This window comes from Manis javanica, chromosome 1, assembly GCF_040802235.1.
Source record: "Manis javanica isolate MJ-LG chromosome 1, MJ_LKY, whole genome shotgun sequence".
Taxonomy (NCBI): Eukaryota; Metazoa; Chordata; class Mammalia; order Pholidota; family Manidae; genus Manis; species Manis javanica.
Window position 1 is genome coordinate 1,187,936 of NC_133156.1, and position 144,179 is coordinate 1,332,114.

The 144,179-nt window shown below is 37.8% G+C and overlaps 1 protein-coding gene and 2 long non-coding RNA genes across 3 annotated transcripts in view; 1 reads left to right on the forward strand and 2 right to left on the reverse strand.

Moving 5' to 3' along the window:
- Positions 1–17,436: 17,436 nt before the first annotated feature.
- Positions 17,437–109,602, reverse strand: LOC140848463 (THO complex subunit 2-like). Its single transcript, XM_073232154.1, is given in 31 exon segments — positions 17,437–18,235; positions 30,538–30,690; positions 30,773–30,842; positions 31,170–31,304; positions 36,054–36,170; positions 37,557–37,615; positions 37,819–38,255; positions 38,981–39,083; positions 39,328–39,506; positions 40,845–41,029; positions 41,115–41,246; positions 41,578–41,706; positions 42,596–42,753; positions 43,206–43,347; positions 44,344–44,619; positions 49,122–49,286; positions 50,181–50,360; positions 50,947–51,070; positions 53,081–53,151; positions 53,153–53,178; positions 54,723–54,803; positions 55,261–55,354; positions 55,964–56,048; positions 59,374–59,475; positions 59,574–59,704; positions 60,118–60,159; positions 80,182–80,337; positions 82,414–82,506; positions 94,541–94,707; positions 108,794–108,927; positions 109,475–109,602. Coding segments are annotated over 30 exon segments (4,017 nt in total). The 3' UTR covers positions 17,437–18,235; positions 30,538–30,574.
- Positions 109,603–110,334: 732 nt separating this feature from the next.
- On the reverse strand, positions 110,335–115,479 carry LOC140844429 (uncharacterized). The gene is made up of 3 exons (XR_012122695.1): positions 115,377–115,479; positions 111,947–111,998; positions 110,335–110,515 (listed from the first exon to the last, which is right to left on the reverse strand). It is a non-coding gene; the product is annotated as an uncharacterized lncRNA (long non-coding RNA).
- A 24,813-nt stretch (positions 115,480–140,292) lies between these two features.
- The window catches only part of LOC140844438 (uncharacterized), a 7,876-nt gene continuing 3,989 nt past the window's right edge, over positions 140,293–144,179 (forward strand). Inside the window, exons 1-2 of the long non-coding RNA XR_012122723.1 lie at positions 140,293–140,431; positions 140,512–140,732. This is a non-coding gene — a long non-coding RNA (uncharacterized lncRNA). The remainder of the gene's footprint in view (positions 140,432–140,511; positions 140,733–144,179) is intronic.

A 144,179-nucleotide genomic window follows, 5' to 3' on the forward strand; every position in this document is an offset into this window, starting at 1 on the left:
AGATGCTCCACATCGCTAATTATCAGAGAAATGCAAATTAAAACTACAATGAGGTATCACCTCACACCAGTAAGGATAGCTGCCATCCAAAAGACAAACAACAACAAATGTTGGCGAGGCTGTGGAGAAAGGGGAACCCTCCTACACTGCTGGTGGGAATGTAAATTAGTTCAACCATTGTGGAAAGCAGTATGGAGGTGCATCAAAATGCTCAAAACAGACCTACCATTTGACCCAGGAATTCCACTCCTAGGAATTTACCCTAAGAACGCAGCAATCAAGTTTGAGAAAGACAGATGCACTCCTATGTTTATCGCAGCACTATTTACAATAGCCAAGAATTGGAAGCAACCTAAATGTCCATCTGTAGATGAATGGATAAAGAAGATGTGGTACATATACACAATGGAATACTACTCAGCCATAAGAAGTGGAAAAATCCAACCATTTGCAGCAACATGGATGGAGTTGGAGAGTATTATGCTCAGTGAAATAAGCCAAGCGGAGAAAGAGAAATACCAAATGATTTCACTCATCTGAGGAGTATAGGAACAAAGGAAAAACTGAAGGAACAAAACAGCAGCAGAATTACAGAACCCAAAAATGGACTAACAGGTACCAAAGGGAAAGGAACTGGGGAGGATGGGTGGGCAGGGAGGGATAAGGGGGGGGAAGAAGAAGGGGGGTATTAAGATTAGCATGCATGGGGGGGAGGGAGAAAGGGGAGGGTGGGCTGCACAACACAGAGAGGACAAGTAGTGACTCTACCACATTTTGCTAAGCTGATGGACAGTAACCGTAATGTGGTTGTTAGGGGGGACCTGATATAGGGGAGAGCATAGTAAACATAGTATTCTTCAGGTAAGTGTAGATTAAAAATTTTAAAAAAAAAAGAAAGAAAGAAAGAAAAGGGGGATTACTCCTTAACAGGATAAAACTATTGGTAAATCAAAGATCAACGCATGCTTTAAATATCCTTAATGTTGATCACTTAAAGGGTGTCAGATGATCAGCTATGGAGGTACTCTTTTCTGATAATATTCCTTTCTCTTAATTAAAAAAAAAAAAAAAAAAAGCAGTTACTGTGTGCTGACCTCCAATGAGTTCTGCACAGTGGTATAGAGGGCATGTCAAAGTGTGGGCAAAGGGTCTGTTTGTTTCTACGCAGAAGATCAAGGCCTAGCTTGGATACCCAGAAAATGAACTAAGATACGATATGAGGAGGAGCTTCCGGCATCAGCACTCTCTGGAGGACTCGTGCCGGGGGATGATCATCAAAAAGCCTCCACAGGGATCCGGACGATGCTGCGGTTGTGGCTGCATCCAGCCCACCGTCTCCTGGACTTGCCATAAGAAGGAGGAGGGAGATGTCTAGGCTGGCATATGCATACAGTGAGACAACGAATTTGACTGGATCTGTACTGTTGGAACTCAACCAGGAGTTGGGAGGGGTGCAAGTTGTAGCACCCCAAAATCTCATGACTATAGACTATCTATGGTTAAAAGAACATATGGGATGTGAACAGATCCCAGAAATGGGCTGCTTTAATTTGTCTGATGGTTCAAGTACAGTTGGAAAATATCCATCATATCATAGATAAATTTTCACAAATGCCTAGGGTGCCTAAATGGTTTTCTTGGCTTCACTGGAGATGGCTGGTAATTATAGATTTGCTTTGTTTATGTCACCGTATTCCTATTATGTTAATATGTGTGTGCAAATTAGTCAGTAGTTTAAAACCTATACATACTTAAGGTACTCTACAAGAAGATATGTCAAAGAAATAATCAATCCTCCCAAGTTTCCTTCATATGCTACATCTATAGCTTTTCTTCTTCCTTCCTAATTACAAACCTTAAATAGAATTCGTGCCTCATATCGAATTTACCGAGTATCATAATTCCTCCAGGTGGTAAAGATACCTCGAGACAAGTGCTGGGCATAGAAGCCACAGGGCATAAATCTGCAAAGAAGTAAAAAGCTAACCTTTGCAAACAATATGGCTTCTCTCTCACTTACCAACTTTACATTTCCCTGTATGGCCCCGGAAGATGACTGGTTAGCCAGAGACGGGTAAGATTCCTCAAGGGAGGAACAACCTAAGACAGGCACAGTCGCAGGGGGGCCATCAGGTGAGAATTTGGGGATCAACAGAGGTGAGGCTCAGAACCTCACCCCCCCTGCTTTGAGAGAAATCTTCTGCATCCGTGGATGTCTTGCTGCCCTTGTCTAGCCTGGATTAATACTTAGTCCATAGGCACACACCTGATCATCTGATCATCTATATTTGCCTTCTTACAGCACTAAACTATGTTTTCTACCTTTATCTTGCATCTACCTACCACTTCAGCATTTTATTAAAAATAAAAATAATAATAATAATAGGAGAAATGTGGGATCAACATATAAATCAAGTACAAAAATCAAATGAATATTCATATTTGACCTGATGGTTTATAGGTCATATTGCATGATCAAAACCGAAAGTTTCTGTGATGAATGCCCTTGTACTGTTCACCATGTAAGAATTTATTCACTCTGTAAGAATTCGTTCACCATGTAAGAACTTGTTCGTTATGCTTCAGAAGATTGGAGACTGACGAGAATTAGGCTTGAGATGGATTAATGATTGTACATTGAGCATTGACCCCCCTATACTGAATTTTATTGTTGTTAACAACCATTTGATCAATAAATATGAGAGATGCCCTCTCAAAAAAAAAAAAAAAAAGATGCTCCACATCGCTAATTATCAGAGAAATGCAAATTAAAACTACAATGAGGTATCATCTCACACCAGTAAGGATAGCTGCCATCCAAAAGACACACAAAAAATGTTGGTGAGGCTGTGCAGAATGGGGAAGCCTCCTACACTGCTGGTGGGAATGTAAATTAGTTCAACTATTGTGGAAAGCAGTATGGAGGTTCACCAAAATGCTCAAAACAGACCTACCATTTGACCCAGGAATTCCACTCCTAGGAATTTACCCTAAGAATGCAGTAATGAAGTTTGAGAAAGACAGATGCACACCTTTGTTTATTGCAGCACTATTTGCAATAGCCAAGAATTGGAAGCAACCTAAATGTCCATCAGTAGACGAATGGATAAAGAAAATATGGTACATATACACAGTGGAATACTACTCAGCAATAATAAGAGGGAAAATCCTACCATTTGCAGCAACATGGATGGAGCTGGAGAGTATTATGCTCAGTGAAATAAGCCAAGCGGAGAAAGAGAAATACCAAATGATTTCACTCATCTGTGGAGTATAAGAACAAAGGAAAAACTGAAGGAACAAAACAACAGCAGCATTACAGAACCCCAAAATGGACTAACAGGTACCAAAGGGAAAGGAACTGGGGAGGATGGGTGGGCAAGGAGGGATAAGGGGCGGGAGGAAGAAAGGGGGTATTAAGATTAGCATGCATGGCGGGGGGAGGGAGAAAAGGGAGGGAGGGCTGTACAACACAGAGAGGACAAGTAGTGATTCTACAACATTTTGCTATGCTGATGGACAGTGACTGTAATGCGGTATTTAGGGGGAACTGATATGGGGAGAACATAGTAAACATAGTATTCTTCATATAAGTGTAGATTAAAGATTAAAAAAAAAGAAAGAAAGAAAAGGGTGATTACTCCTAGATAGGATAAAACTATTGGTAAATCAAAGATCAACGCATGCTTTAAATATCCTTAATGTTGATCACTTAAAGGGTGTCAGATTATCAGCTATGGAGGTACTCTTTTCTGTATTCCTTTCTCTTAATAAAAAAAAAAAAAAAGCAGTTACTGTGTGCTGACCTCCAATGAGTTCTGCACAGTGGTATAGAGGGCATGTCAAAGTGTGGACAAAGGGTCTGTTTGTTTCTATGCAGAAGATCAAGGCCTAGCTTGGATACCCAGAAAATGAACTAAGATATGATATGAGAAGGAGCCTCCGGCATCAGCACTCTCTGGAGGACATGAGCCAGGGGGATGATCATCAAAAAGCCTCCACAGGGATCCGGGCAATGCTGCGGTTGTGGCTGCGTCCACCCCACCGTTTCCTGGACTTGCCATAGGAATGAGGAGGGAGATGTCTAGGCTGGCATGTGCATACAGTGAGACAACGAATTTGACCTGATCTGTACTGTTGGAACTCAACCAGGAGTTGTGGGAGGTGCAAGTTGTAGCGCTCCAAAATCTTACGACTATAGACTATCTACGGTTAAAAGAACATATGGGATGTGAACAGATCCCAGAAATGGGTTGCTTTAATTTGTCTGATTTCTTTCAGACTGTTCAAGTACAGTTGGACAATATCCATCATATTATAGACAAATTTTCACAAATGACAAGGGTGCCTAAATGTTTTTCTTGGCTTCACTGCAGATGGCTGGTAATTATAGATTTGCTTTGTTTATGTCACTGTATTCCTATTATGTTAATATGTGTGCACAAGTTAGTTAGTTTAAAACCTATACATGCTTAACGTACTCTACAAGAAGATATTTCAAAGAAATAATCAATCCTCCCATGTTTTCTTCCATATGCTACCTCTATAGCTTTTCTTCTTCCTTCCTACTTACAACCCTTAAATAGAATTCGTGCCTCATATCGAATTTACAGAGCATCATAATTCCTCCAGGTAGTAAAGATACCTCTAGACAAGTGCTGGGCATAGAAGCCACAGGGCATAAATCTGCAAAGAAGTAAAAAAGCTAACCTTTTCAAGCAATATGGCTTCTCTCACTTACCCACATTACATTTCCCTGTATGGCCCCAGAAGATGACTGGTTAGCCAGAGACGGGTAAGATACCTCAATGGAGGAACAACCTAAGACAGGCACAGTCGCAGGGGGGCCATCAGATGAGAAATTGGGGAACAACAGTGGTGAAGCTTAGAACCTCACCCCCTGTTTTGAGAGAAAGCTTCTGCATCCGTGTATGTTTTTTTGCCTTTGTCTAGCTCGGATTAGCACATAGTCTACAGGCACACACATGATCATCTACAATTGCTGTCTTACAACACTAAACTATGTTTTCTACCTTTATCTTGCATCTACCTACCACTTCAGCATTTTATTAAAAATAAAAAAATAATAATAATAAAGGGAGAAATGTGGGGTCCACATATAAATCAAGTATAAAAATCAAACGAATATTCATATTTGACCTGATTGTTTATAGTTCATAATGCGTGATCAAAACCGAAAGTTTCTGTGATGAATGCCCTTGTACTGTTCACCATGTAAGAATTTATTCACTATGTAAGAATTCGTTCACCATGTAAGAACTTGTTCGTTATGCTTCAGAAGATTGGAGACTGACGAGAATTAGGCTTGAGATGGATTAATGATTGTGCATTGAGCATTGACCCCCCTATACAGAATTTTATTGTTGTTAACAACCATTTGATCAATAAATATGAGAGATGCCCTCTCAAAAAAAAAAAAACTCTAAGGGTTTGGATAATATTTCCTTGAAGTATAGTTGATATACAATATCATACTAGTTTTAAGTGTACAACATAGTGATTCAACAATTATACACATTATGAAATGCTTGCCACATTAAGTTAACTTCTGTTACCATAGAAAGTTATTACATTATTGTTGACTATATTACCTATGCTGTACTTTCATCCCTTTGGCTTATTTAATTTATAACTGAAAGTCTGAACCTCTTTATCCCCTTCACCTTTCTCTCCCATCCTCCCACCCCCTTCTCCTATAAAAACCGTGAATTTGTTACCCAGGTTTATGGGTCTGTTTCCATTTCTTAAATATAATTTATTTTGTTATTTTGGGTATCATTAATCTACAATTACATAAGGAACATTATTTTTACTAGACTCCTACCATCACCAAGTTCCCCTCACAAACCCCTTTACAATCACTTTCCATCAGCGTAGTAAGATGTTATAGAATCACTACTTGTCTTCTGTGTTGTACAGCCCTCCCTGTGACCCCACTCCCACATTATACATGCTAATTGTAATACACGCTTTCTTTCCCTCTCCCCTTATCCCTCCATTCCAAACTATCCACCCCAGTCCCTTTCCCTTTGGTAACTGTTAGTCCACTCTTGGGTTCTGTGAATCTGGTGCTGTTTTGCTCATTCACTTTCTCTTGGCTCTCCTTCTCCAGAGGTTAGTGAAATCATTTGATACTTGTCTTTCTCTGCCTGGCTTATTTCACTGAGCATAATTCACTCTAGCTCCATCCATGCTGTTGTAAATGGTAGAATTTGTTTTTTTCATATGGCTGAATAATATTGCACTGTTCATCTTCTGATGGACACTTAGCTTGGCTATTGTGAATAGTGCTGTGATAAACATAGGGGTGTGCACATGTCTTTTTTAAACTGGGCTGCTGCAATCTGTTATTTATCTATCTACCTATCTATCTATTTATTTATCATTAATCTACAATTACATTGGTAACATTATGTTTACTAGCCTCTCCCCATCACCAATTTACCAAAGGGTACGGGTCAAGGAAGGCTGGTTGGGAAGGGAGGGAGAAGGTTGGAAACGGGGCATTATGATTAGCTCGCATAAAGTGGGGGAAGTCCCATGGTGAAGTTAGTATAGTAAAGAGAAGTCAAGTAGTGATACTATAGCATCTTACTCTGCTAATGGACAGTGACTGTGGGGTATGTGGGGGGGGGGACTTGATGATCTGGGCAGTCTCATAAACATAATGTTGCTCATGTAATTGTAGATTGGTTATTGAGAATAGTGCTGTGATAAACATAGGGTTGCACATGTCTTTTTTGTACTGGGCTTCTGCATTCTTTATGTATGTATGTATGTATTCATTCATTCATTCATTTATTATCTGTCCATCTATCTACCTGTCTATCCATCTTTTTGTCATTAGTATTCAATTAGACGAGTAACATGTTTACTAGACTCCCCCCATCATGAAGATGCCCCCAGATAGTCCATTGCAGTCACTGTCCATGAGCATAGTAAGATACTGTAGAATCCTGAAATGCCTTCTCTGTGTTGTACAGCCCTCCCTGTGATCATCCTCCCACATTATATGTGCTAATCGGAATATGCACTTTCTTTCCCTCTCCCGTTATCCCTCCATTCCCAGCTATCCACCCCAGTCCCTTTCCCTTTGGTAACTGTTAGTCTATTCTTGGCTTCTGTGAATCTGGTGTTTTGCTCATTCAGTTTCTCATTGTTCTCCTTCTCCAGAGGTTAGTGAAATCATTTGATACTTGTCTTTCTCAACCTGGCTTATTTCACTGATCATAATAAACTCTAGCTCCATTCATGTTGTTGTAAATGGTAGGCTTTATTTTATTAGTATGGCTGAATAATACTGCACTGCTCATCTTCTGATGGATACTTAGCTTGGCTATTGTGAATAGCTCAGTGATAAACAAATGGGTGCACATGCCTTTTATAAAGATGGATGCTGCTTTCTATTATTTATTTATTTACTTAGTTACTTCTTTATTTGTTATTTATTTATCATTGATCTACATCTACATGAGTAACATTATGTTCACTAGACTCCTCCCACCATCAAGGTGCCCCAACATACCCCATTGCAGTCATGGTCCATGAGCATAGTAAGATACTGTACCATCCCTGCTTGTCTTCTCTGGGTTGTACAGTCCTCCCTGTAACCCCCCTCCCACATTGTACATGCTAATCATACTGTGTGCTTTCTTTTCCTCTCCCCTTATCCCTCCATTCCCAACTCTCCACCCCAGTCCCTTTCCCTTTGGTAACTGTTAGTCCATTCTTGGGTTCTGTGAATCTGGTGCTGTTTTGCTAACTCAGTTTCTCTTGGTTCTCCTTCTCCAGAGGTTAGTGAAATCATTTGATACTTGTCTTTCTCTGCCTGGCTTATTTCACTGAACATAATACCCTCTAGCTCCATCCATGTTATTGTAAATGGTAGTATTTTTTTTCTTCCTATGTCTGAAAAACATTCCACTGTTTATCTTCTGATGGACACTTAGCTTGGCTCTTGGCTATTGTGAATAGTGCTGTGATAAACATAGGGGTGTATATGTCTTTTATAAACTGGGCTACTGCATTCTATTATCTATCTATCTATCTATCTATCTATCTATCTATCTATCTATCTATCATCTATCTATCTATCTATCTATCCATTCATTCATTCATTTATTTATGTTGCCATTAATCTACAATTACATTAAGAAAATTATGTGTTCTGGACTCTCCTCATGACCATGTTCCCCTCCATACCCCATTTCATTCACTGTCTATCATTGTCATGAGATTAAAACCAAATTAAAACAGAGATCAAGCAATATATGGAGATAAATGACAACAATAACACAAAGCCCCAACTTCTGTGGGATACATTGATGGCAGTTCTGAGAGGAAAGTATATAGCAATCCAGTTCTATTTAAAGAAGGAAAAACAGTCCCAAATGAATAGTCTAAAATCACCATTATTGAAACTGGAAAAAGAAGAACAAATGAGGCCCAAAGTCAGCAGAAGGAATGACATAATAAAGATCAGAGGAGAAATAAATAAAATTGATAAGAATAAAACAATAGAAGAAATCAATGAAACCCAGAGCCTTTTCTTTGAAAAAATAAACAAAGTAGATAAACTCCTAGGAAGACTTATCAAGAGAAAAACATAATCTACACTCATAAACAGAATCACGAATGAGAAAGGAAAATTCGTGACAGACTCCACAGAAATCCAGAGAATTATGAGAGAATACTGTCAAAATCTATATACTAACAGACTGGATAACCAAGAAGAAATGGACAACTTCCTAGAAAATACAACCTTCCAAGAGTGACCAAGGAAGAAACAGAAAATCTAAACAGATCAATTACAAGCAATGAAATTGCAGTGGTAATAAAAAAAACTACCCAAGAACAAAACCCCCGGGACAGATGGACTCACTGCTGTATTTTATCAGACATACAGAGAAGACATAATACCCATTCTCCTTAAAGTTTTCCAAAAAATAGGAGAGGAGGGAATACTTCCAAACTCATTCTATGAAGCCAGCATCACTCTAATAACAAAACCAGGCAAAGACCCCACAAAAACAGAAAAGTTCATCCCAGGGATGTAAGGATGTTACAACATTCAAAAATCCATCAACATCATTGACCACATCAACACAAAGGACAAAAACCACATGATCATATCCATAGATGCTGAAAAATCATTTAACTGAATTCAACATCCATTCATGATAAAAACTATCAACAAAATGTGTATAGAGGGAAAGTACCTCAACATAATAAAGACCATATATGAGAACCCCACAGGCAAGATCATACTTAACAGTGAAGAGCTGAAAAGTTGCACCTATGATCGGGAACAAGACAAGGATGCCCATTCTCCCCACTGTTATTCAACATAGTACTGGAGGCCCTAGCCATGACAATCAGACAAAACAAAGAAATAAAAGGCAACCAGATTGATAAGGAAGAAGTCAAACTGTCACTATTTGCAGATGACATGATATTGTACATTAAAAACCCTAGACTCCATACCAAAAATACTAGAACTAATATCAGAATTCAGCAAAGTTGCAGGATACAAAATTAATACACAGAAATCTATTGCTTTCCCATAAACTAATGATGAACTAGCAGAAAGAGAAATCAAGAAAACAATTCCATTCACAATTGCATCAAAAAGAATAAAATACATAGGAGTAAACCTAACCAAGGAAACGAAAGACCTATATCCTGAAAACTACAAGATACTCTAAAGAGAAACTAAACAGGACATTAACAAATGGAAACTCATCCCATGTTCCTGGCTAGGAAGAATGAATATTGTCAAAATGGCCAACCTAACTAAAGCAACCTACAGATTCAATGCATTCCCTATCAAAATACGAACAGCATTCTTCAACAAACTGGAACAAATAGCTGTAAAATTCATATGGAACCACAAAAGATGCCAAATAGTCAATGCAATCCTGAGAAGAAAGAATAAAGCAGGAGTGATCTCGCTTCCCAACTTCAAGCTCTACTACAAAGCCACAGTAATCAAGACAATTTGGTACAGGCACAAGAAGAGACCCACAGACAAGAGGAACAGAAGAGTGTCCCACAGGCACAAGAAGAGACCCACAGACAAGAGGAACAGAAGAGTGTCCAGATATTAACCTAAACATATAAGGGCAAGTAATATACAATAAAGGAGCCATGGATATACAATGGGGGAAATGACAGCCCCTTCAACAGCTGGTGTTGGAAAAACTGGACAGCTACATGTAAGAGAATGAAACTGGACCATTGTCTAACCCCATACACAAAAGTAAATTTGAAATGGATCAAATACCTGAATGCAAGTTATGAATCCATAAAACTTATGAAAAAACATAGGCAAAAAACTCTTGGAAATAAACATGAGCCACTTCTTCATGAACATATCTCCCTGGGCAAGGGAAACCAAAGCTAAAATGAGCAATTGGGACTATATCAAGCATAAAATCTTCTGTACAGCAAAGGACACCATCAATAGAACAAAAAGGCATCCTACAGTATAGGAGAATATATTCATAAATGATAGATCCAATAAAGGGTTGACATCCAAAATATATAAAGAGTTCACACACCTCAACAATTTCTTTGTAAGCAAATAATCCAATTAAAAATGGGCAGAGGAGCTGAATAGATAGTTCTCCAAACAAGAAATTTAGATGGCCAACAGACACAGGAAAAGATGCTCCACATCGCTAATCATCATAGAAATGCAAATTAAAACCACAATGAGATATCTCCTCACAACAGTAAGGATGGCCACCATCCAAAGACAAGCAACAACAAATGTTGGTGAGGATGTGGAAAAAGGGTAACCCTCCTACACTGCTAGTGGGAATGTAAATTAGTTCAACCTCTGTGGAAAGCAGTGTGGAGGTTCCTCAAAAAACTCAAAATAGAAATACCATTTCACCCAGGAATTTCACTCCTAGGAATTTATCCTAAGAATGCAGGAGCACAGTTTCAAAAAGATATATGTACCCCTGTGTTTATCACAGCAGCATTTACAATAGCCATGAAATGGAAGCAACCTAAGTGTCCATCAGTAGATGAATGGATAAAGAAAATGCAGTGCAGGAGGTGAAGCCAGGATGGCGGTGTGAGTAGGACAGTGGGAATCTCCTCCCAAAAACCTACATATTTTTGAAAATACAACAAATACAACTAATCCTAAAAGAGAGACCAGAAGACACAGGACAACAGCCAGACCACATCCACACCTGAAAGAACCCAGCACCTGGTGAAAGGGGTAAGATACAAGCCCTGGACCGGCGGGACCTGAGCGCCCCTCACCCCAGCTCCCAGTGGGAGGAGAGGAGTCAGAGCGGGGATGGAGAGGGAGCCCAGGACTGCTAATCACCCAGCCCTAGCCATCCACACCAGAGCAGACACAGTGCAAGCATGGGGTGCTGGAAACTAGGGAAACAGGGCAGCAAGATCTTTGAGTGGGTCCTGAAGCTGGCGCCCCTGTGACAAAGAAAAGCGAGTGCTTTTTGAAAGTCTTAAAGGGACAGGGATTACCACAGCTGGATGGAAGCATCCCGGGTCACAGTCCAGCAGCTGGAAATACCAGGGAACACCGGGTACACTAACCCTAAGGGTAACAGCTCTGAGACCCCTCACGGAGGTAAACAGCCACACAGACCCCCGTCCATTACCCCTCCGGGGCCCACCATAGTAGAGCAGCAGCATGAGGCTAGCCACGCCCACAGCAAGGGAGTTTCCTCCATACCGGCCAGGCAAGATACAGAGACCCAGTCTACATGAAATTGCCCAAAACAAGCCACTAGGGGTCGCAGTTGTCCCAGTAAAGAAAGGCCAGGAGCAAGTGGAAAGCCTTGGCTCTCCCAGCTGACAGAAAGTCAATAGCTCACCACTGCACCTATCAACATGAAAAGGGAAAAAATTTGATCCACACAAGACTTAACCCAGACAACTTCAACATCTTCCCCTGAGAAGGAACCTGGGGAGATAGATTTAACCAGTCTTCCTGAAAAAGAATTCCAAACAAAAGTCATAACCATGGTGATGGACTTGCAGAGAAATATGCAAGAACTAAGGAGGGAGAATACAGAAATAAAACAATCTCTGGAAGGACTTCAAAACAGAAAGGATGAGATGCAAGAGATCATTAATGGACTAGAAAACAGAGAACAGAAACGCAGAGAAGCTGATGCAAAGATAGGTAAAAGGATCTCCAGGAATGAAAGAATTTTCAGAGAACTGAGTGACCAATTGAAATGGAACAATACCCGCATTATAGGGGTACCGGAAGATGAAGAGAAAAAGGGATAGAAAGTGTCTTTGAAGAAATAATTGCTGAAAACTTACCCAAACTAGGGGAGAAAATGGGCTCTCAGACCTCAGAGGTACACAGAACTCCCATGACAAGGGATCCAAGGAGGGCAACACAAAGACACATAATAATTAAAATGGCAAAGATCAAAGACAAGGACAAAGTATTAAAGGCAGCCAAAGAGAAAAAAAAAGTCACCTACAAAGGAAAACCCATCAGGCTATCATCAGACTTCTCAACAGAAACCCTACAGGCCAGAAGAGAATGGCATGATATACTTAATGCAATGAAACAGAAGGGCCTCGAACTGAGATTACTGTATCCAGCATGATTATCATTTAAATATGAAGGAGGTATTAAACAATTCCCAGACAAGCAAAAGTTGAGGGAATTTGCCTCCCACAAACCACCTCTACAAGGTGTCTAACAGGGAGTGCCCTAGATGACAGCACTCCTAAAAAGAACATAGAACAAAACACCAAACATATGAAGAAGGGAGGAGGAGGAATAAGAAGGGAGAGAATCATCAGACTGTGTTTATAATAGCTCAATAAGTGAGTTAAGTTAGACAGTAAGATAGTAAAGAAGATAACCTTGATCCTTTGGTAACCACAAAATTAAAGCGTGCAATGGCAATAAGTACATACCTTTCATTAATCACCCTAAATGTAAATGGACTGAATGCACCAATCAAAAGACACAGAGTAATAGAATGGATAAAAAAGCAAGACCCATCCATAAGCTGCTTACAAGAGACTTACCTCAAACCCAAAGACATGCACAGACTTAAAGTCAAGGGATGGAAAAACATATTTCATGCAAACAACAGAGAGAAAAAAACAGGTGTTGCAATAATAGTATCAGACAAAATAGACTTAAAAATAAAGAAAGTAACAAAAGATAAAGAAGGACATTACATAATGATAAAGGGCACAGTCCAACAAGAGGATATAACAATTCTAAATATATATGCACCCAATACAAGAGCACCAACATATGTGAAACCAATACTAACAGAATTAAAGGAAGAAATAGAATTCAATGCATTCATTCTGGGAGACTTCAACATACCAGTCACTCCAAAGGACAGATGCACCAGACAGAAAATAAGTAAGGACACAGAGGCACTGAACAACACACTAGAACAGATGGACCTAATAGACATCTACAGAACTCTACATCCAAAGTCAACAGGATACACATTCTTCTCAAGTGCACATGGAACATTCTCCAGAATAGACCACATACTAGGCCACAAAAAGAACCTCAGAAAATTCCAAAAGATTGAAATCCTACCAACCAACTTTTCAGACCACAAAGGCATAAAACTAGAAATGAACTGTACAAAGAAAACAAAAAGGCTCACAAACACATGGAGGCTTAACAACACGCTCCTAAGTAATCAATGGATCAATGACCAAATCAAAATGGAGATCCAGCAATACATGGAAACAAACAACAACAACAACACAAAGCCCCAACTACTATGGGATACAGCAAAAGCAGTCTTAAGAGTAAAGTATATAGCAATCCAGGCATATTTAAAGACGGAAGAAAAATCCCAAATGAATGGTCTAATGTCACAATTATCGAAATTGGAAAAAGAAGAACAAATGAGGCCTAAGGTCAGCAGAAGGAGAGACATAATAAAGAACAGAGAAGAAATAAATAAAATTGAGAAGAATAAAACAATAGCAAAAATCAATGAAACCAAGAGCTAGTTCTTTGACAAAATAAACAAAATAGATAAGCCTCTAGCTAGACTTATTAAGAGGAAAAGAGAGTGAACACATAGCAACAGAATCAGAAATGAGAAAGGAAAAATCATGACAGACCCCACAGAAATACAAAGAATTATTAGAGAGTACTATGAAAACCTATATGCTAACAAGCTGGAAAACCTAGGAGAAATGGACAACTTCCTAGAAAAATACAACCTTCCAAGACTGACCCAGAAAGAAACAGAAAATCTAAACAGACCAATTACCAGCAACGAAATTGAAGCAGTAATAAAAAAACTAGCAAAGATCAAAACCCCCGGGCCAGATGGATTTACCTCGGAATTTTATCAGACATACAGAGAAGACATAATACCCATTCTCCTTAAAGTTTTCCAAAAAATAGAAGAGGAGGGAATACTCCCAAATTCATTCTATGAAGCCAACATCACCCTAATACCAAAACCAGGAAAAGACCCCACGAAAAAAGAAAATTACAGAACAATATCCCTGCTGAACGTAGATGCAAAAATACTCAACAAAATATTAGCAAACCGAATTCAAAAATACATCACGAGGATCATACACCATGACCAAGTGGGATTCATCCCAGGGATGCAAGGATGGTACAACATTCGAAAATCTGTCAACGTCATCCACCACATCAACAAAAAGGAAGACAAAAACCACATGATCATCTCCATAGATGCTGAAAAAGCATTTGACAAAATTCAACATCCATTCATGTGGGTGAATGTAGTAACCACATTGTTTTTCATGTGAAACCTTCATAAGTGTATGTCAATGATACCTTAAAATATATAAGTAAGGCTATCATAAGCCACAGACTAGGAACTTTGTCCAAAATATGAAAAAATTTTCCTGACTGAACCAAATCATCAGATACCTAGGTGCCTGGACCGCTTTATTTTGGTGTCATTATTCCTTACGAGTAGTTGAAGTTCTGGCCATTGGCTGACATTCAGGACCATTACATCCATTTATCATTTACTGAATAGACAGGGCAGACAGCAATTACAATAGTTGGGATGAGGATTTAATAATGTATATATAACTGTCAAATCACTATGTTGTACACTTGGAACCAATATAATATTGCCTGTCAACTACACTTCAATAAAAAAATACAAATAAATATATACAAACATACATTTAAAAAAAGACAGGGTTGCTTCTTTATGAGAAAGCAAAGTTGTTTCAGGTCCCACTGCCAGAAAATGTTCACTATGACTGGCTTTTTATTTGACACTCTAATTCCTGTAACTACATTACCTTCTCTGTGTGGCCTGCCACATTTCTCAGAGCTGATTCATGGCCAATGTGTATGTGATATTTTGGGGGTATTAAACTCATCTGGGGTATTAATTCCACCCAGAAATCAGATTTTCTCATTTACTTCTTAAATACCATAGCTTATGTTTTTTAACAGATCCTTTTTGGAACATGGCAGGGTAGAAATAAAAGAATGACACAATTATTGGAAAAAAATAAGGCTACTACAATTTCCACCCATACTTGGCTAAGGTGCTTCCTTGAAATACAAAATGGCCCTACACCATGGCCCAGTGACTTTTCAACAATAAATTTCAAATCACTTGTAGATCATTTAATAAGGCAAGATGTGGTAATATTTGCCCTTACCATTTAAAACAAGGTAGATAGATGCACGGCTGTCTTCCTTCTTACGAGCCTCCAAGAAAGGTTCATAGTTTATATAAAGATTTGAGAGCTCTTTGGAACAAAATCCAGAAAAACTTGACATGTTAGATCTTCTTGAGAATTGGGTGCAAGTTATAGACCCAGGAAACTGCACACACCACAAACTTGCATTCAGTTTCTAGTGGTCCATAGATATCTTCCACATCCACTTCGGAGCTTGAAGAACTCCTTTCTAGAAAACGGCCATCTTAGACAAAAGCCACTAGAGCTCAGAGCCTGTCCTGAGAGAAAAATCCTGCGTATTACATGATTTTCATGTAAAAGGTTCAAAGATGGGTAAGGGATTAGGGATAGCTCCTACTCACATTACTTAGTAATAAAATTCTCATACTGTGATTAACTGCCTCAAAATACCCTGCTTTTGCACAGTGACTCCACATGATCACTCTGTATTGTACAGCAGTAAGCCCTGCCTCATCCAACTTCCTTACGCAGGCCTATTACTCCTCACAGGACCTCCCTCCCCCTAATATTAAATAGTTGGTGTTTGCCTCCAGTGACTAGAACATAAGTTCCATGAGGGCAGAACTTTGTTTTGCTCAAGGATGCACCTCTGGAGTGTTTAAGAGGCACTCAGATGTTTTTTTGAATAAATATTCTACAGGATTCTCTACAGCAGGTTTTTGTAAATAGTTTTACTGAACTCAGTCATGCTCATTCACTTACATATCACTTATGACAGCTTTCACACAATAATGGCAGAGCTGAAGACTTGCACAGGGACCACATAGCCTGCAAAGCCTCAAATATTTACTGTATCTGGCCCTTTACAGAAAAAGATGACTGACCCCCCAGTAGCATTCATTTGGTCCTTATTTCTCAAGCTAGATTGGAAGCACCCCAGGTACAGAAGTTAGGTCCTAATACTCCTTAGTGCCTAGAACAGAGTAGATGCTTAAAAATAGCTCAGTACACAAATACAGATTTCTGACATAAAATTATTCTTGTACAGTTAAATATAGAGTTAGTGTTTTCCATCCTCAATGCATTTCTAGCACGGGCACGAGCAAAGAATACCTATGTTCAATGTTTTGGGGGACAGAGAAGAGATACTGATACTAAGTAGTAGTGAGCTTTCTAGTTCAAACTCACAATCATGTTATCTTTATAATGTGAATCCAACACAGCTGGAAAGCTCCTCCTTGTTATATTTCGGGAAAATGATTTTGAGGTGAACCACAGTTATTTTCTCTATGTCAAAATCATTTTGATGATGTATCATTTCTTTTTATGCCGGCGCATCATGGGCGCTCAGCGGTCACCAAGTGGATCGCGCTCTCAGAAGCATTGTGCTCATTAAGTTTTGCAAATTACTATTACCTGAAAAAGGGCATCAAGATTTTTATCCCTTTGCCAGTTCTAATATATGCTCATCATTTCCCAATCCTTTGAATTATGGACTTTATTTTCATTCTCTTAAAAAGTTTAATTTACATAGATGTCATTGGTTTTAAGAAACTGAAGAGTAAGTGGCCAATTCTAGGCATGATTTCAGCGTGCGTGCAGAGGTGAACAAATAGAGACTTTTTCATATTAGGTATGTCATTTGAAAACATCGTAGCCCATGGACTAAGAAAGAAATGGGAAGAAAGGGCTAGGAACCTTACTGAATTATCTTTGCCAAGTTATTGTGAAAAAGAAACAATATACACAATGATATACAATCACTTGAGAAAACTGTTGTTTATTTAGAAAAAAGGTTACACTGGTAGAACTCAGTTGATAAAAAAAAATTTCTTTTAAATATGTCACTGTGAAACTTTCCCAGATCAAAGTTCAGCAATACAAAGCTTCTCTAGCTGTAGAATTAAACACAATTAACTTTTGATCCCCCCTCCCACCAATTTGTCTAACATAATTACAAGAAAAAATGGCCAAAGACAAGTGAGTGCTGGTACCTCCTTCTTTTTTTTCAACAGGTTTTAATGTTTTATACATTCTATATAAAATGATTCCTAAGCATTGCGTAAGACTGCTCTCACTTTGTTTTTAGTGACCAATATTAACAATAGGCCAAATAATAAATTTAAACTGAGTTTTAAAATGAGGTAAATTCAAAATGGTTCAATATTGTTCATTTTGTTTCAAACAATGGAAAGGAAGCATTTCAGACTGAAATAAACAAAGAAAAACCCCAACTAAACCCAGGCAATGCTTAGTTAACCTAAAGTGAAATTCTGTACACATGTAACCTTATTTGCTTTTTGGGAACTGTATGCAGCACATTGTGCTAAAAGTATGTAATAGTTAACACTTTCAGTCATTTACTGGAAATAAACATGTAGAAACTAAGCAAAAAGTTAAAAACTTTAATGCACAACTCAACGTCCATGTTTTCAGCACGGAGCAATAAAGCAGATAACTGAATAATTTAAGTAGATGCAAATGGACCGGACCTCTTCATTCACAATTCTTGGCAATCTACTCAGGAAAAATAATTTCTTGACGCAGCTGAACAATTCCATTCCAATCTCATCTGAAAGAAATAAGGTGATTACATTGACAGACAAAAAAGGAAAAGGGGAGAAAGGCAAGGAAGAAGGGAGGGAGAGAGGAGGGGAAGGGGGGAGATAGACGGGGAAGAGGGAAAGCAGGAGGGAAGGAGAGGAGGGGAGAGGAAGAAAGGAAGATAGATTTAAGAAAGAAATCGGTGAGTTCTGTCAGTAACAAAGGCTTGAATAAAGTCTCTCAATGATGATGAAAAATATCTGTGTATTTTTGATCATCTACTCTTAGAAACCATTAAAGACAGGGCACACTATGACGACTTCTAAAAAAAAACCAGTGAATATTTTGGCTATAAGAGGGAGGGATCAGAAGAGAAAAAGGAGGGAAAAATGAAATAGAAGTAAAACATTCCACAGGGGCAAGTAAAAGCTTGTCAAAAGTAAACAGAACACACAGCAATGAAAAGGAATTAATTTTACATGATCAACAACAAAAAAATGACATTTCATTTTTCACAAGGACACAATTTTAACAGTGACTTATATTAAGATGCAGTGTCTGCTAAATTATAAAAATTGCTTTAAAAATATCTTGCTTAATTACTAAATTATAGTCATTTACTTTTATGTACTGACATTTTTCAAATACTGCACATTGAAATAAATTCACAACATGATCATTACAACATGTGGCAAATAGCTTCATATCTGCCTAACATTGTTCTCAAATTTTAAACTAATGCTTAATGCTTTAAACTTTATTGACAAAATACTACATTCAAATATTTCATAAAACCAGAGCTAGAAGGGCCTTAGAAATCATATGCATGATATGCTGACAAATAATTTACATGCTGTTTCTATACAGCATTCTGTTTATACCAAGTATAATCTTGACATTACCAATTGCAGTTGTAGATACACTAAAGTTGAACTTACAATTTTAATACCTAAAATCCATTGTTCATGTCCATCATTTATGACAGATAAACAAAATGTGGTACACATTCATACAGTGGAGCATCATTCAGTTATAAAAAGAAATGAGGTTCTGATACATGCCGCAACATGGATGAACCCTGAAAACATGATGCTAAATAACAGAAGCCACACACAAAAGGCCGCATATTTCATTATTTCATTTTTATGAAATATCTGAAACAGGCAAAGTCATGAAGACAGAAAGTACATTATTTGTTCCAGGGGCTGGGGCAAGGGGAGAATTGGGGTCTCTTTTTGGGGTGATGGAAATGCTCTAGAATTACTGGTGACTGTTACAACATAGTGATTATACTAAAAACCACTTTTAAAGTAAATTTTATCTCAAATTTTTAAAATTACCCCCCAAGAAGTCAATGTTCTAATAAAGAGTATCATGTTATCAGTAGACATATAGGGCCATAAGTAGAATAATAAATCGATTTTCAATGATCAAGACGTCACAATAGAATTACATCAATGATAGTTTTGATGACATATTTGAGGGCATATCAAAGGATAAAACTGTTGTTCCTGTTAAAATACACGAAGATGATTTTTCCCAGGAACTGAAATTAAAATTTTAACATGATTCCAAAATCCTCAAGCAATATAATCATCCCAATATTGTCAAGCTTATAGGAGTTCACACACAAATACCGCCTATCTACAACATTAAAGAATTGGTTCCAGGAGGTGATTTCCTGTCCTTTCTGAGAAAGGATAACTAAAACAGTGAAATTTTCATTAGATGCTGCTTCTGGACGTTGAATCTTGAGTAAAAATTGTATACACAGGGACCTTGCTGCAAGAAACTGCCTGGAGGTGAAAACAATATTTTGAAAATCAGTGGCTTTGGAATGTCTTGTCAAGAGGATGGTGGTGTGCATTCATCTTCTGACTAAAAGCAGACTCCGATTAAATGGACAGCACCAGAAGCTCTTAGTTAGGGGAGAGAACGTTCTGAGAGTGACGCATGGAGCTTTGGCATCCTCCTCTGGGAGACCTTCAGCTTAGGGGTCTGTCCCTGCCCTGGAATGACAAATCAGCAAGCACAAGAGCAAGTGGGAAGAAGATATGGGAGGTCAGCCTCTCAGCAGTGTCCAGAGCATATTTATAAAATAATGCTGAAGTGTTGGGATAACAAACTTGAAAAGTGCACTCAAAGGCAGTGAACTTCAGAAAGAACTGCCATTAAGAAGAAAGTCACACAGTGATTGAACAGTGCCAAACTCAGCCTTCAGGACTCTGTCCTCCAGCAGAGTAGTATTTTCTTCCCATTAAGAATGAATTTATACCACATTGCCGGGAACATTCTTCCAAGGTTTTTCTTTTAATGAACTATTTTTTTAAAAATATGCACTACTTTAACCATTGTAAATAAGAAAAAGGCTCTAAATGCAAGAGATCACAGAGACCTCTCTTTTTCACACCTAGGCCTGTTGATGTTTCTCAAAGGGTTTCAGTTCAGAGCTCGGTGTCCTCCATCCTAGACACTTCTATTCTACCAGGGCTATAAACTGCCTTGGAAATACCATGTCTGCAGGACACATTCCAAAAAAGCAGGCTTTCCACTCTGCGAAGACAATATTATATCTGTAAACATCACTTTCTACTGGGAATTCTCTGGGCATCCTTGGGCTTCCCCCACCCCCTGCCCTATTTTTTGGCCAGACATAGGCCCTATTTATTATACTAGTAAAGTCATTTCCCTATATTCCACCATGCCCTCCTCCTTTGTCAGGGCATCAGGAAACTATTGCATGAAATGCCCTCAAATAGCACCTTCTCAGAGTTGAGACAGCTGATTTCAAATGATGTTATAGAGTGGTGACATCAAGAAGCAAGTTTGAAAAGTTACGGTGTTCTGGAGAAAAGAGCAGCTAGACTGGTGATCAACACCAAGAAGAAAAGCAAATATAAAACCAGCCTTCTTATCAGAGGTATACCTCATAAACACACACATATACTTTCTAATTTGATGATCACATTCACCAACAAGGTCCTAATAAATGTTTCAATAGTTCTCAGATTCCTCATAAAAGAGCCCTCGTGATGGCAACAGATTTTTTTTTAGAGAAGCCATAAACTACAAGCCCACCAAATTCATTATTTTTGGTTCAGTGTCTTCACCTCAAAGGAAGTATCCCCGAATTTAGTTCCCTTCATTTGCACGAGTGTCTGAAGCTGTCAGGGTTTCATGATCCTACTTCTCACACATACACACATACCACCCCGAGTAGAAAGACATATATGGGTGAAGGTGACAATTAAAAAAATGAAGAAAGAAGTTCTAGTAAAAAGACAGGGAAAACCCTCCTAATTCCTCATTATTCCTTCATTTACCTATATACCACTATCTAGAAATTCTTATCATGGCAAACACAGTCCCTGAGATATTCCATGTAGGTAACATATAACACAGTTAAAACGAACTGAATCTTAGCATACTCCGGATAAATGCATGTGTAGGGATAGTGCCACTTGGAGGTAAATGTGGCCGGGGAGCCTTTTAAATGCTCACGCCCATGTCTAGATAAAAAACAGCACAGCACACCGTAGCAAATATTTGGTCTACCTTAAGTGGAAGAACAGAAACAGAAAAATCCTCGTTCTCTCCAACTATTTGGTGTCCATGAATACCAGTGCACAGAACTCACACCAAGTACTTTAAAGAGTATAAAGGATGATAAAATGAAGAGAAAAATAGTTTCTGTCTATCATTTCAATCTCCTAATGAAACTTTCACACACATTTAATGATTACTACACACAGAACCAAATGCAAGCATAATAAACCTACTCTCAAAAAATATGTTGCAGCACAGAAAGCAATTTATCCTCATACAGTATACTATCAAATGCTGTAAATAAATTGAATCTTCTTTTGAGGGCAAAAACAAAACAAAAAAAGCATGCTATTTCTCATCAATCCCCAAGAGATGTACGTGTCTCTTTTAAAGTTAACAGAGTATCCGAAACACAGCAAGTAATAATGAAAAATACTTGACTGTTTGATTGGAAGGAAGTGATGATGTAACTGCCTTCAACAAGATCACAATCTAAGGAGAGGGTCATATGACACACTTGTATATACACAGGAATCAGTGGCTAGGACTCTGTAGGCAAGCTGACACACACACACACACACACACACACACACACACGTAAGCAATGGGGAACTACTGACAAAGAAACTTAACTGAACACTCCCTACTCCAATACATATTACCAGCATCTAGGGCTATGCCTTGAAATGGCAAAACGTTCCTAAAATAAGCCACCTTCGAGCATTTAGTAGGGCAGTTTCCAAGTACGGGCTGAAGAAAAAAGTCTCAGAACTGGAATTACAAATCAGTTGTTTACAGGAGCCAGTTCATAATGGAAACAAATGAAGTGAGCTGGATGGGGACAGACTGAGGTAAACTATAAAGAATAAAGACTCACTCTATATGAGGGGTACAAGTACCTAGGTGGGTCTAGCTGACCGTTGCTATGAAGAATTCAGGACACGATGTTGCCAGATTTTCCAGTTCTTCAAGAGAAACTGATACTTGGATTTTGTCAACTCTTCCTTTTTTAAAGGCAACCAATTTACAAAATGGTAAATATTGTGTGAGATCAAAAAGGTACACCTAACAAGCCACATTCTGCCCAAGGTCTGAGAATTTTCAACCTTGGTTTTAAAGGGTGAGAGAATTAGGACACATACGAAACCAGAGGTGAAAGATGGACCTGCAAAAAGTATTAGCCCTCACTGGAATGAAGGATTAGAATAGGAATGTAGCATATTATAAACACAGATGGAAAGGTTAGAGCTAGTTGCTTATGTTCTTTGAAAGTAAGAATCAAAGTCCAAGAAGACCGAGCTTCTCAAAGTCTGTGAGCAAGTCTCAGTTTAGCACAGCACCTACTTCACAAAAGGACCCATGAATTGAAAACCACACACATCAAAGTAAAACTAAGAAGCTAAGGGATGGTTCTATCAGGAAAACTTCAATAGGCAGAATTTTAAAAGATTAAACTATGACCACCCCTGAAAACTACAAGACACTCACTCTTAAGAGAAGTTAAAGAGGTCACTAACAAATGGAAACTCATCCCATGCTCCTCGCTAGGAAGAATTAATATCGTCAAAATGGCCATCCTGCCCAAAGCAATATACAGATTCGATGCAATCCCTATCAAATTACCAACAGCATTCTTCAATGAACCAGAACACATAGTTCAAAAATTCATATGGAACCGTCAAAGACCCCGAATAGCCAAAGCAATCCTGAGAAGGAAGAATGAAGTTGGGGGAATCTTGCTCCCCAACTTCAAGCTCTACTACAAAGCCACAGTAATCAAGACAATTTGGTATTGGCACAAGAACAGAGCCACAGACCAGTGGAACAGAATAGAGACTCCAGACATTAACCCCAACATATATGGCCAACTAATATACGATAAAGGAGCCATGGACATACAATGGGGAAATGACAGTCTCTTCAACAGATGATGCTGGCAAACCTGGACAGCTACATGTAAGAGAATGAAACTGGATCACTGTCTAACTCCATACACAAAAGTAAACTCCAAATGGATCAAAGACCTGAATGTAAGTCATGAAACCATAAAACTCTTAGAAAAAAACATAGGCAAAAATCTCATGGACATAAACATGAGTGACTTCTTCATGAACATATCTCCCCAGGCAAGGGAAACCAAAGGCAAAAATGAACAAGTGGGACTATATCAAGCTAAAAAGCTTCTTTGCAGCAAAGGACACTATCAATAGAACAAAAAGGTATCCTACTGTATGGGAGAACATATTCATAAATGACAGATCCGATAAAGGATTGACATCCAAAATATATAAAGGGCTCACACGCCTCAACAAACAAAAAGCAAATAATCCAATTAAAAAATAGGAAGAGGACCTGAATAGACATTTCTCTCAAGAAGAAATCCAGATGGCCAACAGGCACATGAAAAGATGCTACACATCGCTAATCATCAGAGAAATGCAAATTAAAACCACAATGAGATATCACCTCACACCAGTAAGGATCGCCATCATTGAAAAGACAAACAACAACAAATGCTGGCAAGGTGGTGGTGAAAGGGGAACCCTCCTACACTGCTGGTGGGAATGTAAACTAGTTCAACCATTGTGGAAAGCAGTATGGAGGTTCCTCAGAATGCTCAAAATAGAAGTACCATTTGACCCAGGAATTCCACTTCCAGGAATTTACCCTAAGAATGCAACACTCCAGTTTGAAAAAGACAGATGCACCCCTAGGTTTATCGCTGCACCGTTTACAATAGCCAAGGTATGGAAGCTACCTAAACGTCCATCAGTAGATGAATGGATAAAGATGTGGTACATATACACAATGGAATATTATGCACCCGTAAGGAAAAAACAGATCCTACCATTCGCAACAACATGGATGGAGCTAGAGGGTATTATGCTCAGTGAAATAAGCCAGGTGCAGAAGGACAAGTACCAAATGACTTCACTCATATGTGGAGTATAAGAACAAAGGAAAACTGAAGGAACAAAACAGCAGCAGAATCACAGAACCCAAGAATGGACTAATAGTTACCAAAGGGAAAGGTACTGGGGACGATGGGTGGGAAGGGAGGGATAAGGGTGGGGAAAAAGAGGGCATTACGATTAGCATGTATAGTGCGTGGGGGGCACGGGGAGGGCTGTGCAACACAGAGAAGACAAGTAGTGATTTTATGGCATCTTACTATGCAGATGGACAGTGACTGTGCAGGGGTATGTGGGGGGGGGACTTGGTGAAGGGGGGAACCTAGTAAACATAATGTTCTTTCTGTTATTGTAGATTAATGATACCAAAATAAAAAAAAGATGAAACTATGAGAAAAGGTTAAAGGCAAAGCAGCTAATAGTGTTCAAGGGACTATATCAAGGATATGTAAGATGAATTTGGACTTTAGCAATAATAAGTAATAGTAAAGATACAGAGGATAAGCAAGCATAAAGGACTTTGCAAGTAAAAATTATGAGATAGGAAAAGAATACAGAAGAGTTTGGAAGGAATTAATCTTAGTCTAGAGCCACTTATTCCTCTCAGTGTATTTCCATACCTCTAATATTAATGTTTCTGAAACCAGGGTAATACTTGCAAATCAGTGTTATTTTCCTACTCACCCTTCCCCAAAAACAGTTCTAGAAATCAACAATGAATCTTAGTATTAATGATATCTTTGAATCATGAGAATGTGTCGTATGCAGCAGCTCTTCTTTCTGTATAATGTAACATAAAATAAAAACAGAGCAGCTATTTCAAGTAGCCTGAGTTTAAGTAAAGGTGCCAATCAGGAATGCTGAGAACTCTAAGAAAATAAAAGGAAGAACAACAGACAGACCTGACCACCCCTAGAATGTATCCAATAGGAGGCAACCAGAACAGCCAGAAAAAGGAAAAAAATCAAGAAGAACCTCACAAATTAAAAGTATACTCAAGAAGAAAGTATAGGACATAGTTGTCAACAAGAAATTTAACAGGATTAACATCAAGCTCAATGTACCTTTAAAGGTTATCTGAACTTAGAAGCTTGACTACAAGACCACTAACCTAATATCCAACACCCAGGCCAGTCTTCTCATGCCTTTAGTCCTGAGACATTATATAGACAAGTAAAGCACAAATCCATGGACCACGCAAATAAGAAATCCCAAGAAATCTACAGCATAACCTTCATACACCAATTAGGCAGTGAGCGAAGAGCAATGTATAAAATCACAGTGAAAGTTCTCAGTGACAATGGTTGGGCCATTCTTAATGAAGATTTAAGAGGGAGGTTTTCCTGTTTCTTTAATACAGAGGCCATGTGAAAGTAAAAAGCAAAAAGGCAAACTAAAAGAAAGGTTAAGGTAAGTAATAAAAAAAGAAGATTGGCCATTTGATAGCTAAGTACTTCATAAACATTATCACTCTGAATCCCCCCAAAATCCTCATGGAAACTACTATCCCCTTATTTTGGAAATGAGGAAACAGGTAGAGAGAAAGGTGGAAACAGATAGGTAGCAAGTGTTGGAAACCAAATTCAAACTCAGATCTGTCTGAATTTAGCACTCCACCAAATGGCACCATTTTGGCAGAAATAGGTATGCAGACATTTTAGAATGGATGGCCTGACTTGGTACCAGACTACTAGTTTTGTGATCTGAGAGAGAATCGCTTATTAGCAATCTCAGTAAAACCAATTTGCATTTTACAAGTAACCACTTTTGTCCTTGCTTGTGAAATGCTATACTCTGTAAGCACCAGCTCTGGCATGGCTCTAGCAAAAGAGGACAGAACTTTGGAGCTGATGAAGAGGAGGAGATGAGGGAGGGGGAACAAGGGAGCAAGAGGAGAAAAAGAAATAAATAAGAAAATCATTTTTTAAGTGATACCTGGGCAGGAACACAGAATGGTGACTGTAGTATATGAAGCCCATACATGGACAACTACAGCATAATCTTATTAGAGAAGGTAACAAATACACATAATTGAAGTATGAAAAAAAAATCAAAGCAGTGGATCAAAATTAATAAAAACTAAAATTTAAATTAAAAAAGAAGAAAGATTAAGAGTTTATAGTTAACTAGAGAAGAAAGCAAAGTTGTTGGGGCAGGGGATGGGTAGAATTGAAGAATGGGCAATTAATATATCTTTTTCAATCTCTCTAATTTAAAAAAGAACCTACTGAAGTCCGAATGCTCTGTCTTAACTCTCGTTCACCCTCCTCCAGTATCCAGCTAACAAGCACAGAGTAACAGAGCAGGAAAAGCACACCGCCTGTCAGGAAGCTTCCTATCTGGCAGCTTCAGAACCCTGCTTTGGCAGCTAAAATAAATACGACAAAAAGCAACCCCTAATGCTCACGTGCTCTTACACAGAATGGGCTCTCAGACAGTTCTCACTCCTAATTTAAGCAACTGCAAACAGCCTTGGTTACCTACCTGGTTTTGTAAAAGATTAGAAGCACCAGATAATATTAGGGGGAGGGTACAGACAGCAAGCATACTTGATGTCATTCAGTGGTGACAGCTAATATGGAAGCAAGAAAATGGGGTACAAAAAAAGTCAACAACTTCAAATACAGCCATCTCCAACCATTAAAAGAAGAGGGGAAATCATCCTACATACCTCCATAATCCTAAGGCATCACCAAATAATAACCGTTCAGATGATGATCTGAGTGCTCAAAGAACACTAAATTAGGTTCTGAACTAAGATAGAGTGGACTATTGCTCACACACAATTTACTTAAGATGGCTAAAACGCTTTTTAAATTTCATAAGACATAACTACCTCGACAACAAAGCCGCCTATTCAAAATTCCAGAATGAAAAGCATGGACCACATTTTTAGACTTTACAAAACACATGGGCAGTGATAGAAAAAGAGGCACAAAAACTTAAAAATCTCTGCATAACATCTTCATGAAAAAGCAAAATGAAGAACACAGAACAGTTAAAGGGCAAGAAGACCTACGTTTGAGTTCTGGCTCTGTCAGCTAATATCTCTGTAACCCTCTTCAACTTAGTCTCTGTCTCAGTTTCTTTACCTATAAATGCAGATACTACCCCCACCTACAAGGCTATATAGGTAATTTAAAAAGGCAATAAATTATCTAGAGATGATGGGAATGAGTGGAGAAGTAAAGCAGGTGTTCTTAAATACATCTTGATGCAAAAAAAAAGTGTGGCTAATCTGCAAGCTTAAAATGAAAACAGCTTAAAAATAACTGAATCTTCTTTTGCATCTATACCCAAACACCTGGTCATCATATTTACATGAAAAATTCTAGTTATATCTGGCAAAATGGATCTACTTTCTTCAACATTATCAGACCTTTATTTTATATTTCTATCTTTAAATGAAAAGAAGGTGAGAGAACACTCACCTTGAGTCAAAGTCTTCATTTTCTGTGCTTGTTGGAGGACTTATGAGTAGATGACAAATTAAGAGAAAACAATTTGGGAAAGAAAAAAAAAAGAGAACAGCATCTCATCTTTTAGTTCAATCCCTCAGCCCGCAGGCCTAATTGGCTCTGACCAGCCTGGTGGCCTCCAACTCTACACTCTACCAGCTCTGCTCATCTGCCCCATCATCCTGCCCTTCTATTCCCCATGCCCTAAGCCTAAGGGACTTTGTTCCTTTTCTTCCTCTCAGTGCTAATGCAGCCAGAGGGAATCTAAATCCCTTAGTGGCATAAAACAACCTCAGTCACCACAGAAGTTAAAAAGTAATCAAGTGTCCCACTTCCGTATTTCATGTATTTGAGACGGTTAACTGGAGAGACCACATAAAAGCTAATAAGGCTTTCAGCAATTGGGTCATATACTCTAAGGGTACAATTCTAAACATGACCAGTATCAAAGCTTTCCATTCTACTGATTAAAAACATCAATAAGATGAAAAGGATATTGTTTCTCCTCTTCCCTTCCTCCTGAACTGTCCCGTTTCTCTTTCCTTTCTATCTTTTCTTTATCATGCCTAGACTCCTATAAGGAATGGCGGAATTAGTTCGGGAAGGGAAAACCAATTATAAAAAAAACAGCTCAAAATCCTTTTTTCATCACCCACCAGTCACAAATTTTTCTTCAAAAACTTACTTAATAAATATGACACCAAAAGCACAAGAAGCACAAGCAACAAAAGAAAACATTGGACTTCATCAAAAGTGCAAACTTTGATGCATCAAAGAACACTATCAAGAAAGTGAAAAGGCACCTACAGAATGGGAGAAAAACATTTGCAAATCATGTATCTCATAATGATCTAGTACCCAGACTACATAAGGAATTCTTATGACTGAGCAACAAAAAGACAACCCAATTAAAAAATGGCCAAGGCATCTGAATAGACTTCTCCAAAGAAGGCATACAAATGGCCAACAAGCACATGAAAAGATTCTCAACATCATTAGCCATTAAGGAAATGCAAATCAAAACCATTAGATACCACTTTAAGCCCAGGAAGATCGATATAATAAAAAGCAGAACAAAAACAGAAAATAACAAGTGTTGGCAAGGATGTAGAGAAATTGGCACCCTCACACATTGCTTGCAGAAATGTAAACTGTGTAGCCACTGTGGAAGTTTGGCAATTCCTCAAAAAGTTAAACATAACATTACCATGTTACTTAGAAATTCCACTTCTAGGTATACACACAAAAGAACTGAAAACAGGCATTCAAACAAATACTTCACAGCAGCACACAAATGTTCATAGCAGCACTATTCACAATGGCCAAAAGGTGGAAAACAACACAGAAGTCCATCAACTTAGGATAAACAAATGTTGTACTTCATACTAGGGAATATTATTCAGCCATGAAAAAGAAATGCAGTACTAATACATGCTACACAATGGAAGAATTCCCAATACATTATACCTAGTGAAAGAAGTCAGACTACATTATTATACAATTCCATTTATACGAAATATTCAAAATTGGTAAATTCATAGAGACAGAAAGCAGATTAGTAGTTGCCAGGGGCTAATGGGAGGGAGAAATGGAGAATTATTGCTTAATGGGTATGGGGTCTCCCTTTGGAGTGACGAAAATATTTTGGAACTAGAGATGATTGCATAACATTATAAATATACTAAATGTCACTGAATTCTACACTTTAAAATAATTAATTTTATGTTACGTGAATTTTACCTCAATTGAAAAAATACTTATTAAAAGGAGCAGACTCCCATTTAAGAACTATTAATATATGGAATACATTTTTAATATATACCATAATAATGCTTAATAAACACTTTAAACTTTCCTAATGACTTGCTTATTACTAAATTATTACTTTATGGCAAATGCATGAGATATGTTTTGAATATCATCCACTAGTATCTAAGAAAATGCACACTACCTAATTTGAAAATGAAAAAAAGTTTGCAAACAAGTTTATCAGGAGAAAATGTTATAGAAATATGTTTAAAAACCACGGTTGATAAAGACTTTATGACAATGTAAGGATCAGGGAGAATACATCTGACCATCTTTTAATCTCATGAATGAAGAGAAACTAAAAGCACTGTTGGCAGAGAAAAAAGAGAACACAGAAAGAAAGGCTGAACCATGAACAGAGAAGTAGGTGGGAGTGGAATGGAGAGGAAAGGAATTTTACAAGTAAACCAATTCTACCTTCCCAGTAATTTGGGACTGAACTGGCTCTAGTTCCCCAAAAACCTGCCCTCCCTCAAAGCCTCCTCTTCCCACCTCCAAATAATTAACAGACTATTTGTGACTATAAAAAACCCTCAGTATTTGCTAACTTTTCAGAGTTGGCTTTCTAAGAAAAACCATATTGTTCCTTTGTTTCCCTAATTTACCTTTTTGCCAAAGGAGATTTTATCCATCTTTTCAGATTTAAATGAATCGCCGCTTTTTTCTTTGCCTGAAGATTTTGACATTTTTTCCCTTGTCTTTCTCATTTGGATAAGGAGACTCACATGGACTTTCACTTTTGCGCTTTGGAACCCCCACTAAAATTATAAAAAAGAATCATGAAAGCTTCTTCTAATTGAGGGTGATGACTGCTTTGAAAGTATTAATAAGTCTACCTACTTATTCCATTTTCCTCTTTTTGTCTCTTGGTTAAGTCTGGTGGCACTTGACGGTCATTGTTTGAGTGATCCTAGAACCAAGAATCATGAACTACATTGATCAAGAGTTTATGCTTTTGTTTTATTAAAATATTACTCTTACACAAGAAGGGCATAGCTAACTAGCACTGGAGAGTATTTGCCATAGTTTCACATACTTGGTAAAATGACATGAAAGACAAGCAGAGCTGGCAGAAATTATTAGGCTGAAGATCCTTATTACTGTAGAAGATTCACACTTTAAGATGAAAATACCAGTTATCAGACTGCCATGCAACAAACTAGTACTTTTAAAAAGGCAACAAAACATGCTACTGTATATAATAGCTTTCCAAACTAGTTTTAAAAAAATTACAAACCCTTTTCCGCTCTTTCCTGTCCTTTTCATCTTTTTTCTCTCTTTCTCTGGATCTTTCCCTTGACTTGTCCAAATCTTTCTTGTCCATTTCTCTCTCCTTACTCTTGGACAGTGGTGGAGCATGATTAATGTAGAGCTGTTAAATTAAGGCAATATTACTAAAGATTATTAGTTTGCCAGTATTGGCATCATTTGCTTGATTGTTTATTTAATGAAAGACAATTGGTAGTTAGACCCAAAGTCAAAACTGGTCAGCAGTCTGGATTATGAGAGATTAAATAAAAACAGCAGGACACAAATTATGCAAAGACTTCAATTCCTGGCCGTATAAAAATGATAATTTAAACCCAATCAGTGAATTCTTGCCTCAACTGAGACTCATTAGTAAATTTGTAAATTAGTAAATAGCTCCAGTTCCTTATACAGCTCTCTTATGAAGACCTGTAACTACCGTTACAAGAGTCCGTATATGGTAAATAGTAACTAGACTTTCTCTACTGTGAAAAAAATACAAGCCTCTACACAATCATAGAAATTTTGAATAGTTTTACCATCCACTGATAGGCAATCGATGACAGTGGACAGAAGTATAAAAATAAAACCAAGCTGTAAGTTTACTGGTCTTTTCTGCCTCAGCATACACCATGCATAGATTATCCTAAATTATTTTTACAAATGTAAAGGCTGTACATTCTTTACTTCAGAAAGTGCTCCAATTTACATCAAATAATCACAACTGACTACGAAATTTGTCTAACTATTGGTTCTAAATAGCCCAGAAAACCACATAGTCATCTGCGAATGATGAAACAACTCAAAAAGACTGAAAAATGATGAAATAATGTTCTCTGCCTATTCTTTCTCTGCCAAAAGGCCCAGAGGCAATAAAAACAGACAAAGATCAAAGATACGCTAACTTTAAATAATTAAAAAGATGACCTTACTTATGCAAGCTGTTAATATGGAAATCCATTATAAAAGAAAATATGAAGGAAGTTATCAGATGTCTAACCTTATGGCATTTATAACTGTGCTACAAGCTTTTTAAGACATATGTATTAGTCAGCAGAATACGGACTAGAACTCATTACATAACTACACAGTTCTAGATACACCTTAGGAATGAAAAGAAAGGTGAGGCAAAAGTCAAGTATTTTTACATGAGGAAATCCTTTGATATTCAAAGGAATATGTGAAAAGAGACAACCATCAGTCTGAAAATTAAAAGAAACACATTTTTTAACACCATCAAATATTTCCAATTTCAGTTGGCTCAGAAATACTGCCATAGCAATGCAGAAGTAGATTCTTTAAAATTTCATTGTGGAAAAGTTGTTGATCAAATGAAATAGACAAAATGTTTATTAATAACAAAGAGCAAGAGAATGAGAAACAATCATCAAAGTGCTTGTCCGAAAGGTACTCCTGCTGCGTATAATGCCCTAAATGACACTCAAGATTTTATAACTGTAATGCTTATTCATGTCTTAATATTACTTATGAAACTGACAAAGGAAATAATATATTACTGCAATACTCAAAAGATTTCCCCAAGGGAAGTATTGCCCAATTCTCTTGATTAAAAAAAAATTTTTTTATTACAAATGAGCAGGCACATGCACACACAGCCTCCACAAGAATGAAGTTTTTAACTGTGTCTAACTTGAATTCTGTATTGCAAGGAATTGAGAAACCTAGAAATTCTTAGTTTAGAAATGTACCCAATTCTATTTCTTCTTTCTAACCTTTAAGAACAGTTTGGATCACAATACCCTTTTCTACAAAAACATATCATCTCTCACTGCATACAGAATAAATGCATACAACTTAGCATGGACATTCCAAGTTCTTCACAATCTTTGCACAATTATGTCCTACTGTGAAGCAATCCAATGTATTCGTGTTGTGACTACCACTGCTTCCTAACACCCTGTCCTTCCCAGCAGTTCTCAGGTGATCCCTTTTATCTTAATCTCCAAAGACTAAAGACAGCTCAAAAGCCATTAACACTTCAACCATCCTTCAATTCAATTTCCGGTGAACTCTTGTATTATTTCATATAACCTTTTTTGTGACAGATTATTTCCTATCAATTTCATGGCTTTTGTTTTTGTCCATACATAGTTTCCATATGATAGGGGAGCTAGTATGTCTTTTCTACCTTTACACACTTCCCAGTGCCTTGTACACACAGTGAGTACTCAATACAAGTTTGCAAAATAAAATCATTGATTTGTTAAAGTGATCTGCATGTAGCATTGTTGGGTTTTGTTTCTGATTTGCTTTTAGTTTCGGCATTGGGATCATTAGGTCCAAAAAACAATTTGATAATTCAAAATCTGTTTAAGAGAACATTGCTTTTACTTAGGCTACAATGTATAAAGATGGGCTCAGAATTCAAAGTTGAATTTGTTTTTAAGGTGGGTTATGGTTGCCCTCTTAGCAGCCTGTGGCATCTTACTACACTGATGGACAGTGACTTCGTGGGGCATGGAGGGGACTCAATAATATGGGTGAATGTAGTAATCACACTGTTTTTCATGTGAAACCTTCATAAGAATGTATATCAATAATGCCTTAATAAAAAAATTACAGAGCAGCCTGATTAAAGTTAACAAGCTTTTCTCACACTTTCTTCATCAGTATAGCTGCTGGAATAGCTAGGTGAAAACACAACTGACCAAAAGTGGAAATACGCCAGCTGGAATTTGGGGGGTAAAAGGTGAACTGAGAGAAGAGATTTAGATACTAAATTAGACTTAGGCTTTTCTCCCTTTAATCTTACTTGAAAGGACAAGTCCATGTTACTTTTACCACTGATTAGAAGGTGAAAATAGTAAATAATTTAATAAAAAAGAGGATCCCAGGGACAAAACATAACTAAAAGGTTAAACAAAGGAGGGAAACAATTTTATATGTCTGAGTGACAAGGTAACATGAAAAAATAGACACACGTCTTTCAAATCCTCTAAAAAGTTAGAGCTACCCCAGGAAACAGTGACTTTATATAGAGCATCGATTTTAGAGATCAAAGCCCCGCAAAATTTTTTAAAGACATTCATATGCTATTAAATTTTCCTAGACACATGAAAATGCAACATCAACTCCTATGCAGACCAGTAAACACTGGATGTTTGACCAAAGGCCAAAGGCATTAAGAGTTCATTTCAAATATTTACTGATCACCTAACCATATTGTCAGCGTACTATATACTAAGCACTAAGGACCTGAAAAGTGGTTGAGTCACAATTGTTAGAAGCATATTCATATGCCATTTTCTAATTTTTCTGACTTAATGTGGAATAAATCTACTGAATTTAAAATGCCCACAAAAATCACCATCTTTTTTAAAAGGGGGAGGACAGACTGACTTGAATCACTGTAATTTAAACAAGATGAACACACTAAAGCAGCTAGGAACCCTTTCAACTACTGTTGAAGCAGGTGCTAAGAATCAAGGAGCTACAATTTTTGTTGCAACATTTTTTCATTGTGGTGGGAACATTTGAGGAACCTTAATTTTAGTCCAAGATTTGGCACTAACAACTTATATGCCACTGAGAAAGGATCAAGAACTTTAGTCAGTTTATCGAGAAAGATGCTACCACCTGCTCTATCTATCTACCTCACAGCGCTGTTATAGCATGAGATGAGATAACGTATGTTCATCTCACATACGTTTTATTTTCAAAATATTTTCACAAATATAAGAAACTATAATATTCATCAATGATCAGAAATTCCAGTCACCTGTAACAGCAGGTTTCAAACTGCTTCAAAGTATGTTTCAGGAAATAAACACTCACAAGGTAACATTGTTAATCCATGAATTTTAAATAGCCCACACAAGCCACTGATGGTTAAGACTAACACAGACAATCTGGTTATGAAAACCTACTATATTGCAATACATATTTAATTTAGCCAATAAAAAGTTACTTTAAAAGAAAGCATTCGCAGTACAGCTGATAGTCTTGATTAATACAGGACAATCTAAAAACAGTGCTATGAGTTCAGAGCACAGGCACATTGGCTAAAGTGTTAAAAATTAGTCCTCATTTGCCACTGATATTTCATTATAAAGCTACAGAGCTAAAAGCAGTAATGTCAACTGATTTTGTTTCAAAATTTCATTTTGCATTGGTCCACCAGTAAGAAATCATACTTAGCAGATATAAAAGGAGGCAAAGTAGAAAAGCAGAGTGAAAAGAGGGTACAAGTTTTATCATAAAGACAAAATAACATGAACAATGGACAATTCAACTACAATAAAATGAACTCGTAATAAGATACACAAACTGCACATTATTCTTAGTAGCAGAATACTCAAGAAAGCAGAATAATAGGCAGGACTTAATACTGACATGTAAACACAACCATCAAGTTGAGTATTCCCCTCCTGGAGAAAGGTTGGTTTACATTAACCATATTTCTTGATATTATACAACTGCCAAAAAGGTAGCTTGGCAGAGGCAATAATATAAGACTTTTATGGATTGAGATGGGCTCACGTTTTAGAAAGTTATGTGAATGCATCAGATTTATTTTTTGGTCTCTTGTGTTGTCTAAAAACAAAATCAACTCCCCAAAACAAACCACCAACCCATTCCCCAAATGTTAAACTTATTTCCAGATTTTGAAGCATAATAGGATAATGCATAACACAGCAAGTAAGGAGAGATTATAGATATGTCCCCACATCACACACAGTTGATAACAATCTCAGTAAAAGAGGCCACTGTCATCCATTGTTTGTAATAGGTATTTTTAAAGGTTATTCTATTAGCTTACTGAACACTTACTAGGGCGAGGGTCATCTACTAAATAAATGAAGTAAATAATTTTTTGTTTTACTTAGGCGTGATGATTTTAAAAGGCTCAAACCTTTGCTGAAGACTTCTTGAGTTCGATGAGACTGTCCTGCAGAAAATGAATGGAGATGACAGGTGAGCTGGCATAGTTCTCAGAACCCAGAGGAACTTTGGGAAATATGGCTGTAACCTGGAAATAAACCAGCTACTTCTTGCAAGGATAACTCTTATGATGTCATTATTATACAAATATCAACAATAAAAATCAAAAGCAAGACCATGTAATGGAACTGTAATGTTGAAAAAAAAATTGTATCCACTCAATGTAACAGAAATCTTTCCTCTGCTCAGAATTCAAAAATAAATGTCAGTGCCACATTTTTCATAATACTGTACTTAAGTTATAAGTAATATTAAGAGATTTAAGAAAGCAAAACATTTTTCTGCACAAAAAGTTTAAAATAGTGGAGGTCACTGTGGAAGAACAACATTATCTTACATTTTCATAGTTTGTAATCGGGAGGCTTCAAATTTTACTTCAATTGTGACTCCACCATACACATTTTTTATCCTTGCCAGAAAAATGAGTGGCATTACATTAACAAGAAAAGAAAAAGGTATTCTATAAGAAAGTAATCACTTTTTTTGCAAAGTGACTCTGATGGTGAGTCTCATACCTCCCACAAAAAAAAGCACCTAAAAAAAGAAACTAATTGGAGTATTCCACCTCAGTGCTCTTGACAAAGAATTAGTTAACTTACAGTTTTAAAAGTTCAACATAATGGAAATTCAAATATTCCATGAAATTAGATGACTTTAGAATTAAAATTAAATATGGAGCAAGGAATGGCTACCCCGAGTCTTCAAGAAGTCTACACCTGCGATTTTGTGCTGCAGTTGAATGCCTGGGATTTCTCTGCTGGGTGGTAGGACTGGATGCCACATCTGCTTTTATCGTAATGCAAGGTTCAACTTGTTGGGAAACCAATGGGTATAAACAAACCTCCAAGGGAAGATACAACAGAAGCTGCATGCTCACTGAATATACACAACTACAGGAGAACTGATCACCAAGGAGACTTTAAAATGGAACTCCTTTCAAGACTCCTTCTAAGAAGGCACACATCGGTCTGATGCTCATCAAGAAGCTTGATGAATTCAGAGGTATCTTGTTTATCCTGTATCATCCAGGAAGTCTTCAGTGCTATAAAGTCTTCAATATTTATGCTGAAAAATATGCTTCATTCTGCTGAAAAGACTCATTTGCTTGTAGGTACCATTGCACCCCAAAAATGACTGCTTAAAGCAGTGAGGCACTTCTGGGTAAAATTTCTCTTGCACTTTGAAATGCTACAAAATTAGTGCTAGGTCCTTGAAGTTTTAATATTTTTATAATAAAAATACTCTATAGGAAAAAATATCAGTCCACCAATACATAAAAATTTCATTTTCTAATGCAACATAAAACCTCCAGTGGCTCCAGTGAATACTTGGCACAAGACTTGAAGGAAGTCAGGACACGTATTCCAAACAGGTGAGCCTAACATGGACGCTGCCTTCCTCAGGCTATACTAACCTTTACTGTCGAGGAATATGATGGAGAATGGTGTGTATCAATTTTGCGGCGTTTTTGTTCTGTTGGGCAAAAGAAATAGTGACAATAAGGTATATTTCCACTTTTTCCAAATACTTAGAAAAAAAACCCCACCAACTTTTAGGTAATTAAGTATTACTTCCCCCAGTAAAGTCCCTAGATAACTTGCCAAAACAAGGAAATTGAAAACAACCATGCATTACAACATGCAAAGTTAAACAAATATAAAGAAAGGTAAACTTGCCCCTTTCAGGCTCTGCAATGACTGATCGGGGAACAGGTGACTTTAAGGACCCAGAAACGGGTGCTTTTTCTCCTCCTTTAGCATTTTCCTTTGATTTCATTTCCTTTACTATATCTCTTTCTCTGGATGGCTCCTTCTCTCTTTCCTTTTCTTGAGCAGATTTTGATTCTACATTGGGGACGGTGGTCTTGAATTTCTCATCTTTAGCTTTTTCTTCTTTCTTGAATTTTTCTTTCTCTTTGCCAGACTTAGGTGTTCTTTCCTTCGTTTCTCTTGCTTTTTCATCTTTATTTGGCCGTGCTTCCTTCGGTTTTCCTTTACCATCTTTACCAAGTACCCTGGCCTCTGGACTCGTAGCTGGAGTCTTTTCTTTTTTCTCTTTTTCTTTTTCTTTCTCTTTCCCTTTCTCCTTGTCATTTTCTTTAACAGCTTTGCTGCTTAGGAATGCAAATATGAGATTTTAGGACAAATGGTCATAAAATACACTCCATGGAATGTTTTATATCATAAACAAAGGTTTCTTAGTGGCTTCAAAAATTGTGTAAGAGTAGCCCTTTGAAAACTAAAGAACAACTTTAAATGAAAATGTACTTCTTTATCCAGTAAGTAATAAATAACCAAATTCATGAAGAGCAGATTAAAAAGCATGATTTAAGTGATGTCAGGCCCTTTTCTTGCATATGTTCATAACCTTGGGAGATTACAAATGAACATAACCAAAAATTGTCCCACAAGTCAACTGAAGGTGCTACTATCAGGAACTGGATTACCTGACTGGATGAATCACTTGCTGGTCTAAATCAGCATAGGCTTCTCTTACGTAAATAATCCTTACCCAGACTGTCTACAGCAAACACTCAATCCTAAAATGTTTCTTGACTTCATCACCTACCTTCCCCTGCATACCCCAGCAGGGGAAACAGAGTCAGTCTCAGCTTATACAAAACATAATGAGGATGGTAAGCACATAACCAAAACAAGGGTACATACAAAATTTCAAAGCCCAACATAAATGACTTTCGTTTCACAGCATTCAACTAACTTTCATTCATGTCTAATGAGGTTCATCATGTAAGAATTCAGAATTTTGTATATCAATGACACTTCAATAAAATAAAATAAAAAGAATTCAGAATTTTGACATATACCACAGTGTTCCTACCTGTTAGAGCCACTATTTCCATTGCTTGAATTTCCTTTTGGTGTAGCGCTAAAAGCTTTATTAACAGCTTTCACACCACACTGAGATCTCTCCCTTGATTTATCTGAAATAAAGGTAAGGATTTATTTGACCACCCCCTAAATGTAAATAAACCATGATTTCACAGCAAAATGATTACAGATTAATTAGAAGGAAATAAAGGGCTGATTACTTTTTGATAGTTACATACTCCTACTTAGGGAATAAAAAGTAATACTAAGCTTTCATTTTACTTGTCACGTGACATAAAACATTTCAGTTTGTTGAAACAAAATGTGTTACTTATAAATTTCTATAAATAAGCATACCAGTCTCATCATTACTGCTTTCATCAGATTTAGATGCACTTCCTGTCGATGATGGGGAAGGCCCACCACCAGGCCCATTTTGTAGACTGGCAACTGCAGTCCTTGGAGAGGGGTCTTTGTGATGAAACTCATTTTCAGTTATCATGTATGACTTTCTACTTTTCAACTGCCCTGAGTAGCTGGAAGTCACACAAAGGGTTTAAATATACAAATACAAATAAAAAAATACAAACATGGGGTTTAAAAGAATAAAATTATCAAGTTATTCACTCTGCTACTTGGTTCCAGAAAATAAAAAATACTAATTTTCAGTGTTATTGAAGGTCTTTATAGGAGCCCTAGATGCTTCCTTAAAAATAAAAATTTCAGGGCTCTTCTCCCCTCCTGGCATGAGCCAGGAGCTCTGTCCTCTCACTGTATCTCTCAATAAAAAGCCTCTCCCTGGCTCTACCTTGGGTGCTTGCTAAGTTCGTTCTTCGACTCTGCGAACAAGAACCCCAGCACCATCTTTGGGGGCTTGTCCAGGATAGCTTTGGAGAAGCCATAAAACTGCAAATAGTAATAGAAATGGAACCCAGAATAGAAGTGCCCATATTCTGAGGCCCTCTCGACTGACCAGTGATGGGGACCTAACTGCACCCTTTACTGCACCCCTTCTCAGCATGAAGCAGCCAGAGTGGTCATTGCCCCCTTTTCCTAGCAGCAGCTAGGGTCTCTATCTGTAGAGGGGGAAATGAGACAGGGACCATGGGTGTAGTCAGAGTAGGGTGAGGGCCTCCGGAAAAAGGCAAGGCAGGATATTTACACTCAGAGCAATGTAACTACATACAAGGAAACCCCCTACCAAAGCTCTGTGTTAAACATTAAGCTCTAGAGTCATTCTTCTGTGAGATCAGTTCATATTCCCCAGATAAAGGAAAATAGCCTGTTTTTATTATGCTAATCATTTGCAATCATGTGTAAGATTCACTTTAGCATGCTAAAAGAGACTTAATGTCTCATCAAGGACAAACATCCTAAGACCACTTTTAACAAGTCCACACCCCTAAGCCCTTTATCAGTTTCCCAAAATCCTCAACTGCCTATAAATCCCCTAGACAAGCACCACCCCAGGCTCTCTGGTCCCCTCCTGGCAGAGCTCTGTCCTCTCACTGTATCTCTCAATAAAAGCCTCTCCTAAAAAAAATTTTCAATGTAAACTAATCCTTAAGTGAAGATGCTTTTTTTTTTTTTTTTTTTTTTGCTATCGATGAGCTGATTAACTGATGATGAAATGACATTTCCTTCAAACCAAGATATATTGGATGTGACTTTTGAAACTATCATCCAGTATAGACCGGAAGCTGATAATCGGAAGTGACAACTCTCATCAGCCTGTGGGAACACGAATGCATAATCTCCCATAATTTCCTGAGGTAAGGCAGAAGATAAACTTCAACACTGTAAAACATTTTAAAGTCTTCAGAATCCTTCTGTCATCTAGTCTCATAAATCACATTAAAGTATAACTGTGTTACCCCATAGCCAATGCATATAGATCTGGCCTCTTCTCTTTTTCTTCTTGGCAGATTTTATGTACTCTTCTTTCCAAAACCTGACCCAGATTCAATACTTCTGGGTACCAAGGAAGTATTTTTGTGAGCACAATCAAGATATTCCTGATGTGAGTATATTCGCCTGTTTCAAGGCAATGAACCAATGCCTACAACAAACATTTTAAGATCTGTCATTATAAAAGTCTAAGTATGGAGAAGTAAAAAACACCTTTGAGAAATTCTTTTTTTTACCTTGGTTAATTTGTAATGCCATTTATGTACAACATGACGAAAATTTTCATAGTCTAATTGATCAGCTTTATTTCCTCCATCAAATCCAGTTGCCCGTAATATAGTGAGGAATCCTGGATAATTTCCACATTCCTAAGGGGAAAAAAGGTTTACTTTTCAAAGAAACGTTCCCTCCCTCTAAATAGCAGAAGCTGAAACTTACGTAGACTAGATTAATGATTCCATGTGAAAACGTGATGAATATTTGAATGACAGGTAGTTTCCATAGGATGGTTCAGCTTAGTCAATGATATTAATTTTGGAATGTCAACATAAGGTAGGATTTTTTAAAATAGCACTTTTTAATAATGAACAAATTGTACTTAAATTTTAAACACTGTTTTACAGCTGAGTCTTAAACTCAGTTTCCTTTAAAAACTGAACAACCTAGCAATTACTAGAAGTGGCTATTTATTAGTCCTACCTTTTCATATGTGGCTCTATCACTGTGCCACCTGGTCACAGTTTCTAACATGCAGCAAAGAAATCTCCCATACCGACAAGCTTCATTTTCAGTATAGCTTGCGACTGTGTAAATTATGTCAGAGAAAACCTACAAGAAAAAATATTTGAAAAATAAAAATAAATCAAGGTCAAAATTAGTTCAAAATACTAAAAGATCATGCTATAGCAAATCATAATAAATTAACAGATAAGTTTTAGTCACAATGTATTGTCCCCTTTTATACTCACAATTTCTGAGACCTTTAAATATTTTGGCTTTTGTGAGGGAACAGCACATTAATAAAGCAATGACAACAAAATTTTTATTTAAAAAGCTGATTAACAATGACAGAAGAAAAAAACTACTATTATTATTACATCATTTACTGCTATAAAAGAGACTTAGACACAGATACTACCTGGGGTTAAAGGAACAGTAAGGAGAGAAAAGGCCAATAGAAAACAGAAATAGGCAACTAACATGCTGTAACATATAGTACATTTTTAAACCATGAAAATTCAATAATTTATTGTAAAGAAAAAGCCAGATGCAAAAATTTGTGAATGTGATCATACTGAAAAGTGTTCAGAACTACAAAGGAGTATTTTGAGGGTAAAGTTAAGAGTGGAGAAGAGAGTTCTACCTATTATGACAAACATATAAACCCAAATGCTAAAAGATTAACTAGAGGTGCTTATTACACATCAGGCACTATTCAAAGTACTTTTGTGTATAGTGATTCATTTGATTCTCACAAGAATCTTATGAAGCAGGTATTATTATCCCACTTCACAGATAAGAAAATTGAGGCACAAAGAGGTTAAAAACTTGCCAGAGATCATGTATCTAGAAAGTGGCAGAGTTAGGATTCAAGTTCAGGCACTTGGCTCTTGGGTTCATGCTTTTAACCAGACACACAGTAATACTTCTTTAGATTATAATGTTTAGCTATCTTTGTGTGAGACTTTTTTTAAAGGTTCCAATAAAAAGAACTTACACGATCATAGCAAAGAAGTGTGGAAAAATTTGGAATTTTCTGTTGATGTACCAGTTCAACAAAACGAGCACAGTAAACAGCATCAATTGCTGAAAAAATACATCGAGGAAATATACACAGCTGTAGAAATTTTGTGATGGTCTCATTTTTGGTAGATTCTAAAAATAAGGAAAGAATATATGAAGTGGTAAAGTTCATCCTCAAGTGCCTCAAAGCCACTAAACATAATAAGAACATATTAATTTTAGCATAGAGAATGCTATAGAACCACAAACTATTTATGGTTTGTAATCAAAGGTCATGCCTGGGATGAGACTTGTTTTCACTCTGCGGATATTTTTCTACCTGTAATTTCTCCAGAAGTGTGATTTTATACAGAAAAGTTGAATGATAAGCTGCCAATATTGTAGTCATAAGTTAATTTCACCAGCAAGCTAAATCGGTTCATTTAGTGAACATGTGAAGTTGACTCTGAATTAATGAGTAACCAAAAATTGGGATAGTGAACACTGAGTTGAAATAAAAACATAATACACTTCAACACCTCCAGAATTATAAAGGTTTGCTTTCGTAATTCAGCAGCAGCAGGAATGTAACCATTCTAACTTACTTGCTAAAAGCCAGTTGTCCTTTTCCAGTTTCAGTCTCTGTAGAACTCGCTGTACATGTTCCATCTGTTTTTTTTCTTCTTCAAGAAGCTTGTCCTGAAGGGCAGTACAGCGCTCCTTCTCTTTTTTCTTTTTATTTGGAGGCTACAAAGTATAAGTTAGATACTTCTCTAAGTGCAGGAACACTACCTCCCTTTCTTTTAATTAAAAAAAGAGATAAATGCTGATATATTATGTCACCAGGGATATTTACGGATGTTTACCTCCATTCAGCAAATCTAAGACAAAGTCATTCAGTCCTCAGACACCATCAGAACAGGCTATCTTCCCAACACCGGTACTTTTAGTCTAAGGCATGGAATCACCTTTGACTCTTCCTTCTTATTCATTCCAAAATCCCAATTGCTTACAAGTCTTGTGCATTCCCAATATACCTCCACCAGTCTACATTCTCACAATGAATTACCCAAAAAGCCACTTTGCTGGTTTCAGCCTAATGCTAGTCCTTTCCCCCACTAAATGCATCCTTTATGCTACTGTCACAAGTAATCTTTCTAAAGTACCATTTTTACCATTATTACTTCCCTGCTCAGGAATTTAAAATAGCTCTCAATTTTATCAAGCCTTCTTTTCTAACTTTCATTGCTCTACATAATCTGACTCTATTTAAATTATCCCTCAGCCAATTCACTACAGTAGAAGTGGTCTCCTTAAACCTTAGACTACTTTACTCCTTTGCTGGAGCTCTAGAGTGGCCAGTTTGCCTCCAAATTTCCAAACCTAATTTATCTTCAAGGCCCATGCAGCTCAAGACTTACCTCTTCAGTAAAGTCTTCTCCAAAATAGTTCTCCTTTTAGGAATTCCTATTGCTCTTGCAATTGTAAAATGATCACACAGATCATGTAAAGTTGTTAGCCCAGCCCTCAGTAGAAAAGCAAACTCAAAAACTTTTGACTGATGCTAACTTCCAAGTACTCATCCATACCCATGCTCCTACCCAGTGAGAGGTCACCACTAAACCCACTTAGGAACATACATAGCAACAAGATCACAGCTTGTTAGTATAAGTTTAAACTATGGGCAATGCTGAACTAATACCATGAAGTTATTACACTTGAGGTACTAGAACAAAAACCTACCATTTCCTGATTGTCATCAATGGCTTTCATCTGGACTTTAAGTTTATTGACTTCCCGTTCGTAGCTGGTATGTGGAACTGCAAGGTCGTACATCGTCAATGACCAGAATGTGGCATAAAATTGAGGGCTGATGTCATCCCAGGCCTCGGAAACATGTAAGGAGACCACTGCTTCATGGACAGGAGCCATCACCATTTCACATGATGTAATGTACTTAAGAACTTTATGCTGCTGTTTACTTCCCTTTTCTGATTTTTTAAGTTCATCATACTTTGACTAAAGATATAAACACACACACACACATTTTTATAGAGGTGACTTTCATAGTATAAAAAGCTATGTTCCCTTTTCAAGAGTCAAAAGATGACCAATCTAAACAGCTGTAGGAATTCTACTTCCTTACCAACACTGATTTTAAAATAAATCATCCCAGGAAACTGCTCTAATCTTTGGTCCTGGGTGCTCATTAGGAGCTTTTCAGGAAATTCTTACTGAATCTAACCTGTTCAGTCAGGGGATAGGTATGTGTGCCCCTTGCCGTTTTCCCCCAACCATACTCTCTCTTACTGCTGCACAAAGATTAAACATACAGGGTTTCCACTCCTGCTTCTGAGATAGTCAAGGGAACCAAGCAGCGGGTCTTAACACTAATGAAGAGGCAGAATGGAACTAACAACAGCCAATCTGGACAGAATGTGTTATCACTACACATACCCATATTGCCTGTTACAATTTCTTGATGAAGCTGGATCAATGCTAAGAAAAGTTATGAAAAAGTTATCATAAGACTGATAAGTAGGGTGACCAACTGCCCAGTTTTGCCAGTGACTAAGAGGTTTCCAGGGATGCAAGACTTTAGTGTTAGTACTAGGAAGTCCCTGGCAAACTGGAACCAACTGGTCACTAGACTGCAAAGCTAAACACGATTTCCTGTGAATGGCTGTGGTATATTAGAGTTTAAAGAGTGTGGGAAGTGACACTATGGTGGGTTTTTATTTTGTGGCCTGACTGGTTTACCCTAATTTGAGGGTGTGTGTGATGGGGGAGGGGGCATGCCAGAGGAAGGCCATGCTCTTAATTGTACGAGGGAAAGAACCTGTTAGTACCAGAGGGGGGTGGGAGGGGTAAAGGATGGGACACTACAGAGTGTATGCCAAATGCAAAAAAGAAAAATAATACAAAGTAGAGTTGTATTATTATACATATATATAATATAAAGTACTCACCAAGTACTCACCAATCCCATGATATATATTATATATATAAAATAATACAAAGAATTGTCTCATGTCCCTCAGTCTCTTGAGGATACAAGAGCTCTCACCCAAAAAATTTGTTTGGGTTAGGCATAATCCTGAATATGAACCTAGGAGGAGACCCAAAAAGAGTTTCTTCTTTATGTTAGAAAAACACTTAAATCATTCATTGTTTGGGCTAAACAGAACTAGCAGGTCAGAAGTCAAAGGATCCACTTCCAGTTTCCATCAAGGCAGAACAGTCTTGACTCCCCACAGTCCAGCTGCCTTCCCTCCTAAGTATGTCTATACCCCAGGCTCACTAGACTGAAGAAATACCAAGTGCTTTGGGTTCCAGACGGTATTGCAGGCAGGCTCTGAGAATCTTAAAATTATTCTGGAAGTGAGAAGATTTATCTCCTCCTACCCCATTTTAGAAAGCACACTGATGATAACTACTGAGACTTCACAGGTGACAAAGCTATGAAGAACATTACTTACAAGAGAGAGGTCCCAATTATAAGAGAGACCTAAGGGCAGAGCAGCTGGGATAAGAAAGGGTTTAAAAATTTGAGGGTGGGTACTATCAAGAGTAAATAATAATGAATCTATGTGAGCAGAATGATATCGTCTAAGGTTCTAATAAAACATAGTATAGGGTTGAAACAACCTGCACAAGATAACTTAGCTACCTGACTTAGACAAGATCTAGAATATGAACTGGGGGAGAGCCTTTTTTTCAGACCCACATTGCAAGGTGAGTCTCAATAATTATAGATGAAAATTAGGTTATAGGAATGAGAGGGTTATAGGATAGCCCATCTCCCCAATCCTCTTCTAAGTCTGTGACTTGTTACTAGGTACTCCCCTAGTCCCTATCTTGTTAAAAAAACAACAGTTTTTATCAGAAAAGATAGCTATGCTTCATATTTACCTATGATGAGTATTTGTCTAATGTCAGTTTAACTCCCTCTTCAGGCTCACATCTTCAGTCAAGTGGAGAGGCATAACAGCTCTACAGCTCAAGGCACTGGGACACTAGATCTATGGAACAGAACTGATACCCACAATTATTGCCATACTTCTAATTATTATTCAGAAAGCTCTTTCTGGCCCAATATTCTGAGCAGTGTTTGGTCAGCTGAATTGTTTTCAGGGGAGAAATCGGTAGTCAGTTTATGGAAGGGACTTTGCAGTCCTCCAATACGCATTCTCTCATCAAAGGCTTTACAAGACAGGCTTTCACTCAAGAAGCAAAAGCAAGGATCCCCAGGAGGTTGGATACTCCTCCAAAGTGCAGCCAAGGTTGCCAAGAACTCCCTTTCCAGAAGACAGAATATAGCCAATGGGGAACAGACTTATCTCTGACTTAGCTATATAGCCACCTCTGTATAGTTGTTTTCCTCCTCAACCCTGACAGGCAAATGCCATTTATTGTTTAGATTTGTGTCATTCTTAAATGACAAAGACACAGTATTTTACACAGGCTACAGAAAAGGTAGCTACTGGTATGAATGACTGGCTCCATTTTTTGACCTGGAAAAGTTCAGCCAACCTCAGGCAGCCAAAGTGTTCACTATCACAGATTAGTGTGTTCACTTCTCAGAATAGCACAGGGCAGGGCAGAATTCCTGCCATGAAGCAATCCTCCAACCTCACTCCTTCAAGCAATCAGGTCCCTTGTTGTATAGCTGAAACTGATCTACTTGGGGGAAGGGGGGAGCAACAACACAGGGTATAACTATGCAAAGAGAGCATACCATTTTTTGGATTGAGAAATTCTAAGAGGAGGAAGAGGCCTTATCCCCTTCCCCTAAAGAGCATAGCACAGAATTGCTGCACAATGCTAAAGTGATAATTAAATCAATTAGCATTTAGTTAATTCTTAAAGGGAAGTGTGAGACTGCAGCAGTTGATATGTAAATACTAATAGCTGACAGCTGATTGCCTAATCAATGAGAACCCAGAATTTCTCAGTGCCTTTTTTCCCCACACTTCTACCGCACAGCCCTGTATTCCTACTGGGAACAAACATGGAATCCTAGTTTAAGAGAAAAGACCGAGATCATTCCCCAAACCATACAGTTACAGACTTTAAAACAACAAATAAAACAGAAGGGGAAGAATCCAAGCCTGTACAAAAGTGAAGAGTTCGCTGGGGCTCCAGTCAGAGTGGGGAAGTATCACAGTTTCCACATGAGCACTGACCGTGGCCCAAGGCAAAAGGAAGAGTGACTCACCATTAGTGGTCACTGCTTTGCAGGAAAGCATGCAGGCGGCATAGAGGAGCAGAGGAGAGGGCAGGCTGTCTCCTTGCGCCCACATACTTACTGTAAGAATAGAAATAGGTTAGCATAAGCATAGCCATCTTAAAAGCCTAGAAGCCATTTTCTGAGTATGTGACTTAGAAAGAAAAACTGGAACTGGGTATGGCCTTGAAAAACAAGCTAATCATGAACACCAGATGGTGGGCAGCTGTGGCCTTTAGTCAGCTAACCTTGGTCAGCTAATCCTACATACCAAGCTTATCGTGCAGAACCTCCCTGACAATTGAGGAGTGGTCTTATCTTGCTCCTGCCTAACCCCAGGATGTATGTCTTGCAAGAATAATGTGCAGCTGTGGAAAATTACTATGAGTTAAGTGTTTTGAAAATGCTATATAAACCCTTGGCTTTGGGTGCTCGGGGTCCTTGTTGAGACCGCTAGGGCTGACATTGGACCCCAGCTAGCTGGCTGAATAAAGACTTTGCTTGAATTTACATCTCTATGCCTGTGTAGTTTGTTCTCTGGAGAAGCCTCGGAAGCCCGGACCCTAACATTACTTGAATTTCAATACAGTCATTACTGGGCTATCCTGCTAGGAAGGCTCTAGTTTACTTCTGTTGTTATTTCATTTAGATGAAGATAAATAAAACAAGAACCAGGAATATACCTTTCCCAGGGATTATGCCACTGAGGTTGCAAGAGATTTTAGAGTACTTGCGGTGGTTATGCCTTTCTGTCCATCTGTCTTTATGACTTTCAAAGCACTCTGCATATCAACAAGTCAGTTATCTGACAGGATATTATCAGTGAAGGAACAGGGCTCTGCATTCAACTGGAGTGTTTCTCAATAATGTACCACATTTGCCTGAGTTAGAATGATCTAGGGCTTGTTAAAAAACAAACAGCAAACAAACAAATTCTCCCAGGTACTATTCTAGTTACTAAATTACAATTTGGGAACATGGGATTGAGTTTTTAAGATGCTTCCCTGGTAATTTTCATCTACACTAATGTTTGAGAGCTATAGTTCTAGAGGGTCCATAAGACATCAACCTGATCAACTGGTGATGCAGCAACAGTAAAATCACACAAAAAGTAAGGCTTATTTTCTTAAAGGGGCATTCTCATTGTATACTGCTCAGAGCTGAGTTATTAACAAAGAGTAACTCCAAGAGACACGATCTACATCTATGTCAGGCTAAAATGCATTTACAAGTAAAACAGGTAAAAAATAATTTGGAGTCATTCCTGAATGGCAGCAGAGAGTATTTATCTTACCGAAATGTGCTGTGCATACATTGGCCTAGACAGGCAAAATGCTGCATCGTAGGGTGTATGAAATTCATTACAGAGCACATCAATTGAAGGCACTCACTTTATGTAATCTTCTGTGCTTAGATTAGATGCTAAAAACCCACCAAATTGCATCAGGGCATCATGACACTAAATTTAAAAAAAAGACAAAAGACAAATGCTACTGGTTTTTTACAAAACCAAAGTAAACATTTTCCAAAACGATTAAGATATGTCATTTTTAACAGTATTTTTGGTTAACAAGCACAAATTCAAAGTTTCCAACTTGAAAGAACTTCAGAGACAATCTACAAACATAATCAAATTACAAAGAAAATAAACACCAAGGCCCTGAAAAGTTGACTAAATCTAAGGCTTTTAACAGTCAACAAGATCTCAAGTTCCAAAACTATTCTTGACCACTTTTAGTAGCAGAATATATTTACCTAAATCACATACAACAATTTTATGCATATAGAAGTCAATTCTATTGTCCTTGATAGATGAAAACGTTATAAAATACATGTGGATCTTTTTTTCTCTTGGAATACTGTCAGTGATAAAAAAAACACCTTGTAGGCTAATCATAGGTTTTGGTGCTTAGTATGCAGAAATATATTTTATTAAGATCACATCTACTTTGTTGTGATTGAAATGTCAGATTTCCAGAAAGCAGGTAAGATATGAAAGCAAACAACTTGAAGTTATCTGCTTGACTGAAAACCTTATACATACATACATACATACATATATATATATGTGTGTGATATATATATATATGTGATATATATATGTGTGTGTGATATATATATGTGTGTGATATATATATATATATATATATATATAAACCTTATCCAAGGGCCATCTCTTAAACGTAATTTGCACAAATAGCCCCTATATTTCCAAAATATCTATTTTACATTAGATCTGCTTCACATTCATATGATGTGCAAAATGGCATTTTTCAAATTATATAACATTCCATATTTTCCCGTATTAGGATTTTTAAAAATCCACATAAATACAAAAGCCACTTTAACTTGCCTGATCATAGAGCTTTCCCACAGGTTTCAAATGTTTCTCTCCACCTTCCTGAAAGTTGACCCCATTTCTCTGCTGAGCCATAAGCAAATACAGAGGAAGAGCAAGGTCGTGGTCCAATAGTGCATCCTTCAGTCTCTGGGAGGATTTTTTAGTGTTTCTGATCTGGCCAAAATAGCCACCCTGCACAAAAGAAGACAAAATTTACCAGCATACAGTACATAACACAGGCCATCTGGTTTGAAGACAGAAAAAAGAAAACGTTCAGTTACAATTCAGTTCAGGAAGATTAAGAACTCATATACTTGCAACATTCCTTCCCTTTCTTCACAAATTTATTTCAGTGACAGTGTTACTGATTATAGTCAGTGGCTGAAAGATAACTGATAACTGAATTAAAACTTCTGCATATTCTCCATTTTATACCTTGCAGTCCCTTACAAAGGAGAAGGAATATTCTTTATTCCAAGTGGAGCAGATTCAACAACAGAATAACTATGTTCAGATTTATGCCAGTTAAGAAATCAAGGACCACAGAAGCTGGTATTTATTTCTCTTACATATCTATTACTGTCTTTTATACTTTGCTTCAGCTTTAAAAAAAATTAAAACAACCAGTTTACCTCAATTTTTAAGGGGAGGTGGGGGTGGCTATGAGAGAAGGGTACTATGGTTTTGTTTGGTTTTCTATACTTACGTATTTGGATTCTTCACTGTGAGAATATGCACACACTTTGAATTTAAAAAGTCAATAAACAAAAATAGAAACTCTCATCTCAGCTTTTAGCTGCTCTCCACCAGTCAAGGCCTCTAGTTGCTCCATTGTCATTTCCTCTGTAATTTCTATTCCTGCCATTTTCTGTACCGCTTCTTTCAATATAAGCAGGTCAAAACTATTTAGAAAAATAAGAAACAGTTTATAGTTGAAACTTCAAACATAAAAGTAAGAATATATTGTGATTAACATACTGAAAATCCCTAAATTTTTGCACACAAATATAGGGGTGAGGGTCTGAAGCAGTTTTTAAGGAAAAACTGCACTCCTAGAACTACACTGAAAAATACTTGGGGCATGTAATGTTTTTATGCTCAACTTTTTACTTGGAACTAATTTCAAACTTACAGATAAGATGTAAAGATAATAACAGTGCAAAGCATACTGATACACCCTTTACCCCAATTTCACCTATTAACACTTTTACTTTTATCATTTTTTGTTCTCTCTTCCTCCCTCTCTCTATACACACACACACACAATTTTTTGAACCACCTGAGAATACCTTACTTACTTAGCAACATCACTTAGGGGTACATTCTACCCCTAAAATTCCTAAGAATGTGTTTCCTAAGAACACAGCTATTCTCTTATATAACCACAACATAGTTACCAACTTAGTAAATCTAACACTGATACAATACTTTTATCTAACCTACAGTTCCTATTTCATTTTTATCAGTTGACCCAGAAATGTCTCATAGCATTTTTTAATCCTCCAATACAGGATGGCCAATATGTATTCTTTCGTTGGTTACAGCCATCTCTAAATAATCACACAATTGGAAAGAATGGAGGGAGGGAAGGAGAGGAGAAAGGAAAAAAGGAAGGAAACAAAAGTATCAAGTTGTGGTATTTGAGCCTAAGCTGGAAGTTTGGTGGTCAGCCTTAACCACATCCATTACTATATTGACAATTATGCATTTTAATTCCCAAAGCTTAGGACTTTCAACAGATATAACACCTTATAACTTCTAATATCTTTAATTAGTTAAGTAATGAAGATAAAATGAAAACATTCTTTCCTACAAAACCAATATAGATGTCTTTCCAAAGGGAAAGCTACACATACCCAAGATGCAAGTTTAAATAGACAAAGGAAGAATTTTCTAAGATTCTTATTGTTTTCTCTTGCAACTTGACTTGACTTCCCTTAACATGATTTTTGAAAACAAGAGGGCCCTCATGCAAATTAGAATGTAACAAGTACCAATGAAATATTTTAATTCTTCTTTAAACTATCTTTTAATTAGATGGTCACAAAAACTATACTCACAGTACCGAGTTACAGACTTACAAATAACATGTTCTCCTGGCCTACAAAGAGTAAATAGAGTATATAGGAATGATCACTAGATGAGCACAGTATGAATGACATGCTGATAAAATCCTGAATCTAAATAGTACTTTTTTTTAAAGGTTTTCCCTAAACCAAAATAATAATCTGTCAAGAATTACTTAGGTAATACTTCTTTGGAACACCAGATAGCTTTATAAATTTTTTCATTTTCTACCAGAAAGCTTTTGGAAACAATTTTCAGTTCCTTGATTCTAGTCAGTCTACTGCTGATGAGGTTTAATTCCCTTACATACTAATGCAAACTTTAAGCACTGGTATTGGTCCAGAATAAAATATTACACCTCAGCATTTACAAAGAAAATAGGACACTGTCCAGAAGGTATGTAAGCTTTACATATCTCTAAAGTTCAAGGTCAATAATTAATAGTGTCTTAAAGATACCATACCTGCAAAATAAACATGTCCTTAACCAAATGCTTAATGTAAAGGTCAATTACTGCCCAGTAGCAATAATCAATAGTACAATATGTTTTGTCTTAAGAGGATTTACAATACACTATACTATTTATTCAAAAGCCTAACAGGTAGTCAAAGTAAGTTAGTCTTTTTAATCACATATGTAGCCAAATATTACATTTCTTTCTGTAAAAAAAAAGTTTATGTATTAAATTAAAGTTTTAGTTACAGAATTCAATATAAGTGAGCAACTATTCTAATAAGACTGTACCAAATACATTTTCAGGATAATAGCAATCTCAATATCCCAGTAATACCACCAGAAGAACTCAAATTACTTAATTTCATTTACATATAATTTGCTAAGAATACCTTTGGCCCGCCTTTAGCTGATTAGCCACATATTGAAGAAGACCAACAAGATCAATTGGGTATTTATGAAAAAACCGCACCACAGAAACTAGCCAGACCTATATGAAATTAAAAAATAGGGCTTTTTAAAAACAGTTCATAAAACAAAAAAACACAATACTAAGTGTGTGATTTCTTCAACTAACTCAATTTCTAAAACAAAATGAGCCTGGAATAATTGTATTGCTAATGCCATTGAATGGAATTTTATAATAATAGCTAATATTTATTGAACATACATACATATGCCAAGCACTGTACTAAGCCCTTTGTTAATTATCTCATTTAATCTTTGCAATAATCATCTCAGGTTGGTATAAACCTATCAGTGAGGAAAATTTGGGTAACTTGTTCATGGTCGCACAGTTGGTATGGGATGGAAAAGTGATTCAAACCTATCTGGCCTGATTCCAGGGCTTATGATAGGCCACTACAAAATCTTGCAGATCGCTCCATAGAGCTGAATGATCAACAAAACACCCACCTCTCAAACGTTCGAGTCATACACACACAAAAATCTTTTTATCTGGGAACATGCTACTAGCTGTGGAGAGGCAAGGAAACAGGTGAAGCATTGCCAGAGCAAGAAGCAAAGACCAATTTTAGCCAACAGTCCATCATCACTGAATAGTGAGAAAACCCCAGTCAAGACAAGAGGAGGAGATCTGAGTCAAGTCAAGTAATCCACAGCCTTGCAACAAGTGTTTGCTGAGCACCTAAATAATGAACAAACCTAGGTCCTACCCTCAAGGATTCTACAGTCTAGTGAGGGACACAGAAAAGTAAACTGAAATCACTATGACAAATAAAAGATTCCATGGGAGTACAGAAGAGGGACACCTAATACTGACTTCTGGTGGGAGCATTAACAGGGAGAGTTCCAAGGAAACTGACCTCTAAACTGAAATCTAATGAGCAGGTAGAGATGTGGTGGAGGAGATAAGTGGGCACAGAAGAGTATCCCAAGTAGAGGGAATAACACGTGCAAAAGGGCACGCAAAGTGCAAGTAGTTCAGTATTAATGGAACCTAGAATATTAGGGAAGAGGCAAAAGATGAGGCTAGTACAGTGAGTAAGGATCCAACTCTGAAAGAACTACTTGTATGACTTCTACAGACTTCAGATTCTAAAGGGCAATGAGGATCTATTGCAAGATTCAGCTATCAGACACAGTAGGTTGACAGAAAAGTGAACTAGCTGCTAAGGTACAAGAAATAAAATATATATAAAACAAGACTAGGTTTTTTGTTAAGCAAGAGAAATTTTTTATTTCTTTTAAGATGACTGGAACCTCAGAATGGTAAAGATAATCATTCCTTTAAGATTAATTCCTCTAAAATAATAGACCAGAAGGGAATTTTCTTCTCCCCCTACCAATGCTTATCCAAATACTACCACAGCCAATACCGGTCTCTTGAGTTGGGAAGTACATAACATATAAACCTCCTTACACAGCCAAGGACTTGGACATTCAGTAGAAATCAAGCGGCTAGATGTTCTAAAGAGCTCTTGACAAGTAGGTCCTTAGTACAGGTAATAGAATACATTGAATGGTAGTCACGACAGATGAAAATTTCATCCTCGGAAAAATAAAAATACTTACTATGAAGCCAGCTTGAGATGGTTGCATCATCGTGTTTCATTTTCTCCTTTTCTGGATTAGCTAGAGCTTCAATGATACAATCTTTCATACATTAAGAAATAATTTTTAGTCACTATTTCTCTAACAAAGACTCTTAAAACAACAACAAATGCTGCATCTTGGGAAAAACTAAGCTTCAAGTTATTATGAATTATTTAAAAATACACACACTGTAGTACCAACTTTTCTTTTTGAGCTTCTTTTCCATCTCTCAGCAAGCAAGGCAGATGCCACCTATTTCAAGATGTTTATAGTAAACTTAACACTGTGTCTCTCTATATAATGCACTCACTCACCCACTCATTCACTCACTCACTCACTCACTCACTCACTCATTCACTCACCCACTCACTCACTCACTCACGACTGGCCAACCTTCAGATCAGCCAACAGAATCATATGCAAATGGTTTCTAAAGGAACTCAGAATGAAAATAAAATGTTCACCATTAACACCTATGAAACATGAAATGTATGCATCACTTCACTCAAAAGGATACAGGCCAAGACATCATAATTCAACGAAGTGAGATATTTCAATGAATCTACTACAGGTGTTATTAAGTTATCATACTTTTGTATTTGTGACAAGATCTGGAAGACAGCAACAAAGAATAGATGGCGTTAACTAATTAAAATAGAACTTGGTGCTATCTAAATAATGGCTACACTTTTTATTTTTCTAAAGAAATAATGCTTAAAATTTGTTTCCTTCCATTTTGTATTATATACAACCTACTATTCTACCATTTACTTAGAAAATACTTTGTTAGGCTGTATTTTCCAATTAGCAAATAATTCCAGGGCATCTAAACTTGAATTTTGGAATTACAGAGGCTACTTTCATGCTAAATGTTTTAGAGATCTCTAAATATGAAAGTGTTATATCTGAATCACGATGAAATATTATTCAGATGTTTCTAATAACTAAATCAACAACTAATCCATCTCTTTACTATGTTTCAATAAATCAAAATGACAGAGTGTTTAAAACAGTAGCATTGTTACATATTACTAGAAAAATATATCAATGTATTAAATATATTGCATATTAAGTTTCATTTCTGAAATAACCATTTGCTAAAGGTTCCACTCCAGGACTACCACACATTTTAAAAACTACATTATTTCATTTACACCTGTGCTGATTTAAAGATAAAAAACAGAAAGGTCCCTTAAAATAATGTTAACCTCAAAACGTACATAATCAAACAAAATGGTTGGATTGCTGTGGCTCAACTTTCCAATTTGTCTTCCAGAAGGCTTCACATTTTCCTTGGTTAGACGCCTTCAAGGGGAGAAAAAGGTGGCAGGGATCATCTTACATAATTTTCCCTATAATGCTGATAACTGTGTTACATCATGAAAAAAAAATTCTTTCCCAAGTATTCTTTCCCACATTCATCATATACTTCACTGCAGAACTTGGGCTATTTTAATTAGGCATTCTCCCAGGGGATATTAAGATTTTGTACTAACGCTTAATATTTATTATGTATACACTTCCTTATATAGTAATAATAATAAGCATTAAAACTCTTAATGTGCCCTACAAGTACATACAACTCTTCTTATAGAGAATCATTACTTTAGATTTAGAAAGGCTCATTTATCACCTTAGGGATTAAGATATCAAATTTGGTATAATGCAATGAACTACCTTGTGCCATCTGTCTCAGTGACCCCAAAAGAGTAATAGCTAAAGCTGCACTCCTTGATACAGGAAATTCTCTGGTATTTATATTCAAAGTAAACAACTTTTGAAAAATAAATTTTACTCCTTTTCTTCCTGTTTAATTTTTCCTCTGTTCAGTATTCTTTTACTAACATTCTAGAAATTCATACCTATGAAGTACTTAGAATTCAAAACAATTATTATACAGCACCTTCAACTCTTCTAATAATATTAGATATATTATTACATAATAAATCTAGAAACTTAAAAAGCATACACGTGACAAGAAGCTTTCTAGATGGAAAATATAATGAAGCGAATAATCAATTCAGTTGATAGTTCAAGGAATGTGACCATTCTGGAAGTGGCAAACTTGATATACCTTAAGAAGTTTCTTATGACAATACTGACCCATCATTCAAAATTATTTCATCAAGTGCTTCTCTTTCCCATTCTCCATGGCCCAGTTTCTTTTTTGCCATGGTAAAGAGAGACCCATCAAGTTTTAAACTTTGGCGATACTCTCTGTTCTACCTTCAAACTTAATACCACCTGTCCTTACTTTTAACCCTACTATTTCAGGTGGCCTCACTACCTGAAAAAGCTAACCTTCGCTCTCCATACTTTTTTTTATCACATTCCTTTCTACCTCCACCACCCTGGGGGTGGGGGGGAAACAAAAATAAAAGGAATACTTTCTTGATTATGTCCTCTCCTCAATTTATCATGGTGTCTGGTATATGGAACACAATCAATGAGAATTTATGGAATGAATTACTGGATTCCCTACAGCAAATTCATGTCTTAAAGAGTAATCAAAAACTTATAAAATTCTAGAAGTAATACATTAATACATTCTATTCTCAACATAAGGTTCAATCAATACTAAAATCACATTGTTCAAGCCTGGTGAAACAGCTACAGCTTAAAAATGCAACAAAAATTCAAGAGTATTAAAGAATTCTGCACATATTCTTCTGTGATAAATATTTTAATTAATTAGTCAGTCCCTTCATTCATTCATATTAATGTCTTCTATGAGAAGCAAAGTGCTAAGCATTAGGGATACAAGGAAGAATAATAGATCCTCTCTTAACTTCAGTCCAGCTGGGGAGACAGATTTAAAACCATTTAAAAATTATTATATTCTTAAATATAGCAAATTATAGAACAGTACTTACTGTGTGCTGTCAATACTATAAAAGGGGGAATAATATATTTGTATTCACTTTCACATAAATAAAAATTTCTGGAAGGATCAGTAAGAAAATAAACAGTGACTACTTTTTTTTCCTTGAGAGAACTAAGTGGACAGGCAATAGGCTGAGAGACATTTTACTGTCTACCTGTTTATACTTACTGAAAATCAAACCATGTGAATGGATAAACTATTCAAACAATTAGAAGATTTTAAAAAGAAAAGTAATCATAATATATCAAGGGGTATGATACCACTATATGCATTTGGGACAGTGGTGGCACAAATAAAGAATCAACTGTGCTTGGTGGTTTGTGCAAACAGAGGGCTTCACAGAGGAGGTGCCACTGGAGGCCCACCCTCTGAGGATGAGGTCACCAAAATGGAGAAAGGAAACAGAGGTAAGGGAAAATCTGTACACAAGAAACAAAAAATATATGCAAATGAAAAGGAGATCATAGCACATTTCAGGGAAACATAAGTGGCCTCACTATAACTGGAGGCAGAACTGGTGGGAAATGAGGTTGGAAATAGGAAGGGACAGGTCATGGAGGTTCCTTTACAACACCATGCCACAAAGTCTGACATATAACCTGCAGGGTTTGAACAAAGAGAGTAATACAAGGTGCTGTAATACTCCAAATAAAATAACTAAGTCAATGGCGAGGAATGGAAAAGACAAATTTAAGAGATTTAATAATATTAGATATATTATTAAGTAATCCATATAAAGCACTTAATCCAATGCCTGGCACATACAGTAGTGGCTCCATAAATATTAGCTGCTGTTGTTAAGATAGAACCTCTATTTGATAAATTCTTAAGACTGGAACTCTTTCAGAAGGATCAGTTCTAATATATCATCTCCTTTCATGCTCTCCCCATTTCCACAGGATCAGATGATTCACTCTCTTTTCTTTCCTCTAAATCTATACATACTGTACAACAGCACCTATTAAACCAGATTATGACTGTGCATACATGTTTCCCCCACAGACGGTGACCAAAGACAATGCAATTGGGCAAAGATAGTATCACTGCATACTCTTAAATCTAGTTAAACTACAGCAAGCGCTACTTTTAATGAGAATAGCCATACCACAAATGTGAAAGAAAAGACAATAAACAGCCTTGCTGAAAACACTGGGAATATAGCAGTGTGTTTAATATCTTAAACCAAAATAATCTGAAGTATATAATTTTTCAATTAAACTTCTCAGTTTACCAGGAAGTAGAATAAAATCACTAGTAAGTTTTAATGACATGAAAATAAAGCACACAAATGAAAAAAACAGAAAACTTTCAAAAGTTGACTCCCTGTGGAAACAGTGCTACATAATTCCATTAGACCTTCCAAAAAAAGGAAATCACTATAACTTTAGCAGAGGAAAATTTGTAGAACCTTGACTATCTTGTACCAACCACTAAATGTATTTTGTAAACTGAGCAATGGCCACAGTATGCTGTCCTTTAAAAAAACTCATCCTATGATGCATTAAAGAGGATTTTTATTAGATTTTATAACTATGCAAACATGACAACTACAAAAACTTGGTAATCAAAATACCACAAAAATTGATAGTCATTTTACCTGCAGTATCCATACAATCAGTTATACCATTAGCAAATACTCCTGGGCTCCCTCAGAATTGAGGCTGACAACACAAACTGACTGAAAGGAAGTAAAATAGATTCATATATACTTTAGATTAATATGAAGAAAAATAAATTAAGACTTACTTCATGATATATTTGGCTCTGTCTATTGTTTGAGCTTTAACTTTTACTAAAAGTGGGTGACTGTTACAAATTTCATTCTTCCATTGGCCATACAGATGATATCTTAAAAAATGATGAGATGAAGAATTAGGAAATGTTAAATACTTAGTGGTTAATGCACTAGAATAGTAGTTAAAAATACAAAAATATTATGTATTTACCTATGCTGATATGGAAATGTTTTAAACAATCCCCACAGTTCCTCAGAAATACAAGCATTGCAGTCCATCAACGAAAGAGATGGAAGTAGTACCTGGTCAGCAATGCTAAGCAAACAGCTAAGGATAACTTCCTAAGAAGAAGGGAGGAAAAATTATTTCAGTAAGAGGTCCATATTAATCCACCCTCCCCAAATAAATTTATGTCAGCCTTGGAAAAACTGCCATATCTACTTTCCCACACTATCACTGTCCTTTTCACAGTGGTTCGTTATGCCTCTCCATCTAACAGACCAAATGAGGTGAGGGAAGGAAAGGGGTAGGAAGAGAACAAGGGATTTTTATCCCTCTTCCTTTCTCACCATGGTAATCCTCAAGAACAGGAGGCCATCACTCTTAAAGATAACCGTATTATATGCCAAAAGCTATATTCAGTAAGAAATGTATAAAATTATTATTCACAAGGGACAAAAGCTGGGCTCACAGGAAAATCTGCAGTATGTTGCACCCATACAAACATTGACACATTGGATTTTTCTAGTCTTACCGTTTTCTCTTTATCTTCTTGTTTGCCTCCATCAGACTGAAACTAAAAATTAAAAAAACTATATAAACAAAATGCAAAAAGGTTAAGATTATGCTGTCACAATTTAGTTTCCATTTTGAAAAAAAATAATTTGCACATGGTTGTGAATTATTTTCTTACTTTTTATACACATATAGATTTTAAATAGCCAGCACTACCAATGAACATTTTTAGACTCCATCTATATTTCTAACCTCCAAATAATTTGGGACATACATGAATTTTAAATGTCAATTTTATAAGCCAATTATTTTCTCAACCTCATTATCACAAACGAAAGCATCCTAAAACCACAGCCAATATAATTTAGTTGGGATGCATCTGCATTTTCCCATCTAGATGTTCTAGTTTTGCCTCTACAGAATAAAACCTAACACTAAGGCAACAATTAAAAAAAATTAAACCCTAAGAAATTTAAAGCTATGTTTTAATTCACCAATACTTAGCCATCACTGAGAAATAAGCCAAAAATACTAATAACACAGCTGAAAAAAAGACAAAACCACTGCCTAACTTCAACAGACTGAACCAAAAAGACATGGTCATTATTATTACCAGTGATTTGCATGACAGCCAGAAGCGCCTTGTCTGACAATGCTGACTGGTCATTTTCAATGAAGTAGTAACACTTGTGTATATAGGCAGGTGGGAGGGCAGAGGATTGTGCAAAGGCCAACAAGACTACTGAAGCACTGATACTCAAGAACAATTGATTTCAGGGAAGGATTGAGCTAAATACCAAGTCAGGGAGGGGGAAAAGCTGATAATGCACCTAACAAGCTTATCTCCTTAGCAAATAAGGGAATTTTGTGCATGTATGTTTTCATGCGTGAATAATTTAACAGGTGTTACTACTGGGAAGTCAAACCTCTGCGCAAGATCTTCACATACACTCATTTAGAGACTGCTGTATTACCCTGATGGGAAAAGACACTTTATTTTTTTAACTGGCAGGTTAAAAAGATATAGGCCCTTTCACAGCAACAATTACTAAATCAACATATATCCTGCTCAGCAAATAAGGCATCAGGTTATGAAGGAGTGACCTGGCAGAAAACAAACTAGGTTGTTGCTTTCTTCTGTTTGGTTGGGGGTGGGGAGGGCAGATAATTCTGACGGCATAGGGAGTATATGTTGGGAGGCAGAAATAAGGGTAGGTCATAATTTGAAGAACTAGGTTTACAGTATATTATGTTGGATATAAAGGCAGTTAAGCTACTCCTTTCCTAGTATACAACAATGTGAAGAAACCTAATAAAGCTACACAGTGTTCTCCATAGAAATAAAACATTTTCTTAGTTCTAAGCCGTCCTAATTCCCTACTAGATATTTATATGAGCTTCTAAAGTCTGTATGTCAATTCTCTGTATTTCATATGTAGGAAAACTTAAAAGAAAAATAAAGAAAGCACAATAAAACCATCTAGAGGAGCAGCTAAGAAACATTTTTATCAAACATTAATTATAACAACGATGAAGAAAAAAATAAATCAAGAGGGGAGAACCAAGATGGTGGTGTGAGTAGAACAGCGGAAATCTCCCCCAAAACCATATATATTTTTGAAAATACAACAAATTCAATTATTCCTAAAAGAGAGACCCGAAGACACAGGACAACAGCCAGACTACATTCACACCTGCGAGAACCCAGTGCCTCGTGAAGGGGGTTAAGATACAAGCCAGGTCCCAGTGGGACCCAAGCGCCCCTCACCCCAGCTCCAGGTGGGAGGAGAGGAGTCGGAGCAGGGAGGGAGAGGGAGCCCAGGACTGCTAAACACACAGCCCTAGCCATCCGCACCAGAGCACAGACACACAGTGTGTGGTGTGCTGGACACTAGGGAAACAGGACAATAAGACGTGTGAGTGGGTCCCTGCAGCCTGCCCACCTGGGACAAAGAAAAGCGAGTGCATTTTGAAAGTTTTAAAGGGACAGGGCCCCCACAGCTGGACGGAAGCATCCCAGGAAACTTAGCCCAGAGCTGGGAATCCCAGGGAATTCTGGGCGCCCTAACCCCCTGGGCGGCAGCACAGCTCAGAGGCCCCTAACAACGATAAACAGCCTCCCGCCCATTCTCCCTTGGATGCAGCTCCGCCATATTGGAGAAGCAGCCTGAGTCTGGCCACGACCACAGCAACCGCAGAGCTCCACAGCAGCTTGGCAAGAATTAGATACCCCGGCTGCTCGCAGCTACCCAGCACACACCACTAGGGGTCGCTGTTCTCCCAGGAGAGGAAGGCCACAAACCAGCAAGAAGGGACTTTCTGTTAGCCAACACACGTGCCAGCTCCCCACAAATACCTCTATCGCCATGAAAAGGCAGAAGAATTTGATACAGACCAAGATCACAGAGGCAAATCCTGAGAAGCAGATAGACCTAACCAGTCTCCCTGAAAAATAATTAAAAATAAAGCTCATAACCATGCTGATGGAGCTGCAGAGAAATATGCAAGAGGTAAGGGATGATGTCCAGAAGGAGACTACATAAATGAAACAATCTCTGGAAGGATTTATTAGCAGAATGGATAAGATGCAAGAGGCCATTGATGGAACAGAAACCAGAGAACAGGAACGCATAGCTGATGCAGAGAGAGATAAAAGGATCTCAAGGAATGAAACAATATTAAGAGAACTGTGTGACCAATCCAAAAGGAACAATACCCGCATTATAGGGGTACCAGAACAAGAAGAGAGAGAAAAAGGGATAGAAGGTGTCTTTGAAGAAATAATAGCCCAAAAATGTGTTTTAAGAAGACCTCCAAGTATATTATGTTCAGCAAAATAAGCCAGGCAGAGAAAGACAAGTGCCAAGTGATTTCCCTCATTTGTGGAGTATAACAATGAAGCAAAACTGAAGGAACAAAATAGCAGCAGACTCAGAGGCTCCAATAAGGGACTAGTGGTTACCAAAGGGGAGGGGTGTGGGAAGGCGGGTGGGGAGGGAGGGAGAAGGGGATGGAGGGGCATTATGTTTAGTACCCATGGTGTGGGGGATCATGGGGAAAACAGTGTAGCACAGAGAAGGCAAATAGTGAATCTGTGGCATCTTACTACACTGACGGACAGTGACTACATTGGGGTATGGGTGGGGGGCTTGATAATATGGGTAAATGTAGTAACCACATTGTTTTTTCATGTGAAACCTTCATAAGAGTGTGCATCAATAATACATTCATAACAATTTTTTAAAAAAGAAGACCTCCAGCCGATTCTGATACATGCTAAGGTTTGAGGATCAGCATACTATTAGAAAGCCCTATACTATTGTCGGAGTCCAGGTGTTGCATTTGAGGTTTTGGAGCAACGCAAAGAGCAAAGGTGGCAGCGGGAGTTGTCATGGAGGGTGCTCAAAGAGACCACTTTATTCTGCATAAAGCTGTACCTCTTATATGCTACAGTGCTAAGTCATGGTTACAGAAGTACTGAAGACGTGTATGCATGTGGCCTTCATGGCCAGGTGCCTGGCCTTCAGGGCCCTTATCTAGCTCCTTCACGGGTACAACATGCTGTGTTTTCAGGTTTCTCAAGGTCAGACATATCTGGCTCCATACAAGGCCAGATGTATTTGGGGTGAAGCAGCAGACAGCTGTCCTCAGAACACTAGAGAAAGTGGGGGGGCCTTCCCTACAACTATGCACCTCCAATTTAAGGAATACACACACAGAGAGAGAAATGACTACAAATAACTTCAGGCTGGAAGACTATTCATTTAAATAATATCTGGTGTTAAATACATAAGCTACTTTTTAAAAACATACATAATTTGATATTGGATGGAAAACAGGGAGTAGGAAGGCAAAGTGGAAACTTCCCACAGGCCCACCAAGGAAGCACCTCCAGCAAACACAACTAACCCTGAAAATGACCTGAAGACTGCATGCAGATCAGGCCACCTACATCTGGTGAAGAGAAGACTACACAGAGAAGGGTAAAGTGGCAGGGCCAGGATTGGTCAGGACCGAAACCCTTCCCCCAGCCCACAAACAGGAGGAAGAGGGGATAAGCAAGCACTCAGGAGCTCTGCACACCTGGCCCCAGAGAACACGAGTCCACATTGCACTGGGTTTTGGTGATTAGTGGGGCTCAGCACCAGGGAGCATTGGAATACTCTGAGAGGCTGAGATTCCAGGCACTCGTGGAGGACAGGAATGCTCCCTCAGTCTTCCTGGGACCCAACACAGAGGCAGCAGTCTGAAAGATTAACCAGCAGTGGGAAGTGTACCAGACAGACAGAGGTCGGAGGGAGCTCTCTTTGGAGGAGAAAGGGCAGGTGGATGGATGATGCTTCCCCATTCCTCCTTCAGCCCAAATGATCTGGGAAACCAGCTCTAAAGGCTCCATCTCCTTCACTGGCAGCTCAGCCCCTATGTATTTCCCTGCACACCCACCTGCCTGCTTGGCCAGCTTGGCCTAGCAGCCATTAGACTTTGCTGCCTGGCAGGCAGAGGGAGGCCTCCCCAGCTTTCCTGGCCCTCTCTCAGCTCAATAGGTGAGGCACCTGTCAGAGCCAGCTCCAAACACTCCATCTCCCTTGCTGGCAGCTCAGCCCCATGTCACAATCTCCTGCACACCACCCCACTAACCCAACAGCAACCACCATTGCTGCCTGGCAAGCAGAGGGAAGCCTTCCCACAATGATCCAAGCAGAAGTGCTTCATAGCACTCAAAGGGCCCACAGAGGCACCTATCAGCCTCTGCTGACAGAGATCAGCTACTGCCAGCAGATAGGCAGAAAGGTGGTCCTGCCCACAGCCCACCAACAGCAACTGCAGGTCCACCACAAAGTTGAACAAGGCATGGGTGAGAGCAAAGAGTCTTGAGCTTCTGGCACCATAGGACACCTTCTCCATAAAGCCATTACTTTCTAGACCAGGAAGCATAGCAGATCCATCTAATACAAAGGAAGAAACACAGAAACCCTGACAAAATGAGGAGGCAGAGGAATATGGTCCAAACAAAAGTACAGGATAAGACACCACAAAGAGGGCTAAATGAAATGGAGATTATCAATCTTCTTGAAGATGTCAAAGTAATTGTCATAAAGATGCTTGATCTACAGAAAAGTACTGACACTCTCAGAGAAGACTTCAACAATTACAAGATTTGAAAAACAGCTACTCAGAGCTGAAGAATGCAATAACTGAAATGAAAAATATAATGGAAGGCATGAATAATAGACTGCTGGAAGTACAGGAGATGATCAATGAGATGGATATTAGAGAAGAGGAAAACAATGAAGCTGAGGACCAGAGAGAAAAAAACAATCTCTAAAAATGAGGAAATGCTAATATAGCTGTGTGACAACTCAAAACAAAACAATATTCACATAATAGGCGTCCCAGCAGGAGAGGTGAGAGACAAAGGAGTAGAAAGTCTCTTACAAGAAGTAACAGTGGAAAACATCCCCAATCCAGGAAAGGAAATAGACACCCAGGTTCCTGGAAGCACATAGAGCCCCTAACAAAAGGAAACCCAGGAAAGCATTAAGATATGACAAAGATTAAAGATAAAGAGAAAATCTTAAAAGCAGCAAGAGAGAGGCAGACAGCTACCTATAAGTGAAACTCCACAGGCTATCAGCAGATTTTTCTGCAGAAACTTTACAGGCCAGAAGGGAGTAGCATAAACTATTTAATGTATTGTAAGGGAAGAACCTACAACCAAGAATCCTCTACCCAGCAAGGTTATCATTCAGAACTGAAGGAGAGATTAAAAGTTTCCCAGATAAACAAAAGGTAAAAGAATTCACACCCCTAACATGGCCTCATAGTATATGCTAAAGGGTCTTCTGTAGACAAATGTCCTTAAGCCCAAATATATTCATCAGTGAAAATAAACATACAGTAAAGGCAGTAAACCAATTACTTACTAAGCAAGTATGAAGTTTTAAAAAAAGCAGTAAAATCAACTATATACAAAATCAGTCACAGGATACACAAAACATGTAGATTATGTCATCAAATACATAAAGTATGGAGGAAGAAGAATAAAAAAGTAGTACTTTTAGATGTGTTAGACCATCAACTTACTATAGACTATTATACACTTAGGAAACTATGAACATTATAGTAACCACAAACCTAAAGCCCATAATACAAACACACAAAAGAATGAAGAAACAAAAAGAGAAATCCAAGCATAACACTGAAGAAAACAATCAAAGAGAATGGTATAAGAGAGGAAGAAAGAAACAGAGAGGAACTACAAAAACAACCAGAAAACAATTAATAAAATGGCAATAAGTACATACCTATCAATAATTACCTTAAATGTAAATGGACTCAACATACCAATCAAAAGACAGACAGTGGCAGAATGGATAAAGAAACAAGACCCAACTATTCAATACTGACAAGAGACTCATTTTAGACCTAACAACATACACAGACTGAAAAGGAATGGATGGAAAAAGATACTAGGTACAAATAAAAGGGAGAAAAAAGCAGGATTAACAGTACTTATATTAGACAAGACAGACTTCAAAACAAAGAAATAACAACAGACAAAAAAGAATATAACATAAAGATAAAGGCATCAGTATACAAAGAGGATATAACAATTGTAAATATCTATGCACCTAATAAAGGAGCACCTAAATATTGAAAACAAATACTAACAGAACTAAAGGGGGAAACAGGCAGAAATACAATCTCATTAGGGGATTTAATACCCCTTAAATCAATGGACAGATCATCCAGACAGAATAGGTAAGCAGAGGCACTGAATGACACATCAGATGGACTTAACAGATATACACAGAACGTTCCATTTAAAAGCATCAGGATACACATTTTTCTCAAGTGCTCATGGAACATTCTCCAGAATGCACCACATATTAGGACACAAAAAGAGCCTCAATAAACTAAAAAAACTGAAACTGTATCAAGCACCTCTTCAGATCACAATGCTATGAAACTAGAAATTAATTAAAAGAACACCAATAAAACCCCACAAAGTCATGGAGGCTAAACAACACACTTCTACTCATCAATGGAGCAATGAACAAATCAAAGAGGAAATCAAACAATACATGGAGACAAATGAAAACAGAAACACAACAGTTCAAAATATGTGGGATGGAACAAAAGCGGTTCTAAGAGGGAAGTAATTAGCAATACCAGCCTACCTCAAAAAACAAGAAAATTCCAAATAAACAGTCTAAACTCATAACAAAAGTAACTAGAAAAAGAACAAATGAAACCCAAAGTTAGTAGTAGGAGGGACATTATAAAGGTCAAAGCAGAAATAAGTAGAGTAAAACAATAGAAAGAAAAATCAATGAAACCAAGAGTTGATTCATTGAGAAAATAAACAATGCAGAAAGACACCCTAGCCAGACTTATCAAGATAAAAAGAGAAAACAAAAAAAATATCAGAAATGAAAAAGAAATTATAACTGACAACACAGAAATACAAATAACTATTAGAGGACTCTATGAAAAATTATATGACAATAAATTGTAAAACCTGAAAGAAATGGAAAAGTCCTAGAAAAGTATAACCTTCCAAGACTGACCCAGGATGAAACAGAAAATCTAAACAGACCAATAACCATTAAAAAAATAAACTGGTAATCAAAACATCCCCACCAAACAAAAGTCCAGGCCCAGATGACTTCACAGTTGAATTCTACCAAACATTTAAAGAAGAGCTCATACCCATCCTTCTTAAAGCATTGCAAAAGGTATAAGACAGAATACTTCCCAAGTCATTCTATGAGGCCAGCTTGACTCTAATACCAAAACCAAAGACACTACAAACAAAGAAAATTTTAGACCAATATCCTTGATGAACATAGATGCAAATATCCTGAATATTAGCAAACCAAATTCAAAAATACATCAAACATCATGCATCATGACCAAGTTGAGATTTATTGCAGGGATGCCACAATATTTGTAAATATTGTGATACTCCACATAAACAAAAGGAAAGATAAAAACTGTATGATCATCTCAATAGACGCTAAGAAAGCATTTAACAAAACAACATCCATTCATGACAAAAACTCTCAAAAAAATGGGTACAGAGGGAACATACCTCAACATAAAAAAGTCCATATACAACAAACCCACAGATAACATCAAACTCAATGAAGAAAAGCTCCTTTAAGATCAAGAACAAGACAAGGATGACAAAAACTCTCACCACTTTTATTCAACATAGTACTGGAAGTATTCACAATATAAGTACTCACAATATAAGAGACATAGCAATCAGACAAGATAGATAAAAGGTATCCAAATTGTAAGGAAGAAGTAAAACTGTCACTGTTTGCAGATGACATGATAATACATATAAAACCCTAAAGACTCCACCAAAAAACTATTAGAATAATTGGATTCAGCAGTGTTACATGATACAAAATCAGTACACAGAAATCTGTCACATTCCTATATACTAACAACAAACTAGCAGAAAGAGAAGTCAGGAAAACAACTCCATTTACAATTGCATGAAAAAGAATAAAATATCTAAAAATAAAACTACTCAAGGAGGTGAAAGACATCTATACTCTGAAAATTACAAGATACTTATGAGAGAAATTAAAGAAGACATCAATAAATGGAAATCTATCCCATGTTCATGGGTAGAAAGAATTAATATTGTCAAAATGGCCATCCTGCCCAAAGCAATCTACACATACAATGCAATCCCTAAAAAACACCAGCAACAAACTAAAACCGTCTAAAGTTCATATGGAACCACAAAGAACTCCAAATAGCCAAAGCAATCCTGAGAAAAACAAAGCTGGGGGATTATGCTCTCTGACGCCAAGCTATACTACAAAGTTACAGTAATCAAAACAGTATCATACTGACACAAGAACAGACCCACAGATCAGTGGAACAGAATAAAAATCCCAGAAATAAACCCTTGCATATATGGCCAATTAATATATGATAAGGAACCATGAATATACACTAGGGAAATGACAGTCTCTTCAAGTAATTGGTGTTGTGAAAACTGGACAGCTACATGCAAGAGAATGAAACTGTGCAACTCCATTCACAAAAGTAAACTCAAAATGGATTGGAGACCTCAATGTAAGATATGAAATCATAAGGCTCTCAGAAGAAAACATAGGCAAAAGTCTCTTGAGCATTAGCATGAGCAATTCTTTTCTGGATACATTTCCTTGGGCAAGGAAAACAAAAGTAAAAATGAACAAGTGAGACTACATCAAACTAAAAAGCTTCTGTATGGCAAAGGACACCATCAGCAGAACAAAAAGGCATCCTACATCACGGGAAGATGGCGGCGTGAGTCCCTCCTCCCCAAAACATATATATTTATAAAAATACAATAAATACAACTATTCCTAAAAGAGACACCAGTGGATGCAGTACAACAGCCAGGATTCATCTACATCTGCGAGAACTCCACATCACACAAAGGGGGTAAGATACAAGCCGCCGCCAGGCGGGACCCAAACGCTCCCCCAACCCAAAACCCGACAGGAAGAAAGGAGTCAGAACAGGGAGGGAGTGAAAGCCCAGGACTGCTAAACAACCAGCTCTAGAAATCCGCACCCGGAACACAGACACAAGGTGCACGGTGTGCTGGATATTAGAGAAGCGGAAAAGAAAAACCTGGGGGCAGGTCCCCGCAACCGGCGTCTCTGAGACAAAAGAAAAGCGAGTGCTTTCTGCAAGTCTTAAAGAGACAGGGACCCCATAGCTGGACGAGTTTGTTCCGGCAGCTTGGAATAGTGGGGAAACATAGGAGCCCTAAACGGAGGCAGGGCAGCTCTGAAGCCCCTCACCGCAATAAGCAGCCTGCCAGTCATTCCTCCAACTGGCGTGGACCCCGAAACACAGGCCCAGTGGCAGGAGAGTGGCAGCATGCACCAGGGACAGCAGCGCTGGAAGGAACCGAGAGCAGATCCGTGTGCCACAGGAGAGGCTTTTGCTAGCCCGCAGCGGCACGACCGAACATCCCGGGCACGGCTCGCGCGCACCGGCGGCAGTGAAGCCAGAGCCCAGTAGAAGCCTGCATGGAAGAGCCCCACACGCACCTGCAGCAGAGCCAGAGGGAGCAGGTGTGCTCCCAGCAGCTGACCAGAATCCTAGCCCAGCACACAGCCACCATGGCCAGACCCAAAGCTGATGCTGTCACACAGCTGACTGGCAGGGCCGCCACTAGCACGGAGGAGCGCACCTGGAGTGCCTGCCACTCCCTGCAGGGCCCCACACTGCTCTGACGAACACCCCGCCCACAGCAGCTTAGGGGATTAACCCGGTGGCTGTTCCAGGAGTGCAGGTAACCGTCACAGGCAGCGGAGAAGGACAAGGCATCCAGCAAGCAGGAAAGGACTTTCTTCTCCCAGCTGACACACCCGCAACCTGCCTACAGTCATTGCTATCACACTGAAAAGGCAAAAACTTCTGGTCCAGTCCAAGATAGTTACACCTGAGAAAGGATCTGCAGAGGCAGACCTAACAAGACTCCCTGAAAAAGAATTCAAAATAAAAATCATAAACATGCTGACAGAGCTGCAGAGAAATATGCAAGAGCTAAGGGATGAAGTCCGAAGGGAGATTACAGATGTCCAGAGGGAGATTACCAAAGTGATGCAAACTCTGGAAGGATTTATAAGCAGAATGTATAAGTTGCAAGAGGCCATTGATGGAATAGAAACCAGAGAACAGGAACACATAGAAGCTGATGCAGAGAGAGAAAAAAGGATCTCCAGGAAGGAAACAATATTAAGAGAACTGTGTGACCAATCCAAAAGGAACAATATCTGCATTATAGGGGTACCAGAGGAAGAAGAGAGAGAAAAAGGGATAGAAAGGGTCTTTGAAGAAATAATTGCTGAGAACTTCCCCAAACTGGGGGAGGAAATAGTTGCTCAGACTACGGAGGCACACAGAACTTCCAAAAGACGGGATCCAAAGATGACAACACCAAGACACATAATAATTAAAATGGCAAAGATCAAGGACAGGGACAGAGTATTAAAGGCAGCCAGAGAGAGTAAAAAGGTCACCTACAAAGGAAAACCCATCAGGCTATCATCAGACTTCTCAACAGAAACCTTTCAGGCCAGAAGAGAATGGCATGATATATTTAATGCAATGAAACAGAAGGGCCTTGAACCAAGGATACTGTATCCAGCACGATTATCATTTAAATATGAAGGAGGGATTAAACAATTCACAGACAAGCAAAAGTTGAGGGAATTTGCCTCCCACAAACCAACTCTACAGGGTATCTTAGAGGGACTGCTCTAGATGGGAGTACTCCTAAAAATAACACAGAACAAAACACCCAACATATGAAGAATGGGAGAGGAGGAAAAGGAAGGGAAAGAAATAATCACCAGACTGTGTTTATAACAGCTCAATAAGCGAGTGAGGTCAGACAGTAAGGTAATAAACAAGCTAACCTTGAACCTTTGGTAACCACGAATCTAAAGCCTGCAATAGCAGTAAGTACATTTCTTTCAATAATCACCCTAATGTAAATGGACTGAATGCACCAATCAAAAGACACAGAGTAATAGAATGGATAAAAAGCAAGACCCATCTATATGCTGCTTACAAGAGACTCACCTCAAACCCAAAGACATGCACAGATTAAAAGTCAAGGGATGGAGGAAGATTTTTCATGCAAACAACAGAGAGAAAAAAGCAGGTGTTGCAATACTAGTATGAGACAAAATAGACTTCAAAATAAAGAAAGTAACAAGAGATAAAGAAGGACATTAAATAATGATAAATGGCTCAATCCAACAAGAGGATATAACCATTATAAACATATATGCACCCAATACAGGAGCACCAATATATGTGAAACAAATACTAACAGAATTAAAGGAGGAAATAGAATGCAATGCATTCATTATGGGAGACTTTAACACACCACTCACTCCAAAGGACAGATCCACCAGAAAGAAAATAAGTAAGGACACAGAGGCAGTGAACAACACGCTAGAACAGATGGACCTAATAGACATCTATAGAACTCTACATCCAAAAGCAACAGGATACACATTCTTCTCAAGTGCACATGGAATATTCTCCAGAATAGACCACATACTAGGCCACAAAAAGAACCTCAGTAAATTCCAAAGATTGAAATCCTACCAGCCAACTTCTCAGACCACAAAGGTATAAAACGAGAAATAAATTGTACAAAGAAAGCAAAAAGTTTCACAAACACATGGAGGCTTAACAACATGCTCCTAAATAATCAATGGATCAAGGACCAAATTAAAATGCAGATCCAGCAATATATGGAAACAAATGACAACAATAACACAAAGCCCTATCTTCTGTGGGATGCAGCAAAAGCAGTCAGACCTAAGAGGAAAGTATATAGCAATCCAGGCATATTTAAAGAAGGAAGAACAATCCCAAGTGAATAGTCTAATGTCACAATTATCAAATTTGGAAAAAGAAGAACAAATGAGGCCGAAGGTCAGCAGAAGGGAGGGACATAATGAAGATCAGAGAAGAAATAAATAAAATTGAGAAGGATAAAACAATAGCAAAAATCAATGAAACCAAGAGCTGGTTCTTCGAGAAAATAAACAAAATAGATAAGCCTCTAGCCAGACTTATTAAGAGAAAAAGAGAGTCAACAAACATCAACAGAATCAGAAATGAGAAAGGAAAAATCACGATGGACCCCACAGAAATACAAAGAATTATTAGAGAATACTGTGAAAACCAATATGCTAACAAGCTGGAAAACCTAGGAGAAATGGACAACTTCCTAGAAAAATACAACCTTCCAAGACTGACCCAGAAAGAAGCAAAAAAACTAAACAGACCAATTACCAGCAACGAAATTGAAGTGGTAATCAAAAACTACCCAAGAAAAAAAACCCCAGGCCAGATGGATTTACCTCAGAATTTTATCAGACATACAGAGAACACATAACACCCATTCTCCTTTAAGTTTTCCAAAAAATAGAAGAGGAGGGAATACTCTCCAACTCATTCTACGAAGCCAACATCACCCTAATACCAAAACCAGGCAAAGACCCCACCAAAAAAGAAAACTAAAGACTAATATCCATGCTGAACGTAGATGCAAAAATACTCAACAAAATATTAGCAAACCGAATTCAAAAATACATCAAGAGGATCATACACCATGACCAAGTGGGATTCATCCCAGGGATGCAAGGATGGTACAACATTCGAAAATCCATCAACATCATCCACCACATCAACAAAAAGAAGGACAAAAACCACATGATCATCTCCATAGATGCTGAAAACGCATTCGACAAAATTCAATATCCATTCATGACAAAACTCTCAACAAAATGGGCACAGAGGGCAAGTACCTCAAGATAATAAAGGCCATATATGATAAACACACAGCTAACATCATACTGAACAGCGAGAGGCTAAAACCTCCTCTGAGATCAGGAACAAGACAGGGATGCCCACTCTCCCCACTGTTATTCAACCTAGTACTGCAGGTCCTAGCCACGGCAATCAGACAAAACAAAGAAATACAAGGAAACCAGATTGGTAAAGAAGAAGTCAAACTGTCACTATTTGCAGATGACATGACATTGTACATAAAAAACCCAAAAGAATCCACGGCAAAACTACAAGAACTAATATAGAAATTCAGCAAAGTTGCACGATACAAAATTAACACACAGAAATCTGTAGCTTTCCTATACACTAACAGTGAACTAATAGAAAGAGAAATCAGGAAAACAATACCATTCACAATAGCATCAAAAAGAATAAAATACCTAGGAATAAACCTAACCAAGGAAGTGAAAGACCTATACCCTGAAAACTATAAGACACTCTTTAGAGAAATTAAAGAGGTCACTAAGAAATGGAATCTCATCCCATGCTCCTGGCTAGGAAGAATTAATATCGTCAAAATGGCCATCCTGCTCAAAGCAATATACATATTCGGTGCAATCCCTATCAAATTACCAACAACATTCTTCAATGAACTGGAACAAATAGTTCAAAAATTCATATGGAACCGTCAAGGACCCCGAATAGCCAATGCAATCCTGCAAAGGAAGAATAAAGTGGGGGGGATCTCACTCCCAACTTCAAGCTCTACTACAAAGCCACAGTAAACAAGACAAGTTGGTACTGGCACAAGAACAGAGCCACAGACCAATGGAAGAGAATAGAGACTCCAGACATTAACCCAAGCATATACAGCCAATTAATATTCAATAAAGGAGCCATGGACATGCAATGGGGAAATGACAGTCTCTTCAACAGATGGTGCTGGCAGAACTGGACAGCTACATGTAAGAGGATGAAACTGGATCACTGTCTAACCCCATACACAATAGTAAACTCCAAATGGATCAAAGACCTGAATATAAGTCATGAAACCATAAAACTCTTAGAAAAAAAATAGGCAAAAATCTCTGGGACATAAACATGAGTGACTTCTTCATGAACATATCTCCCCGCGCAAGGGAAACAAAGGCAAAAATGAACAAGTGGGACTATATCAAGCTAAAAAGCTTCTGTACAGCAAAGGACACCATCAATAGAACAAAAAGGCATCCTACAGTATGGGAGAACATATTCATAAATGACAGATCCAATAAGGGATTGACATCCAAAATATATAAAGAGCTCACATGCCTCAACAAACAAAAAGCAAATAATCCAATTAAAAAATGGGCAGAGGAGCTGAACAGACAGTTCTCTAAAGAAGAAATCCAGATGGCCAACAGGCACAGGAAAAGATGCTCCACATTGCTAATCATCAGAGAAATGCAAATTAAAACCACAATGAGATATCACTTCACACCAGTAAGGATCACCACCATCCGAAAGACAAACAAAAACAAATGTTGGCGAGGTTGTGGAGAAAGGGGAACCCTCTTACACTGCTGGTGGGAAAGTAAATTAGTTCAACTAGAGTGGAAAACAGAATGGAGGTTACTAAAAAAGCTCAAAATAGAAATACCATTTGACCCAGGAATTCCACTTCTAGTAATTTACCATATGAATGCAGCAGCCCAGTTTGAAAAAGATGGATGCACCCCTATGTTTATCACAGCACTGTTTACAATTGCCAAGAAATGAAAGCACCCCATGTGTCCATCAGTAGATGAATGGATAAAGATGTGGAACATATACACAATGGAATAGTATTCAGCCATAAGAAAACAAATCCTACTATTTGCAACAACATGGATGGAACTAGAGGGTATTATGCTCAGTGACATAATCCAGGTGGAAAAGACAAGTACCAAATGATTTCACTCATGTATGGAGTATAAGAACAAAGAAAAAACTGAAGGAACAAAACAGCAGCAGAATCACAGAACCCAATAATGGACTAACAGTTACCAAAGGGAAAGGGCCTTGGGAGGATGGGTGGCAAGGGAGGGATAAGAGGGGGGAAAGAAAGGGGCCATTCTGATTAGCATGCATAATGTGGGGAGAAGCATGGGAAGGGATGTGCAGCCCAGGGAAGACAATTAATGACTCTACAGCATCTTACTATGCTGATGACGGTGACTGTAATGGGGTTTAGGGGGGAACTTGGTGAAGTGGGGAGCCAGTAAACATAATGTTCTTCATGTAATTGTAGATTAATGATTCCAAAATAAAATAAAAAATAAATAAATTAAAAAATTTGACCAGCTAAATATTAAATGGTAGATCAAATATTTCAGTAGCCAAAGGATTGATATACAACAGCTGTTAAATTTTCTAGGCAGTTACTATTATCAAAAATCAAAATTAACATGGACGGAGCTAGAGGGTATTATGCTCAGTGAAATAAGCCAGGTGGAGAAAGACAAGTATTGAATGATTTCACTCATCTGTGGAGTATAAGAACAAAGCAAAAACTGAAGGAAGACAACAGCAGCAGACTCACAGAACCCAAGAATGGACTAACAGTTACCAAAGGGAAAGGGACTGGGGAGGATGGGTGGGAAGGGAAGGATAAGGGGCATTACGATTAGCACACATAATGTAGTGGTGGGGTATTGCAAAGGCAGTATAGCACAGAGAATTAGTGAGTCTATAGCACCTTACTTTGCTGATGGACAGTGACTGTAATGGGGTATGTGGTGGGGACTTGATAAAGGGGGGAGTCTAGTAACCACAATGTTGCTCATGTAAGTGTATATTAATGATACCAAAATTAACATATATATATATACACACACACATATAAATCAAAATGACATGCAATTACCAAACACTGGAGAAAACTGCTATTGTGCTGGTAACAATTTCCAGTCTTTTGGCTGCCTTGTTTTACAACAGAAAAGAAATTATGTATCCTTTTTAGCTTTTCAAAGACATTGGATTACACGAAGATTTCTTAGAATACAAAAAGCAAACCATAAAAGTACTGCTAACTTGGAATTAATCAAAATTAAAAGTTTTTGCTTTTCAAAAGTTCATAAAATAAAAAGGCAAATCAAAGTGAAAAGTAATAATAGAAGACAACCCAGCTAAAAATGGGTTGCAGATTTAAATGGACATTTCAATATGGATGATTGCAAATGGCAAAGAAGGACATGAAAAATGTTCAACATTATGGATCACCAGGGAAACATAAATTAAAAGCACAACAGATACCACTACACACCCATTAGAGTGACTAAAGTTTAAAAAGACTGAAAATACCAAGTGTTGATGAGTATGTGAAGCAACTGGAAGTCATATACATTGCTTCCAGGTATACAAAATGATACACACATCTTGAAATAGTTTGGCAAAAAGTTAAATATACACTTATCTGTATGGCCCAGCAATCCCATTCCTGGGGAAAAAATGTGCCTTCAACCCCCAAAGACTTGTATAAGAATATTCACAACAGCTTTACTTATAATAGCCCCCAACTAGAAACAACCCAAATGCCTCTCAACTGGTCAATGGATAAACTCTCATATGTTTATATAATGAAATATTACTCAGTAATCGAGGAACTACTGACCTATGCAACAACTCGGACGAATCTCAAAAGCATCAAAGTGGAAGAAACTAGACAGAAAAGAGTATGTTCTATAGAACTCCATTTACATGAAGTTCTAGAAAAAGCAAGACTATAGTGACAGAAAGCCTACCAGTGGTTGCCAGGAACCAGAAATGAAGGGGAAGGAATTGACCAAGAGGGAACTTCCTGGGGTGATGAAAATATTTAATGTCATCATTGTGGTGGTGAACACACAACGTGTGCACATCTGTTAAAATTCATCAAATTATACACTTAAGATGAGTGAAGTTTACTGTATGTCAATAATAATTCAAAGATGATTTAAAATAAAGCAGCACAAATGGTTACTCATAGAGTAGCGACCACAAGGAGTACAAGGAAAACTCTGGTGCACCGGTACTGTTGTATTTCTTAATCTGGGTGGGGGGCACATGGGTATTCTGTTTGGAAGAAGCCACTGAGTTGTACAATTATGATTTGTGTACTTTATTTCAATGAAAAGCTTACTATAAAAATTAAGGAATGGGTCTTCCTCAACAGTTTGGATTTCATACAAATCATGGCAATGATTAAAAATTGCAGCTAAGAAAATAACTGAGCAGAAGAAAAGCAAGAGGAAAGAACACTGAGTCAACCACTAATTATAAGGTGATTCAAAAGCAATCACTTGTTCCAAAGCATATTTTCCTATGTGGGCGACAACTAATAATCAAACTAAATTCAAGTTTTATGTATCTATATATGTCTATACATACATACATACATACATACATATATATATGTATATATATATATATATAGAGAGAGAGAGAGACAGAGAGAGAGAGACAGAGAGACAGAGAGACAGAGAGAGAGAGAGGATACAATGGACTTTCCCCAAAACTTTAACCATGAACCTTTTTTTCTTAAGTTCATGTTCTTTTAATTTCAAGAGAAATAAAAACAGAAATAAGCTCAGAACATGTTCACTCCACAACTTAGCTTTCTGCTTGGAAAAAAAGACTCTTACTAACCTCCTTCATAAATGATTTGCCAATGCGCACCACTTTTGTGAATAAAATGGGATCATGAGAAAGATGAGGACCAAGGTAACAGAACATACTGAAGACATCTCTCCTCAAGTCTTCAAAGCTCTCTGCTTGCTTTGGTGCTCTCTTAGTTTGCAAAGCATTAAAAGCGTGAGCCTTTAGCACCTTTAGGAATGCCAACTCTATAAAAGGAAGTAAAATTCTTATTAATACTATTGAATTGCCCATTTTAAATTAATACAGTCCTATTAATCAGTAAGTAAAACCTTTCTTGCTCATATTTGCTTTCTATATTTCAACTGTGCCTAACTTTATTCTACCAGATAATTTAACTAGTAGAAAATACAAAACCAATACTCATTTGAAAAAAAATCAAGAACTCAGAGGAGAATGCTTTAAATTTAGAGCCTAAGAAAAGGAAATAAGAAAAATGCAAATTTCAAGTAACACTTAACATACATCATATGAATTTGTTTTTAGTTAAATTTGGCCAGTATCAGGAATTTGAATATGGGCATGGGGAACAAGGGATGGATGTCAGAGACACTGGAAGATGAAACAGAAAAATATGGATAAAACAACACTGACTTAAGTCAATAAACATTTCTCAATCTGTGTTCCACTAGCTAGACGGAGTATGAGGTAGGTGGTGGGAGGGAAGGTGAGCAGCATAAGGAAAGAGTGTGTCACACTAAAAAGCACAGCATGCCCAGAGTTCTCACCTGCTGTGGAGTCACAGGGGTCACTCTCTGAGAAGAAGCCTTCATGGTCCACAGCCCAGGTGGCACTGAAGGCAGCAGCCAGCCGCTACCCACAAGTCACAAGGCTGGGGCTTTTGAGGCAGGCTCTGCTCTCTGGGGCGGAAGCCAGAGCTTCTGCCAATACTGCTCCTAAGTATCCTGCAAGTAGGCTGAGGACTAGAGGACTGGTCGACACAGTAACTAGGGATGATGAGGGAGGCTGCACTAGCAATTTCCCCAACAGCAACCTAAATGTCAGGAAAGATAAGGCAAGCAGAGAGGCAAAGGCCTCACTCAGAGCCACTCAACGCAGGATAGAGGAAAATACACTAAGTAAAAACCTTAGAATTCTCTGCCCCTCAGATAGGAGGAAAAGTAAAGAACAGAAGAATGGAGTTTTCACTCTCAATGGAACAAACTCAACCTAGAAGTCTAACCTATACTTTTTAGACTACACTGCAGCACACACTCTGTAACACCTGATATAGACGTTAGGAGACAAGTCACTAATTAACACATATCAAACTGATACACTGTGATTAATTTGTATCTTCTGATAAAACATACTAAAATATATGTTTGGTTTGAAGAGACACGATAAACATGCAGATTTTTTTATAGTCCTAAACTAATTCTACCTCAATGAGTACTAAAGCATATACTAACATACCTTCGGTAGAGCGGCTCAATAGTTATGTGAATAAGCCTGCAAATAGCAAGGGCTATTAGCTTATGTGAAGCTGCATAGTATGGAGGCATCTGATCCATAATGTTCTGGGCATGCGGCCAATCACCAATCTTTAACAAGGCTTCCAACAAACCAAGTTTTTGGTTGTCAGGTGGCTAAAAATAAACAATTACAGTAAGAATACAGACCAGACACCAATAAATCCTAATTTCTTTATTTTTAAAAAATTGAGCTAAATAATACAACAATGTATGTCAACTATGGCTGCCATTCATGGTAAATGCAATGGTATTTTCCAGAAACTACAATCAAGTTTTTTACCAACTGAAAAAAAAACAGAATCTGTTTTTTCATTTAGCAGACACAGTGTGACAGTTTTTAGACTAAGGATTATATACTACACTGTACTTAATGTTCTGTGCCACAGCAAACTAGAACTCATTCACCTTTGAGAACCCCTTGGGACTTCAGAGACAGAGCACAAATAAAAGTCACAAATACATTTGTGATTTTACTTAGAACTCATTTTGAAATGTATGTAAGAAATCAAACCACCTTTCTTCAGCATAATCAAAATTAATAAATTGTTGATTAACTAATTAAATAATTCTAAATCCAGAAGACAATGTTGATTTTACTAGAATGAACCACATACCTTCTCTACTTTCTCCTCTTCTTTTTCCTTTTCTTTGTCTCGCTCATCCATTTTTTTGGAAGACAATACAACCATTGTAAGTTTTCTAACAATTTGCTTAGCTTCCACAATTTCTCGTTTGTGTTCAGCCATAATGCAATTATCAGCTGGAAGAAGCTAAAAATGGTTCATTAAAATTTCATATAACAGCGAATACTATTTGCACATAAAAAGCAAACACTACACTCAATAAAACTGAAAATAACAAAGTCAAGCTTATTCATGGCCATGATATCCCTTCTAAATAAGTTTCTCTCCATTATAATTTTATAATCTAATTAAGAGCTTAAATTTTGTATACCTTTTAACATCTTGTAGCAGTTCAAAGTTTCATGTTAACACAATACTATAACAGTGATGCTTACCACTGAACTTGGTTTACCCAATAAATGTATACCTGTTCCATTAAAAATATCAGATTACCCCTCTAAAGGACAAACTCCAAATTAAATAAAGTACTACATAGAGATACAATTTGGGAGAGGTGAGCTACTGAATTACATAACAGCATAAATTTGATTCCTCTAAATGAAAAATCTAAAGTAGAAAAATTATAAACAATTTGACATCTTAGTTGTCATTTCCTAGACAACTATATGACTTAAGTCACAAACTAGTTTCTAGTTTATTACTATTGTGTATAGCTGACCCTCCAACATGAAAAAGGACTGAGTATCTCAAAGACAGCCATCTTGTATGCATGGAAGATGGTTAATGTAGACATTTCATAAAGTAACCCAGACACAAAGAAAAACACAGAAAACAATCCATTATTTAGTAGTTTCTGATAGGCACTATAGTGAGCTATAAAAGTGTACCCGCCCCAAGAAATGCATAATCTAATAATTCAGTAGCTAAGAGGGGGTGGAAGACAAGTCACTATAGACTGGTACAAGGAGTTAAACTTTTGTCATTCATTATGCTCTCCACTGCTTATTCTTTTTGCCCTCTATTTTTATTGTTTTCCTATATATCTTCTGTAGGTCCCCATCTTTTATATGGTCCCCATCTTTTATATAGAGTACTGCCATTTCTCTCTAAAATTTCTCATTACAATGGATGAACTTTAAGCTTCTTAAATTTCTTTTTCTAGTTTTGTCTATTTTGGGAATGTATTACTGGGTGCATATAAAGTTACAACTGCCACGCCACATCTTGCTAGTGAACACATGTTTATTATGAAGTGAACACAGTTCAGCCCCAATCCATTTCTCCATCTTCATTTCCCGTACATACCAGCCCAGGGTCCAACGACTTTGAGCTTCCTGATGTTCCCCTGAGGTGATGATAAGGCCGTTTCAAACCTCCACCTCTATACCCAGTTCATTTTACTTACAAAGCTTCCTACCTTGTAAGCTTAGCCAACACCTACACATCTATCAAGATAGCAGTTCAACATCACTAGTCTGGAAAAGCCTTCCAACATAGAGAGTCACTATCTATCCTAAGACCCAACAGCACTCTGTGAATACCTCCAGCAGAGTACTTACTATATAATGCAAAATGTTTCTCCCTTGCTAGACTATGACTGCCTCCAAGGGAAAGACCAAGTTGTAGTCAACTTGTAAACCACAGTACATGATAATCAAGAAAGTTGGAAAGTGACTGCAAAAGCAGTGAAGGTTATGTCAGCTTTGGACAAGTTTAAGTTCACAGATATCCTAGCACACAACCTAATAAAACAGTAATTGGTATACTACAAACTTAGTTTTATTTAAACTGACAGGCTAAATTGTTGTTAAACTAGAGGTCATCAATCACAATCTCATACATACTCTTCTAGATCCTGGATCCGGAAATTCATCCTAAATGCCTAAAATTAACATTTTGGGGAAAAGGAACAAGTATCTAGGTAATCCCACATTTCCTGTTATTTAGGTATAATAGAGAAGTCTAAATCCACACTGTTTAGAATTTGGCTTCTCCCCCATGAGATATGCCTTGATGACAACTGAGAATGTCATATCCAACTTTGAATCCTGCAAGGATGATTAAAGTATCTGATTTCCACAGTTTGTCAAAGCATTAAATTCATTCCCTTTATAAAGTAAACACAAAGCAATGAAGCATTAAGGCTTCAAAAATTAAGACGTGAAAGCCTAGGACCAACCTTGGAGTGCTATAAAGGCTGTCTACTCCTCCCCGCACCCCTGGGATGGACAACTAAATATTGTTAGCAGCCTATTGACTTACATGTACATAAAGATCATCTAAATCAATAATATTAAATTGTAGAAGTACTGCTGCAGCTCTGTATAAAGATGAAGGGGTCTCTCCATTTAGTTCCTTGAAGAACAGAAGAAAAGTTTCTCCTTAGTGCACAAAATACAATTAAAATCATATCCTTTACCTACCAATAATTAAGAGCAAAGAGACTAAATAACTCTAGGTTAACAATAAGCTTCATTCTTCTTCCTGATCATACATAACATCTGAATGCAGGACAAAGATACTTATCTCAACATCCCTTTTCATATTAGAACATCTTCTAAAGAGCATGAGGAAAGATTTCAAAATGGATACACTATACAATGCATGCTAATAGTTTAATAAAATCTGGAAATTGAATAGAGTAACACTTTATACTGCATAATATTTAGTTTGGGTTTCTGTTTTTGTGTTTTCTTACCTGGCTTTTTTAGGTGTTCTCAGTGGAGATGCAGATAGACGGACAAATTGGTAAGTGCAGCACTTTCTGTGTCTGCTTTAATTTTTTTCTCCCTATTCTTTTATTTCTTGGTTTTGTGCTATGTAAATTAGCAGATTACCCCTTCAAAACAGGTCTCTATACATATTACACATGGATAAACCAACATTTTAAAATAAAAATGGTCAATTCTAGGCCAGCCCTGCAGACCCTGCATAGAAACAAGGATATCTGATGCTGTCAGGAAGACCTTTCCCTAATTTTTAAACTGCTTGTGGTCAGATGAATGGAAGAGTGAAGTGAGGACAACTGGCAATTACTAAATGGCCAAAAGAAAATAAAAAGCAAACAGTAACAATATACTGTTTTGCTTCTCAAAACTGAAAATGAGATCTTTGTAAGGCTTCCCCCACAACTGTGATAGGTGTTTTGCACATACCATATGAACCTAAAAAAGCAAATAGGTTTATCATAAAAAAAGGCATTTTTCTACTCTAATTTTTAAGACAGATAAGAGATGTCATCAACTTAAGAGTTTAATTCTAAACTTTTGTACATGGTTACTTAGTATCAAAACATGTTCCCATAAAAACAAATGGTAGTCAGGATTTCAGAGCAAACCCACAAAACCTCACTACCTGACCTGAATCCACCAGGTATTATTCTCATTATTTCCATTATCTTTATTTAAATGAGTCACCACAAGCCCCCAACTCCCAGCCATACGTCAGCTTCCATACTCTGCTCCTGATACTGCCCTGCACAATCCTTATTCTGTCCTGTCCATTCCACTTTTCCACATTCTCAAGAAACTTCCATGGAATCCTCTTGACTTCATGACTCGTCCTCAGCAAAACCCCCTATATCTGAACCTGTCCTCTAAATGTCCCCTCCACCTTCATGCCTGAACAGAGCCTAGCACTCTCTAGGAACACCACTCCCACTGTAACCTGGTGGCTATTTTCCCCAGGCCCCACACTACTAGGCCTGTAGGTGAAGTACGAATCATGTTTGCTTTTAATAGTTGTTTTCAGTCTATTTTTTTCCCCTGCACCCTCACTAAAACCCACCCAGCTTTGGATTTCTTATCAATCACTACTGCTGTTAACTAGTTTTATTCCATCATAGTCAAATAATATGTTTTGTACAAATGTACTTAGACTTACTTTGCCATCCAAGGGTCTTCCCTGGAGAATGTTATATGTGCAGTTAAGAATAATGTGTCATCTATTGTTAGGTAGAGTGTTCTATATATGCCTGTCAATTCTAATTGGTTTATAGAGTGAAGTCTATTTTGCCTGATATTCAAAGAGCTACCCAGGTCTCTCCTGGATGTTATTTGCATGGGATACCAATGCCCACACTTTCACTTTCAACATATTTGTATCTTTGTATTTAAAGTGAGTCTTACAGATAGCATAAAGTTGGATCATGCTTTCTTATACATTCTATCGAACTGTGTTTTTTTTATTACAAAGTTTAATCCATTTACATTTAAAGTGTTATAGTTTACCCTTGAACAATGCAGGATGGCTAGGTTAGGGGTGATGACCTCCACACAGTTGAAAATCCACACATAACTTCTGACTCCCCAAAAACATAACTACTAATAGCCTACTGACAAGAAGCCTTACCATTAACATGAACAGCTGATTAACATATTTTCTGTTATATGTATTATATACTGTATTATTACAATAAAATGTTTTTTTTTCAAATTGTCACAAATCTCAAAAACATTTCCCAATATATTTATTGGAAAAATTCCCCATGTAAGTGCACCTGAACAGTTCAAACCCATGTTGTTTAAGGGTCAACTGTACTGACAAGGAAGGCTTTCTGCCATTTTGCTATTCATTTTCCATGTCTTACATTATTTTTTGTCCCTCATTTCCTCTAGTATTTCTTTCTTTTGTGCTTTTTTTTTTTTTAATGTACCATTTAGTTCCCTTCTCCTTTCCTTTTCTGTGTGTTTTTTAGTTATTTTCTTATTGGTTACCTGGGATATTACAATTAACATTTTAAACTTGTAATAACATAGTTTGAATTAATACCAACTTAGGTTTAATACTGTATAAAAACTCAATGTAATAGTATACAGAAAGCACGTATATATCTCTATCCCTCCAGTGTTACACAATGTGTGCCAATTACATTTATAATTACTGTTTAATTCCTTTGTCTTTTAAATCATATAGGAAAAAAGGAAGGCCTACAACTAAAAGATACAGTAATATTGGTTTTATATTTACCTATGCAGTTACCTTTACCAGGGTTCTTTTTATTTCTTGATATGGCTTCAAGTTACTACCTAGTGTCCTTTCATTTCAGTCTGAAGGACTCCCTTTAGCATTCTTGTAGGGCAGGTCTACTAGTCCAGCTCATAATATCTCATTGTTGAAGGGCAATCTTGTTCGGTATAGAATTCCTGGTTGTCAGTTTTATTATTTTAGCATTTTACATACACCATCCCACTGCCTTCTGAAGAGAAATCAGCTGTTCATCTTATGACAATCTCTGGTATGCAATGGGTCACCTGTTTTGCTGCTTTCCAGATTCTATGTCTTTTGATGATTTGACTAAAATGGGTCTCAGTGCAGATATCCTTTGAGTTTATCCTGCTTGGTATTAATGGAAAGTCTTAGATGTGCACATTCATCTCTTTCTTCAAATTCGGGAAGTTTTCAACCATTATTTTTTCTGTCCCTTTCCCTGTCCTCAGCTTTTGGGACGCGGTAATGCCCATATTGGTACAGTTGATGGTGTCCTATAGGTCTCTTAGGCTCTGTCATTTTCCTTCATTCTTTTCTATTTCAGCTCCTCAGCCTGATCTACTTCAATTAACTCATCAAGTTGGCTGATTGTTTCCTCAGCCTCCCCCCCTCTGCTCTTGTGCCCCTCTAGTTAATTTTTCACTTCAGTTATACTTTTTGACTGCAGAATTTATTTGGTTCCTTTTTTATGATTTCTATTTCTTTATTGATATTCTCTACCTGGTGAGACAGTGCTTTCCTGGTTTGCTTTAGTTCCTTGCGCATGGTTTCCTATAGATCATAAGCGTATTTAGAAATGTTAGTTTAATTGACCTAGTAGGTCCATCACCTGGGCTTCCTCAGGGACAGTTTCTACTAATTTATTTTTCCTTGTGAATGAGCCATGCCTTGCTTTGCATACCTCATTTCTTCATGAAAACCAGACGTTTTGAGGATCATGTGACAACTCTTAAAATCAGATCCTGCCGCCTCTCTGAGGGGTTTGTTGATGCTGCTTATTATGGGTTATTGTTGCTTGCTTTTTTAGTGACTTTTCTAAACTCACTTTGTAAAGTCTGTATTATTGTCTTGTGTGGCTACTTAAATCTGTGTTGTTAGCTTTGAATTTTCTTAAAGGCCTGAAGCCAAAACAAAAAGAAAGAAAAAAGAGAAAAAAAAATACTCCTCTGGTCTTTGCACACTGGCTGTATTGTTAGGGCCTCCTCAACACTCGGCCAGGTCATTTGCAACTCTGCCTTAGTTTTCACTTCCCATTTGTGCAGAGCCTGAAGGTCAGCCAGAGGAAAAGGCTTAGGGGTCTTCTCAGCTCTTTTCTGAGCCCGCATTCAGTTCTGAGCATGTACGTGGCCATTTTTCCTGCAATTCCCTGGTATATGAAAGAGCGTTTTAAAAATCCTTATTCTCCCACGTATCTCCTTATCCAACTCCTTCCTTTCTAGGCTTTCAAGTCTCTCTATTGCTTATTTGATTGTTGTCTCTTGCTCCAGGCTGCTAAAGCCAATAGTTGTGCTTTTAAATGCTTTTGTCAAAACTACCCCAGCCCTGGGGATAGCGCCAGTCTGGTGAAACAAAGACAGGCCCTTGCACCAGTCCTTCAGGAAGCAGCCAGACAGGTCACAACCCACAGCTCTTTGAGAACAATTCTTTGTATCCTCTGGCATTAGCAATCTGCACTAGGAATGTGGGCTTCTATCGTCTCACAGACACCACCAATCTGGGTGTGAGCGATAGTAGGCAAGCAATTTAAGACACCACAGTGCTCTCTTACCCCAGACCAGCATCTTCTTTCTTCACCAAGCCTTTTCTTGGTCGCTTCAAGGTTTTTGCTAAATTCCAGAGTTCTGTAAAAGTTGACTGAGAGTTTTTGCCAATTCACTGGTTGCTTTTATGGAGGGACAGAGCTCTGGACGTCCCTACTATGCCATTTTCAGTGCTGTCCTATTGCTGCTATCTGTGGACCCCTGGTCACTATCCTTCATTTAGCAATGGCCTTCACTGTCACTGTCTTAACTCTATTCATTTCTTAATTTTTGGAGATTTTCATATATACGTAAGTGATCCTTCCATCGAGCTGCCTTCTCAGTTCCTTGAATTCCTCTCTTCCAAAGACCTTCTCCTCTACACTATTTCAGCCATTAGCTCCATATCCTAAACTTTAAAATTACCAATAGCTACAACCCCTCCAATATGCTGATTTCAAGTACCCACCCTCAAGTGGGTCCTTAATGCTGCTGGCCAATCATACTCTATTTTCTCTTGTCCATTCACTGCCCTACACAACTATTTCCTACCCTCTTTCCTAACCTCCATATCTCCTCTTTCATCCTCTCTGTCAGAGGCTGACCCTGCTTCCTATTTCAGCAAGAAAACGGGAGCAATTAACAGGACTGCTATGAACTTTCACCACCATATCTACCCTCCTACCAACAATTGTACCTACATATGCTGCCTTTCTACCGATTATTACAGATGAACTCTCTATGCTCGTATTTAAAGCCAACACATCCACTTATGCCATAGACTCCAGTCCATCTTACTCAAAACACTATTCCAATAATTCTCTCCTCTCTCCTACATCTCCAGGTTTCCTCCTCTCCACTCAGTCGTTCCCATTAGCATGCATATGTTCTCTTTCCCATATTCAAAAAAACCCTCAAGCTCACATTCTCCTGCCAGCTACCACCTCATTTGTCTGTCCCTCTTGGTAGAAACTCCTTTATATAGTTGTCTATTCTGTCTCTAATTTCACTCTCCCCATTCTCTCTTAACGCCACCCTAACTCTACCAAATTGGCTACTTTAGACCTCTCTGCTGATAAATCCAATGATCAATTTTTAGTCATCTCAAATGACCGCCCAGAGGCATTTAACAGAGTTCATCATTCCTTCTTCTATATAGCTTACAAAAAGATGCTACATTCTGTTTTCCTCTTACTTTATATGTTCCTGCTATACCTGCTTTGCTGGTTCCTCCTCTTCTCCCAGGCCCCTTAACATTGGCGTACCCCAAGGCTCAGCTGTTGATTCTCTCCTCTTGTCTCTCCATATTGAACCCTTGTTGAGTTTATACAGTATCACCACTTTAAATATCTACATGCCTTTGACATCAATATTCTATCACTAGCCCATTCTGTTCTCTTGGACACCAGATCCATATATCCAATTATTTACTCAACATCTGCACTTGGATATCTAACACAACCTCAAACTTAACATGTCCAAAACTAAATTCCTAACTCCTATTCTCAACACTCCAAACCCATTCCACCTAAAATTTACCCTATCCCAATGATGACAACATCACCTTTTTAAATGGTCAGTCCAAAAAAAATGTTAAGATAGTCCTTAACTCTACTTTCTCACATTCTGTATCTAATCCATTAGCAAATACTACTGACTCTACCTTCAAATTATGTTCAGGATCTCGTCAACTTCTACTGCTACCATAACCATATTGATTCTTTGAAAACCTAAGCCAACACGCAAATGCACTCTGTCTTTTTGTCTCTTTTGTCTCTTTCTCACACACTCACCACTCATATCACCATTAGAGGTGGCTACTAAAGAGGCTCCTCACTCTGCCAGCTAGTAACTAATGGGGGAAAAAGTAAAGCATTTTCCCTGGCTTTCATAGGAACTTCATTTCAGGGTAACCAAACAACCCAAGTTTATAAGGGACAACTCTTCTTTATAGAAGAATGACAGCTAATAAATGTAGGGGGCATGATAAAATTAGTGAATGAAAAATTTGGAACTGCTAAGGAAATAACTGATTCAGGAAAGGATCATCCATCTATTCTAAGACACTTAATGTAAGGTTGATGAAAAACTGGATATTCACATGGTACCAAAGTGACAAACTACAGATTACTTGCTATCGGCAAGGACGGAAATATTATTGTATAATGGAGATATTAGACTGTCACCAGTATTCTGGAATGTTAAAAGTCAGACAGATATTAGACATTATGTTATATGAAATATATAGTACAACCTATGAAATATTTCTGAGATAAAATATTTCACCTGAACACAGTCAAGACTTTAGACCTAACTCCAAATATAAAAGACAGGGGACAAAGAACAAATTAAACCAATCATGAAAAAGTAATTAGATAAATCCAAAAGGCAGAGTCTTCTATGGGAATGGTCTCTTCAAGAAGTCAATGCCATTAATGGTAAGGTGGGCACTATTCTAAACTAAAAGAGACTGATGAATCCTAACAATCAAATGTAATGTTTGGTCTTTGGATTATCACTTGAATGAACCAGCTATAAAATTTCAGGGATAATTTGGGAAATATGAATGTGGTCTGAGTTCACTATAACGATGGCAATCTAGTTAGATATGAAATTGGTATCATGGTACACAGAAAAATGACCTTTTAAAAAGCACACACTAACATATGTAGGAGTAAATGTTCATGATATCAGCAATACAAATAATTATTTCCAAAAAAGTATACCAACATGTTTATAAACTTGCTTCTAAGTGATGGGCTATGGGTATTTATTTCACTATTCGCTCTTCCCTATATGTTTGAAAATGTTCATAATAAAGTGGAAAAGAAAAAGAGAAATAAAATGAAAACACAAAGTCAGAGCATATCACTCTCCTACTCAAAATCCTCCACTGGCTTCATCCAGCATCAAAGTTAAAAACCTTGCACTAGGCTCTGTGTAATGTGGCCCCTCGTGTTAGACCTCATCCCCACCGCTCTGCCATTCAGTCACCCTGACACACCCACATTAGTCTTCTTGCTATTCTTCAACACAACAGGCATGCTCACACCTTAAGGCCTTTGCACTGGCAGTTCTCTTAACCTGAAGGTTCTTCCCCAGATTTTCTGCACATTTACACCCTCACATCTTTTGTATCTTTGCTGAAATCTTACCTTTTTAACAAGGTCCACTCTCTCCATTCTACTCAAAATTGCAACCTACCACTCCCAACACTCCCAATCTTCCTTATCCTACTCTATGTTTGCCCCATCACAATGATCATCTTCTGACATACAATGTAACTTACTTTGAATGTGAGGATCATGAAGGCAAGGATTTCTATTTGTTCACCCCAGCACCTGAAACATTGCCTAGCACACAAGAGGTGCTCAATCATTATTTCTTAAATGAATGAATTTCAGCTATAATACTGCCTAACCATGGCACCACTATTATTATTATTATTTTGTCTTGAATCCAGGAATGAAGGGGCTGTGATACGGGTGAGAGTGATCATCTTGCTCTTCTTTCTGATGGCAAGACAACTCCAGCCTAAGAGTCCTGGGGTACCCTCACACCTTCTAGTACTCCTTCCTTCCTCCTGTCCTTTGTGTTGACCCTCATGTTGTCCTGAAACCCTCTACTGTAGTAATCCCTGTTAGGAAAATCAATCAAATGTGCCTGCCCAATTTTCCAAAATGGTCGTGTGCTCTAAAACTGCTTATATCCCCTACTATCTTTCCAAGTCAAAACATCCAGTATGAGGAGGTTGAAACCAGAATAAAATCACTCTCACTGACTTCACAGCAAAATAATTAGCTTTGCCAAAAAGTCTTAGCAATGGGGGGGAGTGGGAAGAAGCCTGCCAATCCAAATAATTCCCAACTGGTGAAAATATGGGCTGTAGACAGGAGGAGTGAACATTTTCAGGTAGTGATAGGAAGAGGGGAGGGGGGAGTAAATTAAGGGACCGATAAACAGGGTGACCATACATGTCCAGGAACCAATTCCCAGGGGTGTAGCCCCTAAGCAGTTCCTGATTTTTTTTTTGAGAGGGCATCTCTCATATTTATTGATAAAATGGTTGTTAACAGGTAACAACAATAAAATTCTGTACAGGGGACACAATGCACAATCATTAATCCACCCCAAGCCTAATTCTCATCAGTCTCCGATCTTCTGAAGCACAGTGAACAAGTTCTTACATGGTGAACAAATTCTTACATAGTGAATAAGTTCTTACATGGTGAACAGTACATGGGCAGTCACCACAGAAACTTTCAGTTTTGATCATGCATTATGAACTACAAACAATCAGGTCAGATATGAATATTTGTTTGATTTTTATACTTGATTTATATGTGAATCCCACATTTCTCCCTTATTATAATTATTATTATCATTATTATTTTTATTTTTAATAAAATGCTGAAGTGGTAGGTAGATGCAAGATAAAGGTAGAAAACATAGTTTAGTGCTGTAAGAAAGCAAATGTAGATGATCAGGTGTGTGCCTATAGGCTAAGTATCTAATCCAAGCTAGACAAGGGCAACAAAACATCCACGGATGCAGAAGATTTCTCTCAAAGCAGGGGGGGTGAGGTTCTAAGCTTCACCTCTGTTGATCCCCAATTTCTCACCTGATGGTCCCCCTGCGACTGTGCCTGTCTTAGGTTGTTCCTCCCTTGAGGAATCTTACCCGTCTCTGGCTAGCCAGTCATCTTCCGGGGCCATATAGGGAAATGTAAAGTTGGTAAGTGAGAGAGAAGCATTATTGTTTGAAAAGGTTAGCTTTTTACTTCTTTGCAGATTTATGCCCTGTGGGTTTTATGCCCAGCATTTGTCTTGAGGTATCTTTACCACTTGGAAGAATTATGATACTCGGTAAATTCAATATGAGGCACGAATTCGATTTAAGGGTTGTAATTAGGAAGGAAGAAGAAAAGCTATAGAAGTAGCAGACGGAAGAAAACATGGGAAGATTGGTTATTTCTTTGACATATCTTCTTGTAGAGTAACCTGAGCATGTATAGGTTTTAAACTACTAATTAAATTGCACACACACATTAACATAATAAGAATACAGTTACATATCCAAAGCAGACCTACAATTACCAGCCATCTCCAGTGAAACCAAGAAAACCAGTTAGGCACCCTAAGCATCTGTGAAAACTTATCTGTGATATGATGGACATTGTCTAACTGAATTTAAATAGTTTGAGAAAAATCATACAATTTAAAACAACACATTCCTGGGAACTGTTCACATCCCATATGTTCTTTTAACAGTAGATAGTCTGTAGTCTCAAGATTTTGGAGCGCTGCAACTTGCACTTCTCCTAATTCTTAGCAGTTCCTGATTTTATGACTTTCCTTCCTTTACCTCCTACACTATAAAACTTCTAACACAAACACTTTTCTTCCCTTAACCTCAAGGGTCCTTAAGACTGCAGACTGTCACAACAAGATCACTTGGGCAATAGAAACAAGGGAATGGTGTTATAATTTGAGGGTTATTCTTTCTAATAATAGGTTATTTCAAAATCAAATATTTTTTGGTTGGGCATTTCTCATATAAGAAAAAGAGATTCTATTTTTGAAAAAAAGGATTATTCCAACATTGTCAAGACCCCCAGGGATATTTTAATTCAGCCCAAAAAGTGTTACCATTATGAGGAATATTTTCATATAAAAATTTCAGTTCTAAAACTCGCAATACTTGATGTTATGCAGTGGATTATCATTATTCACTGCAATATGGTCCAAGACCTACAATTTCCAAAGCCCTAACCTATACTCTAGTCATGCATGCTCAAGTTGAATTTCAGCTACCCTGTCATGTCAGCAGTTGGCTTCATGTTCTCAAACCCAAAACAACCACAGTGCCTCTTAAAATGTGATTAAATACTTTAAGTTCTCTTTGCCTGTACTAACACTTGCACAGTGGCCTCCCTGGCTGCTGGTGAAACAGGGGACAGCTGCTATCATCAATTCTTGAACAAAGATAAAGTGCTCTTGCCTGAAAACCCTGCCATGAGTCTTGTTTGGTATCAAAACGGTATACGCTTTCAAGTTCTCATCTGACTTCTCTTCTGCAACATCCCAAAAAATGGGAAATCAAAGATAAGCAAAGGCAGTAGGGGATATTATCATTTGAAAATCCTTAAAAAACTGTATTATTATCCTAAACTTGACCTTCAGAGAACAGGAATACACACTCTTCACCAGGGTATCCTCAGTGCCTAGCAAAGCAACACCATTATCACAAACACTCAATAAATCAGTATTTCTTGACTAGCTAAGTACCCCAGGCAGGAAAACAAATTAGGAAAGCTATACCAACAGGACAATGGAGGCCTTATTATGTTAAAATCCTCCATGCTATCAACAGTTATCTTCCTAAAACATAGATCACTCATTTACAATTAGTGAGCATGTACTCTAGGCTAAGTAGTAAATTAATTCAGAAAAATTAGTAAAACACAGACCTTGTCCTACGTGGCTTACAATCTTGCAAAGGATGTAGATATGTTTTATTCTAATATAACCTGATAAGTACCAGAATTCTGTGCCAAGTTTTATGAGAACAGAGATTAAAAAGTGACTAATTCTGCATGGGTGAAGTGTCAGTGAAGAAATTACAGAACAAGAAGCACTTGATTTTAAAGAATAAATAGGAGTTCACAAGATGAAAAGACAGGTGAGATGGTTGGGGAAGAACACTTTTCTAGTTATAAAGAACTGCATGTAAACAAAGGTTTATACGTAGCACTGTCTTTACCTAAATGCAGGAAATGGCTAGGAATTTCTTATGATGAGAATATTAGGTTTAAGAAAATGAAATCACTAAAGATGAGGATAGAAGGAAAGAATGGGGCTAGATTGTGAGGAGCCTTTCTACCATGTTTGGAAGTTTGAATTTCATTCTGCAGGCAGAGGTTTTTGTGCAGTGTGTCAATTACATCTATTTTAGAATGTAATAGTAATAATATGAAAAATGGATTGAAACAGAAATAATCCAAAGCATAGATTTGTTACATAATTACTATAGTGTTTTAAATGAAAATTTATGCTACGATATGCCTTAAGAATTTATTCACATCCATAAAAAATTCCAAAGGTCACTGTGATGGGTACTATCTATTCAGTAAAATTCTAAATCAGCACAGATATCAAGGGACCTTGACAATCTAAAGTGCACCTAACTTTCCAACTTCACTTCTGGTCCCTTCTTTTCCCATCTTACAATCCAGCCACATCAGATTATGTACCATTTCTTCAATCTGTTGCATACACTCATACTGTCATGTCCTCACTCTCACAGTACTTGTTACGCCTGCATGGACAACTCTCAAAAAACTTCTACTCATCCTCCAAGAACCAGGTGAAAAAAAGGTCGTATCTCTAAGGTCCTCCCCGATTCCATCTCTTGAAAGGCAAATATTTATTATGCTTTCCTCTAGGCTTTCACATCAAACCATTCACCCTACTAATATAGCACTGATCATCTTGCTTTGTTACCTATCCATTTATCTTCTCTCCTCTGCTTGAATGGCTGAGCTGGAGCCAATCATTTACAAACAAAATCAAATTAAACTGTACATATAAAATGATGAAATTAACCTCCCCCTCTTTCTCCATTGATATACAGAGATACACATATACACATTTTTTTATTACCTGATAAAACTTGAACTTGGATCCAAGTATATGACACAGTGTTTGCGGTTCACACATACTCATATAAGATTCTAATAAAGATATAAAGAATTCATCGTGTTCTGGCCTGCATTCAAACACTTCTAAAATGACATCCAAAACTCTACTGGGATCCAGATTAAAGCATCCTGCAAGAGATGAGATACACACAAATTCAAAAGTGATTATACATCATTTCTACTGAAGCCATTAACTTTATGGGACAACCTACATTACAAGATAAAAATGTTTCTAAAAACAACTTCCTTTATAAATTTGCTTCCCCTTCCCCAGAAGAATATCTTCATAATTTTCAAGGTCATCAAGTCCATTCCCCACATTTTACATATAAGAAATGTGACTTTCCCAGCATTACAAAGTGGGTTAGTGATACAGCTGAAGCTCAGGATCTGCAACACTAAGTCAAGTAAACTTTCCTCTTTGCCACACTGTCTCATCAGTTACTGATTACTCTCGCTAGTGAAAGAGATAAACATTGTTAACTCTTAGCAAAATATGAAAATCAAACAATGCATTTTACAAGTTAAGCAACTAAAGGAGATTTTTTAATGTTTTATATAGAAGTACTTTGAATGTTTACAAACAGTTAAAAGCTCAGATTCATGAACGCAGAACATACTGTTAGAATCATTTTTTAGTTTATTTTACATACACAACAAAGCTACAGAAAATAATTGTACCACTGATTTATACTTACGGTTTTGGGCAGCATTTATAAAGATAAGCAAGAGAGAAAGAAAAAAATAAGGTAGAGCAGGAGGAAAGAAGCACTGAATAAGTGCAGACGGCTACTTATCCATGCTAACCCCTTAAGGTAAGCTCAAGAGGGCCAATGGACACATATTTAATAAACCTGCCTATCAGCCACCCTACTCTTAGTAAATTATTACCTCTATTTGCATTCAGCTTCAGCTGCTGCCATATTATATTATAGTGCAGTGACATCATATACTCATTTAATTTATGAGAATACAACCATTTACACACAGCAAAGAAAATGATAGAAATAAACATTTAATTAAATGATACAGGCAATTCTACCCACCATTCCTCTCAATAAAATGTATACTTATGACCCAAAGTCAGCATGAGATGTTAATCTGCTATGCCGTTTATATCAGTTCCCACATGTCTTATGCATTAAGCCAAATAGAATTCTAGTGTTTTAAATTACATATTTTTTCATTAGACTCAACCCGTACACACAAGCTAACCACTTCACGGTGGCAAGCAAATAAACACTGGCTAATGCAGCAGAAAATGGAACTGCGCTGAACTTAGGGAGAGGCATTATGTCAAACACTGTACCTAACAGATGACTTTGGGGATTTTTCAAAGAAAATTCTTACATAACCTATTTTATAAGATTTCCAGAGTTACTCCTATTAAATCTGCAACTATACTAAATGCTATAAAACTCATGTCTGATTCACACTATCTTGGCAATTACTTAGAAAACCAAATTCTTCAAATACTATAAGTATTTCTTTCCTCTTTTTATGAAATCTGAAGTTAAGAACACATTTTTTTTCCATTTCACATACTAAGGAAAAAATGAACTAACACATTGATGATGTCTTACTGAAAAGAGTTCCAATTTTTACAAATTCTCCAAAAAGATATTTAATTAAAGTTCTGGGAGGAAAATGTCTAAATATTTTAGCCCCTCCCTGTAACCCCAAAAAGTATGGCTCTCAAATAACAACTGAAAAAGTAAAATTAATGTAAAAGTGACTCCAAAATAGCAATTAGAATTTTTAAATGCTACTAGAAGAAATATAAAATATGAAATGGTACAACTACTTTGTAAAACCAGGAGTTTCCTTAAAAGTCAAACTTACACCTCCCATAAGACCCAGCCACTTCAATCCTAGGTATTTTCCCACGGTAAGTAAATATCTATGTCCACACAAAGACTTGTACACAAATATTCCTAGCAGCTCTATATACAATAGGACACACTCAAATGTCCATCAACATATGAATGGGTAAAGAAATTGTGGTACAGTATATTTGTAGTATATACAGTGGAACACCACTCAGGAATAACAAGGAAAGAACTATTAATATGTACAACATGCATGAATCGCAAAATAATGATGCTGAATGAAATAAGCAAGACAAAATAGAACATTCGCTATATGATTCCATTTATAAAAGAATTCTAGAAAATGCAACCTGGTCTATAGAGTCAGAAAGCAGGTCAGTGGTTGCCTGGCGAGGCAGTGAAGGGGAATGAAATAAAAAAGGAGGAAATTGGGGGGTGGGGGAGGAGGTAATAGAAACAAGCATTATCTAAGTTGCAGTGAGGTTTTCACAGGTATATACATATGTTAAAACTCAAGATGCTCTTTAATTTGGACAGTTTATTATATGTCAATTATGCCTGAATAAAGATGGGAAAAATGCCTCCAAACTGCTAGTAACATTGACAATAAACATTATCAAAGGAAGATCTAGCAAATTCTCCAACCTTATAACTACTCCTACGTTTACTAAATGTAAAGATTCAATCATTATATAAAATGAATAATACTCTAACAGAAAGGACAAAAGATACACTGAATATAATTTTGAAAAAAATGGCTGGCTTATAATTAATTACCCATTAAGCTACATATACAAAACGTGTTTATAAGAACTACAACAGCAACATGTTACATGGAAATGTTGTTTCATTCACATTAAAGTTTACATTTTTAGTTTCCTATAATATGAACCACTGACATGTTTTATGAAGCAGTGTTACTCTACTGAGACTTCTATCAATGACCTGCACTGTCAACTATCTACTAACTTCTTTCTAGGTGCAATTTAAGGCAGTAATCTAGAAGAGGCAGTATATGCACTTCTATTTATAACAGGTATCAACCTTGCATCTTTCAAAAAGAAGAACTGGCTAATGAATTTACTATTAAATGTCTCAAATGCCATCAGTTAGACCAATAAATTGGAGTGACCTTTGCTACGTAAGACCAAACCAAAGATTTTTAAAATGCTTTTTAAAACCTTACAGATTTGCTAAGTAACAGCTAAGCTATTTCATATACAATGGGACTCTAGTAACAATCAGTAATCTTGAATGTCCAAAGTAATTTTTTTCTAATGGCAGCCGTGGCAGAACATCGGCACTCTTGTGCTCAAGCATCTCAGAAGGCTCTTGTCCACCCTAACCATCAGTAGTCATGTGACCTTACGCGAGAACATAAGCTTAGCTCCCTACCTCTTTCACCAGCTACATTAAGGAATATTTATAAGCACATATAATATCTTTATGACTTTTGAGGAACAGACAAAGGAACCATATCAGAAGGGACCAAGAGGGAAAATATAGAAATAGTGAATCTGTAATGGTGAAATTCCTTCATTTCAATAAACATAAATACCTACTATATACCAGATGCTTGTGATACAGAGATTAATAAAATGCCTTCTCAAATCTTGAGGACTTCACACCTTTTGGGTGATAGATCTTTGAAAAAATACACTGAAAAGTAACTGGAGTTTCCTCAAACATGGACAAGACAGCCAGTGTACAGAGCAAGTGATTTTAACTAGAGGCAAAAATATAATTAAACTGACAATGGTTGTTTTAGGAAAAAGCCAAATTGAGATTCTTAACAGGAAAAAAAAACCCAATGTAATATTGTAAACATGATTGAGATGCCTAGCCCATAATGTCAAACAATATGATAGCTCCAGTAACCATGTGTCTGATATAACAGACCTTCCAATACAGAAAAAAACTTATTTTGAATAAAACAACATGATCTGGCATCTAGAATTCACTTTAGAAATAGGCTATACTATGGTCTGAATGTTTGTCCTCCACCTCCCCCCCAAAAAAATTCCTGTGTAGAATTTCTAATGCCCAATATGATGGTATCAGAAGGTGGGACCTATAGCGAGGATGGGGTGGGGTGGAGGGGATGATTAGGTCATGAGAATGGAGCCTTCATAAATGAGGGCAATGCCCTTTAAAAAAAGAGCTCCCTTGCCCCTCCCACCATATGAGGATACAGCAAGAAGTCAGCAGCCTGCAACCCAGAAGAGGGCTTTCATCAGAACCCAAACATGCTGGTGCCCAATCTTGGGTTTCTTGCCTCAAGAACTGTGAAACATAGCTTTTTGTTGTTTATAAAGCCACCCAGTCTGTGGTACTTTGTTACAGTAGCCCTAATAGACTAAAACAGGCAAATAAAAGCCTGTGTTAGACTATTTCTAAGAAATAGTATTTGCAAAACCCTGCACATAGGATCAAGGCAAGAATCAAAGATGCTGGTGCCCAATCTTGGGATTCCTGCCTCAAGAACTGTGAAACACACGTTTCTGTTGTTTATAAAGCCACCCAGTCTGTGGTACTTTGTTACAGTAGCCCCAATGGACTAAAACAGGCAAATAAAGACCTATATTAGACTATTTCTAAGAAATAGTATTTGCAAAAAACAGCACATAGGATCAAGGCAAGAACCAAAGATGTTGGCACCCAATCTTGGGTTTCCTGCCTCAAGAACTGTGAAACATACCTTTCTGTTGCTTATAAAGCCACCCAGTCTGTAGTACTTCGTTACAGTAGCTCTAGTGGACTAAAACAGGCAAATAAAAACCTATATTAGACTATTGCTAAGAAATAGTATTTGCAAAAAACTGCACATAGGATCAAGGCAAGAACCAAGGAACCAAGATGCAGAAAAATGAACCTTGCAAAAAAAACAAAACAAAATGAAAGTATAATTATAAAAAAACTAGTGATGAGAACACCAATTGCTATCTTCTTTTCATAGTAGAGAAAAACAACTTCTTCATAACTAGTATACAGTAAAGAAACTTCAATAAAGCAAAAACTTAAGCAGAGGAGGCAGTCAACTGGCTTCCCTTTCAAAAGGACAGCAGACAGCTAACACAGTAAGATGTTTCTAGGCTGAAGGGCCCTTATATTCAGACTGGACCCAATACAAAATATTAAGCATACTCGAGATAACATAGTCAAGGGGGTTAAATGTCCCATAATCTGTCCAAGAATAAAATCATTTGGCTTGGGTTTTTATTTTGTGTTTAATGTTTTTGTGGTCATTTGACAAGCAACCACATTTAACCTGTGAGACCCAAGAGGCAGAGACTCTCACCCTACCCCCAGCCAAAGCTACAACCTTGGACACCAGGCAACAAATGAGAAGGTCCTGAAATTTGATGAAGAGGTCTCTGATTGAGGGTGAGTGGGACAGGTCTAGAGCCTAGGCCAAAGAGATCATGAGCCACTACACCCAAAACCAGAGAGAAGCATTTTCATTCTTTAAAACTAAACTCAAGTAAGCTAGGTCCATAAATAATGTTACTCAGCACTTTTGATTTAGAGCAGAGATTAGCACACTACATACAGCCTATGGCTCAAATCCATTCAGATTTTGTAAATAAAGTTGTACTGGAACACAGAAACAATCATTTATTTAGATACAGCCTGTGGCTTCCTTCATACTACAATGGCAATGTTGAGTAGTTCCAACAAAAACCACGTGGCCGACAAAACAAAAAAAAATTTACTATCTCACTCTTAACAGAAAAAAGTTTGCTGACCACTAACTTAGAAGAATACCTAGCCACTACTTTCTTTCGAAGGGCATTCAGAAGAGTAAAGTGCTTATGGTTTAGTTCAGCAATCAAAGGAGTCCAACTCTAATATCCTCATCTCTAATTTATTGTAGATGTTTTCTGCCATCTTGATGCAGGGATGGTTTGTGTGGGATCTATCATGACAGCTCAAGAACTTAATGATCACTATCCTATCCACTCCTATTTGACAAGTTTTTCAAATTTAGTGTCGGGTTTGAAAACACAACCACATGCAGGCTCATAAAAGTTCTGCTTCCTTGCTTTTTCATGCAGTAAACAACCCCAGGCTATCGGCAGGCTAGAAACTGTTTTATATTTAGGATATAAACATTTTGATAAACTAGAATCTTGTAGGGAACAAGTAACTACCCTTTAGTTAAAGGGTAATAAATAAGGATGCTCCTGATCACACTAAGTACCATCCTGTTCCCCCACCACAATGTCAGGGGAAGGAAGGTAAGAATCACTACAAACTGTACAAGAAAGGGGGAAAATTGCAGTCATTTTTCAACAAGTATTTATCCAGCACCTATATATCAGGCACTGAGGTTAGAGATACTAAACCAAACAAACAAAAATCCATGTCCTCATGGAGCCTACATTCCAGTGGGGTTGGAGAATAAAATGCATTGCATGTTATATGGTGGTAAGTGCTCAGAAGAATAGTGAACACGAGGCAGGCCTGGGGGAGATGGCAGGGAAGGCTACACCCAGGAGGTGACATTTGTGTGTGTCGTAGTATGCTTGATACTAGAAGTTTAGCCCATAAAATCTAACTGTTCATATTCATGGAATATCCATTATGTCGTGAGCTTGCACTTGTGATTCCCACACTGTTCTTCGGAGACAATAACATAATCAGTTCTCTGAGGGCAAAGTTCAAAAAAAAGTAAGTAGCATCCATTTTCCCAGTTAGATAAAAACACACCTTCAGGAAAACCCCGCTTTCAAATGTTGCCAAAATAACAAGGAACCAAAATAAAAAGGTATAAATTCACAAGGACAAAGACTAGAAGAAACAAGGCCAGATGAGATGACAAGATATAGGCAAACAAAGTGAAAAAAAAACCCAAAAAACCAGGTAGGTACTTACACAGCACAAAATTCTTATGTGGGAAACACCATCTTAGGAAAGTGCATAGCAGGCCATAAGGAAAGACAAACCTATAGGAAAGCAGTACTGACAGGCATCTCAAGCTAGAACAAAATGCTGCAGGAAAAAGGTACAGCCTACCCTAGAAAGAGAAAAAGAAACCCTACTGGAGGATTTTTTAAACATGCCACTGCCACACAGGTAAGGAAGAGCCCTGCAGGCCTAGGGGAATACAAGTCTTGGTGTGGAAACAGGAGGAAGTAGCAGAGAGAGTAAATCAGCTGCCAAAACTAAACTTACTTCAAAGAAAGTAGAAATTTTAAACTAAAAGCATCTTACCTTCTATACCAAAAGCATAAGCTAAAAACATGATCTTTACTAAAGATGACTGTAGTTAAACATAGTTTTATCTGAGTTCCTACTCAGTATAACATTGGAAGAACTGTGTAAGGATCAGGATACTCCCCACTCTTAGTCATACATAAATTTAAAAAACAGGGAAAGAAGTGTCCCAGCCCGCGGGACGAATGTGGAGTGTGCCGGAGACGCCTGCAGAAATGAGACAAGCAAGAGACACAAAGAATGACCAGCAAGACAGGATGTCTGATCAAGCTGGCGAAGTTTATTGTTTACAGGCTCAATTTATACAAGTAGCAAGTAAGGGGTGGGTCAGGAGATAATTGGACCTTAGGTGGCGCTGGCAGGGAGGTGTTTTCACACATCCTCAAGGTCTCCCTATTTTCAGAGTGAGGAGTCTTGGCTCATCTTCAAGGACAAGATAAGTTTTTGTGAGCAGATAACTTCCAAGGACTGCACCGGTTGCTCTCAAGCTTGTGCTTTCCCATGCTGCGTTCAGACGTGGGGGAAGGGACATAGCCCCGGATCCCAACAAAGAAGTAAGTTGAGCATAAACATCTCTTAAAATATAACCAGAGAGGACTAAAGATGGTGGCATGAGAGGAGAGACAGAGGCTTCCTCCTAAAACTGGATACAACAAGAAAATACAGTTGGCACAACAAATCCTGAGACAGCAACAGGAAAGAGGACGGCGCCAGACTGCATACACCTGGAGAAAAGAGCAGACCTCACTGAATGGGGGTTGGAAAGCTGGGAAGGTGGAGTTCCTGGGAAGACTGGGTTTCTGGCTGCTTGTGGAAAGCAGGGATCCATATCTGGCTACTCTGGGACAAAAGCTTATACCTGTGTGCTTGGTTCACTAGTTCAGGCAGTGGAGACAGGCACAGCAGCTGGGAAGTGGGGTACAGCCCTTCCCTCCCCGCAGGCACCGCTCTTCCCTCCCCCCTCGTCACCAATACCGCTCCACTGCGACCACCAACATTGCTTCAGGGGATGAGCAGCTCCAGAACAGAGCTTCTGGACACTAGAGGGCGCCATGTACAAATATGAAACACCAATGAAACCAGGTCCAGAGTAAAATTACTAATACAACTCCCGAGAAAGATTTCAATGATATGGACCTCGTGACTCTTCCCAAAGGGGACTTCAAAATAAAAATCATCAACATGCTAATGGAGATACAGAAAGATATTCAAGAACTCAGGAATGAATTCAGGATGGAGATCCAATCATTGAAGAGCACGATGGAGGGTATTAAAAGCAGGTTGGATATGGTGGAGGAGACAATAAGTGAAATAGAAACTAGGGAAGAGGAATACAGAGAAGCTGAGGCACAGAGAGAGAAAAAAAGGATCTCTTAGAATGAAAGATATAGAGAGAACTGTGAGACCAATCCAAATGGAACAATATTCCCATTATAGGGACACCAGAAGAAGAAGAGAGACAGAAAGGGATGGAAAGTGACTTTGAGGAGGTAGTTGCTGAAAACTTCCCCAGTCGGGGGAAGGAGATAGTCTCTCAGACCATGGAGATCCACAGATCTCACAACATAAGGGACCCAAGGAAGACAACACCAGGTCACATAGTAATTAAAATGGAAAAGATCAAGGATAAGGAAAAATTGTTAAAAGCAGCCAGAGACAGAAATAAGATCATAGACAAAGGAAAGCCCACCAGGCTAACATCAGACTTCTCAGCAGAAAACTTATAGGCCAGAAGGAAGTGGAATGATGTATTTAATGCCATGAAGCAGAAGGGCCTGGAACCAAGATTACTTTATCTGGAAAGATTATCATTTAAATTTGGAGGGATTAAACAATTTCAAGATAAGCAAAAGCTGAGAGAATTTACCTCCCACAAACCATTTCTGCGGTCTATTTTGGAGGGACTGCTATAGATGGAAGTGTTCCTAAGGTTGAATAGCTGTCACCAGAGGTAATAACACCACAGTAAAGAAATTAGAACAGCTAATTACTAAGCAAATGCAAAATTAAATTAACTATCTCCAAAGTCAATCAAAGGATAGACAAAAAGTACAGAATATGATACCTAATATATAAAGAATGGAGGAAGAAAAAGGAGGAGAAACAGAAAAGAACATTTAGGTTGTGACTGTAAAACCATACTAAGTGAGTTAACTTACACTCTTAGATAGTAAGGAAATTAACCTTGAACCTGTAGTAACCATGAATCTAAAGCCTGCAATGGCAATAGGTACATACCTATCAATAGTCACCCTAAAGGTAAATGGACAGAATGCACCATTCAAAAGACATAGAGTCACTGAATGGATAAAAAAACAAGACCCATCTATATGCTGCTTACAAGAGACTCACCTCAAACCCAAAGACATGCAGAGACTAAAAGTCAAGGAATGGAAAAAGATATTTCATGCAAACAACAGGGAGAAAAAAGCAGGTGTTGCCGTACTAGTACCAGACAAAATAGACTTCAAACCATTGAAAGTAACAAGAGATAAATAAGGACATTACATAATGATAAAGGGGTCAGTCCAACAAGAGGATATAACCATTACAAATATATATGCACCGAACACAAGAGCACCAGCATATGTGAAACAAATACTAACAGAACTAACGGAGGAAATAGAATGCAATGCATTCATTTTAGGAGACTTCGACATACAATTCACTACAAAGAACAGATGCGCCAGACAGAAAATAAGTAGGGACACAGAGGCACTGTACAACACACTAGAACAGATGGACCTAACAGACATCTATAGAACTCTACATCCAAAGTCAACAGGATATACATTCTTCTCAAGTGCACACGGTTCTTCAGAATAGACCACATACTAGGCCACAAAAAGAATCTCAGTAAGTTCCAAAATATTGAAATTCTACCAAGCAACATTTCACACCATAAAAGTAAAAAACGAGAACTAAATTGCACAAAGAAAGCACAAAGGCCCACAAACACATGGAGGCTTAACAACATGCTCCTAAACAATCAATGGATCAATGACCAAATTAAAATAGAGATAAAGCAATATATGGAAACAAATGAAAACAACAACACAAAGCCCCAACTCCTGTGGGACACAGTGAAAGCAGTATTAAGAGGAAAGTATATAGCACTCCAGGCATATTTAAAGAAGGAAGAACAAACCCAAATGAATAGTCTAACATCACAATTATCAAACTTGGAAAAAAAAGAACAAATGAGGCCTAAAGTCAGCAGAAGGAGGGACATAATAAAGATCAAAGAAGAAATAAATAAAATTGAGAAGAATAAAACTATAGAAAAAATCAATGAAACCAAGAACTGATTCTTTGAGAAAATAACACAGATAAGCCTGTAGCCATACTTATTAAGAGAAAAAGAGAATCAACACACATCAACAGAATCAGAAACGAGAAAGCAAACATCACAACGGACCCCACAGAAATACAAAGAATTATTAGAGACTACTATGAAAACCTATATGCTAACAAGCTGGAAAACCTAGAAGAAATGGACAACTTCCTATAAAAATACAACCTTCCAAGACTGACCAAGAAAGAAACACAAAATCTAAACAAACCAATTACCAGCAACAAAACTGAAGCGGAAATCAAAAAAACTACCCAAGAGCAAAACCCCCGGGCCAGATGGATTTACCTCCTAATTTTATCAGACATACAGAGAAGACATAATACCCATTCTCCTTAAGGTTTTCCAAAAAATAGAACAGGAGAAAATACTCCCAAACTCATTCTATGAAGCCAACATCACCCTAATACCAAAACCAGGCAAAGACCCCACCAAAAAAAGAAAATTGCAGACAAATATTCCTGATGAACTTACATGCAAAAATACTCGATAAAATATTAGCAAACCGAATTCAAAAATTCATCCAAAGGATCATACACCATGACCAAGTGGGATTCATCCCAGGGATGCAGGGATGGTACAACATCTGAAAATCCATCAACATCATTAACCACATGAAGAAACAGGACAAAAATCACATGAGGATCTCCATACATGCTGAAAAAGCATTTGACAAAATTCAACATCCATTCATGAAAAGAACTCTCAACAAAATGGGTATAGAGGGCAAGTATCCCAACATAATAAAGGCCATATATGATAAACCCACAGCCAATATCATACTGAACAGTGAGAAGCTGAAAGCTTATCCTCTGAGATTGGGAACAGACAGGGTTGCCCACTCTCCCCACTGTTATTCAACATAGTACTGGAGGTCCTAGCCACGGCAATTAGACTAAACAAAAGAAATACAAAGAATCCAAATTGGCAAAGAATAAGTCAAACGGTCACTATTTGCAGATAACATGATATTGTACATAAAAAAAACCCTAAGGAATACACTCCAAAACTACTAGAACTGATATCAGAATACAGCAAAACTTAAGGATACAAAATTAACACACAGAAATCTGTGGCTTTCCTATACACTAACAAAGAACTAATAGAAAGAGGAATCAGGAAAACAATTCCATTCACAATTGCATTAAAAAGAATAAAATACTTAGGAATAAACCTAACCAAGGAAGTGAAAGACCTATACCCTGGAAACTATGACACTCTTAAGAGAAATTAAAGAGGACACTAACAAATGGAAACTCATCCCATGCTCTTGGCTAGGAAGAATTAATATCGTCAAAATGGCCATCCTGCCCAAAGCAATCTACAGATTTGATGCGATCCCTGTCATATTACCAACGACATTCTTCAATGAACTGGAACAAATAGTACAAAAATTCATATGGAAGCACCAAAGACCCCGAATATCCAAAGCAATCCTGAGAGGGAAGAATAAAGTGGGGAGGATCATGCTCCCCAACTTCAAGCTCTACTACAAAGCCACAGTAATCAAGACAGTTTGGTACTGGCACAAGAACAGAGCCACAGACCAGTGGCACAGAATTGAGACTCCAGACATTAACCCAAACATATATGGTCAATTAATATAAGATAAAGGAGCCATGGAAATACAATGGGGAAATGACAATCTCTTCAACAGATGGTGCTGGCAAAACGGGACAGGTACATGTAAGAGAATGAAACTGGATCATTGTCTACCCCCATACACAAAAGTAAATTCGAAATGCATCAAAGACCTGAATGTAAGTCATGAAACCATAAAACTCTTTGAAAAAATAATAGGCAAAAATCTCTCGGACATAAACACGAGTGACTTCTTCATGAACATATCTCCCTGGGCAAGGGAAACAAAAGCAAAAATGAACAAGTGGGACTGTATCAAGCTGAAAACCTTCTGTACAGCAAAGGACACCATCAATAGAACAAAAAGGTAACCTACAGTATGGGAGAATATATTTATAAATGACAGATCCGATAAAGGGTTGGCATCCAAAATATATAAAGAGCTCACACACCTCAACAAACAAAAAGCAAATAATCCAATTAAAAAATGGGCAGAGGAGCTGAACAGACAGTTCTCTAAACAAGAAATTCAGATAGCCAACAGACACATGAAAAGATACTCCACATCACTAGTCATCAGAGAAATGCAAATTAAAACCACAATGAGATATCACCTCACACCAGTAAGGATCACCACCATCCAAAAGACAAACAACAACACATGCTGGCGAGGTTGTGGCAAAAGGGGAACCCTCCTACACTGTTGGTGGGGATGTAAATTAGTTCAACCATTGTGGAAAGCAGTATGGAGGTTCCTCAAAAAGCTTAAAATAGAAATAGCATTTGACCCAGGAATTCCACTTCTTGGAATTTACCCTAAGAATACTGCAGCCCAGTTTGAAAAAGACAGATGCACCCCTATGTTTATTGCAGCAGTATTTACGATAGCCAAGAAAAGGAAGCAACCTAAGTGTCCATCAGTAGATGAATGGATAAAGAAGATGTGGTACATATACACAATGGAACACTATTCAGCCATAAGAAGAAAACAAATCCTACCATTTGCAACAACATCGACGGAGCTAGAGGGTATTATTCTCAGTGACATAAGCCAGGTGGAGAAAGACAAGTATCAAATGATTTCACTCATATGTGGAGTATAAGAACAAAGAGAAACTGAAGGAACAAAAGAGCAGCAGAATGATAGAACCCAAGAATGGACTAACAGTTACCAAAGGGAAAGGGACTGGGGAGGATGGGTGGGAAGGGTGGCATAAGGGCAGGGGAAAAGAAAAGGGGCCTTACGATTAGCATGTATAATGCCGGGGGGCATGGGCAGGGATGTGAAACACAGAGAAGACAAGTAATGATTCTACAGCATCTTACTACGCTGATGGACAGTGACTGTAATGGGGTTTGTGGGGGGGACTAGGTGAAGGGGGGAGTCTAGTAAACATAATGTTCTTCATGTAACTGTAGAATAATAACTAAATGAATCAAAAATATCTAAAGAGAAAAAATATATATATATATATATATATATATATATATATATATATATATAACTAGAGAAGCAGGAAATACAACTTCTCCAAAAGGTCTCAAAACCTAAGACATCTAGGTGTTAGATAATCTTCCCTAAATTAGCACAATACCTAACCATTAAGAGCGACAATTCTTTCCTTTCTTGAAAAATCAGGACTACCTATTTTTCTACCATTCATTCCTCCTTTTTATAGAAGCCAACTATTTCCTCTATATACTCAATGCAAATAAAAAGAATAATGCTAAAGAAAGATTTATTTTTAAAAATTCTCATAAAAAATAACTTTCCTGTTACACTTTTATACCACCTGCTGCACTTACTTTAACAGGCTGCTGTAAAGATAAAATAAGGTGTGTTCAATGTCCCTGGTAAAGATATTTTGTAAAGCAAGTTCACAAAAGCTAAACATCTCTGCATTTCAAGAGTTCAGCGAAGACTTTATTTGTGTTTCAACTGCTTACTTTATTTTCTGCTCTCTATAAAATTATTGAGAAATACTTAAAAGTTGAAGAGAAATACCAGAGAAACCAGAAACTAATACAAACACACAGGTGACAGTGACAAAAAGATTTGTCATCATCAACTTAAATCTTTTATTACTGATAAAATCTTAAAAGAACAAGTTTAAAAACACATGCTCTCATTTCTTAATTTAAAAAAAACTATAGGGAATGCACTCATTTTGTCTTTATGTATATCCTCCAATAACTAAAAAACTCATTTCTTATTAACATACTATGCATGTCTTACCTATTAAAGATTTGATATTTTCTACGATTAAGTCACTAGTAATATTGCCAGATAAATCTTGCCCCAATTCAGCAATCAGCTTCGCATAACCTTCATTCTCTTCTCTTAGCAAATTGAATTTTTGCTGCTTACAACTGAAATTAGATAAACGTCATACAGGGGATAAAATTAATTTCAATTAGCAAGCTTAATTAAGAGTACTGTACTCTTTTCATTGAATATTCTTATCTCTCTCAGTAACAATATTAAGAATTGTTGTTGAAAAATTTACCTTTGTTTATCTTTTAGGATAGAATGATAACAATAGTTCAAAGAGACAATTACACAGGGAAAATCAGTAACACAAAGAATAGATATTGCTAATCCCAAGGAGCAACAACAAACCACTATTTCCATCACTCAGGATATACCCTAGAATATAGCCAGTTGTAAATTATTTTAAAGCACTGAACACTATTTCAACTTCTAATATGGGAAAAAATTTATACTAGTTTCACACAGGCCACGTTCAATGCTGACTCAGTAATTACAGGCTACTTTTAAAAGGAAAAAATAGGAGACACATGGTAAGAGCAACATAAAAAACCTTCAACTGCCTTTAGAAACTTCTAGTATTCAAAACGAGAGCTAACAAAACACACTCAGGTACTTGATCTGCAACAGAAAGGTACGTGTACTTACAAGAGTTTTGTCTTGATTTTAACTGACTTTTGATTGAACTGCTGTGATTGTTCGGTAAGCCCTAATGATTCCAATGTTTCTGGATCCAGGCGTTCCTTTAGAACTGTGTCTGAGACTAAATACTGCATTAAAAAATATTAAAGGCCATTTATTCCTTAGCATTCCAACTACACAACCACAATATTTAAAATATATAATATATTTATTTATATTGAGTATATTTCAATATATTCAAAACACCTTTTCCCAAATACTAAAATAACACAAAAACGTATCAGTTTGTAACAATAAAAAAAGCTTAGAACTTCAACTGAAAAAAATGAAGACTGCACATATTGAAAAATGTGACATAGCTCTTTAAAAAAACACTCACTAAAAAATTAAATGCATGCTGTACACAGCCTACAAATGACAAGAACAACCGATGAAATTCTGATTAAAATTTGAATCTGTCAACTGTATTTTAAGATAATACAGCACTTTGGTCAAATTCTAGCACAGCAAAGACAAGGACATTCTTCCAGGTCTGAGTAATGGCATTTCTCCTTGATTCTAAATGTATAAACACAAAATGGTTTATTAGACAATGATTATGACAAGTTCTAGAATTTATTATTTTCAAACTACCTTCATTTCTTTTCTCCTTACCTAATCATTTAGGAAAAATTGCTCAGTTTAAAAGCTGTCCACATCATTTCTACTCACTTGATAGATGTTTACCTTTCTCTCAGGAATTTATTAGGTCAGGAATACCACCTAAGGTTTTATATGTATAGATAAATGATATGGTAGCATGCCTACCTCACAGAAATAATTAGTATGTCTAATTTTACAAATCATTCCATTTCAAAACCCCAATCTCACCTTAAAATGAATAGTCAACTAGATGTCAACATCCTCCTCCATTAACGTGTTTACTGTAATTACAAGTGTTCAATGGAAAATGTAGAAAGCGTTTTTTAAAACTTACCAAACATGCTAATACCAATTGTGTAAAATAGTCACTCTTGCTTTTTTCTTCTAAACAATTTGTCTCAGTATCTACAGTGGAGGAAAAAAAAGATGAAAGTTTGACATATTTTCCTAGACTCTCTCCAACACTAAACTAAGATACTTAATTTTCTTTAAAACTAGCTAATTTTGAAATGCTCATTTGGAAAAAAAATCTGAAACTATGGTAAGCATGAGCTGTCCTCCATATGCATATGAATGCTTAGAATTAATTTCTCCTTATACTGGAGACTGACCCTGTGACCAATGGCATACCCATAAAATGGTAAACCCATAAAATGGTAAGTAGATTACACAGAAGCTGCGTGCTATGGCACTGGAAAAGCAACAAAGCTTCAAAAAAACCCCCCACTGTTTTCAAAAATGGAAATATTAAAGCAAAGTTTAAATGACCACATGTCACAGATACTAAAGAAGAAATTCCTTTCTTGAGTGTTAAGTTGAACTGGGTGACAACAAAGATCTCTTCTGACATTAAAGATCCTATTACTCAGGAAGTTCAAAACTCTTGACCTTGGCCACCTTGTTACCATGTACCATGTACTACTATTCAAGCTACCTGGCCATCAGTTCTATGAAAAGACAGTATTAAAATATATTTTTAATATCCTATTTTGAGTTATAATTCTAGTCAGCAAACAAAAATATATTCAAGATTTTTATTTTCTTCCTACTGAAATCTTTTTTAAAAGCTGAGACCTCCTTGTTGTATATCTGAAACCAATAAAGATTGCATATCAACAATACTTCAATAAAAAAACTGACCTATTTGTCGAATAATTTTCTGAAGTATGAAAGAAATAAAACAATTAGCTCCAAATGCCAAGCATCAAAAATTTCAACTAGAATCAGCAAGATTACAAAGATGATTTTAGGATTATTACTTTAGCTAATTACATACTATTATTTTAAAGTCAACTCATACTTTAGAATGTGCTATAGAAAGCAGCACTGATATTAGGGATGTATTAAAAGTGGTCCTCTAAGTATTGTAGGGCTCTCCCCAGACATCCTACCACCGCTTTGCTTCAGTTTAGTTTCTACCGCCATCCGTGAGAATTGAGAGAAGGGGATTTATCATGAAATATACCCATGTTTTCTTTGCCCTTCTCCATTTTCCCTTCCTGGACAGTGCCATTTCGCAATATCCTGGCCAATGTAGCTAACTTCAGAAAACTTAGCCTTCTTATTTGAAATGGCTTAATTTAGCTTCATTTTATATAAAGATACATTCTGAAAACTGAATTATAAACTAAAACTAGCACTAGTTTATAAACAATGATCGTACTCACATTTGACTTAAAATACTATAGTCTCTATAGAGTGAAAAGATATATATTCTAGATTTATAAAAACATTTGTACATTGTAAAATACTTACTTTGGAAGAAAACATTTTAACATAGTACATTAATTTAATAAACAACACTTTTTACAGGTGAAATAAAGGTTTAATACCTACCTAATATGCAGAATACATCAGCAAGAATGGAAGGCATATCCTCATGAAATTCCTAATTTTAAAAATATAATTATTCATAATAAAACACTACAATAGCACACCAGCAAGTACTATGGTTTCAGAATAACAAAACCCCAACACCGCTGTGTTGACATGGAATAAAATTCTTCATGTTTCATAATATAGAGAAAATAAAGAGACAACAGCTGGAAAAAAATGTTTGAATTTCTATCATTAAATAACTTGATAAAAAATAGAAACCTAAATAAAATAAACACCAGGAAATATTAAAGAGCACAACTGATTGAAATTTTTCCAATGAATTTTCATGTTAGAAACCACTGGAATTTGCAGTACCTCCCACCTACCTAAAGAAAAACTGTTAAAAATGGTTTATTTCTCATCCAAAATTTCAAATATTGTGCCCATCACTGACCTATGCAAAAATCATAGTAGTATCAGAACAGAAATCTAAAAAATATAAGAACAATCACAAGCTGGTGTTCCCTAATTCAAGATTCTCCGAAGACAATTATCAAAAATCTATCTTTATTTTTCTTATGCTCTAACAGTTGTAAGCCTTTGGAGAAACACACCCAAAAATCTCCCCTCATTTCTGGACGAAAACTTCAACATTTTTACTAGATCTGTCTCCTAACTTCCCACTCCCATGCCCCATTTTAGAGCGATTTTTCATTAGGAAGGACATAATTCAGTTATTGCAGTTAGTTTGCTGGCACTGTAGTAACCCTAAAACTAGCCTATTTTCAGAGACTAAAGGAAAGAAATGTAATTCTAAAGCAAAACCTGGCATCTGTAAGAGACACACAGGATATGCTCCTGTGGCTAAGAAGCGGGCCCGTGCGATTCAGTACTATGAGAAGGCCATGACAAAGACAATCCAGCTGCAGAAGAATATGTATCACGAAGGACTGAAAGGAAGGGTGAGCTAAGGAAGAACAAAACACACATTTTATGGTGACAGATGGTAACTGCACTTGTCATGGTGAGCATTTCGTAATGTACATAAATGTGGAATCACTGTCATACATCTAGAACTAATATGTCAACTATACTTCAATAAAATACTTTTTATAAACATTAAGTTCATTTGGACTGTTCATTTTCAATAAATGAGAAAAGTATTATAATCAAATTCCATAAATACACTAAACCCTACACCAATGCCCAATTAATGGAATGATATAACCTTAACTGTCAACCAGATTTTAGCCTCAAATTTCTTAAATGGCTATGAACTTTGGCTATGTCTACTTGAATGCAAGTACTCAGGATACCTGAAGACCGGAAATTAATAGAGCAAGACACGAGTTTTCAAACATGGAAAACTCACAGTTGAAAGACTACTCCAACATGAACTAATGTTGCTTTCTCATATAGAAAATTTAGCAATAAAAGAGAAATGCATATTGAACCTCTACTGCTCAAATACATCTCAATGTGAGGGGAAAAAATCACAACAGCTAAACACAGAAGTTCCTTAGAACCATCCTCGGAAAAACACAAAAATATAAAGGAGATGACCTACGCTAGCACGAAAATGCCACAGAAGCTTAAAGCAACACAGGGTAAAATGCATGTTGACATCAAGAAGTGCCAGGTCCTACCTCAGTAATAGTTATGAAAGTTGTTCTCAACTGGGCAGATAATTTTATTTATGTCAGTTGAAAATACAGCCTAATAGAGTAATACACCACTTGTAAAAACTGAAACTTAACTACTGGTTTACAATAAACATGACTACAATTTGACAATTCATCTTTCCATTTAAATATCAAACCACAATGACCAGTATCTGGTCTGAAGTTAACTTAAATACTCTAAAAAATAAAAGAGTGAAACAGAATAACCACTTAAAGGTTAGGGGGGAAAATCTAGTTAATATTTTCTAAAATAAATGGCAAAAACATGAAAATTGGTATCAAGTGAAGGTCCTCTATACAACCTCAATTCAAAATCACTGAATCCTCAATTTAAAAAATACATTTAACTTCTAAACATAACCACAAACGAAAGAAAATACCTGGAGATGCTATATTGGGAGAAAAACATATTCTAGCCAAATTATTTTTTATAGTAGCACTTTTAATTGAGTATACCTTGAGTTCAGTAAAATGCTGGCTTTTTTTTTTTTTTGCTCTCCCAGCTTACCTAACATTTTCCATTTTACTCACAACCAGACAAAAGATTAAAATGTGTTTCTGCCTAGCAACAATGACTTATCACTATTACCTTAAAACATTCACTACTGTTGTTGCTGGGCAGCTAGGTGAAGAACTAGGAGAAACCTCAACCTGGATGGGGGAAGCCTTCTTAATTCTGGGTGAGAGAGAATTCTCCAACAGGTCAGCCCAGTGTAGGTAAGGAAGGAATCCATTAAAGCAACAGCAGCAGGGAATGGCAGCTGCCTTGCAGGCACCAGAGAACAGGAAAGTGCAAGGGAAAGAGGGAAATTTCTTGGCCTAGGACAGATTCCCTTGCCAACTCCTGAAGCCAGAGTCACCTGGCATCTTGCGTCCACATGGATCTGCACAGCACGGGGACTAGCCCCTATGACTCCAGGATTTGGGGGAGCCAAGAACAGAATGGAGTAAGATTATGTTCTGAGAACTTCCCAAAGAAAGGAGATTTTCCGGCAGGCTACTAAGAACAGATCGCACAGCGGCAGTTCCGTCCATGTCACCCAGGCAATGGGATGGAAACATGCAGGCCCAAATCTGATCTCTTAGCAGCCCCTTCCTACTTATTAGGAGTAAATCGGAGACAGAATGAAGACCGCAATAATCTGAGCAGTGAGAAAGCTTTATCTGAAAGTACACACTTAGAGAAGGTGCAGACGACCTCAGAGAGAAGGCACACTGAAAGTTTGGGGATTCTGCCTTTTAAGGCTTTCAAGAATGGGGCAAACGGCAGAGGGGGGTTGTTGGGCATAGGCTTGACTTGTGGTCTCAAGGTGCTTATCTCTGGTGAGAGACACCATGTCTCTTTTCCTTTCTTATCAGTCCTCCAGATAATTCTGCTAAATAAATCCAACACAAGGAATTTATTTGTCCAGTTCTTCTCCAAGATAGGGTTACCCTCAAGTAGTAGGGACATATCAGTTAAGACTGCCTGCCCTGCCTTAAGATAGGCTGTTGGGCTACTGTCTCATTACCAGAGAATATGTTAGCAATCTTACTTCTTCAACTCGCTGCTTTTTAAAATGGAATCTTAGCCTTAAGATGGGGTTCCTCCTGTTCTTACTATACTGTTTATATCTCAGAATTTTTCATCATAGGTAGGAAAAGTTAATTATGATGCTTGTCCCATGTCCCCGCCCTACCTCACTATAATTCTGAATAAAATGAAATGCCAATTTATACACTACAGGGATATTTGTATCAAAAAAGAACACACACACACAACTTACACTAATGTCGTTAAGAACATTAGATGCATGTTCATGCTTGAGATTTCCATTAACGACATGGCATGATAACTCATAAAGAGCTTGCTGGAAATCTGTAGAACATAATAGAAATAATGTGAGAACACAGACTCTTGAACATGAAATGTAGACCCTCAAGTGTTAGATCTACGTATTTTCTACTTCTAAGAATTATTATAAACATCAACAATGGTATGAAAAATATACTTTAATACTTTTCTCTAGATTTTTTTCCTTTTATTTTCACAAAACAAAATACTAAAAGAGAAAAAAAGCGAACCTTGACTATACTACTATAACATAACTACTGCTTGAGCATTCCCTCCCCATCTTTTCCTTTATGTCAACATATTTTATATATTTGAATTCACAAGGCACATCATTTGGTATTCTAATTACCCCACTAACACTTTTAAAAGCATTTTCTCTAGGTACAAAAGTCTCCAAAATCACCAAAGTCTCCCCTTTCTTTTTCCCTGCACTTATCCCTCCCTTCCCACCCATCTGCCCCAGTCCCTTTCCCTTTGGTAACTGTTAGTCCATTCTTGGGTTCTGTGATTCTGCTGCTGTTTTGTTCCTTCAATTTTTCTTTGTTCTTATACTCCTCATATGAGTGAAATCATTTGGTACTTGTCTTTCTCCGCCTGGCTTATTTCACTGAGCATAATACCCTCTAGCTCCATCCATGTTGTTGCAAATGGTAGGATTTGTTTTCTTCTTATGGCTGAATAAGAAGACTGAATAGAACTCCACCATGTGAATATAAACTAAATTAGCCATTCCTCTCATCATCAGATTTCACAGATTTTTCTAAATATATTCAGATTATAGTCAATTCAATCTCAGGGCTACACTGACAATAGGCAAGGAATAGCAGTAAATATAAAATCAACTTTTACAGATATCCTAAGGTCAGAGAAACTTCTCCCCAAATATCAATCTTTTTTGCCCTCTATTTCCATCAGAATTCAAACTAAAATAATTACATACATAAAACAGCAACTCTATGAGAACTGTCAACCACAAGTACTATCATTCACTATTAAAATTAGCAAGTAGTCCCCTTTCTAGGAGGAAGAATCTCTTTTTTGGGTGTGTGGGGCAGGGTGGATTGTTATTGGTTAGGTAAACAACTCCTTCCAGCTATCATTTTATTTAGTTTCATACAATAAAAACTTTACTTGCTTCCTTTCTTAAGTAGGAAAACAGGCAGCTCTAAAAACATTTATGTAAAATAAAGTCAAATTATAATCCCCTTTTAAAAGGAATCAAAAAGTTTTCAGGGCAAAACAGCAAATAAAAAACTAAATATTTAAAATCTTCTCTCTTGGTTTTACTAGTCACAAAAAGAGAATATAATAGAAATCAAGACTCATATCAATCCCCCTTTAAACAATGAAAATAGTATTCTACAATCAAATAAATTTGTCCTCAAATTATTTGTTAATGTACTATAGCCCAACTGTCCCAACTCCTTATGAAGAATTCATTATTAAATAAACCCACCTTTTTCACAAATATGCCTTAATTATGCTTAAAATAAACTATATAAAAACTAACTTGTTAGCATGGTAGGAATATGAGGTTAATTTAATGCTTTGAATTTCCATCAATAAAATGCTTTTACAGCAAATAATACTCATGTAAAGTTACCCAGATAACTAAGATTTTTAATAAAAGCAATCACTCTTAGGACAAAACAGCTGAATATCAAACTAAATTTCCATAAGAATATAAGCTGATAGAGGCTGAGGGAATTCTAATCTTAATCACAGGAGACTATAAAACAGAGAACAAAGAGCCCAGGTCATTTTGCTGACAGTAAAGGACATAAAAACAATCACAACGTGATCCACAAAGAAGCAAAAACAGTCCCCAACTCACATATTCTTTAAATGCCCATTTAACTGGTTAGGAAGTCCTACTGTATTTTTTATCAGTGGATATACTATAGTAATTTTTCTTATTCATTTTGTTATCATTAATCTACAATTAAATGAAGAACATTATGTTTACTAGACTCCCCCCTTCACCTAGTCCCCCTCACAAACCCCATTACAGTCAGGGTCCATCAGCGTAGTAAGATGCTGCAGAATCACTACTAGTCTTCTCTGTGTTGCACATCCCTCCCTATGACGCCCCCACACACTATATGTACTAATTGTGAGGCCCCCTTTCGTTTTCTCAGCCCTTATCCCTCCCTTCCCATCCATCCTCCACAGTCCCTTTCCCTTTGGTAACAGTTAGTCCATTCTTGGGTTCTGTGATTCTGCTGCTCTTTTGTTCCTTCAGTTTTTCTTTAATCTTATACTCCACATATGAGTGAAATCATTTGGTACTTGTTTTTCTCCGCCTGGCTTATTTCACTGAGCATAACACCCTCTAGCTCCATCCATGTTGTTGCAAATGGCGGGATATGTTTTCTTCTTATGGCTGAATAATATTCCATTGTGTATATGTACCACGTCTTCTTCATCCATTCCTCTACTGATGGACACTTAGGTTGCTTCCTTTTCTTGGCTATTGTAAATACTGCTGCGATAAACATAGGGGTGCATCTGTCTTTTTCAAACTGGGCTGCTGTATTCTTAGGGTAAATTCCAAGAAGTGGAATTCCTGGGTCAAATGATATTTATATTTTAAGCTTTATGAGGAACATCTGTACTCCGTTCCACAATGGTTGAACTAATTTACATTTCCCACAACAGTATAGGAGGGTTCCCCTTTCGCCACAACCTCCCCACCATGTGTTGTTGTTTGTCTTTTGGATGGTGGCCATCCTTACTGATGTGAGGTGATATCTCATTGTGGTTTTAATTTGCATTTCTCTGATGACTAGCGATGTGGAGGATCTTTTCATGTGTCTGTTGGCCATCTGAATTTATTGTTTGTAGAAATGTCTGCTCAGCTCCTCTGACTGTTTTTAATTGGATTATTTGCTTTTGGTTTGTTGAGGTGTGTGAGCTCTTTATATATATTGGATGTCAACCCTTTATCGGATCTGTCATTTATGAATATATTCTCCCATACTGTAGGGTACCTTTTTGTTCTATTGATGGTGAACTTTGCTGGACAGAAGCTTTTCAGCTTGATACAGTCCCACTTGTTCATTTTTGCTTTCGTTTCCCTTGCCCAGGGAGAAGTGTTCATGAAGAAGTGTCTCATGTTTATGTCTCAGAGTTTCTTGCCTGTTTTTTTTCTAAGAGTTTTAAGGTTTCATCATTTACATTCAGGTCTTTGATCCATTTTGAATTTACTTTTGTATATGGGGTTAGACAATGATTCAGTTTCATTCTCTTACATGTAGCTCTCCAGTTTTGCCAGCACCATCTGTTGAAGAGACTGTCATTTCCCCATTGTATGTCCATGGCTCCTTTATCATATATTAATTGACCATATATGTTTGGTTTAATGTCTGGAGTCTCTAATCTGTTCCACTGGTCTGTGGCTCTGTTCTTGTGCCAGTACCAAAGTGTCTTGATTACTGTGGCTTTGCAGTAGAGCTTGAAGTTGGGGAGTGAGATCCCCCCCACTTTATTCTTCCCTCTCAGGATTGCTTTGGATATTCAGGGTCTTTGGTGGTTCCATATGAATTTTTGAACTATTTGTTCCAGTTTGTTGAAGAATGCCATTGGTAATTTGATAGGGATTGCATTGAATCTGTAGACTACTTTGGGCAGGATGGCCATTTTGACGATATTAATTCTTCCTAGCCAAGAGCATGGGATGAGTTTCCATTTGTTAGTGTCCTCTATAATTTCTCTTAAGAGTGTCTTATAGTTTTCAGGGTATAGGTCTTTCACTTCCTTGGTTAGGTTTATTCCTAAGTATTTTATTCTTTTTGATGCAATTGTGAATGGAATTGTTTTCCTGATTACTCTTTCTATATTAGTCCATTGTTAGTGTATATGAAAGCCACAGATTTCTGTGTGTTAATTTTGTATCCTTCAACTTTGCTGTATTCTGAGCAATACTGTTCTACTAGTTTTGGAGTGGAGTCTTTAGGGTTTTTTTATGTACAATATCATGGCATCTGCAAGTAGTGACAGTTTAGCTTCTTCTTTACCAATTTGGATTCCTTGTATTTCTTTTGTTTTGTCTAATTCCCGTGGCTAGGACCTCCAGTACTATGTTGAATACCAGTGGGGAGAGTGGGCATCCCTGTCTTGTTCCGGATCTCAGAGGAAAAGCTTTCAGCTTCTCACTGTTCAGTATGATGTTGGCAGTTGGTTTATCATATATGGCCTTTATTATGTTGAAGTACTTGCCCTCTATACCCATTGTGTTAAGAGTTTTTATCATGAATGGATGTTGAATTTTGCCAAGTGCTTTCTCAGAATCTATGGAGATGATCATAAGGTTTTTGTCCTTCCTTTTATTGATGTGGTGGATGATGTTCATGGATTTTTAAATGTTGTACCATCCTTGCATCCTGGGATGAATCCCACTTCTTCATGGTGTATGATACTTTGGATGTATTTTTGAATTCACTATGCTAATATTTTATTGAGTGTTTTTGCATCTAAGTTCATCAGGGATATTTGTCTGTAATTTTCTTTTTTTGGTGGGGTCTTTGCCTGGTTTTGGTATTAGGGTGATGTTGGCTTCATACATTGAGGTAGGGAGTATTTTCTCCTGTTCTATTTTTTGGAAAACTTTAAGGAGAATGCATATTATATCTTCTCTGTATGTCTGATAAAATTCTGAGGTAAATCCTTCTGGCCCGGGGTTTTGTTCTTGGGTAGTTTTTTGATTACCACTTCAATTTCTTTGCTGGTAGTTTGTTTAGATTTTGTGTTTCTTTCTTCGTCAGTCTTGAAAGGTTGTATTTTTATAGGAAGTTATCCATTTCTTCTAGGTTTTCCAGCTTGTTAGCATATAGGTTTTCATAGTAGTCTCTAATAATTCTTTGTATTTCTGTTAGGTCCATCGTGATGTTTCCTTTCTCATTTCCAATTCTGTTGATGTTTGTTGATTCTCTTTTTCTCTTAAGAAGTATGGCTACAGGCTTATTTGTTTTGTTTATTTTCTCTAGGTAACAGCTCTGAGTTTCATTGATTTTTTCTATTGTTTTATTCTTCTCAATTTTATTTATTTCTTTTCTGATTTTTATTATGTCCCTCTTTCTGCTGAATTTAGCCCTTATTTGTTCTTTCTTTCCTATTTTGATAATTGTGAGATTAGACTATTCATTTGGGTTTGTTCTTCCTTCTTTAAATATGCCTGGAGTGTTATATACTTTCCTCTTAAGACTGCTTTCACTGCGTCCTGCAGAAGTTGGGGCTTTGTGTTGTTGTCATTTGTTTCCATATATTGCTTGATCTCTATTTTAATTTGGTCGTTGATCCATTGATTATTTAGGAGCATGTTTTTAAACCTCCATGTGTTTGTGGGCCTTTTTTCTTTCTTTGTGCAATTTAGTTCTCGTTTTATACTTTTGTGGTCTGAAATGTTGCTTGGTAGAATTTCAATCTTTTTGAATTTACTGAGGCTCTTTTTGTGGCGTAGTATGTGGTCTATTCTGGAGAACGTTCCATGTGTTCTTCAGAAGAATGTGCATCCTGTTGCTTTTGGATGTAGAGTTCTATAAGTGTCTATTAGGTCCATCTGTTCTAGTGTGTTGTTCAGTGCCTCTGTGTCCTTACTTATTTTGTCTGGTAGATCTGTCCTTTGGAGTGAATGGTGTGTTGAAGTCTCCTAAAACAAATGCATTCTATTTCCTCATTTAGTTCTGTTAGTATTTGTTTCACATATGCTGGTGCTCCTCTGTATTTGTGCATATATATTTATAATGGTTATATATCCTCCTGTACAACTGACCCCTTTATCATTATGCAATGTCCTTCTTTATCTCGTTACTTTCTTTGTTTTGAAATCTACTTTGTCTGATACTAGTACTGCAACAGCTGCTTTTTTATCCCTGTTGTTTGCATGAAATATCTTTTTCCATCCCTTTACTTTTAGTCTGTGCATGTCTTTGGGTTTGAGGTGAGTCTCTTGTAAGCAGCATGTAGATGGGTCTTGTTTTTTTTTATCCATTCAGTGACTGTATGTCTTTTGATTGGTGCATTCAGTCCATTTACATTTAGGGTGATTATCAATAGATATGTACTTATCGCCATTGCAGGCTTTGGATCGTGGTTACCAAAGTTCAGTCTTAATTTCCTTACTATCTAAGAGTCTAACTTAACTCACTAAGTATGCTGTTACAAACACAATCTAAAGGTTCTTTTCTGTTTCTCCTCCTTTTTCTTCCTCCTCCATTCTTTCTATATTAGGTATCATATTCTGAATTCTTTGTCTATCCCTTGATTGACTTTCGGGATAGTTAATTTAATTGTGCTTTTGCTTCATAATTAGCTGTTCTACTTTCTTTACTGTGGTTTTACTACCTCTGGTGACAGCTGTTCAACCTTAGAAACACTTCCATCTGTAGCAGTCCCTCCAAAATAGACTGTAGAGATGGATTGTGGGAGGTAAATTCTCTCAGCTTTTGCTTATCTTGAAATTGTTTAATCTCTCCTTCAAATTTAAATGATATTCTTGCTGGAAAAAATAATTTTGGTTCCAGGCCCTGATGCTTCATGTCATTAAGTACATCATGCCACTCCCTTCTGGCCAGTAAGGTTTCTGTGAGAAGTCTGATGTTAGCCTGATGGGCTTCCTTTGTATGAGATCTTATTTCTATCTCTGGCTGCTTTTAACAGTCTGTCCTTATCCTTGACCTTTCCCATTTTAATTACTATGTGTCTTGTTGTTGTCTTCCTTGGGTCCCTTGTGTTGGGAGATCTGTGGATCTCCATGGCCTGAGAGACTATCTCCTTCCCCCGACTGGGGAAGTTTTCAGCAACTACCTCCTCGAAGACACATTTAAACTCTTACTCCCTCTCTTCTTCTTCTGGCATCCCTATAATGCGAATATTGTTCCATTTAGTTTGGTCATATATTTCTCGCAATATTCTTTCATTTTTAGAGATCCTTTTTCCTTTCTGTGCCTCAGCTTCTTTGTATTCCTCTTGTCTAGTTTCTATTTCATTTATCGTCTCCGCCACTGTATCCACCCTGCTTTTAATAGCCTCCATCGTTGTCTTCAACGATTGGATCTCTGACCTGAATTCATTTCTGAGTTCTTGGATATCTTTCTTTACCTCCATTAGCATGTTGATGATTTTTATTTTGAACTCCCTTTCAGGAAGAGTCACGAGGTCCATATCATTTAAATCTTTCTCAGGAGTTGTATTAGTAATTTTACTATGGAAGAGGTTTCTTTGGCATTGCATATTTGTAGATGGCGCCCTCTAGCATCCAGAAGCTCTATTCTGGATCTGCTCAGCACTGAAGCAATGTCAGGGGTCGCAGGGGAGTGGTATTGCTGCCTGGGTGGAGGAAAGAGCTGTTCCCGGCTTCCCGGCTGCTGTGCCTGTCTCCGCTGCCTGAACCAGTGGGCCAAGCACAGAGATATGCTTTTGTGCCAGAGCAGCCGAATATGGATCCCTGCTTTCCACAGGCAGCCGGAATCCCTGTCTCCCCAGGAACTCCACCTGTCCCAGCTTTCCAACCCCATAATCAGAAGAGTATGATGAAAACACCATGAAATGTAGGTTTGTGCTCCCAGAGCAGATCTCTGGAGCTATGTATTCAGCAGTCACAAGCCTTTCACTCCCTCCCTGCTCCGTTTCTCTTCCTCCTGCTGGTGACCTGGGGTGAGGGAGGGGCTTGGGTCCTGCCAAGCCACAACTCTAGTATGTTTCCCTGTTCGGTGAGGTCTGCTCTTTTCTCCAGGTGTATGCAGTCTGGCGCCGGCCTCTTTCTTGTTGCTCTCTCAGGATTAGTTGCGCCAACTATATTTTCTTGTTATATCCAGTTTTAGGAGGAAGCCTCTGTCTCTCCTCTCACGCCGCCATCTTTAATCCTCTCCCTCTCCTACTGTATTTTGTCCATAGAAATAGTAAATGGTACCTGGAGAGTACGATGGCTAGCTCCACAAAATCCTGAAAAAATCTACACTAAAGTTGAAAAACTTTGCATTTACAATGGAGTGGAAAATTTAAAGCCCTTATACACAAAAAAATGAACAGAAGATTTTATCTTAACGGTTACATTTCAGGAAAAGCAGTTTTAAGAATAGCCACAAGTAAAAAAAACTTTTAGACATTCTTACAAGTGCTTTGTGGGATTTGAATATTGAAGATAACAGTTCTTTGTTATGTTGAATATCACTAGGATTACCCTGGTTTATCAGCCATCATTACAATGTTATTTTACTGGGGAAGAGGGATGTATAAATGAACAAGGGAAGTAGTGTGTGCAAGGTAAACTGCCTGCCTGAAATGAAATGAAATCAATTGAGAGGAGCAGAAAGGGAAAGGGTAGAGAGAACCCTACCCAAACTCAATCCCCGAGATAGAACAAAAGAAATTCAGAAGAAATGACATACAATTTCCAGCATGGACTACCAACTGGGGCCCTCAGACCAAAGCTTGATTGGTGGAGCAATCAGCCAGAGCTGTAACGTGTTGAAGGCCGACAAGGGCCAGCAAGAGAGCACTGGCAATCCAGCCAATGAGGCCGCACTCAACTACTTTTCATTTCATATGTGAATCGGAACAAACATGCAAAAAGTAACAATAATATGATAGTTAGATCTGATAGAAGATCCACCCAGTCCCATTTAAAACTAAAAGAGTAATCCTCTAGGTTATATTATGCATAGTTCTTCTGAGAGTTCTTATTTTATCCACTTAAGATTTCAATTGTAAACAAGATCAAAGTTAACCAAGAAGTCACACACTTGTATCAAATACAGGAATGAAAAAAATTAAGTATCCTAGTGCTTTTACAAAAGAGTCTTTTTTTACGTTTTTATACTTCTGGCAGTGAACTGATTTATTCAAAAAGATGGCATTTTATCAACCTCAGAAACATTATGAACGATCTTACAATTTTATAAGCAGGAGGAACTGGAAAATAACTTTGGGAATGTGCGCTTACAAATGTTAAATCTTACAACAGATCTTACTCAAATGACAGGGAAAAATGGCTCATTCATTTGTTTGAATTCTTCCCATTCGAATGCTTTCCATTAAAAAATTCAAATATTCTTTAAAAAGTATATACTCTCATATATTTCATCAAGGTAATATTTTGATTAAAGTGAACATTTTTATAGAAATATTTTCTATTCTTAATCATCTATTCACAAAAGCATAATTTAAATAAAATTAATTTTATCCAATAATTTTTCTTTAAAATAGAATATTTGTTACAAATCATTTTTTCCAGATTGAAAAAATGTCATGGTTCCCACCCAAAATGAAAGCTACACAGGAAAATTCTTTAAACATAATGGACATAATTGTTTTGTTTTTGCCCCTCCTTTTCTAAATCTAAATTTCTTAAAGGCCTAATTTTAAATTAATGAGTGTTAAATAGTAAAGTCCTTTAAAATTAAACTTCACATCCTAGTTAATTACATAACATTTTACTTAATAAACCGTATTTGTGATGTGCGTATATAATTCCTTTGCTTTTAACGTTTTCCATGACAACTGCCTTTAACAAGATCCCCAGATACCACCTAAACATAACCAGCTTTAGTAAAAACACTGAACCTTAGTTTCTGGAAATTTCCTAGCGCAAACAATATCAAAACAATTTTTCTTTCCATGCTAGCTTTTCTCTTCTGTTTATGACTGATAGCTAGTTTATATAATTTTTACTACAGCTAACAACTGTTGAAATGTAGCTAAATATTCCATGTCATAATTATAAAGTCAAGCAATATCATTATGACTATTTGACATCCATATAGAGATTTATAGTCCTACAGTTTTAATCCTAACTGTAATATATTCATATAAAAGCTTTATATAGTGTGAACTATCTTATAGCTTTGTTTTAGTTTACAACAATTTAATGGAAAACAATATTTATTAATTTTGGCCAAGCCAAACGTAACAGCTTTGATACTTTTGAAAGACTTACCTCTATAGGATGAACAATCATGGCTTTTATTTTCACTCAGGACACGGCATAAATGCAAACTAGAATAAACCAGAAATAATATTTATTAATTTCAATACTACCACAGATTTCTTTAAGGAGCAAGTCATATCAACTAAAAATATCTGGAAATATATATGTTAAATCCATAATAAAACAAATCCTAACTGGTCAGAACTGAAGGACACTAGTGAATCAATTGATTATTTTGAAAACTGGTAAATAAAAAGCAAGTACTTACTCTGCCTTTCATATATGAACCAACAGTTGATAAGAAATGTCTCTGTATTGAAGTATTTGAGCTAATAAAAAATGCTAGAACTAGAACATCATCATTTTAAATCCCTAAAAATTGAAGAATCCACACAGGCATCTAGCAATGGCTGTTCACATCATAAGAGACAGTCTGACATTAGTGCCTCCTGATCCTAATGAATGAACACACCACCCACCTGTGAAGTTGTCTTTTTTTAAAAAAGGCATGAACCCAAATTCAGACTATGGGAAACTCTACGGGACAATAACCCAATCTCTTCAACAAATACATTGCAAGGAAAAATAGAAGATAGTGGGGAATCTTTAGGGTAAAAAAGGCTTAAGGGATGTATCAATCACAATGTATGGATCCATACTTGGATCCTGTTTCAAGCAAGTATTTTTAAAATTTACATTTATGAGTCAATTAGAATGTTTTATAGACTCTTTATCTTTAAAAGACAGATGCTAAAATACATTCAGATGAAATATTTACCTCAGTAGAATGGGAAAATGGGTGATGGGGTTACAGATGAAACAAGCAGTTGATAACTATTAAAGCTGGTTGATGGTTTCATGGGGGATATACCATCCTACTTGCTCATATGTTTGGAAATTCTTTTCAATAATAAAGATTAAAAACAAAAACTGAAAATCTGAAAAAAAATACTTGTATTTTTTAATACTTCCTCATTAGAGTAAGTAAAGTAAAGAAAGATATACAGGATACAGTGAAGAGGTATACTTAAATGGAATTCTAGAAAGAAGAGAGAAAACAGGGCAAAAGCAGTATCTGAAGAAATTAGAAGCCAATAATTAGAATTCAGTTTTCCAGAACTGAAGTGAGATCCATATCTGGACATGTCACTGTAAAACTTGTCTTATCTAAGGTAAGAAAAAGACAAAATCATTTAAGCACCTAAGGAAAAAAAAGACAATATTATCAACATGACTTCTCAAAAAGAACACAATGCCAGAGATTATTAAAGATGCATTCAAGGTGCTAAAATGAAATATCTGCCAACCTAAAATTCTGTACCCAAAAAACACAATTCTAAGGGAAGGTAAAGACTGAACTTCACAATAGAATAAATGCTTATGGAGATTCTTTAGACAGCATAAAAATGATCCCAGATAGAACCTTACAGTTGCAGCAAGAAATGATGAGGAAAAAACTGGCAAGTACATGGATAATTCTAAGTGAATATTAACTTCAATAATAATAATAGTGTTTTGTGGTATTTAAACATGTAGTATTAAGTATAGAGAGAGAATATATAAATGGAAAAATAATAATATATAAATGGAAAAATACATCAACACTAATGCAGGTTTATCCCAAATATTTGTTCTAATTAATTCATCACATTAAACAGAGTTTTTAAAATTACATGATAGTTTCATAGATGCATAAACACACTTGATAAAATTCAATATTCATTCACTATTCTTTTTAAGGAACTTAGAAAAACTGTAGTTCAGTGTGCTTCACAAACTTCCTGATCCAGAGACAGTTCCCGGAGTTCTGTGAGGTCAAAACTGTATCCATAATACCAAGACTTCATTTTCCTTTTTTCCTGTATTTACATTTACACTAATTGTTCAAAAACAAAGGAAGTCAGGACTCCAGGCACCTTAGAATGTATCAGGGCAGTAGCACCAAACTGTTTCATTGATTCATTGTGATAAAGAAATCAGAGAATAAAGCCAGTCTCAGGTATGATGCAAACTGTTTCATTTTATTTTTCATGACCATTCACAAAAAAAGCCAACTTCACTTAAGAATGTCCTTGATGGAAGTGACATCAGCAAGATGGCAGAACAGGAAGCCCCAGGTCTTCCTTCCTTCCTCAGAAACACCTGTTCAACAATACCCATCCCAATTCCCTTTATGAGAACTCAGAAATCAGTTAAGAGGCTCCTGCACCCCAGGTGCTACTAAACCAGCTGCATCAAAGATAGTAGGAAAGTTCATGACACCCTTTCACCATAGTCCCTCCTCCCAGCACAGCACCACACAACTGGAAGAAAACTGGCCTCTGAAATTCTCCTGGGGAGGAAAAGAAGAATGTACTTTACATCTAACATTCTAACTTGGCAGGGAGGGGAGGGGAGTGCGGGGCCTGCCTGAGGGACTAGCTTCTTTCTCCACTTCTCAGAGCACAGACAAGAACTGGCACACGCTAGGTGCCTGGGGCCTACTGAGAACTAAAAAAGGAGCTGGGTGGTTAACTACAGATCCAGAGAACCCACGGGACAACAAACAGACCAATACAGCTCAGCAACTTCTCCCTCCTGGGAGAAAGGGAAGACTGGTGGCGGTGTCCAACATTTCAGTTTTCTGTGGGACTGCCTGTGGGGCTGGTTTCTTATCTACCCTGACATAGGGCGCTACTAGTACCTGGCATACTCTAGCTATCTGGGGGCCATCTAGTAACAAAAAAGAGCTGGGCAGTGTGCTACTTCACAGAACCCATGGTACAGAAGATGCAAGAGAGTAGAAGCCTCTAGGGCAGGAAGAAAAAACTGGAAAATTCCTCTGATTTGGAATCTACATATACAGGTACAGAGAAGACAGACCCAGAGAAAAGGCTGGGGAAGCCCCCACAATCTACAGCCAGGCTGACTAGTAAAGGCCTTTCTCTGTACTCAGCCAGTACGTAAAGACTGAAGAGAGGAGTGTTTTTTCAAATGCAATGATACCAACAAAAAATTACAAGGAACATAATAGAAACAGGGGAAACAGTCCAATAAAAGGAACGAAATAAGTCTGAAGAAACTGAGTCTAAAGATAGAGGTATATGAATGATCCGATAAAGAATTTTAATTAATCATCATAAAGATGCTCAACAAGTTAAGAAAAATGATACATGAACAAAATGAGAATTTCAACAAAAGGACTATCCACACACACACACACACACACACACACACACACACACACACACACACACAAAAGAATGAGACATATTTTGGAGCTAAAGAATGTTAATAACTGAACTGAAAAAATCACTAGAGAGGTTCAAGAGCATTATGGACAGCCACATGCAAAAGAATGAAATTGGACACTTAAGTCATACACAAAAATCAACTCAAAATGGATTAAATACATCAACATAAGACCTGAAACTGTATGCCTAGGAAAAAAGCACAAGGAGAAAGGTTCACGACGCTTGTCTAGTCACTGACTTCTTGGTTATGACACCAAAAGCAGATGCAACAAAAGCAAAAACAGACAAGTGGGACATCAAACTAAAAATTGTGTGCACAGCAACAGAATGAAAAGGCAACCTATGGAATGGAAGAAAATATTTGCAAACTATACATCTGATCAGGTGTTGATATCCAATTTTATGAGGAACATCTACAACTCAATAGCAAGAAAAAAACATTAAAAATTTGGCAAAGGATTTGACTAAACATTTATCCAAAGACATACTAATGGCCAATAGGTATAAGAAAAGATGTTCATCACCACATCAAAGAAATGCAAATCAAAACCACAATAACTTATCACTTTACATTTCAAGGATGGCCATTATAAAATTTTTTTATAAAAGCAGTAATGACACATAGTAAAGGACTGTTCCTCAAAATATAAAAGGAAACCTTAAAACTCAACAATAAGCCAAACCAATTTAAAAATGGACAAAGCCCTCGACACCTCATCAATACACACATGGAAAATAAGCATATGAAAAGATGCTCCACATGTCATTAGGGAAATGTAAATTAAAACAAGGAGATACCACTATACACTTAGTAGAATGGCCAAAACTGGAACACTGTGAACACCAAATGCTGGTGAGGATGTGGTGCAACAGGAACTCTCAATTATTGCTAGAGGGAATGAAAGTGGTATAGCCACATTGGAAAACATTTTGGTGGTTTCTTAAACTAAACATACTCTACTTTAGGATGTGGCAATCCCACTTCTTGGTATTTACCCAAAGGAGGTGAAAACTTCTGTCTACAGAAAAACCTGCACACCGATCTTTAAAGAGGCTTCATACATAACTTCCAAAATTTGAAAATAACCAACAAGTCCTTCAGTAGGTGATTAGATAAACAAACTGGTACATCCACACAATGCAATATTATTCAGCACCAAACAGACATGAGCTATCAAGTCATGAAAAGACACGGAGAAATCTCAAACGCACATTACTAAGTGAAAAAAGCCAACCTGAAAAGGCTACATATTTTATATTTCCAACTACATGGCATTGTGGCTGAGGCAAAACTATGGAGACAGTAAAAAGATGAGTGGTTGCCAGGAGGTGGAGGTAGGAGAACGGATAAATAGGTGGAACACAGAGGGTTTTTAGGGCAGTGAAAATACTCCTATACTATAATGATGGATGCACATCATTAGGCATGTGTCCAAACCCACAGAATGTACATCAACAGTGAAGTAAAAGGTAAACTATGAACTTTGGATGATTATAATGTGTCAATGTAGGTTCACAATTCTAATGTACTGAATGTTGATAATGGAGCAAGCTATACATGTGTTGGGGGCAAGGAGTAAATGAGAAATTTCTGTACCTTCCTCTCAATTTTTCTGTGAACCCAAAACTGCTGTAAAAATTCAATTCTTAAAAAAAAGGCATTGGGAAAGATGTGCAGACATTGGAATCCTTGTGAACTGTTGGTGGGAATGTGAAATGGATGGTGCAGCCACTACAGAAAATAGAGTGGAAGCTACTCAAAAAATTAAAAATAGAACTACCATACAATCCAGCAATCCCACTTCTGGGTATTCATTCATAAGAGATGAAATCAGTATCTCAAAGAGGTATTTGCACTCCCAAGTTCACTGCAGCATTATTTATAGTAGCCAAGAGGTAAAAACCACCCAAATGTCCATCAACAGACAAATGTATAATGAAAATGTGGATTATACATATGATGGAATATTATTCAGTCATTAAGAAAGAAACCCAGTCATATACCAAAACATGGATGAGCCCTGAGACTGAGTGAAATCAGTCACAGAACAATAAATACTGTATGATCCTACTTATATGAGGTATCTAAAGTAGTCAAGATCATAGTAGCAAAAAGCAGAATTTCAGTTGCTGCTAGGTGGTTAAGGGCAAAGGGAAATGGGAGAGTTGCTCAATGGGCATAAAACTTCAGTCATGCAAGATGAAAAAGATCTATAGGTCTGTAATACAACACCACACTGTTCACTTAAAAAATTGTTAAGAATTGATCTGTTATGGGTTTTTATCTACAATAAAGAAAATGTCTTTCAGTGTAGCACAGAGAAGACAAGTAGTGACTCTGTGGCATCTTACTACACTGATGGACAGCGACTTCAATGGGGTGTGGGGGGACTCGATAAAATGGGTGAGTGTAGCAACCACATTGTTTTTCATGTGAAACCTTCATAAGAGTGTATAGAAATGATACCTTAATAAAAAAGAAAATGTCTTTAATGCAGTAAAAATTATTAATTTTGTTAAATCTTCAGCCCTAAAAATGTCTTTTTTAGTACATTTTTAATTTCTATGTAATGAAATGGAAAGGACATAAAGCATTTCTGCTGCACACCAAAATACTGTTATTGTCTCCAGGAAAATCACTTATGCAATATTTGAATTGTGAACTGAACTAGCTGCTTTCACAGAATACCATTTTTACTAGAAAGAACTGATAAACTATGGTTATTCAGACTTGGGTCTTTCACAGACATTTTCTCAAAAAAGAACTTCAAGGAAAGCAAATGAGAGTATTTGTTGCTAATGATAGAAGGTAAAGTTTCAAACAAAAATTAGAATTTTGGAAAACTTGTCTCTGCAGCCATGGATTTGTTCGCAGATGGTAACAACTTTCCTGATTAGTTCAATGTGTTTTTTTAATGTAATACAATGCACTGTTTCAGTATTTGAAAGAGCTGCATCATTCAGTGAACCGGTATTTTCCAAAGGACTGATAAATGATGTTGCAAAATAATGCATGGGTAGAAGACACCCAGTAGAGGAGAGACAAATGCATTTAAATTTAACAAAGTACACAAAGTTCACAGATGTGGTTTTGGATCTGGCATTACAACAAACCATTAAGAACCTACCACTAGACAAATTTTAACATGGTATCAAATAAGGGTATCTACAATTATCTCAAAAGGGTATTAAAATTCCTTCTGCCATCAACTATCAGTGTGAGGCTGCATTTTCTACATATACATCAATGACAATATATTGCCGCTCCTACTTCCCAGCAGATGTGAAATCAATTCTAGTCAGGTAAAACCTAAAAATGAAAAGCAAAATAATGTGTTTCCAGAAAATCATAAGAGGATTAAATTCACTAACGTTGGAATGGGGAAAGACTGCTAAACACAAAAGAGTACTAATCATACTGCAAAAGACTGATAAACTGGGCCACATTAAAACGAGTAACTTTTGTTCTTCCAAAGTCACTATTATAAAAGCAGAAATGCTAGCCAAAGAATAACAACATATTTTCCACACACAATGTAACCAACAAAGGGCACAAATACAGACTACATAAAAACTACAGATCAATGTAAGAAATGCAAAACAATCCAATAAAAAAGTGGGAAAAGATATAAATTGGCCTTTTACAAGAAACCAGAAATCTAAATGACCAATAACATATAATAAGATGCCCATGAAAATATAAGCCCCAATAAAATACCATTACATACTTATCATATTGACCAAAAATTTCAAGTCCGACAATATTAAATGGTAGCCAGGATGTGAAGCAAAGTAAACTGTCTGTCATACACTGCTGAGGGGAGTATATTTTCAAATAGTTTGACAGTATCCACCAGAGCTGAAGTTAATCACAATCTAGAACCCAGTAATTGTACACCTCAATATATACCCAACAAAACACACAATGTGTACACCAAGATACTTGAATAAGAATGCTCCTGTTCGTCATGGACATACAATGGGGAAATGACAGCCTCTTCAACAGATGGTGCTGGCAAAACTGGACAGCTACATGTAAGAGAATGAAACCGGACCATTGTCTAACCCCATACACAAAAGTAAATTCGAAATGGATCAGACCTGAATGTAAGTCATGAAACCATAAAACTCTTAGGAAAAATCATAGGCAAAAATCTCTTGGACATAAACATGAGTGACTTCTTCATGAACTTATCTCCCTGGGCAAGGGAAACAAAAGCAAAAATGAACAAGTGGGACTACATCAAACTGAAAAGCTTCTGTACAGCAAAGGACACCATCAACAGAACAAATAGGCAGCCTACAGTATGGGAGAATATATTCATAAATGACAGATCCGATAAAGGGTTGACATCCAAAATATATAAAGAGCTCATGCACCTCAACAAAAAAGTAAATAATCCAATTAAAAAATGGGCACAGGAGCTGAACAGACAGTTCTCCAAAGAAGAAATTCAGATGGCTAACAGACACATGAAAAGATGCTCCACATTGCTAGTCATCAGAGAAATGCAAATTTAAAGCACAAAGAGATATCACCTCACACAAGTAAGGATCGCTACCATCCAAAAGACAAACAACAACACATGTTGGCGAGGTTGTGAAGAAAGGGGAACCCTCCTACACTGTTGGTGGGAATGTAAATTAGTTCAACCATTGTGGAAAGCACAATGGAGGTTCCTCAAAAAGCTCAAAATAGAAATAGCATTAGACCCAGGAATTGCACTTCTAGGAATTTACCCTAAGAATAACAGCAGCCCAGATTGAAAAACACACATGCACCCCTATGTTTATCGCAGCACTATTTACAATAGCCAAGAAATGGAAGCAACCTAAGTGTCCATCAGTAGATGAATGGATAAAGAAGATGTGGTACATATACACAATGTAATATTATTCAGCCATAAGAATAAAACAAATTGTACCATTTGCAACAACATGCATGGAGGTAGAGGGCATTATGCTCAGTGAAATAAGCCTGGCAGAGAAAGACAAGTACCAAATGATTTCACGCATATGTGTTCCCCACACCACCTCATAGAACTTCTCACTTACAGAGGATTTCAAACGCTACCCCCCTGCCGAATCCTAACCCTTCAAACATCCCTCATTGAAGATCCCTCTCTTACCTTTGCAACCTTCCCCCCTCACAATCTAGCCAACCTTCTATCTGCACAACACCCATCCCCTTACACTCCCCATTCTTGTATGTAACACCTAAGCAAGTGAGTCCCTCACCCCGCACATCTGCAGGAGGGAGCCCTCCCTCAAGCCCATTATACCTGGTTCACGGACGGGAGCTCTTTTATCCATAACCATACCCGCATTGCAGGATATGCAGTAGTATCTCTCACTGAAGTTACTGAGGCCCAAACCCTTCCTTCCAACACCACTAACCAGTAAGCCAAACGTATTGCTATAACTAGAGCCTTTACTCCTGCCAGTAATTCTTCTCTTACAATCTACACTGACTCCAAGTATGACTTCCACATTTTTCTCTCCCATGCAGCCATCTGGAAAGAGAGGGGCCTCCTTACCACAAAAGGGACCTCAATCACAAACCACCCTCACATCACCACACTTCTCAAAGCATCACAGCTCCCAAAGGCTATAGGCCTAGTCCATTGCAAAGCACACCAAACAGACCAATCCACCATCTCTGGGTAATAACCAAGCTGATGAAGCAACAAAAAAGGCAACCCTAACAGCAGCAAAACTCCTCTTCACCACTCCCCAAAATACCCCTCTTCAATCCCTATGCCTCAATCCCTTTTTACCTACTTACATAAACTATTTCATGCAGACGCACACATGCTTCAGCAGTACGTGAAACCTTTCATCCCCCTCTCACCGAACAATATCAAATTCCTACAGCATCTCGCCTCATCATGTGAAGTTTGCTAAAAACCAGTCCTAGTACCTCATCTCACAAACCCACTTTTCCCTCCCAACAAGCCTGAGGGCATCTACCAGGCCCCGATTGGCAAATTGATTTTACTCACATGCCCTCGATAGAAAACACAAATACCTCCTAGTCCTAGTAGACACATTTACCGGCTGGGTTGAAGCCTTCCCCACTACCAGCAAGAAAGCCTCTACTGCCTCCAAACTCCTCCTCAGTGACATCATCCGTCGTTGCGGCATTCCCACATTCATACAATCAGATAATAGCCCAGAATTCGTTTCTGAAATTACCCAACCCCTAGTCCAATCACTTGGCATTCCCTGGCATTTCCACATCCCATATCACCCCCAATCCTCAGGAAAAGTAGAAAGAAAGAACAGGACTCTAAAGAGTATACTCACCAAACTATCCCTCGAACTTCACCTAGACTGGATTCACCTCCTTCCTCTCGCACTCTTGAGATTATGTAGCTTACCAAAAAAACCCACCCTCCTATCTCCCTTCCAGCTCCTATACATAAGGCCAGTCTTCCTCCAGGAATCCTTCCAGCCCCCCTCAACTGCCCCCCGCCTACATGACACCTCTTCTCCAACTTATAAGAAACCTCCTTTGCTCTCATGCCAACTTTCTCACTCCTGCCCCAGTGCAGCATTCCATGAACACCTATCACATAGGCGACAGAGTTTTTATCACCTCTCCTCATAAAAAACATAACCCCCAACCCCCAAATGGCAGGGCTCCTACCAAGCCATACTCACAACCCCCACAGCAGTAAAGTTAGCCAACTTTCCATACTGTCTCCATAACTCTCGTGTCAAACATTACCACTCCTCTCCTCCCCACTCTCATCCCATAGACCATCATTCAATGACCTCTACTGGACCGTTGACCCTCAAACCCAAGAAGATCCGCTCCACTCCTCGTGCACCCATCGCTGAAGAATAAACACTCTCGTGCGTCCTCCTATCCTGAAAGAAAGATGCCATCTAGCCTAATCTCATCCCTCCTTCTCTCTCTTCTCATTCACACATCCCTCCCAAAAAACTGTACTTCTCCCCCTGGCCAGTACACCTTTGAAGTCTGGAAACTTCACGATGGAGAAAAAAGTAAACTCTTAAATTCCTCCTCATGTCCTCTCTCAAACTGCCCATCTATCTCCCTAACCTTTAATGACCTCGAAACCTGCGTAGACCATAGCTGTCCTCTTTCTGCCCACAACATCTTTGCCAAGTATCTCTGCAGAAGTGATCCCAACGGGTGGGTGGGGTGCCCCTCGTGGAGCTGTAAATAGCACTACTCCTACCCCACTGTAAAACACACTGGAGCATGGGGAATAAATCCCACCCGCCTGTGTCATCTAATAATAAACCCAATGTCACCTTCACCATTAACAACTCCACATCCTGACACTCAGACCGAATCGCAGCAGTAGGCCTCCACAACATCAATCCCCCAGACGGGAGAGGGAAAATTATCATCACAAAATCCCTGCAGCACTCCCACACAGACACCGAGTCTGATTAGTCGGGGCGAGCCTCATCACAGCTATGACAGCTGCTGGGCTACCATCAGGGAGTCTATCCCACTCATTATTATCCTCCCACCGTTTCACTCAAGACCTCTTCGACCTCACCAACAAGCTAGCAACTACTGTAGAAGTCACTGCTCAATCCATTCAGTCTCCAACTCCAACTTTCCTCTCTAGCAGAAGTTACCCTACAGAATAGGAGGGCCTTAGATCTCCTAACTGCGGAAAAAGGCGGAACATGCCTCTTCTTACAAGAAGAGTGCTGCTACTATGTTAACCAATCAGGTAAAATTGAATACAATATCTAGCGGCTAACTAACCTCTCAAAAGAACTCCTTAATAAGAGAAGAAATCCCAATAGCAGCCCGAGATGGCCCTTTTCTGACCATTTTCTAAGTCTTCTCTCACCTCTTCTCTCACCCCTACTAGCTGTTTGCGCCCTACTCCTACTAGCCCCCTGCTTCCTCAACTGCCTCCGAGCCTTACTCCTTACTCAAATCTCTAAAATCACCAATCAAACCATCAACCAAATGCTGACCCAAGACTACTAACGGTTAAAGACTCAAGAAGACCAGATGCACAGAGACTCAGACACGGGCACCACCTCCAATTGCTGAGAGACCTTCGAGTGCAGACTTACACACCATCCCTCCTCTTCTCTTTTCTTCTTTTCCATACCAACAGAGAACTTTACACCAGCAGAGAACCTCCGTCCTAAACCCGCAAGAAGTAGCTAAGAAAAGACGATCGCCGACCATTTTTGCCAGTACCAATACTCCCTCTCAGAATACCATAAACAAAACGTGGGAATGTAATGAATGAGAACACCCACATCCGAGAGCCACCTGCCAAGAAAAACAGCCCCAACAAACTTGTTTCCATTTCCCTGTAAGGCAACGCTTCTCAGAAAACACCTGACCAACTTCCTCTCCTCAAGAGAGTATATAGGCCAGGGAGCCCCCACGCTAGCTGCTGCTCTCATTTCAGCTCTGAGGCAGCCACTTTTGTCTTTGCAGATAATAAACCCTGTTGTGAGACCTGTGCCTGCTGTCTCTTCTGTCCGCCACCTCGGGGGTCGCGGGAAAAGCCTTTTATGGGGATTTCAGGAGACCAGGGAAGGAAGGAGGTCAGCAGCGGTGACCAGCACCGCCCCTCTCCGAGTTCGAAACTCCAATACAACCATCCCCGCCCGTTGCGCGATGGGGGAAGGAGCACTGCCACCCCTCTCCCAACCTCCCAGCACAGGTGAGAGCGTAGTTGACGCCCCGGCCCGCGCCCGCCTCCAACCTGGACACTCCCAGTTCTTTATCCACTCGACAGGCAGCACGACAGCAGCAGCCACCATCTTCCCGGGACTAGTAGCAGCAGAAGCCCGGATTTGTAGCAAGGGAGAGAAGGGTCAAAGGTAAGCACCGTCTACGTGGAATGCCGGGAGCACAGAAATCGGTTTTCGGTGTCCCGTACCACTATCCTCCCCACCCGCGGAATTCTGAGGCCCAACCGCCAGCGCGGAGGCTGAGATGTGTGGGTTTCCACGCGGACTGCGCCGGCCGCGTCTTCCGCTACCCTTGCCGTCACTTCCGCTTAGAGCAGGGAAAGTGCAGTCCGCTGATTGACTTGTAGCCCTTACCTTCTCTTCTAGCGTCTGCTGCATGCCGCTAATTGAAACATGTAATTTTCAAGCACCTAATAATATGTGACAGACACTGGGGACAGAAAAGCAATAAGCCATGATGACTACTCTCAACAAGCTCACAGTCAATGGGAAAGACATATAGGCAGATAATTATAATACACATTCTAATTGCTGACATAAAAGAAATGAATCAGGTAAGAAACTGCCATTTACTGTGTGCCAGGCATTGTGCTAATACAAGGCATACAATCTAGGGGGAAGACAGAAATTGGTCCTGGGAAACAGCCACCAGAGCTGACACGCTGTCTGCCACTGTCATTGTAACCTTGGCAATACTAGGGGGAGCAAGTACCCTGGAAACAACTTTACGTTACTTGGTCTCCAAGTATCTCCCAACAGGTACTATTTCAAAGAGCGAAATATTAACGTTGTGGTGGGAAACCATGGCACACACTATCCTATGGTGAAAAGAAGCACCTCCTGCAAATTAGACAGGCTGCGTGTGCCTCATGAAAAGGTACTAAAAACACTAACCAATTGCGAAGTACCATCATGACCAATATTCACACAGCTGGAATTTCCTCTTGAACCCACATCAGACAAACACATACTGAGGGACAGTCTACAAAATTACTGGCTTGCACTCCTCAAAATTGTCAGTCACTAAAGACAAAGACAGACTGAGGTACTCTTCCAGATGAATGGAAACAACTGATCCCCAGCCAGGAAAAAAACATGTTTTATTTTGCTAAAAGGGGCATTGTTGGGACACTTAAGCAAATCTGAACATCTGTAGACTAAACAATAATATTTCATTAGTGTTCAGTTCTTAATTTTAATACTTGCCATTAAGTATCTTGTCTATCTATCTATCTTTCTGTCATTAATATACAATTAGATGATTAACATTATGTTTACTAAACTACCCCCATCACGAAGATGCCCCAAGCTAATCTATTGCACTCACTGTCCATGAGCATAGTAAGATACTGTAGAATAACTTACTTATCTTTTCTGTGTTGTACAGCCCTCCCTGTGAACCCCCTCCCACATTATACATGCTAATTGCAATGCGTGCTTTCTTTCCCTCTTCCCCTATCCCTCCACTCCCAACTATTCACCATAGTCCCTTTCCCTTTGGTAAATGTTAGTCCATTCTTCGATTCTGTGAATTTGGTGCTGTTTTGCTCATTTAGTTTGTCTTGGTTATCCTTCTCCACAGGTTAGTGAAATCATTTGATACTTGTCTTTCTCTGCCTGGTTTATTTCACTGAGCATAATACCCTCTTGCTCCATCCATGTTGTTGCAAATGGTAGGATTTGTTTTCTTCATATGGCCTAATAATATTGCACTGTTCATCTGCTGATGGACACTTAGCTTGGCTATTGTGAATAGTGCTGTAATAAACATAGGGGTGCACATGTCTTTTATAAAATGGGCTGCTTCATTCTATTATTTGTTTTTTATGTATGTATGTATATATGTATTCATTTATGTACTTATTTATTCTTTCTTTATTTCTCATTAGTCTAAAACTACATGAGTAACATTATGTTTACTAGACTCCCCCCATCAAGAAGATACCCCCAGATAGCCCATTGCAGTCACTGTCCATGAGCATAGTTAAGATACTGTAGAATCACTACTTGTCTTCTCTGTGTTGTACAGCCCTCCCTGTGACCCCCTCCCTCCCACATTATGTGTGCTAATCACAATGCACGTTTTCTTTCCCTCTCCCATTATCCCTCCATTCTGAACTATCCACCCCAGTCCCTTTCCCTTTGGTAACTGCTAGTCTATTCTTGGGTTCTGTGAATCTGGTGCTGTTTTGTTCATTCAGTTTATCTTGGCTCTCCTTCAACAGAGGTTGTTGAAATCATTTGATACTTGTCTTTCACAGCCTGGCTTATTTCACAGTATGATACACTTTAGCACCATCCATGTTGTTTCAAATGGTAGGATTTCTTTTCTTCATGTGGCCGAATAATATTCCACTGCTTATCTTCTGATGGACACTTAGCTTAGCTATTGTGAATAGTGCTGTGATAGACATAGAGGTGCACATGTCTTTTTTAAACTGGGCTGCTGCATTCTATCAATTATTTAGTTATTTAATTATGTGTTTATCATTAATCTCCAATTACATGGGTAACATTATGTTTACTAGACTCCCCCCATCACCAGTTTACCAAAGGTAAAGGACTAGGAAGTCTGGTTGGGAAGGGAAGGAGAAGGGTGCAAATGGGGCATTATGATTTGCTCACATAATGTGGGAGGGGTTCCACCAGAGAATTCAAGTACTGATTCTTTAGTATCTTACTATGCTGATGGACGGTGACTCTAATAGGGTATGTGGTAGGTGGGGGACTTGATGATCTGGGGAGTCTACTAACCATAATATTGCTCATATAATTGTTGATTAATGATACTGAAAATAAAACCCGTGTATTCCTGACTAGATAATAATGAGACCCTGAAAAAAAAAAATCAGAGATGTGAGGGTTACAGCAGGGTGAGCTCCTGGCGGGCGTCCCGCCGGTGCCTGCAAGCTGCTGCGCTCTCCCGGTTGGGTTAGCAGGGCTTCCCTGGCCGCCCCCATCAGGCAGCGCGCCGCGGTGACCCCGGGGTTATTTTCCCAAGGCGCCTGCGCGGCGGCCCAGCCATCCCCGGTACCCTGATGCCGCTTCGTTACCGAGCCACAGCCACCGTGGCCCACCTCCGGGGCGACCGCGAGGAACCGCCGGGCTGGGGACCAGCGGGTGCGGGCGCGGGCTCGGGAGGCGCTCGAGGGTAGGCCTCCTGCCTGGCCTCGCTCAGACGAACGCTCCTCCCTCCACAGGAAGCGGCTGCCCGCCGCCGCCTCCACCGCCACTCCCGCGGCCGAAGTTCCCTCAAAGCCTTCATACGGTGCAAAGTGTACAGCCAGCGCGGTGGCCCTGCGAGAGCGGCCGCTGACAGCTCCCCGCGTCCGGTGTGCCCGCCCCTCGCCGCCGCCTGCCTCTGCTCCGTGGCGCCCTCAGCCACGCCCATGCCCACCGCCCGAGCGGCATGCCTGCAGTTGTAAGTTTTTTGTTTTTTTTTTGCATAAGGTTTTTTACTCAGCATGTCTGTGAGATTCAATCATCTTATATTGGTGATTCAGGCCTTTCTATTGATGAGTAGTACTTCATTGTAAGAATAAACCACAGATTTTTTAAAGTCTGTTTTTAGTTTTGCCTATTATGAATAAAGCCTCTCTGAGAAGGTTTGGATATAGGTCTTTTTGTAAGCATAAGCACCCATTTTCATTTGGGTAAAAGCCTACAAGTGGAATTGCTGGACCATAAGGTCAGTATGTTTTTAAGTTTATCCAAAGTGCTGGATCTTTTTCCCAGAAATGGTATACCATTTTACATGCCCACCAGTTTGATCAACAGTTGATGTCTCGCGGTGTCAGTTTGTTAAATTTTAATCATTCTGACGTAATTGTGATGTCACTATGTCATTTAGGTTTGCATTTATTTGATGACTAATGTTGCTGAATGTTTTTCCATGTACTTATTGGCCATTTGTATACCTTGTTTTATGAAACATCTCTTCACTTTTCTCCACTTCTTAATTCAATTTACAATTATTTTTTATTTTGGTATCATTAATCTATAGTTAAATGAAGGACATCATATTTACTAGGCTCCTCCCTTCACCAAGATCTCCCCACATACCCCTTCCCAGTCACTGTCCATCAGCGTAGTAAGTTGCTGTAAAATCACTACTTATCTTCTCTGTGTTGCACAGCTCTCGCCATGCCCCCCCACACTATACATGCTAATCATAATGCCCCCTTTCTTTTTCCCCTTCCTTATCTGTCCCTTCACACCCATCCTCCGCAGTCCCTTTCCCTTTGGTAAAGGTTAGTCCACTCTTGGTTTCTGTGATTCTGCTGCTGTTTTGTTTCTTCAGTTTTTCTTTGTTCTTATACTCCACATATGAGTGAAATCATTTGGTAATTGTCTTTCTCCACTTGGCTTATTTCACTGAGCATAATACCCTCTAGCTCCATCCATGTTGTTTGCAAATGGTAGTATTTGTTTTCTTCTTATGTCTGAATAATATTCCATTGTGTATATGTACCGCATCTTCTTTATTAGTGCATCTACTGATGGACACTTTGCTTGGTTTTGTGAATAGTGCTTTGACAAACGTTGGTGTGCACATGTCTTTTTTAACTGTGCTTCTGCATTCTCTTATGTATGTATGTATGTATTTACTTACCTACTTACTAATTTATTTGTTATTTATTTATCATTAGTCTACAACTCCATGAGTACCATTATGTTTACTAGGCTCTCCCCTACCCCAAGTCCCCCCCACAAACCCCATTACAGTCACTGTCCATCAGCATAGCCAGACACTGTGCAATCACTACTTGTCTCCTCTGTGTTGAACATCTCTCCCCCTTCCCCCACCCCCCACATTATACATGGTAATCATAATACCCCCTTTCTTCTTCCCCACGCTTATCCCTCACTGCCCTCCCATTCTCCCCAGTCTCTTTCCCTTTGGTAACTGTTAGTCCATCCTTGGGTTCTGTGATTCTGCTGCTGTTTTGTTCCTTCACTTTTTCCTTTGTTCTTATATTCCACAGATTGGTGAAATCATTTGGCATTTGTCTTTCTCCACTTGGCTTATTTCACTGAGCATAATACCCTCTAGCTCCATCCATGTTGTTGTAAATGGTAGGATTTGTTTTCTTCTTATGGCTGAATAATATTTCATTGTATATATGTACCACATCTTCTTTATCCATTCATCTACTGATGGACACTTAGGTTGCTTCCATTTCTTGGCTATTGTAAATAGTGCTGCGATAACCATAGGGGTGCATCTGTCTTTTTCAATCTGAGCTTCTGCATTCTTAGGGTAAATTCCTAGAAGTGGAATTCCTGGGTCAAATGGTAAGTCTATTTTGAGCATTGTGAGGAACCTCCATACTGCTTTCCACAGTGGTTGAACTAATTTACATTCCCACCAGCAGTGCAGGAAGGTTCCCCTGTCTCCGAAACCTTGCCAACATGTGTTGGTGTTTGTTTTTGGATGGTAGCCATCCTTACTGGTGTGAGATGATATCTCATTGTGGTTTTAATTTGCATTTCTCTGATGACAAGCGATGTGGAGCATCTTTTCATGTGTCTGTTGGCCATCTGAATTTCTTCTATAGAGAACTGTCTATTCAGCTCCTCTGCCCATTTTTTAATTGGATTTTTTGCTTGTTGATTGTTGAGGTGTGTGAGCTCTTTATAGATTTTGGATGTCAACCCTTTATCAGATCTGTCATTTATGAATATGTTCTCCCATACTGTAGGATACCTTTTTGTTCTATTGATGGTGTCCTTTGCTGTACAGAAGCTTTTCAGCTTGATATAGTCCATTTTGTTCATTTTTGTTTCTGTTTTCCTTGCCCGGGGAGATATGTTCATGAAGAAGTCACTCGTGTTTATGTCCGAGAGATTTTTGCCTATGCTTTTTCCTAAGAGTTTTATGGTTTCATGACTTACATTCCAGTCCTTTATCCATTTTGAATTTACTTTTGTGTATTGGGTTAGACAGCGATCCAGTTTCATTCTCTTACATTTGCTGTCCAGTTTTGCCAGCACCATCTGTCGAAGAGATTTTCATTTCCCCATTGTATGTCCATGGCTCCTTTATCGAATATTCATTGACCATATATGTTTGGGTTAATGTCTGGACTCTCTAATCTGTTCCAATGGTCTGTGGCTCTGTTCTTGTGCCAGTACCAAATTGTCTTGATTACTGTGGCATTGTAGTAGAGCTTGAAGTTGGGGAGTGAGATCACCCCCACTTTACTCTTCTTTCTCAAGATTGCTTTGGCTATTCGGGGTCTTTGGTGTTTCCATATGAATTTTTGAACTATTTATTCCAGTTCGTTGAAGAATGTTGTTGGTAATTTGACAGGAATTGCATCAAACCTGTACATTGCTTTGGGCAGGATGGCCATTTTGACTATATTAAATCTTCCTAGACAAGAGCATGGGATGAGTTTTCATTTGGTGGTGTCCTCTTTAAATTCTCTTAAGAGTGTCTTATAGTTTTCAGTGTTTAGATCTTTCACTTCTTTGGTTAGGTTTATTCCTAGGTATTTTATTCTTTTTGATGCTATTGTGAGTGGAATTGTTTTCCTGATTCCTCTTTCTATTAGTTAAAAAAACACTACAGATTTCTGTGTTTTAATTTTGTATCCTGCAACTTTGCTGAATTCCAGTATTAATTCTGGTAATTTTGGATTGGAGTCTTTATTGTTTTCTATGTACAATATCATGTCATCTGCAAATAATGACAGTTTAACTTCCTCTTTACCAATCTGGATTTCTTGTATTTCTTTGTTTTGTCTAATTGCCATGTCTAGGACCTCCAGTACTATGTTAAATAGCAGTGGGGAGAGTGGGCATCTCTGTCTTGTTCTCGATCTCAGAGGAAAAGCTTTCAGCCTCTCGCTGTTCAGTATGATGT